Source organism: Salminus brasiliensis, chromosome 13 (genome assembly GCF_030463535.1).
Source record: "Salminus brasiliensis chromosome 13, fSalBra1.hap2, whole genome shotgun sequence".
Classification (NCBI taxonomy): domain Eukaryota; kingdom Metazoa; phylum Chordata; class Actinopteri; order Characiformes; family Bryconidae; genus Salminus; species Salminus brasiliensis.
This window is the reverse complement of record NC_132890.1, coordinates 31,356,621-31,500,799: the sequence shown is the minus strand read 5'-3', so window position 1 is coordinate 31,500,799 and position 144,179 is coordinate 31,356,621. Positions and strand designations below refer to the sequence as shown.

The following is a 144,179-nucleotide window of genomic DNA, read 5'->3' as shown; positions in this document are numbered from 1 at the left end:
ATATTTACTTATTGAAGTAAAACTATATAGCCTTGATATGTTCACTATTTTCACTCTAATATGAGAAGAAAAAAATGTTTTTAATGTGTCCAAACTTTTGACTCAACCTCTGTCTTGCTGTAGGAAGAGGCAGCTGCAGTTCCTGCTGGAGGGGAGGGGTCGCAGGGCTGGTTTGAGCCCAGAGGAGCTGAAGGAAAACGGGAAGCTGCTGGGAGAGAGCATGAGCCGGGCGCTCTTTAACTACCCCAGCAGAGACTGTAGCTCCGAAAGCCCTGAGGTTATACACTAACACACTTCGACTTACACTACCGGTCAGAAGTTTAGATACACCTGATTGCTTTTCCATCATCTTCAAGACATTTTCATTAAAAGGCTTCTTCTTCCTGGAAACAGCAAAACTTTTCTTTTTTTGTTTATAAACCATTGAAAACCTTGATCCTAAATTTCAATTATACTACATACTGTGCTTGTTTTACTTACACCTGATCCAGCTGATTGGCTAATTAACAAACAGTGTACAATGGTGTAAAATATGAGGGTGCTCCAGAACCACGTTTGTAAAGTGCTGCACTAAATGTGACTCTCCCTGTTCTCCTTTGTTCTCTCTGCACTGGTGGACCATCAGGAAGGTGGAGTTGAGGTGCTGGAGCGTAGGCCGATGGTGGAGCAGTACCTAAAAGGGCTGGTGCACCGAGCATCCAGCACCAGCGTGAAGGGGGACGCCCTGCATAAGCTGTGGCCTGCCGTGTTTGTGGAGATGGTGAGGGACTCAGTGCTGGATATGAGGGACACGCCGACCTACAGACGGACCTGTCTAAACACGCTCACCCACGGCAAATGAGAGAGAGAGAGAAAAAGAGAGAGAGCCAGAGTGGAGAAGGAGGTGGCACCGAGAGAGCTAGAAAGAGAGAGAACGACTGAACCAAAAGTGAGCGGAGGGAAATGAAAGGACGACTCTGCACTTACCCCACCCGGGAAAAACAACAACAGCATTCCCATGTTTTTTTTCTGTTCTGCCTTTTCTCCCTTTCTCCGTTTCTCTTCCTCTCTCTCGTTCTCAAACTCAGAGTCTCCTATGGAGACTTTAGTTTGCAGTCGGTCAAACATGCAGATTTGAATGCCACCGTTACATGGCCTGGATTTGGATTCATCCTGGAGGTGTTCTACCTGGCTAATGGCTGAGAGATGGACGGAGAAGAGAGGACTGAGAGATACCTGAGAGAAAATATCTTATACAGAACTCCTCTCTGCCTGAGAAAAGGATAGATGCACCTGGCTGAATGTGAATGTGAAATGATGCCTGTGATGTTTTTAAGTTTGTTCACCCATTCACTTCAACTGTACCGGAACAGTACTCTTAGTAGTAAATCAGGCTGTTGTGTGTTGTTCTGGTCTTCCTAATGGTGCTCCGAACATAGGTCATAGGTCAGTTCTTGGACAATCTTTCTAGCATAGGTCAGTCTCTGAACAAAACATCCTACCATAGGTTAGTTCCTGGACAAAAGTACTTACATAGGTCAGTCCCTGGACAAAACGTCAGTCCACTTCTCATTCTGTCCGCCCATAAGACTGGAGCAGCTTTAATTTTTATCTGTTTGAGCATCTTCCCTTCTTCTCTCTAAGCCTTACGCCGCTGAATGAGATCCAAATGACGTTTACTGTTCTTGCACATTTTTCTGTTGTGTATTTTATGGAATATTAAAAAAAATTATGATGAACTTTCTGAAGATTTACCATTAGTGTATTTCCAAAATCGCCACCAGCAGCTGATGGGAGTCTGTCAAAGTGGTGGAACAGCTCTTAAGGGGGTTTCTCCCTATTTTCAGAAATCAGAGTCAGATTTGTTCACAGTGGTTGTGAATCTAACCAGATATCTGAAGCATTTAAAGTATTTTTAAAGCTGCTTTTCAGAAAGTGGTTATTAAAGTGCTGCCTGATGCCTGAGACATTTAGACCTGGCATTAACATGGGATTTTTATCTGGATAGTATTTGGTTCCACTTTGACCGGATTCTGTTTACACTTTGATCACAATGCATCTTGGGAGTGTTTACACCCAGTGACTTTTCATACAGACATGTGATTTCAGAACATATGTGATACATTATGTTTTGAAAGCCCGTTCGTGGTGGAGGGGTACATTCAGAGTATTCAACAACAAGTGAACAAAAGTGAACAAAATCACTATTTTTGCATTGTAGACTTCACAACTCCTGGTTCCTATCACTATTACTGTAAAGAAGTTGGAGTTATGGTAATTTCTGTAGAATATACCCCAGCAAGCACCAGGCATCAGAAAGATGTTTGTTGAAAATGAAAATCGGGTTGATGTCAAAAGCCAGTCCTGACATCAACCTCCAGCGTTGGACAGACATTGATTTTGATCTCCATAACGCATTTTAAGCTATTGTAAGCCTTCAGCTTATTATGATTTGGGAGAAGACTGTAAGAGAGGGGGAAGAACTCTTGGACTGGAGTTTCGGTGGCTTCTGCGTTGTGGTAGGAGCCAGTCCCCCTTCTAATAAGTGGAGCCTGGAATGATAGATGATAGGGTTAAAAGGGAGGAGATGAAAAGACATGAGACTTTGGTTACTTTGATTAACAGCATTATGTGAAAATTGGTTTTTCTTGCTCTCCATATAGTCAGGGAGTGGAATACGCACTTTGATCCACGCCTAAAGAACATGCTATACACATGCATTTTACAAGCTGAGAGATACAGAACCATGTGGACTGATGCTGTGCACTAATATTACAGGATTTGACACCGTTCTCCTGAGTGTTATCCTGCCCACATCTCCAAAGTTACATAGTGCAGTTTCTGGCATGAGTCCAGTGGAGCTTCAGTGTGAGTTTGATGCCGTTACTTAAGATGCTAACTAATGCTGCTTCAAGTTCATGACCTAAAATCAACAAACTATCAGCGTTTACGATGTTGGAATGTAATGGCGGGTGGACGTTAAGATTATGACGTTGCCCAGGCATTGGGTTTTGGTCACCATAGCTCACGACTAGATGTCGATATACAACATAGTAATCATGTGATGTTTTGAAGACGTTTTTTGTTACTTATCATCTCATCTTAATACCCGCAGAATATCAATGTCAACTTAATAACATCAAGTTAACGTTGCTGTTAGATGTTGTCATGAATTGAATTTTGGTCACCTGACGTCAGACATCCAACTGGATTTCAATGTCTGTTGGCGTTGATGGCCAGCTAGGACCATTTCATGTCAATGCCCTCTGACTTTGTTTGTTGTTTGTTGTCTCAGATCAAAGTGTTTAAGTTTCCTGGTTGAGCATGAAGGATGCTTTTCTTTATGTGCACAGTTTTATGAGAAAGCTTTAGATTCTTAATTATTGGGTGGAAAATGCTGTAGTTATCCAGTAGTGTGATCACTTAAGAGACATGGATTTATCTAAAAACAGGCTTCCTACATATCCTTTAATCACAGACACACACACTAAAGATGTTTCGTTGATGCTGGTGAGGCCGTTTGAGGCACTGTCCCATGAAAAGATTCAGAGCTTTCATCTTTGCAGGCAAAATTACAGGATAAATTGGAAATCTACAGAAAAAAAGAAAGGAAAGTAAAGGTATACGCCACTTTTTGACTACCAAACCCCTCAGCTACCTGACTGTACCAGGTGCACATCAGTCCTTGGTACGGGAGTTAACAACAGGTCCTTCTTTGCTCCAGACACTTCTCCAGACCACGGTGGACAGTTTTCTTTGCTAACAGCAACAGGTGAGCACCAACACTTAGGCTTATTCTTACTACAGAATTATACTAGCATTATGCTGTACTGTGCTGTGATGTGTATGTTTGAGGGAGTGGGTTGAGGAATGAGGATGTTCAGGTGGTGTCAAGAACAACACAGCCACTAAATTAAAATGTCTTGCGTTGGAAAATGTGTGAAGAGCTAAAACACTCAACTATATTTGGTTTAGCACATCTAGTGGAGTCCCACATGGTTCTATTTTAGGGCCTATGAAACTGATGATACTTATGATAGTAATTATGACAGAGTAAAGAACTCAAGTATGTGCCTACATATAATGGCTAAGGAGTTAAAATAAGGTGTTCTTTGGTTTATTAATAAATTGTATTTTTATGTGTTTTGAAGCAGTTCAGGTTAAAAATATAGTAGCAGAAAATCAAATGAACTGACCCCGGTGCCGTTGATCAGTTGGCAGTACTTGTGTCAGCAACGAGTGTAACTTAAAGTAGCCGAATACATTCATTAGAAGGGCTGTGGACATACAGTGTATGTCTATTAACTCTAACAATTCAGATGCTTTTTAAACCTTTCTAAATGTACGATGATAATTGGGCGTAATCTCTTTCTAAAGTTGGTAATACCTACCTTAGAGTGTTTTACTGGGATGAGACTATGCTACATCATGGCGGTCAGCCGAAACAAAGCCAGCGTGTGTGTGTGTGTATGTGTCTGTGTGCGAAACTCCAGCCCTGTCTTGTGTCTGTCATCAGTACAGTTTAATTAATATCACTTGGCCATGAAACTGTCACGCGAATTTAAAGCGCTGCTGTCAAAGCCCCATAGCGCTAATCCAGCAAATCCCTTGATAGCAGTGCAGAAAAAGCCCTGGGGCTCATTCTGAATCCTGGTAAAGGATGAAAACACATATGTGGACTAAAGACAAGATCTTCTCTACTTTAGCAGTGAGATCCCAGTATCATGTTACAGTTCTGTACAGTAGAGCCCAAAAATGTGTATAGTTAGCTACTAGGCCAATGTACTCAGATACATGTGCTGGATGGACCAAGAGTTGCTTAGTATCAGTAGTTTTCTAAACTGCTACTTTTGTGCTTGTATTCAAGTTGTTTTTTTTGGGTCAATTTTAATAGACTTTTACTTAATTAGTGGGAAAAAATCAAGTAAAAATAGAGTGAATTAATGAATCAAGTAGATGTATAACTTCAGAAAAACTGAATGGAAATTAAGAAGTCCAATCATCCCTTATCAATTTTCTATTATCTATTACCCATCCATTCCACCCATCCAGTTGTTCAGTATACATTACTCATTCATCCATTCATCTCTAATGAATTTTCCATGAGCAAGGATCCATTATCCAATTTGATGAAGGAACATTGATAAAGGATGGAAGGATGGAGATGCATCCATTCATCCATCTATTTGTCCATTCATTCATCCATTATCAGTTTTCCATTATCAATTATTCAATTTACATTACCTATTCGTTCATCAATCACTTATGGTTTTTTCATTATCAGTGGTCTATTATACATCACCCCTTCATGCTTCCTATCATCCATCTTTTAGGATTTTTCCATTATAGGTGACCCATTATGCATTACACCTCCATGAAAACCCCCATCCATCTCTTATGAATTTTTCATCATAATTGACCCAATATTCATTACACCTCCATCCATCCATCCATCCATGATCAAGTTTCCATTATTAATCATTCAATATACATTACCCATCCATCCATCTCTTAGGAAATTTCCATTATCAATAATCAAATTATCCATTACCCCCTTCATGCATCCCTCCATCCATCTATCCATCCATACTTTAAATAATTTTCCATTATTTATTAGCCATTTATTCACCCCAAAGTTATCAGTTTTCAATTACAGATCCATCATTCCACCCATCCATCTTTTCCCTTATCAATTTGTAATGTCCATCACATATCCATTTTCCATGATCAGTTATAGATTATTCATTGTCCGTTACCCATCCATCCATCCATCCATCCATCCATCCACTGTATATGTAGGGGTAGGTATGAAGGATAAGCTTCCTTTCAGGAGAAGACTGAACCATTCAGTTCAGCAGATGTTAGCAGATGAAGTTTCATGATGACGTTGTATTTTATGGAAGGAGCTTCAGTGCTTCTCTTCAGTCATGGTCTTGGATCTCTACACATTTTGGAACATAAAGGATCCTGGCAGGGCTCCATCTTTCATTTCTCCCCTGTTGCCTTGTTTACTCGCTTGCTGACACCAGAAACAATGCAGCTGTTTTAGCCTTGCATTGTGTAACGGGGGTAATCCGCTCAATCAGCCTTTCTGTAAATGTTTACATTAATTACAGACTCCAGTTTCTGTTGCGTGAGATGGAAACATATGGAAATGAAAATGGAGAGCGTTACAGATTCTGTAGCCAGCCAGTCCGTTCTCTCTCTCTCTCTCACACACACACCTCTGACAGGGGTGGGTGAGCCTATGTCAGGTATGGGAGTTTTAGTATCTTGGGGTCCTGTTCACAAGTGATGGGAAGAGGGGTTGTGCTGTCCCTGCACCGGACTGCAGTGGTTAGCAACCCAGCTAACATGTCCACGTGGAACCTGTATGGGTAGCCCAACTGGAAACCAGAAAGTTCTCTAGATGCTCACCATGTTCAGTAATGAAACCAGGAGGGGTTGAACATGGGCCCCATCTGGGTTGTACACTGGAACATGGGGCCTAGATGGTACCCCTGGTAGATTAGGGTGGGCTGCAGCCACGGGCTGTTTATACCTGCCCGTCTCTACAGCCAGGCTGTGGTCACTGAGCCGGTGCTTGGTCAGGTCATGTCTCTGCTGGAGGTCTCTGATGGTTTGGGGATGCTCTGCTACTTCACACTGACTGCATGTGAAGTAGCCCGATGGCATTCTGGTTTAGACTGGGTTCTGGTGTGGTTGTCCCAGTGTCCCAGTTCAGTCTGGATGGACTTTGGTCAGCAGTGCTGGACTGAGGCTGTGGTGTGTTAGGGGTCACTGGGTTAGTTAGTTAGTCTCAGAGCCAGCTGGCAGAGGGCTGAGCTCGTGGGTTTACAGTGCTGTTCATTGCAGTGTGTTTTCATCACTGGATTTTAGATGAAATCAAAAGTTTGATCACTGGAAATCGGACTGATTCTGCCCTGCATGTCTTTTTAACTCTGTGGGAGGCCTTTCCCGTCTAGTGTAGTCGAGTGTACTGAGTGGACCCCATACCTCCTCACATACAGCTCAACAAGTGCAATAACATCATCAAAAAGGTTACACCAGATTTTATAGAGGATTTTATTGGACCCCCCTCCCCCAACACTTTCTCTCTCTCCCACCAGGTGGCGCGCTTTCCACTTCAGCCACATTTCACTCTCTAACTGAAAAGGGCAGTAAGTAAGGGAACCCAACCACACACGCACACACACACACTCACACACCCCTCAGCTCTCCTGGAGCTGTAACTCGTTTCATGGCCAGGCGACTCCACGGCTGATACATGCACTTAGTAAATCATGGAGGAGGTGAGGAGCTGCAGGTGCTCTCTTTGGCTTTTACTCGCTTTTAACCAGCTGGGACTGAATGAACATCCTCTCCATTAGCACCAGAGGAGCGCGCGCACTGGAGGGACCAAAGGCACGGTAAGTTGGGGGGCAGAAAGTTTAGCAGAAAGTGTACCCCCCTCTTCTGTCCAGCCTGCTCGCTGCTGTGCTGCCTCGTGCTGCTGCTGAGTGCTTACAGTACAGCAGGAGCATGAGTTGCATGGACTGTGCTGCACTACAGGTTCCTGTATTCTCCCCTGCAGTTATCTTGCACTGGTTCTGAAACGCTCGTGCATGGCAGGCGTAGTTGGGTCTTTGCAGAGCTGCTTGGATTTTGCTTAATTGCTGCACTTGTGAGTGAGAGTTTTCATATATAGAGGTATAGATATTTATTCACACCCTCAAAAATACAGATTCCCCACTGTTTCTTGGCTTGGGTGTATGGTTCTAGATAGTTATAGATCATTAGAGATTAATGGCTACATAATTAAGAATTAAATATAGAAAAGAATAAATATAATAACTATGCCATTATCTGGGTAGTAAGTGTTTATTTTCTTGTATTCTAGTAAAATACTAATATTAAAATAAATGTATATATATATGTATATATATATATATATATATATATATATATGTATGTGTATAGACAAAAGTATTGGGACACTTGCTTTATTGTTTTTTTCTGAAATCAGGGGGTTTAAAAATAGATTATCCTTCTTTTGTTGGAGTAACTGTCTCTACTTTCCAGGGAAGAAGGCTTTCCATTAGATTGTAAAGCATTGCTGTGCGGATTTCATTGCATTCAGCAAATGTCAGTGAGGTCAGGATGTTGGATGATCACCACCCCACCTCATCCCCAACTTCCCAACTCATCCCAAAAGTATTGTATGGAGGTCCATCACAGTTCCACTTCTCCACAGCTCATAGCTGGGGGTCTTTATTCTCCTCCAGCCCACACCTGCTGTTAGGCTTTGCTTATAGGTTCATGTTTATCTGCTCCAGAGAATCCTATTGGCAGTATTTCTCTACAGGAACCAAAAAAGCTGTGTGTGTGTGTGCACTTGCACATGTGTGTCAGCAAGGGGTTCAGCTTAAAGTAGCTGAATACAGCCATTAGAAGTGGTGTCCACAAACCTTTGGACATTTAGTCTGTGTACTGACTCACAGTTAAAGGGGATATTTCTGCACAGTCCAGGGTTTGAGATGTGAACAGAGTCATCCTGTGTGGGTTTGGTGTGAAGTAGTTCATTGTATAGAAACTTCACACAAATGCACCCATTTTATTCACCGTCCAAAACCACCAGCGAAGCTTCAGGGGTCTGCTGGGCTTCGTAGGTGATGTTGATGATGGTGAAATATTGGCAAATCTGAAAAAATCAAGTTTTCATTGAGAACTACTTTTCCTTGTAAGACCCTGCATACAGCTCTCAGCTGAAATGGGGTTTAAAACATATGTTTAATGCAGGAAGCTTCTTGAAACTCTGGTAAAACTGTGTCTCAGGCATCAAGCAGTGTATTCATGGCCATTTGGTGGAATAACTTCCTGGGTTGTAGCTTTGAGAGGCATGAAAGTCTTCATTCAGATGTCTGATTCCATTCACCTCCACTGTGAACAATTCTGACTCAGTTTCTCTAGAACAGAGCGTTTCACAGCAGCCACGCTGAATGACTTTTTAAAATCTTAACCATATAATTATGCAAAATTCCGCTTCAAGACACCATTATTCGCAAAAAAATGGTGGCTATAGATGCTCAGTGCACTAAATCTGCATGGAAACGTTCCCCTGTTGTTTCCCCCTTTCCAGCCAGTTCCTCCACTGCCACGATGCACTGACACCTTCACAGCCTTAAATTTACGACTTCTCTCTTCATGCCCACTGTGTTGTAACAACTTTCCTGCAATAGTTGTTCCTGATCAGACTCATCCTGCAGAGTTCACTCAGAGGGAAAACTCTGCAGCAGTGTGATCTGCCTGCACTGCACTGTGGTGCCTTTCTGCTCGTACACGGGCCGTTAAACACTGGAGGGGAACTATAGGAGCAGGACTGCCTTACAATTAGGGATGGGCAAAATGGTAAATGTATAATAGCACAATATTTAAAGGCATTTATAGGCAGATCTAATCCAGTATGAATCTGCAGTGTGCATATTTTTACAGTCAGTAATAATTGTGGGGCAGTTCTAATCCAGTATGAATCTGCGTTGCCTATATTTTTACACTTTAACAATAATAATTGTGTGACGATTCCAATCCAGTATGAATCTGAAATGTATAGTTTTTACAGTCTGACAGTAATAGTTGTGAATCTAATCCAGTATGAATCTGCATTGTGTGTAGTTTTTACAGTTTGACATTAGTAGCATTGTGTGGTTCTAATCCAGTATGAATCTGCAATATGTATAGTTTTTACACTTATAATAATAATTGTGTGATGATTCCATTCCAGTATGAATCTGCATTGTACACATAGTCTGATAAATTATACAAGATTAATGAGTTGCAGTGAGTTTCATCCAGTATGAATTTGCAATGTGTATTTTGTGTGGAGTGATTACAATCCAGTATAAAGTTGTACATAGTTTGTAAAGTCTGATGCTAAGAATTGTAGAACAATTTTAATCAAACATGAATATACAGTGTGTGACAGTAGTATTCCAATCCAGTATGAATCTATGATGTGTTTTTGTAGTTAATTTTTTTTTGTAGTCTGATAATAGTAATTGTGAAGCGAGTGGCCTTTCGTAATTGGCTGAAACCAGATCTTATTGATGGTTCTGTTCCAGTGCACCTCTGATTACAAAAAACTGCTGTATGAAGTGTTGTTGTTATTGAGCGTATATTGGGGAAATGACACAGATACTTTATTCCAAACCAATTGCACAATAACATTCCAACATATGCGAGTCTTCGGATAACATCCTCTGATAAACCGAATCCAGCTCCAAAAGTGCTTAAGTGTAACCATGTGATCTGAAAACAAATTTTGAACAAAAGTATTTTAAACAATAGAACGTTTTGTGAAATTGAAGAAGAGACAAATGTGAGTGATCGGAATTGTCCCTGAGGAGCTATTAAGTGCACGGGCTGAACTGTTTGAACTCGGTGTTGTATTTCAGAGAAAGGGGCTTTAATACAGGCAAGCAGTCCTGGGTCAGTGACCAAGGTCAGCGCCGGTGGTCATTCTGTGCCACATTGAGAGAGGATAAACGTCAGTGTTTGAAGGTCTTAGCAGATGCTGATTCAGTCCTAAGCTAAATGCTAACCGAGGATCTGCAAACAAGAGCTTTGTCTCCTGGGTCTGTTGGCTGCTGCTGTTTGAACTTGATTGACGTCTCCAAACATGACACACCTGCTTTCCATTTCCCCAGGTACAGCTGCCCAGTTTCTCTCCAGCATGAGCAAAGTCTCCAGGGTGAGGTAAGGGGCCTCCTGTGTTGAGGTGATCAGAAGATAATGATTTATTAGAGCTGTCTTCAGACCCTGTGTGTGTTTTTTTTTTGTAAAGGTAAAATTTACTACTGTGACAACCAAGGGTGGACAGTATGGTAAGAATGGAACTTTGTGAAATCGGAAGGCCACAATATTTTATTTTTTTGAGACAACTGGTACTGTTGTATATGAAAGGAATTTATATAAAGATTTTCAAAATATGCCAGAAAGACGTGTTTTATGATGTCTTTGGAAGGCAATAAAATATTTCATAGAATGAGTTCAGTGATTTATCTTTATTTTACATGTGTTAAACTAAGAAGACACAAAATGACATTGACAGAACTGTTTAAATAAGTAAGCAGAGTATGATAAAAGGACTTGTTACTAAGCAGTTTATGCAGTTACAAAACACTGATTAAAGGAGCTGTATATGATTTCAATCTAACACACTTTTTGTAAAATTCAACAAATGTTTTTCATGTTTCGCTAGATCTCCGATCTGTTTACATACTGGAAAAAAGGCTGGTGTTTGTACTTAGCCCTGGCTCTGTAAATGGAAAACAGTGTTTTTGGATTCCAGCCAGTCAGCAACAGGGGAGGAGCATTGAAGGAAGGGGTGTGATTAGAATTGTATACAGCACCTTTAATTGTGATTCGAGGCTCTCTTGCTATAAAAAATAAAATGTACAGGATTTATCAGTGACCCCATGTGCATGGCAGTCAGCCTAGACATGTGTGATATCTGATGTGTACTTCTTTTGTTTAGGACTAGAAATGCTAGGCTAACATTGCTAACAACACTGGACTTAGACTGTCACTAATATTATCTTGGCAAATTCACATTCAAATCATTTATTTTCTTTAACAGAAAATCTGTAACTTTCTCCTCAGCTTTATTGCCTCTAATTAGCTGTAGCTAGTAGCAACAGTAACTTACCCAGCTATAAGTAGCCCAACTGGAAACCAGAATGTTTTGTTCTTGGGTTCCATGTTGGCCCCAAATATGCCCACCAGGGTCAGTGATGGGACCGGGAGGGATTAAGCATGGGCCCCATGTGAATTATACCCTGCACATGAAGCCTAGAAGGGACCTATGTAAGATTAAAGAGAGCTGTAACAATGGTGCCCATTTGGGAAATCTAACTGGGTCCCACTCAAAGCCCATGCCCACCTGGAACCCACCTAGCCCACGTTCCACCCATGTGAGAATGCATAAGCATGTTGGCTGGGCTGTTTCTGAGGTCACTGAATGAATTATCATTACTGCACATTTTGTGTGGGGTGATAATTAATAATTGATCATAATAAATAAATGATAATTAATGATTATAATAATCAAGTTAGGCTAATAACATACTATCACATTGTCCACCCCTAGTGATAACTGTACAGCACTTGTACTTGTTTCTCTTTGTATTGTACTTAGCTGCATATATGCACACAATGGTCGTTGTGTCATGCATAATTCAGTCAGACGTCTGGACTGTTTATAAACAGGATGAGATTAATAGAGTAACAGGACATGTAGAGAGAGTCTGAAGCATTCCCATAAATAAAGCATCCTGCTGTTGTACACAGAAGTGCTTCGTGTGTCAGGGTTTAGGGATCTGGGTAAAGTTCGCTCAGTAAGGGCTGCGCTCTTTTGTTTACAGTGTTGCCATGGTTATGGCCCTGCTTTGGTCTATCCATACTGACTGCCAGCTCCCACCGGACCACAAGAAGGTAACATTGGCACAAGTGGCAAGTTATTTTTTTGTTAGAATTTTTTTGTAAAAGTGCGTTAGATCAGGACATTTGATCTGTTCGGTAAGGGATCTTTTAGAGGCATTAAGCTCTTCAGATATTTGGCTCTATTCACCACCACTGTAAACAATTCTGACCTCAGCATTTCACTGGAATGCCACATGTCAGTCGCTCTCTCAGGGGTGGATTGATAGCACTTACTCCCCAAATCACCTAGTGTGATGTTGGGCAGCACAGGCGTCTGTTAGCTGTTGTATTGGAGCTGGGGAGCCATGCTTTCCTCTGTGTGCACTGGCTGCCTAGCAATGCTACATCAGCGGCAGTTCGAGAAGAGGAGGAAGAGACATGTACTAGTCTTCACCCTCGTAGTGTTGAGGCATTGCAAGTGATAGGGGGGAGTTCACATAATCAGGGTTTGGGTAACTGGCCTCCCAGCCAGTAGCTAGGATTTCCCCTTATCACACAATACCACCATGTTTTGACGCATTTGGACTGACTGCCAGGTCTTTTACATCAGCTAAAAGATGTCTGCACTGACTAGTATTGCGCTAAGCAATGGGGTCTCCTGACCACAGATGGCTGTGGCATCACCCTGCATTGAACCGCTGATATCCTGCTGACAGGGAGGACCACCAAACCACTCTGAATGATTTCTGTTTACATTGTAAATTGTTTTTACATTTTTGAAAGTCAAATCTCAAAAAAGATTGCACTGGTAATCTGAATGCCTCGAGATTTCCTTTCCCAAATGCTCACACAATAGCCGGTTTATCATCGGCTGATCCGCTCCGTTCATCTGTCAACTGTCCCAAGCCAGTGGCCCCTCACTGCCTGACCCACGGCTCACCAAGTGTGTTCAGTGCCACTCACATTCATGTCCAATAGCACTGTTCACACTCATTTCTCCCCTTTTAAATGAGTTCATTAATATTGTAGGCCTACAGAGCAGTGTCCGGCAGCGGCCCAGTGGAGAAGAAAGCTCGGACAGCAGGAATCGCTGGCATGACTTTTTCCTGGCTGTCCATTAACGCCAGATGGCTATTCACAGAGCCACCCTCCCACCGGCTGCTTCTGTAACTCAAGCTCACTGTCATCTTTAGGGTCAGTGAAGGGTCAAACAGCTGGACGCCCACAGAGAGTGCCGCTCTATGGGTGAAATGTAGGAAAGATGGTCAGTGATTGGCCAGTTCACCTTTCACTCACTGTATCCCTGGCTGGTTATGGCACACTCCTTTGGTCCCTGATCACCTTTTTGTATTGGAATGTCCAGGGCAGAATGCTTGGCCTGGCCAGTGCACCTAACCCTCATGGTCTCATGCACACCGCTGAGGCTTTCTCTGTCAATCAATGTGGCCTCCAGCGCTCTCCTCTTAACACCCAGCATGACTGCTCTCATCACTCTGCGGTTCAAGGAGCAGCTTCTTGACAGCCGACCTCACTTTCTCTGCGTTATTTCACACTGGGGGAGAAAGCTTCTCTAAAGCGTGGGGTGAGATGAGTGTTATCTCTGGGGCTAACTTGATGGGAATGAACTGATGAGAGGGAAATCTTACTGATTTAAGGTGTAAACATTGTCATTCAGAGCGATTTGATGTACAATGATGTGTTGTAAAAAAATATACCATGCAATAGTTTTTATTTTACAATGTCGGTAATTAAATATGTTATAACACAATATACTGCACATATATCACATTGCCCACCCCTAGTGACAACTGGACAGCACAAGCATAGTTGCTTTAAAAATGGACAAAATGTTTTCCTGGAACTATTTTGTCTCACTGCTACCTCTCTACCAAGAATGCATATAAACAAAATACACAGGTAGGCTAGAAAATGATATCTAAACTAATGTAGACAATGTCTAATGTCACATTAGACAGCATATTTCTGTGATGTAGCTTTAAGGGTGTGTTTATACTTGGCTTGATCAAAAGGAACCCTGCTGTGATTGCTCTGTTAATGTAATTCGTCCACATCTGCATCTTAGTAAAGTAAAGACGTATGTGAAGTAGGATGCAGCCACAGTAACACCAAATTTTACAGCTTTAACATATATATACAATATATTAACATGTGTCTGCTGTTTGTTAATCTACAGTCCTCCTTTGATGAATACTGCACAAGGTTCATTGGCTCTCTGATGTCCTGTGTATAATAGAGTAATGCATACTGCATGTGGCCTTAGGTTGCTCCTAGGTCAGAGTCCCAGCCAGGAGACAATGATGGCATCCCTCCAGGGTCATGGGGCTCCTGGGGCCCATGGGGTGAATGTTCCCGCTCCTGTGGTGTGGGGGTCCAGGGGCAAACAAGGCCATGCCTCCCAACCTTCACCCCTCCAGCTGCACCATATGCTCCCAGACAGGCTCCACACACTGGGCACCAGGAACAGGGACATGTGGTATCAGTCTTGAGGCCCTCTATGTCAGTGAATCATGGGAATACACACCACAGCAGCCGTGGGCAGCCTAGGAAGCAGCAGAATGAAGTACGACCTGGGCGACGGTACAGTCCTCTGTTGTTTTTATTATTTAGCATCCTTACTAGGTTTTCTGAAAATTGTGTGGAGTGAAATAAATGTGTACCACAGTACGCTGTAGTGCGATTCTAGTGGTTAGTTAGCACTAACCTATTAAAGCATGTGTATGTTTTGGTTTTGAAGGCGCAGCAGCAGCAGCAGCCGCAGCCGCATCACTCCCGGGATGTACGGCTATGGAAAGATGCCGTATGTGATATCCTCGCAGAGCGACCATCAAAATCAGCACAGCACCCACCAGCTTCACTCTCCATCTGACTACCGACATCATAGCTATAGGCAGCAGCAAAAGCAGAACTACAGAAACCCTCACCAAAGTGCCCATCCAAATGCTCATCATGGCACCAACCAGCAGGCAGCCTGGGTTCCTCTGCACCAGCCCAACACTGGCCTTCAGGCTCAGATGGAGCAGCAGTATAATTCTGGCACACAAGCTTCAGGGGTTGGCCAAACGTCAGCTCAGGCCAGACCCTACAACCCCCTACCAGCCTCCTCCTGCTCTGGAGAGCCCAACAAGTACAAGATATGCAACACAAACGTAAGAGTGTTTGCTTAATGTTGAAAGTGTCGATTCAGAAACACAAAAATAGCTAGAAACCAGGTACATGGATGTAAAGACACCTTGTAGTACAGCTTAGAATTGGTAAAATCATGAGCAGAAGAATCAGAGGTAGCAAGTACAACAAAAAAAACATTTTCCTTTCTGGAGCTGAGGTTGTCACCTAATAAAATTATATGATACTATACGTGGAGTACCACAGTACAGAGTAGTATGATACTATGTGTGGTGAACTGTGACTGTTGAACCTAGGCTTTCAGTTTGTGGCATAAATATTAAAACATGGTCAAAGAAAATGCTAAGAAAATGGAAATGATGAGAAGAAGATCCAGCGCTTGTTGTGGCAGAAGGGATTCTGCTATGTGTGTGTGGATGTGGTGGGTGGTGACGTCTCTTCATGGCAGTCATAAACACAGGAATTGTCCAGGGGGAGGAATGTTACAGAGTCAGGGGTTTACACACACACCTCTGCTTGACAGATTGAGGAGCAGAGGTCAGATGTTAAATCTTGTGCTGCTGAGGGCACAAAGAGCGTGACCTGGTCTCTTTACTTTTACTTCTGGTTGGAGAATTGAATTTACTTGAGTGGAAGGTAAACTTCATTTAAACTTGAATAAAATGTTATAAAATATTATATATAGAAATAATATATATCTATATATATATGCATAAATAGAAATATATTTTATATATGCACAAATACATGTATACATTAATATACAATTACGTTTATTACAGCACTCTTTTCAGTCTGAATGACTATATTACTTAGAAGTAATACTTGCTTATAGTGCTTGAACTTGTTTTTCAATCAATCAAGAATAAAAAAAATTTACTTGGAGACCTGGATTCACATTGAGTGTGACCATAAATTCCATTGTATCTGAGAATGTATAATTAAAAGGGACTAAAAAGATGAAATATATACATTTAATCAAATTATAAATCAAAGTAAATCTCATTTTATTAAGTAAAATTAATTATATTAAGTAAAAATCATGAACAAAAATCACAAAAATATCAATAGGAAATCAAGATAATATGAGATTACAAAAAAATACATTTAATAAGTAAACGAAATAAATAAAACAGAAAAAGAAATGATGAAAATGCTGAGTGTTCTTTAAAAAGTTGGTGGTGAAGGATCTGCGTTGACTTCTAGAAGCAATTCTTGCCTGGAAGCGTTTTTTATTAACAAGATGTGAAACACGCTGGTGGTCCCTTTCCATCAGGTTCGTGTTTCAGCCACATTTCTGACAAGAACTTTCTGCAGACTGGGATTTCTGCCACTGCTGGTAGACCCGTGTGAACGCACATTTTCATACATCTGCAGATGTATGAGTCCCGTTTCACACTCTGCAGGTATTAATAGCCTGATCATAAATGCAAGGTGACTTTTTTCTGGCGACCTTATGTATAATACAAAAATAAAATAAAATAAAATCTTTAAAATGACTAATTCAAAGTATGATTTTAACAACCAAACAAAATTGTGCATTTTAAAACAAGTTAAATAAAAACTAAACAAAAAACCTAACTAAAAGTACTGAGGTGTAATAATACAATTAAAAGTAACTGAAAATATTAGAATAAGAATATTATAAAAAGCAAATACATATGTTAATAAAATAAAAAATAACTAAAAAGTAATAATTCCAGACAGTGTGAAAATGGTTATAAATGAAAAGGTTAAAGTTCAGTAGAGATAATGACTCGAGATAAATCTGATACTGACAGGAAACTTAAATTCTCCTAGAAATGTAGCTGTGATATGCACATGATGGAAATATCATTGACCAGTGTTTGTATCCACCTATTTACAGCCTTGTCCTCCAGCCAGCAGGCATATCAGAGACATCCAGTGTTCCTCCTATAACAGCCACCCTTTTATGGGCCGCCTCTACGAATGGGAACCTTTCAACGAGGGTAAGCGTCTTGTGCTGGTCGAGATATGACATTTGTGTGACATTGAAAAAGCAGTGTGGTTTGAAACACCACTCCTAATGTTACTGTGGACAGGCGGGACTAAACGGCTGCAGGCTGAATGGTAGATGCATGTAAATACAGTGATTTTTTGTTATATCACAAAAACAATGAATTCAAAGCAGGCGCAGTTTAAATACATGAGCCGCACTAGTCTTCATACTATGGCTCTCTCTTTTATATAAAAAAAAAGAAAAGAAACTTATTTTGAATGATATGAGCCCTTTTGACAGGCAATGTATGGCTTGATGTATGAAGTAGTTCACAGGGCTTTGATAGATTTCGCACTACAGATTCTGTGCTGGGGTCGCCAAGCAACAGTAAGGCCACAATAATACAGAATGCCTATCTTTGGATGGTAATAAACAGAGCAGCCACCATCTGTCAAAACGTCATTTTGTTTTTAGAGTGATGAAGACGCGAATAATGCGACCCTAATTTAAGCATGTTGGGTTTGTCATGCTGAAGCGTTGGGCCGTAATCCCTCAGTCGTACTCTTGTCCAAATATAAATGTTACTTTTGGCAGCCCTAAATATGTTCTGTCATGTTGGTACATATTTCTATTTACGTGCACACAGCCCTGTTCTGGCAGGGATTTCTCCTTTACATAATCTGAGCAGAATTCTATCTAGCATTGTCAAATACTGAGTAAGGTTGCACAGGATCCAATATCGTGTGTGTGCACGTTTGTGTATGAGTGCTCTGGTTGATGATACTGATCTTTGAGGATCAGCGAGTCCTTCTTGAGCAGTCTTGGTGAACTTATATACAATACAGTTTATCCAGAAATCATCAGAACAGTAAACTGGAGATATACGTTTGGGTTTGTAAGGCCTCAACTGAATGTAACATGCATGTAGCAGCCTTTTCTTGTTTATTCAGGCCATTTGCAGTAATGTCAATCCTAAATAATCCTAAATAAATAAATAAATAATCCTAAATAAATCCTAAATAAAGTCCTCCATCAATTTATGCATTTTACATATCTAAGCTCCACCCACAGTGTTTCATAGCTCCTCTTAGAGACATTCCTGACCTGAATCTATAGTCATCCTTCTCAGATCTGCACTGAGGTGCTTGGACTTCCAATTGTACTGTATGTTGTTCAAGCGTGTGGGTGCTGTCAGACAAACCCTTTTTATGTAGGCACAAAGACACTGTACCAGCTGTAGCCAATCATGATCACTAACAGAAGTTAAGAGGCCTTGGCCTTGGAAAGGTAAAAAGAACTTTAAAGCACTGCTGAATTAATTATCTAAGTGGGTGTATGTCAGTTTTTGATCCTGGATTAATCATTTTGACCCTGTGTCGATTTCAGAAACCTGCCACAAAAAGTAAAAATTAAAACAAAAGATTGTGTCTATTAAAAATAAGCGTTTTAAGGACATTCTATTATAAGGCTACTAGCTAGCTAGGTTAACACTGTAGCGAACCCACTAGTACAACTGGAAAATGCCAGCTACTCATAGAGCAACATAAGCCATGCCTCTGTAACTAGAATGCTAACTTAGCTATGTAGCAGCATTAAAATATACTAAATGTCTAAAGTTTGTAGACACCTGCTACTCCGGAGTTGTCCCTTTTGCTGCAGAAACAACTGCTACGCAAAGGCCTTTTGGAACCCTGCTGTGAGGACCTGATGGTATTTTGCCACGAGAGCATTAATGAGGTCAGGTACTGATAATAAAGGATTAGTCATAGATAAAAAATGCCACTCAAACTTATTCCAGAGGTATTTGGCTGGAGCTCCAGCACTCTAGGGAAGGCAGTTCCACTGCTCCCCAGTCAAGTGCTGTGTTGGCTGATCCAGAGCGTCCTGTTATATTGCAAAAGCCTTTCTATAGGGATTAAAATCTGCACAACTAAATGCATGTGTCTAAAAAAAAAACCAAAAAAAAAAAACAGGATTTTTTTTAAATACCCTTGATTTTGGAAGAAAGCAAGCAAAGCAATGAATGAGCAGGTGTCACAATACTTTTGTCCATATATGTTTAGTAAAAAAAAAAAGATAAATGGCTGATCAACAGCAGTATTTATTTAAATGTTTAACTGACAAGATGTCCTTTTGTAATTCAGTAAATGAGACATGACTGTAGCTTGTAGTTTGACCTAAAATATGGTCCATAAATGACTTCAGCTCCTTACAATCAACCCCTTAATTGGTTTTAAATGGTTGGAATCATAATCATATGGTAATTTGCTTTAATCGGCACTAATGGAGCTCAGATCTGTTGTAACTGCTCTCTGGTTAGGGTGTGCTGTGAGCTAACTGTCTAAAATAGGTTTTATGAGAACATTGTTCAAGTGTTCAATATTTTGTGATTTTAGGTCACAGAAATCACCTTTTGTTTGATTCCTAGTGACCTAAAATTGTCCCTGTCGTTTGCTGCAGTAACATTACAGATTTAAAATACCAAATTCAATTCAGCTTTATTCAGTTCAACTTTATGCAAAATAGGTAGGACATACAATAGTGTAAGGACAATAGACAAAACATGAGACAGTGTGCATAGACAATAAGTACAAAGTACAAAAATATACAAATAGAAATATGTGCATGTGCAAATGTGGGCATGAGGCTGGCTGATTAAGGTCCAGACTAAGTGACTATACTAATAGTAAAATGGAATAAATATGTAGAGCAGCGATTTGCTGTGCATGTAAATGAAGAGTAAATATTGAAATATGATATTTAGTTTGCTAGACTGGGTCTCTTACACCTATCCAAGCAAAATGGCTTCAGCAAAAAATACATTTGTTTAGATTTGGAAAAACGTAATTTTAGTTCATTTGTTACATGGGATGGAAATATTAATGTGTCCAGCAGAGAAGGGTGGGATATCCTTTTGAGTCTTGGTTCCTCTCAAGGGCTCGTCCATTTGATCTGAGGGAGTTTTTCCCTTGTGACTGCTGTCAATGGCCTGCTCACTTGGGGCTCGGACACAGATTTCAAATAAACTTGATTGATTGACTGATATATTCCTGGATTAGACTATTTAAATTCATATTTTGAACTGGAAACCTTAACTTGTACTTTATAGCATTCTCAGCCTAATCATGGCAAAAGAATAGCGCTCATCATGCTGTAACTAGTCTCTTTGCTGCCCCCTTATGGTAGCCTGGAAGACACCAAGGCTTTGCTTGTCAAGTCATAGTACATCAAAACATAACACATTACATCATATTTACGTAATTTTCTCCATAATTTACTCCAAATACAGTCAGTCATCCGAAGCGTGTTTGCTCTAACAAGCAGTGGAATATGGCTCGCTCCCTGCACACCCAGATCATTACACACTTGCCTCAAACTGCTTGGACTTGTTCAGTAAGCTCAAATAGACACGCTTCTGTGATGCTTTTATCTATACACATGTACTGCATGGTGTAGGATCAGTGTGACTGGATGTCTGAATTTATATTAAGGTGTGTAATGTGTAAATGAACTTTTGGATAAACTGTAGTTATAGCCAGTTACCTCACAACAGATAGGGACGGGGAAAGCAGCAGGCTGATCCTGTATCAGTTGGATGATGTATAGCTACTTCTCTTCACAGTTCCTGGAGATCAGCTCTGTGAACTCAACTGCCGGGCAATTGGATACCGGTTCTACGTGCGCCAGTCAGCCCGGGTCATCGACGGGACTCCCTGTGGACAGAACGAGACGTCCATCTGTGTGGCTGGGAAATGTCAGGTAGGAGCTGCCTGCTGTTGACCGGTGATCTGTATGAAGACACTCATCAGCTAGTTGTTTCTGCGCCACTCATTGGATATTGGATTTATATTAGATTAAGGACTTTACAATGCTGTCAGTGGGGCAGTCTTCAGTATTCAGTATGCTTCAGTGTCATTAACTGTGAAAGGATAAAGTGCATGAATTCATGAAGACACATTTTTCCTTCGGCACAATTCAGTGGTTGCGATTTCTTCACAGGGATGCTGATAGAAACCATTTTATTTACTATCCAGAGCTGCCAGTGAACGTACATGTGCCGTCTGGGATTTATTTGTAATGCTGATGATGGTAAATTCTGGAAAAATAACTTTTCTTTGGGGATTGTTTTGCCTCACAACACCCTGGACGCACTTTCAGAGATTTCAGAAATATGTTCGGACCCAAAACCTTCTCAAAACCGTGGTAAAACAGCATATAAGGCATCAAGTGTCCATTCACTGCCATCGTGAATGATTCTGACCGGGTATGTTTCTCTAGAACGGAGTGTTTCACTGCAAACCACTCTGAATCGCGTTGAAAAATCTTGGAGGTTGAATTCTACCGACATTTCAAAATATGGTGGAATTCTCCTTTACATATGGAATGAACTGATTCTGTAGAGCAGACACTGTAGAAAAAAGGCTCAAACTTGAGATGAAAACAGCTGCTTTTTCTGGACATTAAAACAAATCGTGAGAGCTTATCTCTGAGACAGGCTGCTGTCAGTTGCTCTTATCTGAGACTAAGAGACCCAAGTATCAGCATAGTCTTATAGACCCATATTGAGTCTTAGTAAAGTACCATTGCCATTGCTATGTAGTCCACGCCCGAGCTGATCTATTGTGCTTAGTTTAATATACAGCCTCTGAGGATGAAGTGCAGTCATAGCTGGGGTCAGCAGAGGGCAGTAGAGTACACCAATGAATGGTAGGTGATTCTGAAGGCTGAAAAAATGGCCTGATTTGTGTCCTACAGAGGAGTGTCCCTGATTTATATTTCGTGATCTGTTTTTTTTATCCGTTACTGAGGTGTAGGTCAGGGTTGATGGGAATTTTCTCTTAAGGTTTGCGTGTAATAAGTGTGTCTCTGTTGAGTACTTCATTTCTCTGAATGTTTCTTTGAGTGAGTCGCTCTGGTCTTAGAGCACATTACCATTTCCAAGAAAACGTCAAACTGTTCCAGGCCCAAAACACACACCCACACACACACATACACAGGTGTGGTGTGTTAGTTTTGCCAGGCTTTCCTCTCATTTTGCTGCGCTGGCTTTTCTTCTGTTTTGTTTTGATTCCCTGCTCTCTATTTTCCTGTAGTTGAGATCCACCCTGAACCCTGAACTTTCAGTTATTAAGATTTCATTAAGATAAGCACTACTGGAACTCATGCAAAACCAACACGCTTTCCACTTTTAATACCACTGAACCGTGAAGAACACGGGTTCCCTTGTATTAAAGGCTGTAGCAGACTGAGGGAAGACCTGGTGCGTAGAAGAAGGAGAGCTCAGTGCCCTATACACCCTCAGGGCCGGCTATATGTATGCTAATATCTCTGGACTTCTCTCTGTAGCTCTGTTGGGATTGGATTCAGGGGGGCGTCTGTAATAACAGTTTTCCATATATCCTTAGTGATAAAACTGCTGCATCCGGGCAGCCATAAAGTGGCCGCAGGATGAGCGGCATGAGGTCCTAGTGGGTTGTATTTTCTTTGAAGCCAGGTTTTTACATCACAAGCAGTCACATGATCTTAGAAAAACTTAAAGTCGTAAAAAGTTATATTGTGAATATAAAATAATGTTTTGTCCCCGTGGATCAATGAGCATCATTTAGCTGCTTTAGTCAGCCTGCGGGATTTGGCTTTTTCACTTTTCATCGTTTCCTCATGCTAATGCTCCCACAGAGCATGGAGACCAAGTTATAGTAAATAGTTAGGAGGATCTTCCAAAGCATTCATTGCACCATGATTTGGGAAATGATGACGTTCGGAACTCCAGGCTCATGATTCGGGAAGTATTCAACTGAATATCATCGCTTTCAAGCAAAATCTTCGTTTCTCTGTTTTTGCCATTTTCACATTTTTGCATAATTTGAAACTGTTCGTTACATTGTGTCAAAATGTCATAACGAATGAACCAATAGAAATGCTTCATTTTTTTTTTTACATTGACTTCTAATAATTATAGCTTACGTTGCTGTTTTGGAGATACAAGGTCGTTGCTTGACTGCCACAATATATTGCATTTATTGTACTGTTTTTGTACTGGGCCTTTTTTTTTTAGCAATCTTTAGGCGAGCCAGGCTTTGTATGGATGTTTTTGCAACAGATGACACCACTACCTGCCACTGAGCTACTACACCATGTGGGAGACTGGGGTTCAGTTGTACTGTTTTGACTGTTTACAGTCACATTTGACATATTGTCACTGTCACACAAAAACTTATCTCTTTACCTTTCATGATGAATGAAGGTGTTTTTTCCTTTTCTGGAGATGCAAGGTTTCCATCCATAAAATGTGGCCTCAACTGTCTTACTGCTTTACAATTCCAGACTTGCAATCTCAGATTTGTTTGCCATAATAGACAGAGATTAGTCAGTATAAACACTCTGTCTGAGTATGAACACCTCAGAAACACCTCAGAAACCCCCCAGAATGCCCCACTTGTGCATGAGAAGACCGAGAACAGATGAGCAGTAACTGATGTCAGGCTAATCTTATTACTGGAATATTGATCAGTATTTCCACCTCCAGTACTACATTTCCGGGGTCTACCTGATCATACTAGGTCTTGCCCTGACATTTCCTGACTGTGTAAAGCTTCTTTCCTCAAGAATGTCATATGATGCATTTGTTTAGACTCTCCAACAGAATGTGTTTTCTGTGACTTGTGTGATACCAGGTCCCTAGGACCATTATGCTCTGTGGCTTTTATTACACCCTAAGGATTATTGATCGGTTAATACATGCAAAGCAGTGCAACCTGCTGAGTTGTTCCTAACTTAGAACAGCGTGAGAAAACCCACCGACCCACCAGCTGTTCCGAGGAGTTTAAGAGGTTAAAGGGACAGAGCGTCTGGTTTGATTGGATATTGTTTAGCAGGTTTAAACAGGCCTGTTAATAATGTGCTGTATGTCTTCTAGCCCCACCCCTTTTGCCAGTCACGAAACTACAGATATATGTCTGCCACGCCACTAGCAGCCAAAGTTTTGTGCTTGTGCTCAAAAGATCACAAAATGAATAGTCTTCACGTCCGTAAGACACGTCCGTAAATCTGACCCTCGATCCTCAGATTCAGCTCCTCATTTTTTCACTGCAGTGCTGGGTGGAGTGTTTTAGCTGTAGTTGCAGAACTGTGTGCAGAGGCCACTGGGTTTTGGCCGCTGCGGAATGCAATGCGTCGGAGCGTGCTGGTGGTCAGCATCATAAATTACACCACCGGACAAGCCGACGCATACAGCTGGCAGTGGTACCATGCTGAAAGGGAAAGGCGTGCTGGGAACCTTTGAGCTCCGCTGAATTGCTGTGTGTGCTTTCGTTTGGGGCACTTTCATGGGGGCTGACTTGGTGGGAGTGGACAGGTTGACCTTAAGACAATGAAAAGTGTTTAATTTTGGACTTTGGAAATACAAGTATTGTTGTTTATGAAGATATAAACATTGATTCTGTTTTTTACATTGGGCCCTATTTTAGCGATCTTTAGGCGAGTCGTGCTTGGTGTGGCGCTATAGCTGACACCGCTACCTGCCACTGAGCTACTACACCATGTGGGAGACTGGGGTTCAATTCCCGGTCTGGGTGACTATGCTGCGCTACACCAATAAGTCCTTGGTCCTTGGGAAAGACTTCTTACGCTACATTGGGCCAGCTCTTTAATACGAGTAGCTCTGTAACCTTGTAAATGTAACAACAGGAAAAGTACACCTTGCGTGGCTCGAATCCTTAGACATGTACTAAGTCTCTTAATGAATCGTGGGTGTGTTTTGGGCGTAACGTGCAATAAACCAATCGTGTCACTGTACGCACCCGTGTTGACAATTCACTGCCAAGATAGCAACAAATGTCTGACTAACTCTCTTTTAGATACAGATTCTGTTTCTCTCAGCTCTTCCAGAAAAACCTTTAGACCACATATAGTGTCGCCTTAAAGCGTGAATTACAATTCCAAACAACAGTTTGGGGGTGGGGGTGTTAGAAGTGGCCTGTTTTACAGATTACAGTTTTTCTTACGGTTGTTTTGCTTTTGAAAAAAGACAAAACAGTGTTTGAGGTACATGGCATGTCATTGCCATTTGCCAACCCTCATTATTCAGCTATGCCAAAGTAAATAAAGGTTTCCATTATATGACACATGTGAAGCACATTGCAAAAGCACAATAAGATCCAGTATAATCACAGTATAGTTCCTGACATTTCACCTAGAGGACCTACAGCAGCTCTCCAGCAACTTTCAGTCATTTGGTATTAAATTAACATGCGTTTTGCCCCACAGAGAATTCATACCCGGACCACAGCGGTTAATGGAACGGGGCCCAAACCCACAAAAGAATGTGTGTGTGTGTGCATGTGTGTTTGAAAGAGAGAGAGAGAGAGAGAGAGAGAGAGAGAGAGAGAGACGAAGGGCTGCAGAGACGTAAAACAAAAATCTAGAAGGATTCCTGTAAGAATGTTATGTAGGAAAAAACCTGAAAGCATACACATTTCTGCATCTTGAAGTTGCCCTGCTGAAGTGTGTGTATGTGCGTATGCGCCCACGTTGCATGTGTGTAGGACTGTGTCGTGGTTTCTCTGTGCTGTTTCTCTGGCCTGTATTTCTCTCTGACTCTAACAGCTTACCAACGTCTTGAGAGAAACCCACCACCACAGCTGGAAACAGTCACTAAAGCCATACATACATGTTCACATACATCATTAGAATACAGTGCGGAGTTTATTTATGGAGGTCACAGCACAGACAGGCATGAACACACCGAGCAGACACTTTTCCAAAAGGAATTTTTGGAAGATTGGTCCATTACCTTCTCATCTCCAATTGCCCTCAGGGCCGGAAATGGCTCTCGGACAGCAGAGCTGAGCTGGGGGTATTCCACAAAGTAGGATTCTTTAGTAAAGCTGGAGAACTTAAAGTGGAAATTCAGAGACAAATTCTTATTGACACAACCCCCCCCCCCCTGCCCCTTACCCCAAATGTAGTCGATCAGCCTGACATTCGCTCATTTAGTTTTCCGAATGGAGCTATGAGGCTAAAATTGGAGGTATTTTCCAAGTCCAAACTAAAACACTGAAAAGTATTTTGAAAAGCTTTGATTTCAGTGACCAGAAACGGCTTTTTCGTAAGGCTCTGTCACCATGACCAGAGGATCGCTGGTTTGAATCCCAGTCATGCTGCTAGCCATCGGCAGCCGAGGCCTAGAGAGTGCACAATTTGCCTTGCTTTCAAGCCTTGCAGTGCTGGCAGCCATTGGCATCTGCAGGCTGGTGCATTGGAGACGGGCATGCGGCGCATGCCACCAGAGTTCCTTGAGTTCGTAAAATGAGCGGCTTGACTGTCCTCACAAATGTGCTAGTCTGTCCTCACTGGTGTCGGGGGCATTGTGTGCAATGGGGGGACAGATTATGTACGGGTTGTGTAATTGGCAGTTCAAATTGGGGATAAAATGGATGAAATACCATTACAGAGCTAATACTTTTTATCTATAATCCACTGTGGAGTGGAGAACTACTTTGGGAGAATTTGGAAAGTTTTATGAGAACCAGTATTCGTTAGGTACAGCTAAATGATGGGTTAATGTACTAGAATGTCCATTACCTCCTTTAGTAGTTATTTGACTAACTGAGAGATCTGTTTGTAGTACCCTCTTTTGTGCAGATTTGTGAAGAAAGCAGCTCACTTTTATTGTACACTTTCCAGCAAGATCCAGCTGTTCATCTGTATTTTCCTGGAGCTTGTCCAGATTTAAAAAATGCTGTCTGGCATATAAAGCTAACCAGGACTGTAAATGGCTAGTCCCATGCTAAACCCTCTCAGCGCCAGCCATTCTGACTGGTGAAAATTTCACTTTATTCCGGATCACAGATGCAGCCTTCCAGCCTCTTCCCTCTCCACTAAGCCGTAAGTGCTTAAGTCCGAGACAGCCGGGCTGCAGGCTGCCTGTAGGAGAGCTTCCATAGGGAGAACAGTTGATCAGTGTTTTGGCAACTCAGACGTATGTTTGAAATAGCGAATTTGCCTCGCTTCTCTCAAAGCCTTGTTCTCCTTCAGCTGCGCCTCAAAGTGACAAGTCAATTTGAGTCCGGCTCTCGGGTCAGGAAAGGTTTCAGGCCTGAACACCGTGCTGAGCCGAAGGTGAAGAGAACTGCCGCCTAACAGTGTCTTCTGGGTTGGTCAGACAAGGGAGGCTGCTCCTGAGAGAGTCCACTTAGTCCATTTAGAATCCATTTAGCATTAGATACACTGTATGGACAAAAGTATTGGAACATCAAGGGTATTAGAAAATAGTTTGTCCTGCTTTTGTTGGAGTAACTGTTTCTACTGTCCAGGAAAGGCTTTCTACTAGATTTTGGTGCATTGTTGTGATGATTTGACTGCATTCAACGACAAGATGCCTTAGTAAGGTCAGGATGTTGGATGATCACCACCAACCTCATTCCTTACTCCCCAACTCATCCTATAAGTATTGAATGGAGCTCCATCATTGTATTTAGTGAGGGCCAGTGAGGGTGAACAGCTTTACTCAGCTAATAAATCGACATTCAGAGGCTGTAATTCTAGTGTTTGTAAAAAGATACACAGAAAGACACTGGTATGTTTTCCCTTGGGTTTTGTCATTATTTTTTAATTATTTTGTTAATAGAAAATAATAAATAAATAAAATAATAATAATAATAATAATAGTAATAATTCCTTCATTCCATAGCACTTTTCTTAAACCCAATGATGCTAAAACAATCAGGACAAAAAAAAAACATAACACACATGCACTTCCCCTGCAGGGAGAGGGAAAATGTCACCTAGCCGTGGCACAAAGTCCTTAGCTGGCCCAGATAGAATCCTCATGAGTAATGGACAATCATCATAGCAGGTCCGGAGTCACTCTGGCAGCAGTCCTCTAAGCTGCAACATTGACAAATTGGACTACCCTGCTGACTACCAAACTGGAGCTAAACACACATCAGAAGGGAAAGCACCAGTTTATTTTTTTTACCAGTAAAACTCAAAAAAGCCAAACCTGGGGAAACTGAGTGGAGGCAAGGCTAAAAGCTAACCCAGCTACATTCACCTTAGCTTGCTAACAGCCCATTGCGCTGAGAGGACACAACAAGAGGACGACAGCACTGTTTGGTAAGACGTTGCAGTGGCGTAAACCAGCCAACCAGGTACAAGCCCTCCGTAAAAGGAAAATCTTTTTCAAACTAAGTTTCATTCTGGGGCAAAATAACAGGGTGGTAAATAGGCATGGGTTATGGTCATATAAAAGTCAGTGAATTTCTTTATGATTTAATCTAAAATGTTGTTTTTTTTTTTTTACCTAATTGAACTTTCTTGAGCTGATTGTTGGTATGAATTTGTGGTCAGTAGGGCACTAGTGTGGGACTGTTTTCTTCACTCTCTTTTGCTGTCTGTGTTTTTCCTTCTTTTGGCCTGAATTCCTCATAGCTCTCTGAAAGATCAGTAGGACAAATCCTAGGGTTTTGGGGTGTCTTGCTCGGATTATGAGTGAGGTCTGGATGCTTGTATGTGGAGCAGTTGTTTTGAATCACTTTCAGAAACACACATGGTCTTTTTTACTTACTTTACTTGCCCATATTCATTTTCCTGACTGTTTCCCCCTGTACAACAGCAGTTAATTAATTTGGGAACTAGACTATGTGGTCTACTGGAGCTACACTGTATGTCCAAATGTTTGTGGACGCCCTTTTTAATGAATGCATTCAGCTACTTTAACTTTGACTCATTGCTGGCACAGATATGCAAATACACACACACACACACACACACACACACACAGAGCTTGTCTAGTCCCTGTAGAAGTACTGACTCTCTGGAGCAAATGCCAGGCGTGGCTGCAGAGGTATCAACCCCCCCCCCGGCATTGAGCTGTGGAGCAATGGAACTGTTCTTTCTGGAATGATGGTGCTCCATCCAGTACTTTTGGAGGTTGGGTGGTGATCATCTCAATGCTCTTGACACTGAATGCAATCAAATTCTGACAGCAGTTCTCCAAAATCTAGTAGGAAGTAGACAGTAGAGACAGATACTCCAACAAAAACCAGGATAAGCTGTCCAAATACTTTTGTCCATATAGTTTATAAATGCAAGTGTGCCAGCATTTGTGCCGTCTTATATGATTTCATCATAATCAAGGGCCCTAACATTCCTTAAAGACACTGTGTATATGCCAAATGTCCAGCTTTCCCTTTGTGTGGCTTCTGCGACCTACCCGGTGCGCTGGAATTACGGCCTTGTTTTTGGAACTGCTCTTTCACTCAGGTTTGTCTGGTTTTCAGTACAGGAACCAGTTTACAGCTCCTTCCCAGTGCGTTTCCTAGAAGAGTGTTGCCTAGCTCAGACAGCTCCTTTGAGGAAAAGTGGCAAAAAAGGATTAGACCTCTTCATTAAAACTCATCCCAGAAAAAGGACCAAGTAGCTGGGTGTTGTTTCAGTGGGTCATGTTTGACTGACGTCTCCGTCCCACTTGTGCAGTTGTCGATGGGTTCATGAGAAAGCCAGATCAGTTCAGCTACAATGAATGACAGACTGTGAAGTGAAAGCAGAGTTTAAGAGATGCCTGGAGACTCTGAAAAGTGACTTTAGAGCACCCACCTGCCTCGTAACTGCGGGAAGAACTTAATGTTACTCCCGGAATCAGATCTGTGCTGCATACTCCTGTGCTCCGAAGGAGAAAGCCACAGAAAGTCCTCCACAGTTTCATGTCCCATCATTACTTCTGTGAACGACAAATCTGTCGGGTGGAGTTTCAGTAACTGGCTATTCAACCATTACTCCTGGACTGTCTAGCGGATTTAGCTACTTTAAGTTGTGCAAATGCTATCACTGCTTGTCTAACCCCTGTAGAGACATATCACCAATATAATAGGACTCTCTGGAGCAGATAAACATGATGAACCTATTGGCACCATGCCTAATGCGTGGGCCAGAGGGGTATAAAGATTTGTATAAAGCTATAAAGCTACAGGAGTATAAAGAGGGGTATAAAGCAGTGTTCTCTTGAATGATGGTTGGTGCCCCATCCAGTACTTTTGAGATGAGTTGGGGATGAGGTGGCATGGTAATCATCCAACATCCTGACCTCACTACTGCTCTTGTCACTGAATGCAATTAAACCCTCACAGTAATGCTCCTCCAAAATCTAGTAGAAAGCCTTGCCTGGACAGTAGAGACAGTTACTCCAACAAAAGCAGGATAAACTCTGTTTTAATAACCTTGATTTTAAAGGAAGCAATGAATGAGCAAGTGTCCCAATACTTTTGTCTATAAAGTATAAAATGGTCAAAAACAAGATTAAAATAAAATACTTCAGAGTTTAAACATTATTGAATAAAAACTAGAATGTTCTATGCATCTGTTGATAAATTGGTTGATGAAGAGGGTAACCACTCTACCTGTCCCATGGAAGACTAGGGTTTGATTTCCCAGCAAAGGAAACACACCACACTACACCAAAAGGAGTTCTTGGGCAAAGGACGCGATTTGACTGATGTCCAAACAGCATGGTAATGGGGTACCAGCCAAAGGGTCGTAGCATCTTGAAAACCACTGACTTCTTGGGATGTTATAGAGCTGCCGTAGTGAAGCTGTACCGAGAATGGACTTCCCGCACATTGAGTGCCTCCCAATGGCATAACACTGGTGCCCCATGAGCCATTGATGCCAGAGGGGAACGCTAGATAGGTGTCTCCTCACCTCACAATGCGGCCAAGCTAGCCATAATTTCAAACTGCCACAAACGCAGCAGCACTGGACAGCTGAAAACACTTGAAGATGAACACCCTGCCCGTTTTGCCACACCAGCTAACAGACGGCTGTGTTGGGTAGCGTCACTCTGAGTGATGGGGGAGAGAGACTGAGGATTTTGGATTGTTTGGATTATGCAACATTTTGTTGAGTTTTAAATACTTGCTTTCAGCGTTTGTCTCGAAGCTGAGCTGTGTGGTTTAAGAATCACACTGCTGATCACCTTGACCTGCCATTAACACCCCCCCCCCCCCCCCCCCCCTCTGCTGGATTTCAGGGGAAAAGAGCGAGAGGCATTTCCCCCGAAGCCCCGGGAGGAGTGTGGCAATGGCTATGTGTTTCGTGGATGTTTCTGTGTGTGTGTGTGTGGGAGTGTGTTAGGCTCAGACTCAGACAGATGGTCACAGAAAGCTGTGCTGCTCTGGCACTCTGTTTGGAAGTGATGTGTGGAAGTGATTTGTTTGGTTGGCTCGTAGCTTCTTCACTCACTGCTTCTGCCGTTCCCACACGGTGTGATCTTGATAACATGTGCATGTCCCTGTCCCACTCTATCACCCCCCCCCCCCCTCGCTATCTCTATCTCTCTTTCTCTCTCTCTCCCTCTCTCTCTCTCTCTCTCTCTCCCTCTCTCTCTCCCTCCCTCCCTCTCTCTTTCTCTCTCTCTCTCTCTCTCTCTCTCTCTCTTTTTCTCCCACTTTATCTCCTGCTCTTTACCACTCTCTCTCTCCCATGCATACATTTCTTTTGGCACTCTCTTACTCTCCTGAATCTCTCACCTGATTTCTCTTCGCCGTCTTTCTCTCCCCTTCTCTCTCTACTTCTCTCTCTCTTTCTCTAAATCTCTCACGCTTTTTCTCTCACTCTTTCTCTCACTCTCCTGCTCAGACTCTTTTACTCAATCTCTCTCTGTCATTCTCTCCCTCTCTCCCTTTCTCTCTCTTTCTCTCTCCGTGTCTCTCTCTCTCTCTGTCATTCTCTCCCTCTCTCCCTCCCTCCCTTTCTCTCTCTTTCTCTCTCTCTCTCTCTCTGTCTCTCTCTCTCTCTCTCTTTCCCTCTCTCTCTCTCTCTCTCTCTCTCTCTCTCTCTCACTTTTCTCCATCTTTATCTGCTGCTCTTTGCCACTCTCTCTTTCTCTCCTACTCTACACTTTCTTTTTGCACTCTTACTCTCATCAATCTCTCACTCAATCTCTCTCTGTCATTCTCTCCCTCTCTCCCTTTCTCTCTCTTTCTCTCTCTCTGTCTCTCTCTCTCTCTCTCTCTGTCATTCTCTCCCTCTCTCCCTCCCTCCCTTTCTCTCTCTTTCTCTCTCTCTCTCTCTGTCTCTCTCTCTCTCTCTCTTTCCCTCTCTCTCTCTCTCTCTCTCTCTCTCTCTCTCTCACTTTTCTCCATCTTTATCTGCTGCTCTTTGCCACTCTCTCTTTCTCTCCTACTCTACACTTTCTTTTTGCACTCTTACTCTCATCAATCTCTCACTCAATCTCTCTTTCTCTCTCTTATTCTCCTTCTCCGTATCTCTCTCTCATTCTCTTTGTTTTTTCTCTTTCTAACTTTCCTTCTTTCTCTTTCATTATCTCTCCTTCTCTTTCTTTTCATTCTCTCTCTCCCTCTCTCTCTCTTATACATTCATTTTTCTTTCTCTCTTAATCTTTTTCCCTCTTTTGTACCACTCTCTTCTGCATTCTCTCTCTCTCTCTCTCTCTCTCTCTCTCTCTCTCTCTCTCTCTCTCTCTTTTCTCCATCTTTATCTGCTGCTCTTTACCACTGTATTCTGTGACACTCTCTGTCTCAAACTCAGTCTCTCCTACTCAGGCTCTCTCTCTCCTACATCTCTCTCCCTCTCCTTCCTTATCCATCTGGTTTAAACATTCTATCCGGTGTGTGTATGTGTGTGTGTGTGTTTGTGTGATGCTGTTGTTAAGCTGTGGGACTGGAGTTCTCTCGCCCCTCTGAGGGGTCCGCTGTGGGATGGGGGGGTGTGGTTATCTGTGATGGAGAGAGCATCGTGGGCATTATAAATAATCCCAGCAGAGGCTGGATCAGCCCGAAATCCAGTGAAATATGGCTGCTGCTGTGTTTCCCACTGAAAAATACTGTGGGTGTTTAGAGCAGGGTTTCTGCAGGCTGATTTTTGGGAGAGGAGAGATGGACAGCAGCACTCTGGCGGTATTCAGAGCCCCTTAATCCTTTAGCAATGCTGTTGTTGCTCTTATTTGATGTGTTAAAGGACATAATGCGTAGAGGAACTCTTAGTCGTGTTTTGTTGTTATTCTGATTCCACAAATGAATAATCAGCTCTTACCTATCTGAACTGCACTCAGAACTATACAGTGCAGCCAACAATAAAGACAGCCTTGTGCATCTTTTATACAGTGAATATCAGAATATTATGACCACCTACCTAATAGTGGGGACGAGCGAGACGTTGTGGCATGGCCTGTACTAGGTGACCAACAGAGTGATTAGGTGATTACAGAGGTTAACTGGTCCACAGAGGCGCACCGGTTACGCTGTACTACTTGCCGGAGTCGTTGTTCCACTCTGGCATCTATGGTCTGTAGGGCAACACTGTAATGCAGATGGAAGGCACTCAGTTTGCGATATTCTTTTCTCTATTCATCTTCACTGTGGCAGCTCCTTAACATCCCACGAAGTTAGTGGTTTCCAAAACGCTACCACCTTTCACCCACAGTCATATCAGAATATTATGACCACCCCTGGTTTGGAATGAACTCGGCCTGGGACATCACAGATGACACAGTTCAGGTTAAATAAGCGAGCACACCAGTCATTTGATTTGACTGATGTCCAAAAGGGAATGAAAATAGGGTACTGGGTGAAGGGTGGTAGCATCTCAGAAGACGCTTACTTTCTGAGATGTTCTAGAACCGCTGTGGTGAAGAGTGTGTCCCAGCGGCTCAAAAGTGGCCAATGAGTGGAAATAAAAATGAAATGTGTCTAATCAAATGGCCAATAAGAGGAAGCTCAGATAAGGTGTTTCTAATAATGTGGCCAGGGAGTGGACATACAAGATAGGTATTTCTGATTGAGGGACCAGTGAGAGGAAGTACAAGGTAAGCAGTTCTATTAAAGTGGCCAGTAATTGAAAGTACAGTGTGTCTAATAAAGTGGCCAATGAGTAAAAGTGGAAGACAGACTTTAGTTTCCCCTCAGGTCCCCCTTTAGCTCCTTTAGCTCCCCCTCAAAGACCACCTGTTCCTCACATTTAGATGTGCTGTAGATGTGGCGTTTGTACGTTTACACCATGGGCTGAACTTAATACTTGCAAATGAGAAAGAAGCTTTGGGAAATTCATCAAAGCATTGTAAAATCATTCAGCGAAATCCCACCTGAACAAGTGTTTGTTTTTGTGGTCTTGGTGCTACATTTCTTTATGCACATTTTAAATCAGCCTTCTGGTTTCAGAGGGGGTGAGGTGTGTTTTACACCTCTGTCAAGAAAGGAAAACGCTGTCAGTCAATCCTGTGCACACAGTGCTTCCCACAGCGCCAGAGCAGTCAGACAGAGCTGACCCTGGATTATCGCTGATTAAATAAAAGCATGGCAGACATACACTACAGACCCGAGGTTTATTACAGCAATAGTAAGTGATGGTTAATGAGCTTAGCTCCTGCCTTAGCTCCTAATGGTTCTCCTGCAGAGTCTTATTGCAGCCCTATTCAGATCCAAATGAACACTCATGAAGGCTGGATCAACTCAGTAAGATGTGTTACATTAGGAATACTTATGGGTAATATGATATTGTCACAGAAAACATTGTACTGAAAATATATTTAATATTGTTGTATCTCTGGTTGTATTGCTTTTTGTGCTGGTCCTGTGAAGAAAACCTCATAGGGCTGTGGCTAGGGCCTGTTTTAGAGGAACTTATGACTCCTGAATGTTATTTAGGTCTCTAATTCCGTGCAGTTAGTTTAAGATAAAATAAGATAATCCTTTATTGGTCCTACAGTGGGGAAATTCTCAGTGTCACAGCAGAAAAGGTATAGCAAAACACTCAGATGCAAAAACGTAGATAAATTACTACTATATACACAAAATAAATAATAGAAGTAAAAAGCAATAACAATATTATTTACAGATTATTTACAGGTAATTGCAAATGACTCTTAATTGCACGTGGGGAGGGGGGTGGGGTATTGCGCATTGTATTTTTACATTGAGGGATCTCTACTGAACATGTGTGTGTAGTTAAGTGTGTGTGTATGTGGTCCGCTGGGAGCAGTGCTGGTTGTGGAGCCTGACGGCAGCAGGAAGGAAGGACCTGCGATACCGCTCCTTCACACACTTGGGCTGAAGCAGCCTGTCACTAAAGGAGCTGCCCAGTGCTGCCAGAGTCTCATGCATGGGGTGGGAGCTGTTCTGCAGCATGGATGCCAGCTTGGGGCCGGCACACAGGCACTTCAAGTGACTTCAAGCTCATTTCTAGCTCCTTATGCAGCATTTTCACAGTGGTACATTAAATGAAAGCCATATTGAGACCACCGAAAGTCACAGTAGATCACACGTGAGAAAGACCCAAAGAGCCATTTGTTTTTGGTAAAAGGCCAGGTAACCTGAGCTAACGTTACAATCCTAGCCCTGTTCAGTTTGGATCTTTCAGCTTGAAAACAGCCAGTTCACAGTGGATCAAAGACGTATAAATGTAAATAATTCATCTCTTCTGACAACTATCGTACCTTCACATTGATCATCCTGGGGGTGCTGCTGCTGAATAAATCATAGAGGAAACACTAAGCAGCTGCCGTCTGAAAATTCAAATAATTAATGTGCATAAAGCTGGAGAAGACTATAAGAAGATAGCAAAGCCTTTTCAGGTAGCTGATTCCTTAAGAAATTACAGTTAACAGGAATGATGGAGGTCCTGTTGAGGTCTGGAAGACCCAAAAAACTTTCTAAAAGAACTGCTTGTAGAATTGCTATAAAGGCGTATCAGAACCCCCCCAGACCATCAGGAAGATTTAGCAGAGTCTGGAGTGGTGGTGCACTGTGCTACTGTGCAGCGACACGTACACAAAAAAACACCTTCCTGCAAGAGTCATCAGTGTAAAGCCTTTCCTGCAGGACAGTGATCCTTAACGCTCTTCAAAATCCACCACAATGGACTACCTTGAGAGGCACAAACTGAAGATTTGCAATGGCCTGTACAGTCCACTGACCCAAACATCACTGAAGAGCAGAGCATGCAAGAAAGCCCAACACGCATCACTCTTAGCTATATTCTGGGGGAAGGAACTGTGTGTAGAAGTTCTCAGCAAAGAGAACCCTTAACTCTGCTCTATGTCTCTTTCAGTAAGTTTCCCCCTCGGGGTCTGGACCTCCCTTCTTGTCTCCTGTAGCTGCTGACTTGTTGAAATATTACCTCATCCACATTGGGGCCGGGTAGTTCTAAAGCTCTTTAATAAACACTGTAGGTTTACACAGACTACTGCACCTACTGCAAGGGGAAGTCTGGTGTTGGACGTCATGCGAGATGACAGTTCACACTTTGCACACTTCACAGTGTTGTAATACTCAGGTTAGTGCTAATAATCACACAGTGAAAAACAGCGGTGAATTAGCTGACTGAAGCACAATTTACACCTTCTGTAAGAGAAAATGCATCACTGTGGCACTACTTACTATTTCACTGCCTTGGATCATTGCTTATTCGCATCTATTTTATATTAATATTATGTTAAAACAGACATGTTAATCCCTTAAACAGTCTGGGTCCCGTTGAGGGACTGAAAGTGTTATTACAAACATTTATTACCAAAGAATAGCACCACCAGTTTCCACAGAAGTCCCTGTAGTTAAATGGTAAACACCTCAAAAGAGTAAAAAGCCTTTCTACAGGGGCTAATGAGTTAACAGATGATATGACCAAAAAGTTTTTTTAAGATCTCGGCAGTTTTTCAGTAAATCACAGTATTTTAGGTTATTTATGTCACGCCTGCCCCTTTGTCTGGTCTCGCCATGCTCTCAAGCCCATGACTCTGTTTGTTTCTTGTCTGTCCTTGTCATGCCTGTCCCTTTGTTTCTTCCCTTGTCTGGTCTTGTGCATGTTAAAACGTATGTTTTCATGTCAGTTCGGGGTGTGTTGGCTTGGCCTTCCAGTTCGGTTTCTGTCTGTCTGTCTGTCTGTTTGTTTGTTTGTTTGGTTGGTTTTAGTGCTTATGTTTGCTTAATCTGTTTGTTCTGTTTGTTTAGTTTGTTAGTTTCTGTATTTGGATGATTTTCCCCAGTCTGTCCTTTTGTAGTCTGTTTGCTTTGTTTTGTTTCCATTTTAATAAATACCTTCGTCTACGTCCGCCTCCAAGGTTCAACACACCATGACAATTAATGTATTTTTTTTTTGTTGACTTTGAAAATTGGCTGATAATTTGCCTTCCTTTTAAAATAGAATAAAAAACAGTAGGCCGGTTTTCATAGGTTATTAGAGGCTTATTGTACTTCTAATACACATATTCAACAACAGCAGTGTCAGATGTCAAATATTTTTTAAAACATATCTTTTGAAAGTTTATGAACTGAACTTTAGAAAGATTTACCTCAAAAAGTCTTTAGTTTCTCAGCATTGTTGTAGCATTTTTGGAAAGTGCTTGGCACCCCGCAAGTAAGGGTGTGTGTAGAGGGAGAGAGAGGAGAAACATAAAGCAGAGAGCGAGTTAAAGCTCAGTTTTTGTGTTTTACTGCGTGCCTGAGTAGGTGAAGTGTCTTGCAGACCCCGCTGGTTCACGACCTCTCCCAAAGATCTTATAGGCCTTCTAACTTCTGCCTCTTCTCCATAATCGCGAGTTCACCAGCAGTGTTTACCTTAAATCAGGCGTACATTAAAACAGCCAGAGGGTCCTCCAGGAGCTTTTATGTGCTAGCCTTCTGTCGCTAAATGCTAAAAGTTTGAGCTGTTTGTGGAGTGTCTAAATTATGCAGAGCTAAATTTCACCCTGCACCTTGTTGCATAATGGTATTACGGTGTGTAAGTAATGAGGGCCGTAGAATTGTTAAGCGGTATACTGAATGAACCGTCATACCAACCATCTCACAGTTAGAGGCACAAGTTAGAGGCCCGAGTTTTATTATAAGAGGCAAAAGCACTGTTAGGTAAAGCACAGCGATAAAGAAACCTGAAGTGGTTTTTGTGATCGGATTGTATGTATCTGGTTTAAATGTGTCTTGGGTGCGTTTACACTTGCATTTTAATGTGGCTCAGCCTTATTCAGATATAATCCAAGACGCCTGAAGTGACCAGGTGTAAACAGGGTCTTTAGTTCTTGTAAATCCTGACAGCAGCAGAATAGGTTTGGCAGACAAACGTTAAAAAAAGTGTCTCAAACCTAGCCAAGTTTTCATGTTCCCTGATAAAATGATTACACACTGCAGACTCTAAGCCATTGTGTTCCTTCTTAAGATGCTCTTTGCTGCTGCTGGCTGTGAATAATGTATGTTAAGGGTTCTCACTGGTAAAAATGGTAAAAACTAAGGATCAGAACTTCACCGGCCTAAAATAGCCAATACCACTATTGAACTACTTCCAGATCGAGCAGATCTTGATCCACTGGATCGAATCAAGACATCCCTGTTAGCTACATTAGCATTTTAGCCTCTCTGCAAAACTAGAGGAGCAAATGTCAGACACCAAACATGTCTGTATTTGGGTTAAGGGGGGGGGGGTAAACTGTAACTTGATTTTTGGACGATCTGTTCTTTTAATGCCACTGAGTAGCTTAGCACCACAGAAGCCAAGCTTCTACTGCTAGCCCTCAGTTGAGAAACGTGACAGCAGTGTAATTCCTGCTCAGTCTGGTTTCCTCGTTTCGACTGGCCACACATTTGGCCTTGCTGAGGCTGATATGTCTCCCAGATGCAAACGCAAGTATTTCTCTTCCTCTTACTGTATGACTGCATCTTCAAATCTTCAGTGTGTGTGTGTGTGTGTGTGCACTCATACGACAAACTTTTGGAGGGAGGCAGCCTGAAAACAGATTTCTCATCCAAACACCAGGATTGTAAAATTGCATTGCTGTATCGTCATACATCAGTCTGATCATGGTTATTCAACTGCACTCTTAAAAATAAAGGTGGCAGTAGCAGTTCTTGGGAGCTATGGCATGTTTGGTTCCCTGGAACCTTTTGAATACCTGTTTAATTAAACCCGGCCATTCATTTGTGTTATTATAGAGTTATTATAGAGTTATTATAGAGTTACTAACATGGGCATGACACTGACTACAGCATTTCGGGGGAGCATTTCGGAGTTCCTGACCTCAAGGGAGACAGGAAGCATGGCAGGATTGGAGGAACATCCTATTATTCACTCTGCTGTTGTATTTCAGCACATTTTGTAACATAAAACACACACACGTGTTACATTTTACAGGTGCAAAACACCAAATCATGCATTTGTGTTGACTTGCATCTATAGTGAATATGTTTGTATGACATTGCAACCATTACGAATAAAAACAGGCTGGTTTGCAGCTTAATTGCTGTATATGGTGTGAACAGAATCCTTCTCCACAACCAAAGGTGAGTTACTGGTGGAGATGCGTGTGTGTGTGTGTGTTTGTGTGAGAAAAAGAAAGAAAATGACTAGTCTAGTTCACAGTGACCAGCCTTGAATGGCTATTACAGTCCAGTTCTACAGTCTAGTTCCCTCTTTACCTCCATTCTGGACCCCAGCCTTCTTCATGCAGGATTTAAACACTGTTCTGGATACGGCTCTCCAGAGTAGAGATGTGGAAGAGGTGTAGAAACATTCTCCACACAGGCATTCACTGCTCTCAGGGCCTTGTCTGCTGCTGGAGAGTGTGTAAGTGTGTGTGTGTTGGCCGTATGGCTGTCAGTGCGGCGGTAATGGATCAGTAAGAGTGTGTTTTATGAGCTCAGAATGGCCGTTAAGGAGGAGGCTGGGGTTTTGATGGTGATGTGGCACCTGTTGCCTCAGGGTGAGAGGGGGCGTGCCAATTACTGCCTGCTGCTGAGAATAACACACACACACACACACACACACACACACATACATGAACATACTGAGGGCCAGCTGAGGATACTTCTCACAAATCGGATGGTTTTAGGTTGCAGTGTTGAGTAAAGATTCTGAATATTGCTTCACATTAATGTCTTGAACCATTGGAACAATGTGAGTGGATGCATGCCATGTTTATATTCATCCTGTATATTGATGTTACACATTAGGGGCACCAAATTCTAGTCCAGGAGATCTGCCTTCATGGAAAGTTCAGATGCAGCACACCTGGTTGTAATATTCAGAAATTTCCTGAACCAAGGATGTTCTGGTCAAGTTTTTTCCCACAATCTGAACCGAGTGCCCTAATGTCTGCCAATGTCAGCCAATACCGATCCGATTGTTTTGTGTTTGTAAAAATAATACAGCCTAACCTTAAGATATGCTCATAATTAACACTAGTCAACACCAGTAAAATCAAAATTTTTGTTAAAAAGTTTCTATAATCAGATTAAATTTGGTAACTTTTAATGGACTTTTAAACGTTATAGTGTTTAATATCTTACAATCCAGTCTGACTGACCTACCAGACCTAGCATGTGTGCATTAAACGGCAAAACGGCAGATAAAGGTTTTCATGGAGTACCCTCTGTTTTTTTCACATGACTGTAGTTTAGGTGTTAGATTAGGGCTGTAGCTGAAGATAATTTGCATATTTAAGTCTTAAGAGCATGTACTACAATGGTACTTTGAGTGATTCCACAGGGGACCTATTTCTGGTCTTTAAAGGAGATGTACAACGACGGTGAAGAACCTTGTGAACTTTTAAAGGAACATTTGTGGTTCTTCTAATGCACTGTTCAAAAATCGCTTTGCAGCACCTTTATTTTTAAGAGTGTAACATAAATAACCTGTTCAATTTAAATGAATAAAGAGAGGTTGGAAGATGGTCCAAGTCCAGGTATAGGCAAGGTCTTCTATCTTCATATGGAAATGAATGATGTTTTTGGAAGCTAGAACTGTAAAATATGAGCTAATAAATTCCAAGAACAGTGTCAGATACGGGCTCTTAAGATTGTAATGTTCTTGCCTATTAGACATGCTCTCTGTCCCTGAAGCTCAGCTGTAGGCCGTGATTAAACTCTCTCAGTGGTGGGTTCGATGAGTAAGCATTTCCACCTCTTTTTTCTAACTTGCTGTCATTTCACAGGCTGTCCTCTCCTCTTCCTCAGTGCTTCCATCCTTTTCCTGAAGGACACCCGGCTCAAACTTCCTCACCGTTTTGCTGATTTCCTCTAGAAAGCCGTTTTACCACCTGCTCCCCTCTCGCTCTCTTCCTTCCGGTCCCTTCATTCCATTTCCTCTCATCCTCTCACAAACACAAGCCTCCCCACTCTCCCTTTTGGCCTCTACTGTTCTGAGAAAGCTTTATATTAAATTTTAGAATATTGTTGTGAGGATTTGATTGCATTTAGCCACAGTGATGTTGAAGGATTAGTACTGCCACCATCACTGCAGAAAACACAGTTCCACTGCTCCTCAACCCAATACCCCTCCAGAGTGTCTCCTTCTATTGGCCAGTGTGTGTCTATGAGGTAAAACAGGCTGTGTACGTAACTGAATGTTTGTAAGGGGAAGGTGGGGGGTCTACAACTCCAACGCCAACTTGCTCATGTGGGGCTCACATAGGTGGAATGTGGGCTAGGTGGGTTCTAGGTGGGCATGGGCTCTGAATGGGTTTGTACATGTGTTGTTACTGGAGTAGAGTTGGGCTTCCCAAATCGGTCAGATCATTAAAACCTACCTTAATCTCACATGGCTCCCATCTAGGCACCATGTGCTGTATACAACCCAGATGGGACCCATGTTTAACCCCTCATTGTCCCATCATTGACTCTGGTGGGCATCCATATGTGGGGCCAACATGGAACCCATGGACAAAACTTTCTGGTTCCCAGTTGGGCTACCCATACAGGCCCATTCATGCACACGCACACACTCACAGCAACCCACATACACTCTTCCTCTCTCTCTCTGACTCTCATTGACTGTCTTTTTCTGTCTCTGTCTCATAGATGTTTCTTCATTTTTTCTCTCTAACACACACTCTCTCCCTCTCTCTCTTACTTCCCCCTCCCTTCCTTCCTCTCCCACTCTCTCTCTCTCTTACTCTCTCCCTTCTGTCCTCAGCTCTCTCTTTCTTTCTCTCTCTCTCCCTCTCTCTCCGTTCCCCCAATCTTGCTCCCTCAGTGTTTTTGGCAGTAGTAGAGACGCTGGCTGTGGGTCGGGCGGCTCCTGGACTTGTCTGAATGTGTGCTGCGCTGAATGAAGAAGGTAGTGAGTGAGTGAGTGAGTGAGTGAGTGAGTGAGTGAGTGAGTGAGTGAGTGGTCGACACTCAGAGAAAGCTGACTGAGCAGGACGCGGGAAGTGTGTGGATAGCTGGTTTTCTGCTGTCCCTTTGCTGCTTCTCTGCTGGTGTTCTGCAATGCTGTCGGTTCTGGCCCTTCTGCTGTTGCTCTGCCTCCACACACGGATATTGGTCAAACCTTGGCCACAGGTGAGCTCACAGATCTAGCTTAAGTCCAGCCTTGGACAAAAAGACGTGGTCAGTCAGGGGTATCCTTTTTGCACTTTTAGTAATATTACATCATTGTGGTCTGGGAAGATTGTGAGATGGTGCTGGTCTTGTGATATAGTCAGAATTTCATATTTTAATAGAGCTGCAGACCTGGATCTAGCCTAAGCCTAGCAATAAACTGTGTTATAAAGTCAGTGAGGGGTCTTGTTTGTAAATCCTGCCTGGAACTGGGTTTAAAATGTTTTGACAGCATAATTGTGGTGATCTGGGAAAGTTCTGGAAGGATGATGGTCTTTTGGTTGGTTCCCAGACCACAGATCAACTGCAGCTCAACAGTAAGATCTAGTCTAAGCCTAGCTTTGAGCTGAAATGCAGTGTCAGTGAAAAGTCTTGTTTGTATGATGAGATACTAGAACCTGGTTCCTGGTCCAAAGCATCTGGGAAACTTCTGGTGGTTTGGGATCCAGTTCCTGGAACAGTGCCGTTTGTTAAGGGGACCTGAGGAATGTCCACGTTTGGCTTTGGCCGTGGTGACCCTAGTCTCAAGGGTGTCCCTTTCTGCAGGCAGTGCTTTTCTATGACGATTGTACATGCTGTATGCTTGTATTATTGCACTTACATTTCCATTATGTATTTTTTTATATATATATTTTTTGAGCTGGGTGCACCCCTGAGATCCTCACCCAGTTCCACCTCCTTCCATGTGATGTCACTCAGCTTGCTGTTTCCTGTTAACAGATGGATCCTGAAATGGTTTGACCCCTTGGCGTCGTTAAGCTGTCACTGTTGGCCTTAGATGCCAACATGGAGCAGCCACCCATGAATGGCATCCCATGAATTTTTTTTAACTTTGCATCGTAAAAAAGAATAATGCTTTGACAGGAGCGCAGTCTATAAATAGATCAGACGTCTAAGAGAGTGAACAGGCTGATGTGGGATCAGATCCACCCCGTTTATTGAATCATCCTTGGGAATAAGTGGTGTTTCATAAAGCAGACTTTCTCAGGGAGCTGGAAAATGTAAGCCAAATGTGAGCCAAGAATTGCCCAATAGAAAAATTCCTTGCCTCTGGTCCTCTTGGGCAGGCCTTGCCTTTTGACTTTAATGGGCCAAGCTGTGTTTGCTGTCTTCAGCTTTTCACTGGAGTTACAAGGCTAAGGTAGCTAGCAAGTAGTTGGTGGCTTGTGGATAACCATTAGCATGGTGCAAACCACATGCCTAAATCATCACACACTTGCTAAATAAACCTCATAACTGCTTCTGTGTTTAGCCTTGTGCTATTCTGCTTGTATGCCATACAGAATCCATATCCAGGTCTATTGGTGCAAATGTACTTTATTTACCATTACTTTACGTTATCTGACAGGAATGCACCAATAGCTGTTCTTTCAAGTTTGATTTTTGTCTTAAATTGCCAATAATGCACAGTACTGAGTTCACTGTTAGCATATGAGCAACATTATGTAGCAATTTTACCTTAAAACAACAGCTTCAGGATCATTTTAATGGTACATTGACTTGTAATAGGGAGAATGCCATCTCTGTATTTGCCATTTGGGGCTGGAATGTGGCCACAAGGTCATATTTGTGTAAAATCCTGTTACTCTACCTTGTATTCTTCAGCTTGTCAGCAAATGCCTGTGTACAGCTGTCTATGAGGGGGAGCTCAAAGTGCAATTTGTATTTACACCAGTTAAAGTACATTGTACTCCACGGCTGCAGGGGGAGCCCAGTTGCAAATTCTTGCATAATTCTGATTAAAAAATCATATATGATATGTGTTTTATGCCTCCTTCAACAAACCATCCAGGCCGACACACTACGTATAGTCTGAAAGAGCAGGGTTAAATAGCTCATTAGGTAATAAGGGCTTTAGCAAAGGCTTTTGGAATGTACTGCTTAGTTTCTATATATGTACTACATATTTCATCCCAATTTTGCTGTTTTCAATTCCCACCCACTGGCTAGGGCACCACCTATCCCACAGTTCTCCCAGTGCTGTGTGGGTGAAGGCTAAAATGTGCTACCTTGGGTCACCTAAAGATTAACCACATCTTTTTGTACTGCTTCTACCACGTTGTCACTGGACAGCTCAACATGCATGGAGGAGAACACTTACATCAGAACTGATAACACATACTTGTGTAGTTTTGAGTGATGGGGAGAGTTTATGGGACTCCTGGCCACACTGGGGATTAGACTGGGGATTAAACCGCAATCAGTCAGAGTGCTAAGGGCTGAGAACCGTTCGTTCTAAAAACCTTTCTTTTTAAGTTTTCAGTGATATGGGCCCTTTAACTTATCTGGGTAAGTGAGAAATCCCCCCAGCTCCTTCATTCCAAGCAAGATGGTAACATTAGCAATGACCTTTGCGCTTAAACAAACTCACTGTGTGGTTTCTGTATGAGCTTTGGGCAACCCAACTCCAGTAATAGCCGTAGGATCAACAACACACTGGTTATTTTAGCTGGCTTTTACAGGCTGTGTATTTTTATGGTGTGATGGTAGCCTTGGCCTCACGCCTTAGAGTGTGCCCAGTGGAGCTTATGAGGTCTCGTTACTGTAGCCAAAATGCTCACTAGCGGGCTGGTTTTGCTGGAAATGCGAGGTTTTCTCGCTGCCGAAGTCAGGCGTCGGAAGCCCAATGAATCGCCATGGAAATGGAATCTGCTCCCAGGCCCTAAATCATCTCGCACCGCGGTGGACGGCCGCGTTACCTGGACCCAGAAACGCACGTCATGATCAGCTCTGTGGGAAATGTCATGTACGTGGAGGGAAGGGCAGATTTACCACTTTCCAGGAGTTCCTAACAGCTTATGTTTCTATTGGCGGCGATGTGCTCGGCCCACTGTTTTGGTTCTATTCCCAGTGTGTTCCATTTCTTAAGTTACAGAGGCAAAATGTGAGGGGAAAGTTTTCTCGCTGGCTAATGGTCAGAGACTGGACCCTGGGTGGAAGCAAATGAGCCCCTGCAGTCTTTTATGTCTTATAGTCAATATGGAGACACAGCAGTGGAAATAAGGGTGTCAAAAATGGTTATTTTGAAGCAGTGATTTGAAGAACCAGAGAACTTTTCAGTGGATAATGCTTTAAGGATCCAGTTTCTATAAAGGAGCAGTGTGAGCTTGAAGAACTTTTAGATTTCAGGTTCTTCGTAAAATTGTATGTCTATGCAAAGGGCCATTTAGGAACCTTTGGTTCAGTGTAGGAGTGCACTTTCTGGGCCTGATCTGTTCAAATTCTGATCCTCTGAATACAAAGATGCTGCACATATATTAGAATATATTGTAGAGTTTATTGTTATCATTATTATTAGGTGTAAGACTAAAGTGAGGTGTAGGTTGTGGATGTAGGTAAAGTTAGGTTGAGGTTTAAAGTTTAGGGAAAATTAAGGTAAATTTTATAGAGGCACTAAATGGACAAAGGTATTGGGACACCTGCTCATTCGTTGTGTCTTTTGTAATCAATGGTTTTATCCTGCTTTTGTTGAAGTAAATGTCTGTACTGTCCAGGTAGAGGACGGGTACTGTGAGGATTTGATTGCACAGTTCCACTGCTCCACAGCTCAATGCTGGGGGGATTTACACCCCTCTAGTTGACACCTGGCTTTAGGCATGGTGCCAATAGTTTCATGTTTATGTGCTCCAGAGAGTCCTTTTCTATTGGCAGTGCTTTTCTACAGGAATTAGACAAGTTGTCTGTGTCCACAAACATAGCTGAAATGTAAGATAAAAGTAAGTGAAGTACCTACAGAGCATCTGAAGCAAGCATGCTGTCCAAATACCAATATTGTTACCAATGGCTAGTTGAATTTCAAATCATCTGACCACAGATATCTGCAAGTCGATGTTCATTGGACGTCTAGATTTCAGACAGCATGAATGATTTTTAGTAGGGTGAATTGTCCTAATGTGGGACACTGCCTAATGCTGGAGACCTGAGCTTAATTTGGTGTAGCTCTTCTCAAACAGATAAAACTATGGGTTAACACAAGCTGTGATGGCTTGTTGTCCAATCACATGATGTCTCAAATGTCCAATCTGAGCTAAAAGGAGAGCAAAGAGCCTGACGCTCTGCTGAGCATCATTTCATGGGCTGGCCTGAAAGTGTATATACAGTGGGGAGAACAAGTATTTGATACACTGCTGATTTTTCAGGTTTTCCCACTTGCAAAGCATGTAGAAGACTGTAATTTTTATCATAGGTACTCTTCAACTGTGAGTGATGGAATCTAAAACAAAAATCCAGAAAAATACATTGTATGATTTTTAAATAATTAATTTCCATTTTATTGGGGGAAATAAGTATTTGATACACCAGAAAAAGAAACTTCATATTTGGTACAGAAACCTTTGTTTGCAATTACAGAGATGAGACGTTTCCTGTAGTTCTTGACAAGGTTTGCACACACTGCAGCAGGGATTTTGGCCCACTCCTCCATACAGATCTCCTCCAGAGCCTTCAGGTTTCGTGGCTGTCGCTGGGCCACACAGACTTTAAGCTCCCTCCAAAGATTTTCTATTGGATTCAGGTCTGGAGACTGGCTAGGCCACTCCAGGACCTTAAGGTGTTTCCTACGGAGCCACTCTTTAGTTGCCCTGGCTGTGTGTTTTGGGTCGTTATCATGCTGGAAGACCCAGCCACGACCCATCTTCAGTGCTCTTACTGAGGGAAGGAGGTTGTTGGCCAAAATCTCACGATACATGGCCCCATCCATCCTTCCCACAATACGGTGCAGTCGTCCTGTCCCCTTTGCAGAAAAGCATCCCCAAAGAATGATGTTTCCACCGACATGCTTCACGGTTGGGATGGTGTTCTTGGGGTTGTACTCATCATTCTTCTTCCTCCAAACATGACGAGTGGAGTTTAAACCAAAAAGTTCTATTTTTGTCTCATCAGACCACATGACCTTCTCCCATTCCTCCTCTGGATCATTCAGATGGTCATTTGCAAACTTCAGACGGGCTTTGACATGCGTTGGCTTGAGGGAGGGCACCTTGCGTGCACTGCAGGATTTTAATCCTTGACGGCGTAGAGTGTTACTGATTGTTTTCTTTGAGACTGTGGTCCCAGCTCTATTCAGGTCATTGACCAGGTCCTGCCGTGTAATTCTGGGCTCATTCCTCACCTTCCTCAAGATCATTGATGCTCCACGAGGTGAGATCTTGCATGGCGCCCCAGACCGAGGGAGATTATCCGTTATTTTGCATTTCTTCCATTTTCTAATAATTGCACCAACAGTTGTTGCCTTCTCACCAAGCTGCTTGCCTATTGTCCTGTAGCCCATCCCAGCCTTGTGCAGGTCTACAATTTTATCCCTGATGTCCTTACAAAGCTCTCTGGTCTTGGGCATTGTGGAGATGCTGGAGTCTGACTGATTGAGTGTGTGGACAGGTGTCTTTTATACAGGTAACGAGTTCATACAGGTGCAGTTAATACAGGTAATGAGTGGAGAACAGGAGGGCTTCTTAAAGAAGAAGTAACATGTCTGTGAGAGCCAAAATTCTTACTGGTTGATAGATGATCAAATACTTATTTCCCCCAATAAAATGGAAATTAATTATTTAAAAATCATACAATGTATTTTTCTGGATTTTTGTTTTAGATTCCATCACTCACAGTTGAAGAGTACCTATGATAAAAATTACAGTCTTCTACATGCTTTGCAAGTGGGAAAACCTGAAAAATCAGCAGTGTATCAAATACTTGTTCTCCCCACTGTATATGTATATATATATATGCTGGCCTGAAACTGGACATCTTTAGAAGTCTCTTGTTAGCCGTTGCTCAACTGCTAACACTGGTCCTTGACAGACTAAAGCAAGTTAGAGCAGGCCTGGTTCTGCGGTTAACATGAAATGAAACATAAACCTGCTGTATTCACGATGTTTCAGTCACAATACATAGCATTTAAAGTTAAATATGAGTCTGGAACTGGAAAGAGATCAGACGGTGAAGAATTAGCCATATTGTTCACTTAGCTGCTGTTTGCTAACTTTGCTAACTTTAAGGAAAAATGAGTAAACCAATCTCTCAAGCTCTTCAGAAGTATTTTGGCTCTCATAGCTCTTATCGTAATGAATACGAGTAGGCCCATACACTGCAAAGCTGCGGTAAACAAACTTTGAAAGGGAAATTAGCGGCATTGTAGTTCTAGCAGCAGATGTTGCTAAGTGCTAACCGTAGCAGAAACAGTGGCTATTCTCTTTCTCATTAAAAAAGCTGTGGTTGACTCCTAAAGGGAATACAGTATACCTCCCCATGTGGAGGCCACATGCCTGTGGCCTTTGCCTGCCACATGCTCTACACATGGATCAGTTTTGGTGTGTTGGGTGGGTGGGGGGGTGTCATGATGGGACTCTTTTAAGTATATAGGATATAAGAGCATGCAAAGTATGCAGCAACATACAGCTTTTATTTATCTTTTTTATTATTATTTTAGCAAGACTGGTATGCTTAACCTTTGCAACGTTGAAAGCTAATATTGTTTTTAAATGGACTGACTTTATTTTTGAAGTTTGCAACAAAAAAAAAAACAATACAAACTACTGAGACTTTTGGTTAATGTTGCATGCAGTGTTTATTCTGGTCCGTCTTAAGCTAAGAACTCAGGAAGCATTCCCTTTCTCACTTGCCAAGCATATTCCACAACCCTGCAAAAACAGGCTCAGTTTTCTTGAGCTTCCATCCTGGTGTTATGTTGGCCCTTATTCACCATTATGCTGGTTGTGGACAAGGTCAGTAGAATTGGAAACAGATCAGATGGAGTGGAGTGGAGGGACAGCCGTGCAAGAGCATGACTGAGGTTTCATGCTCCATTGTTGGCCAAACCGCACTGCCTTCATACCTCCGGATGGAGCTTCCGCTAGAGGCTGGAGGCTTGAGCTATGACTGCGGTGGTAAGGGATGCCCAACGGACCTAAAATGTAGTCTAAGTGCCAAGCCAAGAGTTGTAAAATAATGGGAAAATCCATGAGCCTTGTGTTTATGGTAGTGCTGGCTGTATAAAACCCATGTCATTTTAAAAGTACATACCCTCCGACAGGCCAAATAATAAGTTGTCAAGGGCCACGTTTAGTGCTCATTGCCATTCAGACCCAGTGCTGGGATCCCTCACGGCAAATCCACCACATATTTCTTTGTTTTTACTTCTTTGACACACCTGCCTTGACTCACGGAAAGAACTGAGGATTTACAGATGTTGAGTCAGGTGTGTGAGAGCAGGAGAAACACTGGATGTTGCTTCATAGTGGAAAAAAGCAGACCACCGCCCTAGTGGAAGCAAGGCATATTTCAGCTAAGACCAGCCTAAGCTCCATTCTACAAGAGTTGCTGAATCTGATTTAGGCTCTGACCAAGAGTAATCCCTACTCCCATTGGGCTACACAATTAATTTTTGGTCCATGTGGTAGTTGGCAGTGAATACATCAGGACAAGTGTACCCAGTGTTCCAGCATCAGGATATTGTGTACTTGAGGATACACTGGAAATCTACCACCCTGTAGAGTTCAGTGCCAACACACCTGCCTTTAATATTCAGCTTTCATTACCTGGATCAGGTGTTTGATTAGGATTGGAGGTGTACTCTGCAGGGTCGTAGATCCTGTTCTGCCCTGTATTGCAGTTATTAACTATATGGGGCTTGTCATTTTTTTCAGTGGCTTAGCAGCCTCTGTTCATGGAATCAACGTTCCTGACATCCAATTCAAATAATTAATTAATTTGTTATATTTTTTCTGGAAATAAAACTTGCCAATCCCATCGACATTACAACCAGTTGCCTCTAGGATAGAATGCACACTATATGAACAAACGTATTGGGACACACCTCTTAATCATTAAATTTGGTTTCATTCAGTCCCATTGCCACAGTTCTAAACTTCCTCTGACATTAACCCCAGCACACTATGTGCCACAAAATTTTAGACGAAAGTGCTTCATCATCAATAATAACATTGAGGAAAAAATATCCACCAACTGACAAAATTGGTGAATAAAAAAAGATTAATTAAAAAATAAATTCTAAACAAAAATTGATTTTTAAATCTGGTTATATATATATATATATATATATATATATATATATATATATATATGTAATATGTATAACCCAATCACAGTAGTAGTGACATGGGTTTTCAGACTTTTTAAAGTAGCATTATGCGAGAATTGGCATTTCTTGCTCCTGGGCTCCCCCTGCAGTTGGGAAGTGAATTACTGCTTTGAGACGCCGCTGCAGGACAATCACACACATATGCATTTTACAAGCTGAGAGATACAGAACCGTCACTGAAGTGAAAGAAGCATTATTGGATTTTACACAAATATGACTCAGGTTGCGCAGCATCACACAGTTCTCGCAAGTGCTGCCCAGTCTGCTTCACCAAGGTTACGTAGTGCAGTTACCAGCGTACCGAGCCCAGATCAGCTACAATGCTATTCTCCCAATGACAGGTCAATGGGCCATTAATATGATGAAGCTGTTATTTAAAGGTTAAAATGCTACATACTGCTGCTTTAACTGCCTATTACTTTTTTGTATAGACTGTTTATAAAAGACTTCAACTATGGCTAAATGAAGAACACATATTTAAGAAGCCTCAAAGATTTTGGGTGATGACTAATGAAGTAAGCAGAAGTTATGGTTTAGTTTATTAGTCCTGAGGCTAGGTTTCAGCCCATGAGGTATCAATATATCTTCTGGTGTGTTCTTATGGTTAACACTTGGTTAACTAATTTCCGTCTGAACTCTCAGACACCACCGTCTATATGTTTAAAGTTTTGTTGACATGCAGATGTAAGATCTCAGCTAATGTATGGTAAGCTGGAACCCCAGTTTCTCCTATTAGATGTGGGTGGTCCCCAGTTTCTATTAGAGATGAAACCAAAAAGCTGGCTGTTCTTTCATCATGGAAATCATTCTAATGAAACAAATCTGGCTTTGTGTTGGATCTCTATTACGCCATCTCCAGTTCGGGGAATATCATACGGTTATACCATTACCCTCTGTAAGCTATCGTGGTTTAAGGTCACCTCCATAATAAATTATTGGCTGGTCCTGCTTTTGCATTTTTTAGCTCGAGTCCAGGTAATGTAAATATTGCATTTCCAGATGAGCAAATGCTCCCGACACACTGATAGGGTTCTGGATGTCTCCAGTTTCACAGGAAACTGAGGAAATCATATAGCCTAAAGCTCACCAAGTACTTCTTACACTCACTGACTTTAGTATAATGACATCAGTTGATCAATTTTGGGGAACAGCGTTTTATTATTTCTCATTTATGCCATTTCTGTGATTAGATTAGTCACTGAATGATCTGGTCTGAAAGATTCATGAAGCACAATATGGGCTGGGTGTTTTGTGTATGTTCAATATGCTTATTTCATGATTTGAGAGATTTAGACCAATCGTAGAAAGCCTGTAAACAGCCAGTGGTTTAAAAATGTCTAATTAAATCTGCACATTAATTTAGACTTTGGAAGGCATTATCAGGAAGAAAACCTACAAAGTGGAGCACCCCAACTTTCAATAGAGTGGGAGCAAGCATAATCTGTTGCTGCCCCACCTTTTTTCAAATGAAAGATCAAGATCCAGAGTAAAACACCTTGGATTTTTCAGATCTTTTTTCTGTATCCATAAAACAAATGTCTGCCAGCAAAACGTCTCTGTTCTAAAAGTTCTAATTTTGGCTTATGTCATAAAAAGTACTGCTGTAAATGTTAACATATTTTATCAAAAAATTTTTGAATATTTTGATTTTTTTATTTTAATATATAATATTTTTTATTATAATCATATAATATTTTTAAAAACTTACTTTGTAAAATGGTGGCTTTTCTCCACACTGTAGTACTATGTCCTCAATATTATTACTTGTGTTCTAAATGTAAAGACTTATGTTAAAAGTATTACTTATTCTTTGTATATTTGAAAAACCTTTGTTAAAGTAATGATTTGGTTTCTGGATATGTTTTACTTATTTTGTGAACAAAAGTAAACTAAAGACAAAATAGAAATATTTATAAAATAAATCATTATATTTTGAACAGTAATTTCTTATTTCGTCTATACTTTGTCAAAGTATTGATGACTGGTTTTCTGGGTATTCTTACTTATTTTTTGTTCAATTAATGTTATGTTAATGTTAAAAATGTTGTGTCAAGAGCTTTCTATTGCTACTTTAACATTTTAATAATGTAATGGCATTGTAAAATTACTTATATTTGATATGCTTTTAACTTCTTTTGTTAAAATAATTACAAATTTTTTCAATATATTGACTTAGTCAAACTAATGACTGTGCTTATTTTTATATTCATAATATTAGAGTATTTTGGCTAATTTTATTTAAATAGTTGGAAAAAATGCTTCCCTATTAATATTTACACCAAAACAATGTATTGGACTCTCTGAAGGCTACAAACTACTGCACACAAGACACTGCCAGAGACAGCAACACCACTTACTCTCTTACTGTTACTGTTTTACATCATTCTCAGACCCCAAAATCCATAGTAAATGACATGATACACATGACACCATATGACAAACTCACCAAAAGATACTGAAATTTGTACACATTGTTCTCTGTACCAATACAGTGCCGCCAATTGACACTTTTCTGTGATGCTTCGTATGTACTATAGCTGTGCTCTGTACCTTTCTATCTGCTGCTATGGTGCGGTTCTGTGGGATATTAAAGACACAAGAACCTTCAGTCTTACCTTGGATTCACCCTTGGATTTCCTGCCAGTGAGCAGTGGATGAGCTTTAGCATTAGCCTCTGGCATTTTCCCCTGTGATTTTTCATGTTTTAAACCGTCGAGGGTTTTACTGGAACCTTTGTGCTGTAGGTTCATACACTCCTTTGATTTAGATTAAGGATAATGGTGCTGTCATTAATGGAGTGTAAACAGTGTATGCTGATTCAGCAGAGAGGCCATGCTAGAGATCCACATGATGATTTACGAGATTCATATACTGCACGGCGAGAAGCGTATGGACACATCTGGACTGCCTTTCTGACTTCTGCATATTATGGCCATGGCTGTATGTAATCAGCCTCAGTACTCTGAGTTTAATGCTCTCTGCGGAAAGTATTGGTGTGAAGTCTGGACAGTCTAGTGCTGTTTCACCCTCATCTGCCACCAAATAGCAGAACCTTGTGTCCAGCGAGGCTAGAGTGCTGTGGTGACCTCTAATCAGATGTGGATTATTTTGAAATGGGTAGAAATATGTTTAAATGTGTCAGCCTGTCAGCCTCATTTCCAAACAACACCTTTATATGACACCGCTAATTACAGTGAGCAGTAATTCTGATGGGATTCCCTGTGTTTAGAAAAGATAAGACAACCTGTTGACTTAGTGCTCACTTGTAATAGAAGTCAATGGGCAGTTGTGACATGGGAGAATACCTGAACATCTGAAAGATGTTCTTTTAAAAGCTGGAGCAACACAGTAAAAAGTAGTTCCGGTTACTTCTGCTTTATTTATGATCGGATTAAGCCTTTGAAAACCACATCATGACACTGATAAGGAATTACCACACATTCTCAACAGAATTCGTGAAATTGTGTTATAAAAATGCATATTTTGCATAGATGTGGGGGAGTTGGGGAGTCTGGTATAAGATAGGGTGGATATCATCCAACATCCTGACCTCACTAACGTTCTTGTCGATGAATGCCATCAGATCTTCACGTCAATGCTTCACAATCTAGTAGGTCTCCGCTAGACAGTCGAGACAGTTACTCCAACAAAAGCAGGATAAGCTGTTTTACAATACCCTTGATTTTGGAGGAAACAAAGATTGACCAGGTGTCCCAATACTTTTGTTCAGGTACTCATTTGAAAACAGCAACAAGAATTCAAGACCTGTAAAGTGCTGTTTGGGCCAACCCATCTCCCAGAATCATACAACAGAATTCGGTTCTTTTCCACCCAACTTCTCAATTTACAGGACTTAAATAATCTGCTGCTAACATCTTCAGGGGTCTTGTGGAGTCCATGCCTCGATTGGTCAGATATATTGTGGCAGGCCTACTTAATATTAGGCACGTGGTGCTAATGTTATGGCTGTTTTTGTACGTATGTTTGTTGAATTTCTGCCTGTAGTATTTGACTGCAGATAGAGATTAGGTTAACAAGTGCTGTAGCATCCCTTTAAGAAAGCCTATTCCACTGCTGGACAAGACCATGTAACATTACCGGTGACCCTGACCAGTCAGTGGAGCACTACTTTTGAGATGCCTTGACTAGCCGACACAAATGTCCCTTGTGTGACTTTGTAAGTAGAACCCTGTAAAAGCAAACATCCTGCGTTGGATGGTCAGCAGGTTGGCCAGCTGTGTACGATCCTTGGCCACCACTCTTGGCACAAACGAGGCTGCTGTTTCTGTGACTCTAATCAGGAAGTATCTCTGATCATTGACCTTTCCTTGCTCACACAACTGAATCCCTCCTGAAGAACCACAAAGTTTACCCCCTAGTCAGAACAAAGAGCTGCTATATTCAGAGGAAACAAACCCGGAGGCCTGCAGCAATCTAATTCAACCTAGCAGTAAAAGTTTGCACGGATTTGCTCTGCAACACATGTTAATGTGAAAAAAACTTGCCACATCTGACAGTCTCATTTTAATCTCGCAATTTGGCAGCTAATGAAAGTTTGAGGATGTGGTATTGAGAAGGGAGTCTATTACATGGCTCTGCTGAGAAGCAGTGGGCTTAATTACATCACTGCCAAAAAAATTTAATAATGTATTTTCAGGCACTAGTTAGATTTGGGTGTGATTGGGCCTGTACTTAGATTTACTGACACCCTGCAATGATTCAGAAGCTGCTCTGAACAATAATCTTTAGCCAGGTTTCTGTCCAGCTGCATTATATTCAAGTGAATAACTGAGTTGTTGAATAAAGATTCATCATCCATCTGCAAACAAATGAGCCTTTCAGTAAGGAAAAACCTTTAAAGCCAAAGATTTATTTATAATTAAGTTAATCTGGCCCCCAAATCTGGCCCCCAATATAAATAATGTTATAAAGTATGTTTTATCAGCCTCTTCCCAAAGTCTAGTGAATGTCTGCTGTATTTCACCAGTACTGCTCTCCTCTCAATGTGGAATGGGCGGTCCTAAAAGTGGATCAGGTTTACGTCAGCATACCCCTGACCAATCACCAGGCTAACATAGTTCCACCTTCACTTCAAGTCTGAGCAACCTTGAGAGCTAAAGCTAAACCTGGCCTCAGGGACGCAGTTGTCCCTCACATCCGGCGGCCATCACCTGTCTCCTCTCCATTTCAAGGTGGGATTTAGTGGCTGGGTGCCAGGATGAATGGTAGGTCCTGATGCAGCACCGTAGCCATAGTGATCCACTCCACCAGCACAACGCGTAGCCGGCTGCCGAAGCAGGGGAGCGGAGAGGTGAGGGGCGCCGAGCAGGAGGAATGACGGGGTACATTGGGCATCTCTTCCCCTAGTATTAGTATTTTACAAGAAAAATAGTAATAATATATCAAATGGTTTAATATGGAGAACAGAACTGAAGCTGTGGTTTGTGTGTTACATATGCCAGCTAGCATACTTGACATTCAAACTACATGCAAGCCAGATCACAATACCAATAAAGTACCAATACACAGCCATACTGGTTTCATACCTTTATATAATTTAGCTGGTAAATAGCAACAAATGTAATGAGCTGGCTTGAAAGAAGCAAACCAATCAAGGCAGAAGTTTTCCGTCTGAGTTTGGTCAGATTTTACAGTGCATCGTGAGACACTTTTAACACTAACGGTGAGGAATTCCTCAGTCTAACTGTTTCCAGTATAACCAGTCTAACCCTTTCCAGCTGAACATGGATTTCAGTGCTGTTTAGCTCCTCTTTTTGGTTAATCAGGGGATCCTCTGGTGCCAAATAGTGGAAGCCACTCACAGAGAGCAGGTTAGTGTGAGAAATGGAGTGCTGGAAGGTCAGAACTGGGGTAGATGTGGTGAAAGGAAAAACTATTAGATCCTTTTTGAAGGCTTTGTGCCGTGGGGGCTTGTTGTCACAGCGAGACTCATCGGTTTAGTTGTATTTATTAAGGAAGTAGAGAGTCTCCTGGTTCACATTCGTCCTCTCTCATGATAGGATAATTAGTTAAAGTGACTTTTTGTCATCTGTGGAATAAAAAAATCACTGCTTCCTTCTAACCAGGTGTCAGAATTACTGATGAACATCTCCAGGAACCGGATTTGGGCAGGCCACATCCAGCAGTGCTTTTTGTGTGTGTGTGTGTGTGTTTCTGGTGTGTTTTTGTTGGCCTCAGTGTGTTGTGCTGTTATGCCTGTGCTGAATGAGTTTCTTTCATTCCATAAGTAAACACTGTAAAACCTGACAGCTCTGGTTCTGCTGGGCTTCTCTGATTGCCATTCCAGCACTCCTCATGCACTCTCATTTCCTACAAGATGAAATTGTGTGTGTCTGTCTGCACGCTTGTCAACATGCACAGCGGTGTGTGAAGTAGCCTAAACCCATACTGGAATATGAATATTCTGTGAAATCTAAAACATTGTCTTAGAAAACATCTCACGGTGTAAATTCTTAGAATACAGTGGCATGCAAAAGTTTGGGCAACCCTGGTCAAAAACTTAAAAAAAACTGTTACTTTGAATAGCTAAGTGAGTAGAAGATGAACTGATCACCAAAAGTCATAAAGTTCACATATGAAACATTCAACATTTATGGAAAGGTTTGAGCATCCCAAGAGACTTGAGCTTGTGGAGAATGTTTAGCAAGGTCTTAGCTCTCATAGCTAAGGTCTCATAGCTTGTTAAGGCTGTGTCCAGCTGTGTTCACTGTAGTCCAGGTTATGCAAATTTTAAAGCTCTATAGATACTCTTTCAAAGCTGTATCAAGCCCCCAAACCTTATCCCAACAATTTACAGCCATGTGTTTCTCTAAGCCGCTGCCTATCACTCAGTTAGTGTTCTTCTCCAAATGCATGGAAGAAAACTAATGGCACAGTCTAATGGTGCTCCCAGCGCTGAGAGGATGAACATCACTGTAGGTCAGCACACTTGGAAAAGAACACTGTCAGCTGACAGATGCCTGAGCTAGCCAGCATCATACTGAGTAAAGTGAGGGCAGGAGGCAGGGAATTGTAGGGACCAGTGTAATATCTTTTTTTAATGGAACCCAAAATTCCTGGCAGCACCCCTGAGTGTGTATGTAGGGGGTCCTTCCTGGAATAATTTAATAAAAAGGAAATAACACATTGTAGGACTGTATTGCTTATCTGCTGATGAATGTTGTTTGAGATGTCAGGCAAAGCTATAAATCCAGCTTGCCCAGATGATTTAGGAGCTACCTAACCAATCCATAGAGATGCATTTATATGATCCTCATCTGTTAAACGTTGGGCCTGAGGTATGCTTTCCCTGAGGTGATGTGTGCTTTAAGACAGTGCTTGTAGAATGTAACCGCAGGGGTGTGATGAGTACGCAGTGAGTAAAGGCTGTGTTTATTCTAATACATTACAGCCACCAGGGAGACCATAGCTACGGAGCAGGGACTGCGGTGGTATGAGTGTTTTGTGAAGCGTTACAGTTTTGAGCCCTCGCTTGGGAATTGTATGGAAATGGTTTATGACAGGGAAATGTCTGGGAATGCCATGGATTCTCTGGAAAAGTAAATGTTACAGCAAGCTGAGGCAGTCTTACAGTACTCACTGAGATATGACTCCAAAAATGGCTCCAGGCCAGACGGTGGCGCTGTGTTCAGCAGCTTTGCTAAATTTAAGCTATATTTAATTTCCTTTTCTTTTCATCTTTAACTCACCTCTTTCATCTTTTCTTGTCTTCTTATCACTTCTGTAATCTTACCTACTCTCATCTTCCTTTCATCTCTTTTCATCTCTTCTTTTGTCTTCACTTCACTCAGAATTTCTCCTCTCATCTCATCTCATCTTCTCTCATCCTCCTGTTTCACATCTTTTTTGTCTTTTCTTTTTCATCTTCTCTCTTTTATCTTTCTTTTTCATCTTCACTTCTTTTCTTCTCCCTTTCTCTCACTTATCTTCACTTTTCTTCTCTTTAGTTCTCTCTTCTTCACTTCTCTCATCTTTCTCCACTTCTCTCTTTACTCCATCTCTGTCCTCCCCTGTCCTGTTCTCTCCCATATTCCTGCACCTGTTCACTTGCTTTTACTGCTGGAAGGATTGAATTTATGACCTGTTGATGTGAGAAGGCTATACTTACTGCAAGCCTGGGCCAATTTTTCACCCACTTTCCATTGACCAGTGTCCAACAGGAAGGATGAGCACCATAAAGAAGGGATGTGTAGATTCGAGTGGCCAGACTTCACAGTGGATGTGTGAATTAAAATATTTGAAGAACCGAAACTGAGAGCAGAATTTTGAATCAGTACCAACAGTAGTAACAACTAGATCTTGAGAACGTCAAGTAAAAGGGCAGGGTCAGATGTTTTATGAGTATCCCTCTTCCCTTGTGTGTGTCACAGAGTCCTGGCTGTGATGAGTTCCTGGGCTCTGGGAAGGTGATGGATAAGTGCGGTGTGTGCGGAGGGGATAACACCGCCTGCAAGCTGGTCTCCGGCATGTTCCAGCACAGCCTGTCCAAAGTGGGCTACCACAAGATCGTGGAGATTCCAGAGGGAGCCATCAAGATCAATGTCACTGAGATGATCAAGAGCCAAAACTACCTCGGTAAGTGGCAACAATATGAAGCGATATCTCCAGTAGCTTTCGTTAAACAGTGCTTTAATGACTGAAATGACTGACACTTTGACAAGGGGCAAATTATGATGGCTGGACGACTGAATCAAAACATGTGAACATCTGACCCCCCCCAATAACTTACAAAACATAAAGGATCTGCTGCTAACATATTGGTGCCAGATACCAGGTCTTCTGGATTGGTCTTGACTGGCCTTGATTGGTCAGGTCTGTTATGGCGACACAAGTAGGGCTACTCAGTATTAGACAGGTGGTATTAATGTTATGGCTGATCATTGTATATTTTCAGCGCCAGGGTACAGCTTTCCAGCGGCCTTTGTGGTTTTGTTGGTTACCTATGATGCATTTAAGACCAAGTGGGAACTGAGAAAATTTCCGAACTTGGTGGTCCATCTTTCCAACTCATAATTTTCTCCTGGAAAGTCTGAATTTCTTAAGAACGTTGCTATTCCATGACGATAAGTGATGATAGTACACTCAAAATAATACTGGGTTAAAAATAAAGCCTCTGTCTTGGTCATTTTCGAGCTCAAGCTCAGTCAAACTGTTTAAAATCAAAATTGATTGGTTTCACACACTTCCTGCAGTAAGTAGTAAATGGCTATAATGGCTCTGTTCTGCTGCCTAAAGAAATGCTCTTTAAGCAACTCTGTGCTCTTCAGCTTCCTTACTTGCTGTCAATAAATTGTTGAAAACTAACCCATTGGCTGGGTTGTTGCTGTGACACAGTCACTAACCCAGCAGCTGAGCTCCACAAAAGACACCCCAAAACCACTGAGCATTGTAAAAATAGTCCAGTAAAATGACCCAACAGGTTCTACCCTGCATTTGGGTAGTAAAAACAGCCTAACACTTTTAATAGTGTAAGTTTAAAGCTTTTTAAACAAATGCTTACGTTTTTATCCGTGTACCATTTGTGTCCGACATCTGTTTATCGCCTAAAAAGCTGTTGAAGCATTTTCTTTATTAAAGCTTCGTCGTGTTCGAGGTTAAAGTTCTCAAAACGACACTTTTACCATATTAGAAGAAAAACTGATGGATTCCTCAAGACAGTTTATTAGACATCCCACACATGTATTTGTTCTCCTGCCCAAACAGTCAAGGACATGCTAGCTAGCATTTTAGCTTATGATTATTTAGAATGAATATCAGAATTAAGCTTTTTAATGTTAAACTAACCACTAATTTCAGCATTAATGCTTTTTAAGAAACACACAGCAGCAAAATAAGCTCCTGCTCTGGCTTGCTGTGAGTGTCTTTCCTTTTCCAGCCTGAAACAGCTGAAATTACACGGATGCTTTTAGGTGGAGGTGGGAGATTCCGAGTTGGAAAATTCCAAGCTCTCAGTGTCATGAGCGCAGCACTAGCTGGTTAATTTATAATGTGCTATAATCTTGCTAAAAGGTGCATTTCTGTGCTTATTAGTTTTGTTTTTTTTCAGTGGCATTTAAGCGCAGATACTGACCAATACATAGAACCACAATCACAGCCTCTTTTAGAGCCCACATGGTGTGTCAGACAGGCCTTAACATAAACTCAGAGCTGACTTCTCAGAGCAGACTTCTCAGAGCAGACTTCTCAGAGCGTGGTTTACATTAAAATTATTTCAGACATAAAAGTCGAATTTCCACATTTGGATTAAGTAGCGACTTTTAAAATGTCACACAGCTATTTCAGGGCTCTAGATTTTTTTCTGTGCAATTAGCTCTTCCTGAACTTCTATAATTGGTCGGATTTGTAAAATGAAAATGATCCTTAAGCACATGAAAGAATTTCCTTCTATTCCTGGATAGCAATTCTCAAATGTACCAGTCATCAGAGACATTGTCTTCCTCCTGTCATCCTCATAAATCCCACCCATTAGAAATGATTCAGATGTCAGTGGGGGGAAAAATCTGGTTCTAGGATTAGGAGAGAGAGAGAGAGAGAGAGAGAGAGTCGAAAAGAAGGAGAAAAGGAGAGGGAAAGAGAGAGAGAGAAGGAGTTGCTGCTATTTCAGGAGTGACTGGAGGAATGTCAGTGTTTTATTGTTGGAGACATTGCTTTAATGAGAGCCATGCTAAAGCCCAGCATGGGTCCGGCTCCCTCTCTGGCCTCCGGGGGCCACGTACATAAACATGCTTTCATTAGCGTCCCCTTCCCCTCAGCTACATCGTTCGCTTTAACCCCTTAAAGAGAGAGTTCAGGCTATGAGGCGAATGTAGCTTACAAGTAAAGGAAGGTTATAGCCACTGGTTTAGCATCATGCAAACTGCATGGTAATGTTATCACACACAAAGTCTAGCTATGAAAGTAGACCATAAATCGACAAAAGTGGTCAAGTATTATGGAGAACAGTGTGTAATATGCCTTTATTTTCATATATATGCTTGTACGGTACCCTCTGAGCAGAGAGGGCTAAAGGCTAATACTGCATTTATATTGCATTTACGCAATATGTCCACTAGAGGGTAGTTCAGAGACAGCAACACATTTGGTGACGGTGAAGGAGGTTGTGATAATGTACTTACTGCACTGCACCAACAATTTCCAGTGGTACTGCTGCTTTCCGTCCCTATCCGTTTTCAAAGCATGCAGAACGTCGGTATCTGGTTTCACATTGCACGCTCAAATATGGACAAAAGGGCATTTTTCCACTCCGTCCGTATCCATAAGCTTTCCCAGAATGTGCGCAAATGCGGACAGAACGTTCTGTCCATATCTGCATATAACGTTGAGCATAAATTAACCTTGAGGGCCTTGTTGAAGGGCCCAACAGCTTAGTAAACCTGGGTATCGAACCAACAACCTTGTGATCAACAACCCAGCAACCCCCCAACCTATTAGCTGCCAAGTGAAAGAAGCAAATTTCAGACACCAAGCTTGACTTGGCAGTGGTGGCTCAGCGGTTAGAGCACCGGGCTATTGATAACAGGGTTGTGGGTTTGATTCCCGGGCCCGGCAAGCTGCCACTGTTGGGCCTCTGAGCAAGGCCCTGTACCCTCTCTGCTCCCTGGGCACTGGAGTTGGCTGCCCACCGCTGTGTGTGTGTGTGTGTGTGTGTGTGTGTGTGTGTGTGTGTGTGTGTACTCACTGCCCCTAGTTCACCAGTGTGTGTGTGTGTGTGTTCACTACCACAGATGGGTTAAATGCGAAGGACACATTTCGCTGTACAGTGACAAATACATGCACCTTTACCTTGGCTACATCTGGAGTAGGGGAACTTTGGGCAAGTTTGAATTTTAACTGAACTATTGCTTCATAGCGGAAAGTTGGGGTGGTGAAAACACAGATGTGGTTGTGGACATGTCTTGGTCTGGCGGGGTGGTTTTGCAGAGAGTGAGACGGCTGTGGGTGTACTGTGGACAAATGAATGAAGTGACAATAGGCCCATTCAGAGACTGTGGGGGCTGTGTTTGTCATTGTTATTTGATGTAATCAGATGTTTGTAATGGGAGAGAAGGGGTGGGAGTAGAAAGGCAACATTCACAGGATCATCAGTAGGGCTGTTCAGTGATGATGCATTTCAGTGGTTGGAAAGTCCTGGCAGAATTCCCCTGCACTACCGCTTTCACTGAAATACATGTCTTGCCCATCATTAGTGGTCAATCCTGACCACAGAGCCACTCTTGGCTGCATATTTGTGGATGGTGGACCCACTCTCGACCTGGCAGTGACATTGACTTATGTACAGTATAGGTCATAAAGCTCATAAGGTGGTCAGTGAAGCTCAGGGTTGGGGTGCATTTGTAATGTAAGCAAATCAGATACTGAAAGTTACACTGTGTCTGTGTCTTGCAGCTCTGCGGAGCCGTTCTGGGCGCTCCATCATAAATGGAAACTGGGCCATTGACAGGCCAGGAAAGTATGAGGGAGGCGGGACCATGTTCACGTACCGACGGCCCAATGAAATCAGCAGCACGGCTGGAGAGTCCTTTCTGGCAGAGGGGCCGACCAATGAAGTCCTGGACGTCTTTGTGAGTTACAGATGTTAGAGATGAGTTTCCTGGCAATCTTGTGATTCACCAATGGCTTTAGCTCCTGAACTTTTTTGCTCAGAATTGAACCACTATTGCAATGCTTTGCATGCAGTCACTGAATAAAAGGTATTACGCTACATACAGTAAGTCTGGGAATGTAAAGGATTGAAGAGCTTTATTTGTTATTGATAAATCTCTTTTCTGTTTCGATGCTTAGATGATCTACCAGCAGCCCAATCCCGGAGTGCATTATGAATACATCCTCCCATCAGACAACTCAGTCAGCACGGCTGGCAACACAGACGAGGGTGAGTCAGAGGAGTCTTTTTAACAATAAAAACTTGTAATAAGCACTTCATGTGGTAGGTCTAATAACCTAATCATCAAATAAATCGTAATAAATAAATATTACTATATTTAGTATTATATTAATATTCAAATCAAATTGATTTGTATAGCGCTTCTCTTCTTCTGCAACTGCAACTTATCCAGAATGCAGCGGCACGGGTCGCCTTCAGCGTTCCTAAATTCAGTCATGTCCCTCCACTGCTGCGTTCTCTCTTCACTGGCTTCCTGTAGCTGCTTCCTGCATCAGATTCAGAACCCTGACGCTGGCCTACAAAGCCAAGAACGGACCAGCCCCTCCGTACTTGATGGCAGTGGTCAAAAGCCGGTCCGCACCAAAATCCCTTCCAGCTTCAAGTACGGCTCGGCTCGACCCGCCATCCTTCAAAATCCACGGAAGACAAGCGCCCAGCCTTTTTTCTGTCCTGCACCAAAGTGGTGGAACGAGCTTCCCCTGGGTGTCCGAACGGCAGAGTCGCTCGCTGTCTTCAAACCTAGACTGAAGACCCTCCTCTTCAGAGAGTACAATAGAAACAAATAGAGGCAAATAGCAGAGTGGTCTCCTTACTGACTTGTGTTTAATAGTGTCTAAACTTAGAGGTATCTTTGAATTTTCAAACTAGAGGTTTTTATAAGAGGTTATTCTTGAGTAAACAGTGAAGCACTTTTGTAAGTCGCTCTGGATAAGAGCGTCTGCTAAATGTCTTAAATGTGAATGTAAATGTTTTGCAATTGTCATTGTCACAAAGCAGCTATACAGGAATCTAGTAATAGGACGCGATCAACAAAACTTAAAAGATAAAGACCCCCGGTCAGCAAGCCAAAGGCGTCAGTGTCAAATAAAAAATGACTGTAAATAGACAATTACAGTATATTATAATATAGTAAAGTCTTGTTGTTCCCATGAAACATAGGTAAATTCAGTACAGTAGTTTCACTGCTCTCGATACCCTCTTTTCTGTAGGTAACACAGTGACCAGCGGGCCAGGACATGACCAGAATGGTCGGCCGTCCCAGGAAGGATATGAACAAGGAGGTGGACATAGGTACCCTCCCCGTACACCTGACAACCAGGTACCCGCAGCCCAGCCGCCACGCCGACAGAGAGAATACAACTGGAAACTCACTGGCACAACCGACTGCAGTGCCTCCTGTGGCAAAGGTGACCTTGAATTGTTTAACCTGCCCATTACATCAGACTGCCAAAACACCCACATCTGAGAACGAAGCACAATACGTCTGACCAGTCAGAGCAGACGATAATTAACAAGACTATTGTAGAATATCCAGTGTAGTATATTGACCCTTAATGAACTGCTTCTTAATGAATGGTCTGATGATCTGCTCTGCAGGTAGCAGGTATACCGTGTTTGGCTGTGTCCACCGCATCACTCATGACCTCGTGTCGGACAGCCTGTGCGACAGTAGTACCAAACCCAGCCCTCAGGAGGAGCCCTGCAATGTCCAACCATGCCCTGCATTGTGAGAACTCTCTCTAAGAAACATTGTCAGTCAAACAGTACTTACAATAGAAAATGATACTACTAATAATAATAGTAGTATTAATAATAATATTATTTTAATATTAATACTAATCATTTTAATGTACTACTAATATTAATAATGTACATATACATATTTTTTTCATTATAATAGTATTTAATAAAGTAGATGTGGATCTCATACACAACAAAATAGTTAGAATACACATTGGTTTTATTGTGTAAAATACTCAAATCTAATTGACTTTTGCCCAAATATGAGATTTCATGATTAAATTAATTGTAAAATGATTGAAATTGAATCACTCTGAGGTCTGAGATTTACAGTGAATAGACCTGAGTACCTGTCTTGTGTTTCTCTTTGGCAGTTGGGATATTGGCGAGTGGTCAGAGTGCAGTAAGACGTGTGGCCTCGGCATGCAGCACCGGCAGATCCTCTGCCGCCAGGCGTATGCCAACCGCACCCTTAATGTCCACTCCAGTCGCTGCCGCCACCTCGATCGCCCTGAGAGCAGCGGCACCTGCCAAATGAAGATCTGCAGCGAGTGGCAGATCCGCTCCGACTGGAGTCCTGTGAGTGACCAGTCAATTCAGTCATCAGTTCAGTTCAGTATTCAGTATTTATCTAACCCTGTTAAAATAGGGTAAATACCCTGATTTTACAGACAAATTTACATGTTCATTAAAAGTATAGTACAGTTCTTTTTTTATCATGGTATTTTCATGTTTTTTACTGAAACAATAAAAAACGGAAATGAGAACATGGTGTAGCCACTGTCAAAAAATGGTGTACAATTGGAAACCCTGCAGCCCATATTTTACCTTAATTTTAATGGACAACTTTTTACACTGTATATTTCATTTGTAATCATTTTAAAATCATCTATTTGTAAATTGTTTACTCATTAGTTAAATGAGCTTTACTGTAAGGGTTTTGACAGCACTGTCATATGATGCATGTGTGGTTTTGTGTGTGTGTGTGTGGTCTTAGTGCTCGGTGCCCTGCGGGGTGGGTCAGAGGTCGCGAGAGGTGCGGTGCGTCAGTAATGTGGGTGATTTTGTGGAGGATGAGGAGTGTAACATGAAACTTCGTCCCAATGATGCGGAGAACTGTGACATGGGCCCATGTGCAAAGAGCTGGTTCCATACAGACTGGGGCAATAGAGTGAGTACAGCTCCAGCATCCACACATGCTCTACTGTACTTAAACTAACAGACTGGGGGCATTTCTGCTGACCAGAAAGGGGACAAATACTTTAGTACATAAATGAGGCAAATAGTTTATAATAATTATAATAATAATAATGATAATAAGCTGAACAATTACTACCAGAAATGTTATCATGCATTCTGAACCTAAGCATATGATAATAATAATAATGAACACTTTAGATATTGTTGTGTATTATTGATTAATTAATTATGAATTATTCAATAAAACACTGTAATTTGTACTTATGTAATTTATTAAATTAAATATGTAATATTGTTGTTTGAGATATTAAGGACAAAATAAATTGTAATCTTTCTTTCTCTCTCTTTCTCAGTGCTCTGCGGAGTGTGGGATGGGCGTGCGGAGCCGTAGTGTGGTCTGTCTCATCAACCACATCAGCAGTCTGCCTTTGGAGGGCTGTGGGCCAGATCGCCCCCAAGAGGCACAGGCCTGCAACAACGGGCCCTGTGAGAGCCGGATCGAATGGTTCACTGGACCGTGGGGTCAGGTGAGCACAGGACAACCTGTGTGTGTGTGTGTGTGTGTATATATATATATATATATATGGCTAGCATTAGTATATTGTAGCTCCTGAGGTTACATTGATGAGTACTGCATGACCTGCAGAAAGCAGCTTTTCTTTCCTTTAGTGATTAGTGACTGTTTGTATCGTCAGTGCTCAGCAGAGTGTGGCACAGGCAGCCAGCAGAGGGCAGTAGTGTGTCTGATGAAGTCGGATGAGGGCTACAGTGTGATGCCACCATATGAATGCTCTTCCTTGGACAAGCCCCTCGGTCAGCAGAGCTGCCATATGAAAGCCTGTGGAGCCAAGTGGTATTACACTGCCTGGAGCGCAGTGAGTAACCTGAAGTGCATCTTACACAACACACACATATGAGAGCAGTACACAGTTTTGAAACAGAAGAGACATAGTAATACTACATTGAATTAATTAAATTAATTTATGAAATTCATGAAAACAGACACTTCTTAGATGTTCAAAGGTAAAAGTTGTTGATTTCTCCATGTATATAGTGCTCGAAGACATGTGAGGGGGGATTCCGTGTACGAGAGGTGCGCTGTCTCTCTGATGAAATGACACCAAGTGAGGAGTGTGAAGAAGGACTGAAACCAGAGGAGAAAGAAGAGTGCAACCCTCAACCCTGTGTTCCACACATAGGTTAGCTTGTACTCACAGCTGTACTCACAGCCATATACTTCACCATATTTACTGACATACGCTCAGCTCTACTCTCCATCATGCTTGCGACTATACTGTCAGCCATATGAACTGCTATAATCTAAGATATGCTTACAATCATGCTTAGATCTATACTCTCAGCTATACTCACAATCATGCTTAGATCTATACTCTCAGCTATATTCACAATCATGCTTAGATCTATACTCTCAGCTATACTCACAATCATGCTTAGATCTATACTCTCAGCTATACTCACAATCATGCTTAGATCTATACTCTCAGCTATACTCACAATCATGCTTAGATCTATACTCTCAGCTATACAAAATCCGCGGAAGACAAGCGTCCAGGCTTTTTTCTGTCCTGGCACCAAAGTGGTGGAACGAGCTGCCCCTGGGTGTCCGAACGGCCGAGTCGCTCGCTGTCTTCAAACGCAGACTGAAGACCCACCTCTTCAGAGAGTACTTGGACAAATAGTTCTATGGTCGCCTTATTGTATTGTGTTTAGGAATGTCTAAGCTTAGAGGTATCTTTTGAATTATTAGCCTATTCTAACTAGCTAAGGCTTTTCTTGGGTAAATAGCAAAGCACTTTTTAAGTCGCTCTGGATAAGAGCGTCTGCTAAATGCCGTAAATGTAAATGTAAATGTATTATCTTTTTAGTCTTTGAAAACTGCATTGCATAGTTTAGCCATTTTCATTCTTCAGCCAACAAATAGAATCTGATGAAATGCTTTGGACTTGACAGAAACACAAAAATCAGGGAGTATTCTGGCTGTCCAGTCATCTCTAATATAACTGGTTAACCTCTACGGACTGGCATTGCAGTGATCTAATCGTCCCACTGAGGATATTCATCTCACCTTCACTTTTTATTTTCTATCTCTAGACGAAAACTGTCGAGACAAGTACTTCAACTGCAACGTGGTGGTCCAGGCCCGACTGTGCGTGTATAACTACTACAAGATGGCATGCTGTGCTTCCTGTACTCGCGTGGCACAACGACAGTTGGCATCCAAAAGCTACAGATAGGACTGAGCCCCTGGGAACCTCACCCACCTCGAGCCTGCCACTAGAGGGTGCCATAACCAGACACAGCACCACTCCAAGAGAAACTGCTGTGGGGGCTGTCAAACAAACAAATGGGGCCATGTGGAGAAAAAAACAACAGCTCAGCATTATGGGAACTGAAAAGTCAGATGATGCTGTGAAGAAATTTCCCAGAGAACTTATTTGTGGACGTCAGCTCTGACCTGGGGCCTCAGAAGCAGGGCGTCTTGGATTCTCCTGGATTCCGCTAACTGTATTTGGTCATAAGACACTTGTGCAAGAGCGATGACCACAGTCACTCAGTGGCCCAAACATGGTCATTTCACGGTGCTTTGTTATTGACTCAAGGTGAAGAATCTGAGAGATTCTTATGGGATTTCACAAAACGTATGTGTATAGTGAAGCAAAATCATTCATACCTGATAATATAATTCAGTGACTGTGCAAATGAAAAAAACTATAAAGGCTGCCAAGCCTGTATAATCCGAACTGGTTCTAGGCTACCACTGTAGGCATTTTGCAGTACGCTTCAGCTGAAATAAAGGAAACGTTAGCTAGGTTAATTCTACACCAGCCCAAACATAGATTATAAAACTTTTAACCCATCCTTGCATTTATTAGTAACAGCTTCTTCATGGCCGTGGTCACAGTGGGTCTGGAAAACAGATCACATGTCCGACAGTTTCTAAATGGTCTTGCTAGCGTTTTAAAATGGCAACAAAACTACAGTTACCACAATGCTATGCAAATCTAATGGCTTAAGGGCTTGGTTTCTGGGTGGCACGCTAGCTTGTGAAATTACTGCATTTACCCTAATAGTGCATACTGTGTAATTGCGTTCACTGAACCGTGACATCCGTACCATGGTGGTTGCCAAAAGCTTCGTAGAACATCATTAATTAAACATAGCAGTTTAAGCAAAGTTTTACTCATCATACTAATGATACTGGTTAGAATTCATCCTAAAACAAGTCTTATCAAGAAAAAAACTAGGGATGTCCCGATCTGGCAGTGGATCGGTATTGGGGGCCAATCCAAGAACATTTTAATGGATCGGGTATTGGCTATTTTAATCTCAATCCAGTTTGATTCTTTGTTTTAACCACATTGTTCAGAGCGCCATCTAGTGCCATTAAGGCGCTGTTAACTGATTAATTAATTAACTGACATTGTAGCCCAGTCGGCTGAAGCTGTGCGGTCGTTCTCAGAAGGTAAAGTTGAGAGAGCTATTTTACAGTGGAACATGAAAACAGACCATAATATCTGAACCTTTATAAAATTCTCACTGAAACGCTCTGTTTTACCAGCGGGAGAACTGGAGAACCGCTCGCTCGCCTTTCTCTGTTTATAAACCAGCACTGAAGAGCCTATTCAGAACCTAGTGGAGGCTAACGCTAGTGCTAATACACACACACACACGCTAAAGAAACAAATCACACACAGCACATTCACCAACTATAAACCAGCTATTACACATCAAAAGACCAACAACAACAGATATCAGTCCAGAGTGTGTACCGTTACCGCCACACACACACAGGAAGTGACCTGACTGCAGTGTTGTAAAGGAGCTGGGAGCTGATTGGTCAGGGAGGAGAGTCAGACTGAATTATTAGATATTAAACACTATAAAACTTATAATATATAAGTAATTAAAAAAAAAGTTTCGACTAAACTAAATCAGTCAGTCCAGAATGTCTGATTATAGAAACTGATACTGAAAATAAAATGATTTACTGAACGGATTAATCAGCAGCTCATCTGATCTAAACTGTGTGGCTGGATTATTTCGGATCGGATCGATATCAAGTGATTGGGACATCCCTAATTTTAGGCAATATGCTCACTGCAGTGTTCATGCTGAAGTATGCCGGAAGGGCTGAAAAACTCCCATATGGAAAACATATCACAGTAGATTATGCAAATCTTTTTTTTTTGTAATATTGTCTTTTTTTAAATTGTGTTTTTATTTATAGATCCTCTCAGCAGCTTGTTTGCCTTCAGAAAGCTTCTAAAAGATCTTCTCAGACCCTCACAGTGTCAAAGGAGTGCTTGAAAGGGAGAAAACGAAGCATGTATAACTGAATTAACAGCTTGGAAGCAGATTTTGCTGCAGTAAGCTGAACTGTGTCTCAGGAACAGAGTCTGACTTCCAGTGTCATACATGTGTTTCATTTTTAGATACAGAGCTGATTTACATTTGTCTTAGAGAAGCTATTATTCAAATCTGTACCAGCTTTATAGCAACCATAAAAAAGGGGGTTGATAGACACTTCAGTCTCTTCATTGGAAGGATAGTTGGGATGTCGACCAGATATTAACAGCTGACATACTGCAACATACTGTATAGACATAGTGTTTATTAGGAGAAAGTCAAACATAGGAAATGGAGGTTTTGTAGGGACTTTTTCATTTCCAGTAACTGCAGGTGGTTAAACCTCAGAGAGACTGTATCGTAGGCACCTAGACTGACAGCTATGCAGTGTATAAACGTAACCACTAATTTATATTTCATTGTTTTTGTTTAATTCATTGATATTTATATGGGGAAGCTATTCTGACGTGTTTACAGTTGTAACAGTGTGTCTATCACAACACTCAGCCTCATCATAATCCATTCAGAGAATGTGTTACTTTTTTATAGAACTGATTAAAGCCTCATGTTTCAAAAGTCAAACTGCTTGTTTTCTTTGTTTTCCATAAGGAACAAACACTGATCACCATAACATTAAAACTACTGACAGATGATTCTCATCGTCTACAGGTGCCTCTGTCAAGGGGTGGGACCTACATATTAGGCATCAAGTATAGAGTCAGTTCTTGAAGGTGATGTATTGGCAGCAGGACTGAGAATCTGAGCCGCTTTGACAAGGGCCAAACCTTGATGGTTAGACGACTTAGTCAGAGCAACTAAAACATCAGGCACTTCTTGTGGGGTGTTCCCAATATGCAGTGATTAGTACCTGCCAAAAGTGCTCCAAGGAAGGACAACTGGTGAACCAGTGCTCACTGATGCACATAGTAAGTGAAGGCTAGCCAGTCTGGCTTATGGAGCCCAAGCCTTTATGGATTAAAGCTGTTTTCATCCTGTATCCCATATTCTCAGCCTCAGGTCTCATTGGGGATGGATCAACTCAAACTATAAATGTCTACTTTAATCCTTAATTTAATGAGTTTATTCAATGTAATGTGCCGATTTCTGTTGGCCCCCTCATTACGCAATGTGAAGGCGCATAAACGATGCGCCGATGTTGGTGATGTTAAATTTTTCAAATTATGTTGATTCAGCCATCACATCACCCATTTCCACTGCTGTGTAATCGCCTGTGGTTGGCAGTAAAATTTGTGCCAGTTAAAGCAAATGTGCGAAGGAAACAGAACTGAGGAATCACTAGTATTTAACAAAAGTCTTTTTGAGCCAGGACTTCGGTTCAGACCATGAATTTTGCAAAGTACGGACCACTCTCCCTGTAAGCTGAGGCAAGGGAGGGGAACTCGAAGAACTTGGGCGGAGTTCTAGGCGCCTTCAACTGATGAAACTTGAACCCCTTGCTGAGTAAAGGCCAAGCATCATTTGGAAGAGAAGGAGGATCTGGGGTGGTGGTGGGGTGTGAATATTCACCAGGTGAGGGAAGAGGAGTGTTTTATAGGGTGAGTATTAATAGTGAGAAGTTTGGGCGTGGTCCTTCTCCCAAACGTTAGTAATTTCATAACTGTTTAAAAAATAAAACAACCTCAACTCAATTATAATGCTAATTTATGCTAAAACTCCTATTGAAGTCATAATAGTGTGTTAGCACTAAGCTAACTGTAGTATATGTTTGAGATTAAACAAATACAGCTGTATCTCACGCTTGTAAAACACTTATTATAATAATAATATAGGGTACCCATATTGTATGTGGCTGTTTAATAATGCCTTCTTTACAGTGGTTGTGTCCAGCACTTCACTGCTTCAGGTCTGAAAATCTAGCCAGAAACAAAACCACCAGAAACAATGGTGCACAAAGTTCATTACAAAAGATTTGACCTTTTTCGAGGGAAGCTTGGTGCTTGAAAACCAGAAACACTGTCTCTCATACTGAATACTAGCACTCCCTGTCTGATTTGGTTTTCTGTGCACAATGCTAATCACCCCTTTAGTTTTCATTTATGATTAGCCATGTTGGTGTTTTTAGCTGATGTCTTCCTTTATCAGTTAATATGTACTTTGTACGAAGGCCCTGATGAAATCTATAAGCCCATTACCAACACTAAAGCTAGAAGTGCTGCACCCGCAGTGATCAAATCATATAAAACAAAGCGATGAACAACAGATTGTCTTCTGAAACAGTCTGTGTCGCCTTGAAGCCAGCTCTTAATTTCCTCTCAGGAAGAGAAAAAGAGTGTGCCTAAGGACTTGGAGGGGGAAACTTATATTTACATTAAAGGCATTTAGCAGACGCTCTTCTCCAGATCGACTTACAAGTGCTTCACCCTTAGCTAGTTTGTATCGGCTAGAATCCAAAAGATCCCTCTAAGCTCTAAGACTCTACTAAACACAGCAGTAAGTATGGAGACAACATGCTCTACATACTCTACACTCTGCCTACGTACTTTTGGAAAGAGGTGGGTCTTGAAGATAGCGAGCGACTCTGCGGTTCGGACACCCAAGGGAAGCTCGTTCCACCATTTCGGTGCCAGGCCAGAAAAAAGCCTGGACGCTTGTCTTCCGTGGATAAGATGGATATAACCAAGGCTCGATTTGAGGGTGGTACAAGCGGATGTCACCCCTCTCCTACCCCTGGGTCCCTATGGTTCTTACCGGCACTCTTAAAAAAGTGGGTTCTTTAAGGGTTCTTTAGTAAATTTTACTCAGAACCCTTACAACGTAAGGGCAGTGGTGGCTCAGCGGTTAGAGTGCCGGGCTATCAATAACAAGGTTGTGGATTATCTTTTATGAGATTATCTTTTTTGTTTATAATTAAATAATGAAAAAAAAATTGTTGTGGGTTGTGGGTTCGATTCCCGGGCTTGGAAAGCTGCTACTGTTGGGCCCTTAAGCAAGGCCCTTTACCCTCTCTGCTCCCCGGGTGCTGGAGTTGGCTGCCCACCTCTCTGGGTGTGTGTGTACTCACTGCCCCTAGTTCACTAGTGTGTGTGTGTGTGTTCACTACCACAGATGGGTTAAATGCAGAGGACACATTTCGCTGTACAGTGCACACTGTACAGTGACAAATACAAGCACCTTTACCTTTACCTTTACCTTTTTAAAGAACCATTTGGATGCTCCGTCTTTAAAGAGGCAGTGGTGGCTCAGCGGTTAGAGCTCCGGGCTATTGATGACAGGGTCGTGAGTTTGATACCTGGGTTCGGCAAGCTGCCACTGTTGGGCCTTGGCAAAGGCCCTTCATTCTCTCTCACCAATGGCTGCCCACCGCTCTGGGCACTTGTGCTCACTGTCCACTGTGTGTGTTTCACTGGTGTATATGTGTGTGTTCACTGCACGGATGGGATAAAAGGCAGAAGCCAAATCCCATCTGTATCCAATGCAAAGGGTGAATATGGTTGTCTTGTCTTGTCTTCTTTTAGAAAATGGCTCTGTATAGCACCGAAAAGGCCCCCTTTTCCAGTTCTACTTAGAACCCTTTTGATTAGGGTGAATAAGCTGATCTTCTCTATGATGGAAAATATCTTGCACATTTTTCTTTAAACATTTTCATTATTGCATATCACATCAGAATGGGTTCCCTTTGCAGTACTGTATGAAATCCTACCCTTAGCTAAACGTGTAAAGGTCATAACTGACTCCCAATCCCCTTCTCTGTCATCTGAACCCCCCATACCCCCTGACATTTTACACTCTCTGAGCACTGAATAGAAGACACTGAAAACCTTCTGAACTAAGGAAACAGTCAAATAGACATCAGACACCTTGGATTCTCTGTCTCTTTACTTTTCCTCCTGACTCCAGGACCTTGATTTGAAATATGTCACTTTGTGTGTAATCGATAAAATGTTCGTTTATTTTTTTCATTATTTAATCATAAACAAAAAAGATAATCTGATTTGTTGGGATGCGCTAATAATGTTTCTGTCATAATTTCATATCTTGGAAATTGTATTTTAAAGTATTTTAGAAATGAACTGCAACACCAAAAGGCTTAATTCTTTGAATTGAATACTGAAGCTGAATCGCTGGCAACCAAAGAACAGTAAAAGAAGGGGCAGAGGTGTGACAGAGGCGTGTAAGGCCATGTACTGGCCTCTCCACATAATGTGTATCATAAATAATTATGGAAACTAATCTGCATGATGCATGATGGCACTGGGCTCGAGACAAAAGCTCTGTTGTGTTTTTTAGAAAGCGATTAAAGAAAGTTTGATAAAAGCACAACAATCTATACTTCTGAAAGAGAAACGGGGTGAAAGAGGAACCGTCTACGTGATTAGAACTTACTCTGGAGAAAACAAAGAGGAAGAAAAGGAGAATTTATACTTTAGAAAAACACATTTAACTTGTTTTTAATAACATTTTATACACTGGAAAGTGAAAAACAAGGAACTCTGTTTTAAAACAGAGGAACAAAAAGGAACAGCAATGTTTTTTTTGCAGCAACAGATGTTTGCTGTTTCTTTGGTTCCAGCAATTCCAGCAATTCTGCCAAAAATCCTCAATAATACATTTTTTAGGGCTCATCAGTCACAGGCCCTAAGAATCACCCTAGAATTCCACTCACCCCCAGTATAGTGACCTGTTCTTATAGATTTTAAATGGAAACATTATATTCAAACTTGGGTGTGTGTGTTGCAGGAAATCTGTGTACTGGATGGGTAAAGACACCCTGCAGGTGTCTGCTGCTCTGTTTGCGGAGAATCGGCGGCGGCTGTGTGAGGGTCTACGGGCTAAGCAGGGGCTTCAGCCCGAGTCTCTGGTGTTGCTGCAGGGAGGAGAGCAGAAGCAGAGATACTGTACAGACACAGACATCCTCTTCAGACAGGTATAGTAACGCACAGTGCTGTGGGTATCAAGATTCATTGATCAGATGGATTGATTTGATATTTTATATTGAATATAATAAATATCATATAGTATGCGCTCTATTTCTAAACATGAAAGCTTGAATATATTGCCCATGTATGTCTACTGTGTAAATGGTGATCAGTCCCACTCCTACATTCAGTGTGTCTTTTAAAATTAAAGGAAGTTTGATAAAAGCACAACAATCTTTACTTTTGAAAGAGGAACGGGGTGAAAGAGGAACCGTCTACGTGATTAGAACCTACTTTGGAGAAAGTAAAGAATTTATGCTTTAGAAAAACACATTTAACTGGTTTTTAATAACATTTTATACAAGGGAAAGGGAAAAATTAGGAAATCTATTTTTAAAACTTTTTTTTTTTTTGCTTTGTTGTTTCTTTGAACACTATCAAAAATGTAAATATTGAACAACCTACGAAAATGAAAAAATATATGTTAATATATACCTTTCATGAGAACAGGATTCGCTGAATTCACCCTAAACGCTCTGACTTAGTTGGACTACATTTCCCACAATGCCGCGGTGAGGTCGCGTCAGCGTGGCTGGCTCAGCTGATAAAAGCACGTGATTTTGAGGCTCAGCTGAGAGACAGAGCCATGGCTGCTGCAGCGGGGTGAGTAGCTGCGCTTTCTCCTGTTAGAGCGCAACCCAGCTTTACTATCATATATTCGGGGATTTGGGAAATAATTCGAGTGGGGTTTTCCTCCCGTAGCTGCTTTATTTCATCGTGTAGATGCAGATGTTTGTGTAAATGGCCTTAAGCAGTAAAAGTTTTTGCTCTGCAGTGTTCGCTAGTTGCTGGCTGACTGATGGTGAAAGCAAAAGTATGGAGCAACATGAAGTTAAGAGGTCGAAAAATAATATTTAGGGAATTAAAACGTGCCCACGAGTTAATAAATCGTTCCCCCAAGTTAGCGAACAAATCGTTCCATTGGGTTAATAAGCTGTCCTCTCACTTTAACTAATGCATTTTCATCTGAGGGAGAGGTTGATTAAACAGAGAGGGCAGATTGTTCAATTGAGGGAAAAATTATTGATGTATTAAATATTAAATATGGTCCCCTTGCCCTCATATTTGGAGGCTCTGTAAGAATTACAGTAAAGTAAATGGGTTTTTAATAGCACACTATTGTATTTCGAGGTCTGTATCAAGTGACTGTCCTCAGATTTGAGTTAAAGTGGCGAAGCGTGTGAGCTACAGATGTTTGTCAGTCTTCGCTCACCTGTTTTCTGCGACCCGTGCTTGAGTTGTGAGCAACATCTGTGAGAAAAGGACTGGAAGGTTTCTGTGACATTCCCTTCCCCTGCCTGTGCTGACACTGCACATAAACTGTGCACCGGTCATTACTGCCCTTCTCACTCTTTGACCGATGAAAGGTCATCTCCAGAGGACTCTCATGTTGCTTCTGTAAGGATTTTGACTTTGCTCGGTTCAGTCATGTAACACAGCTTTATGGTCTGTACGCTGGACCATGGTCAGGGCTGTAAAATGAGCTCTTATCATACTCTATCATTGCTGAGCTTCTTTCTGGTTAAGCGCATGCAATAGTCTGTCTGTGATCATATGATATGATCATAAAGCAATAAAGCTGCATCTTATTTAGTTTTCTGGATGTCCAATGCCTTTTCAGAGGGCAAGTGAGGTGACTTGTACAAGATCAGCATCAGAATAATCAGTTCCACTAATTCTGACCTACTGACCACCTAAAAGAAAGTTCAGAAGTTGGGGAGGAGAAACTTTACTTTACTTTACTTTATTTCATAAACACTTACGTGAGTGTTTGGCTGACCCGAACAAGTGTGTCCTCTTCAATATGGTCGGCTTATTGCATCATCTTGTAGGGTTTTGTTTCAAATGCATGAAAAAAAAATCTCCAAAATGTCAATTGTATATAATATAATATAATATAATATAATATAATATATATATTTATTTATTTATATATATATATATATATATATATATATATATATATATATATATATATATATATATTTCTTTTTAGTGGACATCATTAATCATTTTACGCTCCAAACAGTTGAGCAATTCTATTGGTCTGTTCATCTTGAAATTTTGACATTAATGTAAAAAATCAAATAAAAAAACATTAAAACATTTTAAATATGGATAACTAATCCAGTATTAAAATATTTGTTGGAAAATGTATAGGAACCTCTAAGAGAAAGAGTATGAGACTCAAGTATGAGTATTTTCTTTTTTTTTGGTGCTGCCAATTAACTGACTCCCTAGCACTATCAATGCTGAAATTTTGGGCCCAATGAAAAGAGACTGGGTCCCACCTTTCCAGCAATTCTGCCAAAAATCCTCAATAAAACATTTTTCTTGGGGCTCATCAGTCACAGGCCCCAAGAATCACCCTAGAATTCCACTCACCCCCAGTATAGTGACCCGTTCTTATAGATTTTAAATGGAAACATTATATTCAAACTTGGGTGTGTGTGTTGCAGGAAATCTGTGTACTGGATGGGTAAAGACACCCTGCAGGTGTCTGCTGCTCTGTTTGCGGAGAATCGGCGGCGGCTGTGTGAGGGTCTACGGGCTAAGCAGGGGCTTCAGCCCAAGTCTCTGGTGTTGCTGCAGGGAGGAGAGCAGAAGCAGAGATACTGTACAGACACAGACATCCTCTTCAGACAGGTATGGTAACGCACAGTGCTGTGGTAGCTGGGTAGCTAGTAAGATTCATTGATCAGATGGATTGATTTTATATTGAATGTAATAAATAACAGTGATATTCTATTAAGTATGTACTCTATTTCTAAACATGAAAAGCTTGAATATATTGCTTATGTATGTCTATTGTGTAAATGGCTACATTCCTACATTTCCACTCCTACATTCAGTGCATCATGTTTATTCATTCATTCAGTCATACCAATAAAATTTAGCTGAATTAACTAAACCAGGCACCTGCAGTCAAGGAGAAGCTGTACAGACTCTTGATGATGAAAGTGTTCATATTTTATGGATGCGTTTTAATATTGAATTCAGAGCGGCACACTTTCAAAACTAATTTACTCATAAATAAATTAACACCCGTAATTTCTTTCTCTCTGATACATTTGTTGTTTGTTTTTTTAATGTGTTGATTTCCTCGTCTGAATAAAGCAGCTTTCACCCGGTTTAATTACAAACTCGTCCGTGATCATTAAGAAGAGAGAGGAATAATAGAAAACTGAAGCAAGGGCAGCGGCCCAGTTCGGGAACGGCCTCTGCTTGCTTTGTTAAAATGGCTTATGAAACATTAACAGGTTGAGGGAAATCTGGGACGACGGGCGGTGCTGGTCTGAGATTGCGAGTCCTGATCGAGGTTCATTTCTGTGATAAAGATCATCATAAGCAGGACAGATATCTGATCCTAGGCTTTGGCAGTCAGGACACTGAACACCAAATCTTTCTGTATTTGGCGTCTCATAGTTTGTCACTGACGCTTGAACAACAATGGAAGTAGTGTACATTTTTTATTCCAGTTAATTTTGGAGCATTTCTATTGGTCCATTCCTAGAGATACTTTGACCCTTTTAAAGTAGCACTGCATTTCATTAGTTAATTCATTTATTTAATTTGTTTAAGTTGTTTTCTTTGTCCTTGGCTCCTCCTACAGCTGTGGAGTGTAATTTACTTTTACCCCACTGCCGTCAATACAAATTGTGTTCCTCCTCACGGACAGCTGTGAGGTCTGGACACCATGGCAGGTTTTGTGGTTTGTGTTTGACTCTTATGCCTCTTGTGCCATGCAGGAGTCCTTCTTCCACTGGACCTTTGGAGTGACCGAGGCTGACTGCTATGGAGCTGTTGACGTGGACACCTGCAAGAGCCTTCTCTTCGTACCCAAACTGCCCGAGAGCTACGCTACCTGGATGGGAGAGTGAGTACTCCCTACACTCATGCTGCAAAAGGCCTTTCATTATAGTAGTAAGGCAGCTTTTGCCTGTCTTTGTCTGCAGGATCTACCCAAAGGAGCACTTCAAGGAGAAGTATGCTGTGGATGAAGTGCACTACACCTGCAATGTGAGTCGAGTTGACCTGTTATATTTTGTAATAAACCCTAGTCCTAACATGTAAATGCATGTTTTTAAGCATCTAAACATTTTCATTTTGTGTACATACCCTAATGGGCAGACTGAGGTATAGAAGACCTGTAAGGTAGCTAAAAAGAAATGGAGGCCTATAACCCAACGATTAGCTTAATGCACACTGCAAATAATTACACAACTGCACTGAGATGGCAAGATAATAGACTTGCTTAGGTGGTGTGAAGATTTTTTTTTTTTCAACATTTTTTTCTGCATAAAGGGGACAATTTTAACATCATAGACTGACTATATTTGGGAGAATTTTGTCCTTATTTTTCTACTTCTTTTTTTTTTTTAACAGCAGTACCATATTGAGTCTGAAAATGAATGCAAGTGGACAAGGCAGCCGATCTCTTATTTATAAACATGCAATAGACTGTTCTCACAGTCACTGCATCGTGAGAACACTGGGCATCAGGAGGGCAGATAAAATGTCTGGAAGTCCCTCCAACTAGGGCTAGTTTTTCTTGGCCGAGCAGAGCGTCGTCTTATGCTAACACCACTTAACACGTTTTCGACTGGACAGACTAAAGACCAGCACTTGCTGCGCTTCATTCTGGAGGAGAAAAATCCAGCAGGTTTAACTCCTTCCATGTAAACATTAGCAAGCGTCCTGAACACTACAGCTAACAAAGAGTTAACTTTTGTTTTATTGGTTGCCTCCTTAATAAAGACACATGATGGGTGAAGATGTTCTTGTGAGTGTGGATGTGAGTGTGTTTGGCTGAATTATGGGTGTATTTAGAAAAGGCAGTAGCCTTGGCCATTGATTACAACGCAACTGAAGCCATTTTGAGGTACTATTTACACTTGTAATGATTGAATACAACAAGAATTTTCAGTTTCCCATAGATTCTGAAATCTGTTAACGAGAGAAAAGTAACGAGGGGTCGTCTGTGCGAGACGTGATTCAATGACGGGAAGTTGTGGCCAGGAAGAGGTTTCCTTTTCTGCAGTGGTCAGGGTCAGAATCGCAGATTAGTGCTGATGTTGTGAGAAGCTGTGCAGGTCACACTGATCCCATGACAGTCAGTCAGCTGACGGGCCACAAAGAGGTCTGCAGGTTTCTCCCGTTTGAGTGTGATTATTTAAAGAGCACATGTTTTGTTTGGTTTTTTGGCCTTTTGTGGTAAGTGTGGTGTATGAACCTGTCATGGTTGTGATTATATAACCATGAGCACATTTACAGTCAGATATACACAAACGAGTTGGTCCATAAAGAATTTGGACTCATCAGTTGCAGGTTTTATAGATTGTGGTGAATTACTTGCTCTGTGATGCTTGCTAACTTGGCCTGGGGCTCGAAGGTCAGCAGCTTCATCCCTTTGGGCCTGTTTGCACCTGGAATTAACATGCGCTGGCTGGTGAATGCGTATGCTAGGTCGGATCGTCAGTGGGGGGGAAAGTGTGTTGAAAGGAGGTGTGGGTGTGTGGGTGTGTGTTTAAGGCTATGTGCCTAGTTTCTCAAAACTATCTTAATGTAAGATCATGTTAACAAGTAGAGAGAGTGTTCAGTGTGATGCTCACTTGATCAAATTTGCTTTCAGGAAGCTCAGCTCAGGACAGTTGACTATTGTTTTTACTGGCTTATGTATCTTGCAATGTAGGAGACGTGGAATATTACACACTGATTTGTGTTATTTCAAACCTGGAGGGGGGGCGCTTCTCAGACCGCTCAGACTTTCACTCTAATTGACTGATATTTAAACTTTTGTGTCCTTATGGCTGCAGTGGCGAAGCTAGTCGTTTCACTGACCTTTTCAAGTTCATCTCTCTAAGTTTCACTGCAGTCTGAGGGCACGGTCTGTGACATTACAATGCTAATGAGCAGAACTTGTGTTTTGCTTACAGATAGCTGATGTCCTGACCAAGATGAAGCCATCTGTCCTCCTCACACTGGTGAGTCCCTTTTTATTATTTATTTTTATTCACTTTCGCCCTCGTAAAGCAAGCCTGTAACATGATGTCAGAGTGACTAGACTTTTAGCTAATATTTCTGCAGGATGGTTTCAATTGCCAAACATGAGCTTTATCTATTATCAGACAGATTATCTCCAGAGCATCTTCATCTGAATCAAACAGGCCTCTATTATGGAAAACATAAATCTTCACTTAAAAAAACAAAACAAATATAAACAACAACAAAAACTGTAAAAACCTTAAACACAACTAAGCTACAAAAACAGCCGGTGGTGGGAGATCTAACTAGTGGGTGGATGATGTAGCTACTAGGGGCATCGTTGTGTAATAGGAGATCTAACTTCTATTTTCTCTCACTCTTACTCTCACAGAGAGGTTTGAATACAGACAGTGGCAGCACGACTCGTGAAGCATCCTTTGAAGGAATCAGCAGGTAATTGTTATTGTGTGTGTTTGAGAGAGGTGTGGGTTTTTTAGTTTTAGCCAGTGTTTCTGTGCTATTGCATGATGTACAATAACAATACTATATAACTCTGTTTTAGCTTCCAAGTGAACAACTCCATCCTGCACCCTGCTATTGTGGAATGGTAAGGCCCCTTCATTATGCCCTACCAACACCCATATAGAGTGAGCCTACAGTGAAAGGGTTCTAGTTGTCTGCTTATCAGCCCCTTTTTATCAGAACCCTGAATCCTACAGAATACTGCACAGTATCTCTAAATCAGTTTATCAGAATTCATGGTTGTATTTATTTTTGTGTGTTTGTCTATCAGTTTTCTCTGACTATGATATCCAGCATGAATCAGAAAAAAATACAATAACAAGTCTCAGTTCATTCCAAACCAGGGGTGGTCATAATATTCTGATATGTCTGTGTATATGTCTACCTTGTATAGTTCAGTTTATTCATGCAGTCTCTCTCTGTCTCTCTAGTCGTTTAATTAAGACTGATATGGAGTTGGAGGTTCTCCGCTACACTAACCGCATTTCCAGTGACGCTCACAAAGAGGTAAAGCGTGGGTGTGTGTGGGTTATTTGTGCAATAGGGGAGAATCTACTCCATAAGGTCTCACATCTTAACCAGATCTGTTAATAATTACCATAGCAATAACCTTAAACCACCACAGGTCTCACAATACCATGCGAATCCAGTGGTTTACAGCTTAAGGTTACTAAGCTGCACACAGAGTACATTTAGTAATTCCACACGCCTGATAGCATGTACCTTGTATTCTCCATCTTTAGTGAGAAGGGAGTCTAAGTAAACTGTGTGAAAATGTTTGGATATTAATAAATTAAATAAACACTCATCCTACTTGTTGTTTTTGGGTAAAAAGAGTGATTTGTCCAGCAAAGCCCATTTTATGTGACCCGTTCCGAATGTCAATGCTTCCACTGGTCTCCATGACGACATCTGATGCAGAAAAGCCTCTGATTGGCTGCTTTCAATCCTCCTCGCTCCACGTCAAGCCTAGTCTCTGCATGCTTTCTCCAATAAAAGCTCACCTTGTATTAAGGGTCGTAGGTCTTCATAACTGCCACTTCACTCCGTGGCTGATCAAGACACACTCCGGCTTCTCGGGCATCCTCCTCCACGGTCATTGGATATTAGTTTCAGAGAAGCACAGGGGCTTCGGACATCACACCCAGCTCCAACTAATGCACTGGAGTGAGCACAAAAAAGGGTCAGATGGTGTGGGACGATCGCAAGTGTGAAACTGAGTGATCCATCGCACAGTAATTCTGTCTTGAGCAAAAGCTGCTGTTCAGTCACTGTAGCTGATTGCTGAACGTAACCACACTCCATGTAACCACCATAATCATACACTTCTCTTCCTCTCTCTCGTCGTTCAATCAGTCTGCTCTCGTCAGACGCTCTCCTCTCTGTAACACCGAGCACCTCCTGGCTCATCAGACGGGTAAAGCAGTGGGCAATTCTGAGGCAATTGTTTGTCATTTCTAGAAGCAGTCATTGCCACTCGCCCACCCACGCCTGTTCGGTGGAGCACCTTCTGGCTGACTGCGGTCATAAATCGAGATTGCGCTTATTAGCCTTTGGCCAGGTGCCAAAGTGTGGTGGTTTTGGAGGGGCTGAGTGGGATCCGCTGGAGATCCTCATTCACCTTAATCATCTGATGCTCTTTTTGATGATTTTTATTTATTTGTTTGTTTTTCTGATTTATTTCCCGCAGGTAATGAAGAACGTGAAGCCTGGCCACAAAGAATATGAAATGGAAAGGTAAGCGGGCGTCAGTAGTGGTTGCTCTGTTGCATTTTAAGGTGCTGAAGAATGCATTTATTGAGTATTTAGTGGTGTATAAAGATAAAGTATGGGACTTTGGCTTGACCAAAATTGCTCAGATGCTGTTTTACAAGTTTATTTACCACCCTGTTATTTAAAACTTTGCTTTTAACATTTACCACATTTATCATTTTTATAATTTATTTAAATAAAAAAAACTGATAAAGGCTTGCAGAACGCACATCGTTTTAATGTTAACACACTTGTAACACTGTAATGGATAGTGTTGCTGCTGCTTCGGCACAATGTGCTGTTTGCGAGCTCAAGCGATTGGGTGCTAGGCCAAAAGATTAATGGCTACACTCATCTTGTGGACTGAAATGTTTAAAGATATCATGGTAATCCAATAAATGATCGATTGTTGAAGGCATCAGACATGTTGCTGGGTCTAACATGTGCTTTATCACTGTTTGTGAATGTGTATTTCAGCCTGTTCAGTCACTACTGCTACTCCCGTGGGGGAATGCGGCACACCTCCTACACCTGCATCTGTGGAAGGTAAAGGCTTGTCTACATATTAGCCTCATCGCATGCAAGGGAATCTTATACTAGCAGGCACGATTAATGGCAGTGTGCTATTCAGTGTGCTTGTTTTCGGTTTGGGACGCAGCTTTGTGTTTGCTGTAAGAACATGAATGGCTAGAAATGTGAGGGGAAACTGATCACTGTTACTATTAATTTCTGTTTCCATAGCCTACATCCACACATTTCCCAGTGTTTTTTAAACAAAAGTCCTGGTACCTATACTTGCGTGGTGCCTTACAATTGTGGTAATGTCACTGTGAGGCAGTTTCTTGTCTTACTGATGCACTGTATGTCCAAATGTTTGTGGACACACCTTCTAATCAATGCATTCAGCTACTAAGTTGCACCCATTGCTGACACAGATGTGCAAATGTACACACACCGCTTGTCTAGTCCCTGTAAAGAAGTCTTGCCAACAGAATGGGATTCTCTGGAGCAGAAAAAACATGAACCTGTTGGCACCATGCCACATGTCAGGTTGGTGGTTGGTGCTACACACACTATGTTTGGGATGAATTGGGGATGAGGTGGAGTGGATCATTCCTAACCCTGAACTCCATTGAAATTCTGCAAAATGTAGGCGAAAGCCTTCTGCCCTGGACGGTCGTTTTTTTTTTGTTTTTTTTAATTTTATTTAATACAATTGATTTCAGAAGAAACCATGAATGAGCAGGTGTCCCAGTACTCTTGTCCATGTAGTGTATTTTCATGTTGAAATATGCAGATCATGATTGTTCATATTGGTCTGATAGTTGCTATGTTTTCTTTCAGTGGGAACAACTCCTCTATTCTGCATTATGGACATGCGGGGGCTCCCAATGACAAGACCATTCAGGATGGAGATATGTGGTGAGCGTGAAGGGGTCCTTTGACTCGTTTTGACCCTTTGAGGCCTGTTTACAGTGAATAGCATTTTGGAAGACTGAAACTGATGTGCACGTAGCGTTCCTTCTGTGGAGTCTGGATTTCCAGACGAATAAGTTGTACTATTTGGAGAAGGAAGTGTTTATCAAATACAAGCCAGTCATTTTCATCTAGCAAATCAAACATGCACAATCCATGCAGTCCAAACATCCCATCATTTATGCATAGAAATATATTCCAGCCCAAGTTCACTGTGGAATCAAGCAGTTTTTTTTTTTTTGTAGAAGCTTGTTTACACCTCCTGAAATATCGCTTCTGGACATACTTTGGCCTAATTCTGTTTACCTTTTTCACAAAGTGTGACCAAATGAACTCTGATTTTACTTTCCTGTCAAAACACCAACCTATTCAAATAGACTTTCAACACTCAAGTTAAGGCATTTACCAAAATGAGCTTAGCATCTTGCCGTTACTTTAAAATGGGAGAAAATTTCAGATTTCAAACATGTCTGGGCCGTTAGACTGAATATGTGGTCCCTGATAAAGGAATGGTTTGGTGAAATATCAAACCAAAAGGATTTAAGTGTCCCATCTAAAGGCTTGCTTGACACCCAGGACACTAAAGAGCCTGACTCGTAACTCTGCAGAAAGGCAGAAAGTTGCACATTGCGCTAACTCTGAGCACAACAGCTGTGATTGGTCCACTCTGTAGCCTTGTATGCCCTCAGTCACTGCCACTTTTAAATTCGGTTGGATGAACATCATGCGTACACTGATGTGAGAGAAATGAATGCAGATGATGAACCAAATCAACAAATCTGTCTGAATTCCCTTGTCTGTCTCTCTGTGGCCGGACAAGCACAGTGTAAATGCAAAGTGACGCAGACCACCAACACTCGTATAAACATTCACAACTGCATAGGGCTACATTCTGCATTGATTGATTGATGAAATGCTTTAAATGGTTGAGATATGTCTTCAGTACTTCAGTTGTATTTTTAGATGTGAAACACCCTCATGGACCTCACTTAACTAACTCTCTCACTGGCTCGCTCTTGTTCAGCAGGCAAAAAAAAATCTTCTTGGTGGGGTGCTGTTAGTACTCTAATAGATTCTACTGTTTTGCATCACTGACACTCGTGTCCTCATTCCCCCAGTTTGTTTGACATGGGTGGAGAATATTACTGCTACACCTCCGACATCACCTGCTCCTTCCCAGCAAACGGCAAGTTCACCCCTGACCAGAAGGCCGTTTATGAGGCTGTGCTCAAATCCTCCCGTGCCGTCATGGCTGCCATGAAACCAGGTACATTTCCAGTTGCAAAATTTGTCTGAAAAAAGGAGGGAAACGTAAAGCGTATCACACATTTCTGAAACAATCTCACTGTCCACTTTATTAGAAACTCTTACATTGTGCTTTCAGTCACTGCTATTGCTGAGCTCCACCTACCTTTTACCTATAGGTAAAATAGGTGTAGAGTTGCAGACTGTTGCACAAGTCTCCATTCATCAGTGGTCAGTTTCACTGCATGGCTTTTGAGATGCTAGGTTGCGAGTGGGTCCACCACCCAAAAATATCCAGCCAAAAAGCAGGGCTTGATTAGCGTCTATAACCCAAGGCTTATTTTAAGTTTTCATAAGACTTATTATTCATTGATTGCTATAAATGATTCAACATCTGTTTTAGCTCATTCAGTATGTACAATAAATAGTTCAGAAATGGCCAAACATTTTTTAGTAACTGCTATAAATAATTTAGTATCTATTTTCAATTTTTCTGTATCCACTACAAATAAGTCTCTGCTGTAAATGATTCTGCCTCTATTTTAAAAGACTTAAACTACTAGAAATGATTCAGTATCTGCTATTGAACTAGGATGTAACTTCTGTTTGAGGGGAAGGAATTTAAGTATGGGCCTACATACAGGCCTTTAGTGTTTAAAGGGTTAACTGTTGCCTCTCTTTAAACACTTGCATGCAGTCACAGTTCGGCTAAAACTATGACCGATTATTTATCGAGTTGTATGTATGCTTGGTAAGAAGTTGATCGTACCACAGTACAGAGAGTTGGGTCTTGGCACCCATACCACGCTGCCTGGTGGAAAAGGTTCCATTTGTTATGGAATAACCTAATGAATGTATTCCACTTTTAATGATTTGACATATAGAGTTAATTAGTTCTGCTCTGCAGGCGTTAAATGGACTGATATGCACCGTCTGGCTGATCGGGTCCACCTGGAGGAGCTGGTTAAGATTGGCATTGTGCGTGGGAATGTGGAGGACATGCTGAAAGTTCACCTGGGGTCTGTTTTCATGCCCCATGGACTGGGACACCTGCTAGGCATCGACACCCACGACGTGGGGGGGTATCCAGAGGTCTGTTGCACCTAGAAAAACAGGTGGTGTTCTCCCCAGAACACTCAGAACAGTGAAAGCTGTGAATAGAAAGTCTGTTTATTGAATAGTAAATTTTATACTAACTCTCTTTACCTTCATCTACATCAGTTATGCTTTCTGATGGAAGGCTAAATATCTTAGCCATAAGGGTATAACTTGCTTGCTCTGAGTTTGTCTGATTCTCTGATCAGTCAGTAGCATCTTGGTCATCCTCTTCCTCTTCTTTCTCAGGGTACTGAGCGTGTTGATGAGCCGGGGTTGAAGAGCCTGCGCATGGGCCGCGTGGTGGAGAAGGGCATGGTTCTGACGGTGGAGCCGGGAATCTACTTCATCAACCACTTGCTGGACAAGGCCCTGGCCTCCCAAGAACAGTGTGGCTTCATCAACAATGATGTGCTGGCTCGCTTCCGTGGATTTGGAGGGGTAAGACCACCATTATGATTCTACATGCTGTTATATTAAACTCCTCTTGTGGTGTTAAAAAACAAGCTAATGCATTTTACTTCTACTGGTTATGATTTATAATAATAATAATTAATAATAATATTATCACTATTTTTTTTTTTTTTACTTATGTAAAACTGTGTATAGTAGCTACTTGCATGGGAATGTGAATTGGCTGCCAAACACTGTGCCATGTGTCCTCCTGCTTGAGTAGCATGTAGGAATGATACTGCTAAACCAGTTTAAGGCTGTATGGAGTGATTCGCACAATTCTTTTAATTAAAAAAAATAATAATTTTGGCCCCTAATAAAAAATAAGGGGGGGGGGGTGTGTTACAAATGGTACATCAGCTGAACAAAGTTGTATTTTGACTGAACTGTCCCACATGTGTAAGAGGCTTATCTCTTTCCCAACAGGTGCGCATTGAGGATGACATTGCGGTGACTGCGGATGGTGTGGAGCTTCTTACCTGCGTCCCTCGCACAGTGGAGGAGATCGAGGCCTTCATGGCGGACAGAAGTCCTGAGAAATCCTTCAGTCCCACTGTTAGCAGCGAGAAATTCTGACAACACAGAGAATAAAAGCACTGCATTTTATGTCGCCTTCTGCAGAATTATTTGGTTGTTTCTTGCTTCTACCTTTTTTTTTTTTTTTTTTAACCTGCATTGAACAGTATGCATTTTTTTAAAGGAAGCTTCAGGCAAGGGTCTTTTCAATGAAACTTAGGACCTGGAGACACATTATGTATAATCAAATGTTTAGATCAGTGACCATACTGATGCCAGAGAACTGAATTGTAAACATATGGCACAAAGTTAGCACCTCTGAAGGAACCGAAAAGTATTAACATGGCTGTGTCGGAGGAGTCAGAGCAGAATGGAATTGTCTAGCTAAAATTATATGAACAGCTTTAGGTGCAGACTCAGTGAAGTTGTGCATACTATGCATGTTATTTTCCCCAATTATTTTGAGCAATATATACATAAAGTAATATCTAATTTGTGCTTCATTTTAAAATATCAAGCCCATTTTTAATCTTCTATGTAACAGTTTAATATTCAGTGCCTTTGACACAATGTGGTTTGTGTAGGTAATGGTTATAAAGAATGAATTACTTTGTTCCACCTTAAATGCCTGAAACATTACATCCCTCAAAATATTCAAACAAGAACAGAACCGAAGGGACTTGGCACTTCAGAATATCACCAGTGTATCGAAATCAAAGAATCAGCAAAGTGATGTAGCTCTAGTCTGTGGTTGTTTTTTCCCTTATTTTGGATTTATGTGCTTTTGAGTTATTTGCAGTTTCTGTCCTGTAACTAAACCTTGTTTTTGAATAAATTTATTTCCAGCATTTAATATTTTTTGTCCCTCTCTTTTTATTTATTTATTTATTTATTTATTTATTTTTTGTATGAGAATTAAGGCAAATCATATAATATTCCCCTAGGTGGTATATATATATATTTATATTTCTTAGTTAATATAGCATTCAATTCATTAATTAAAAGCTCTGTGACTTGTGAAGGTTCCACATCACCGTACATATTTTTTAAAGGAATCCTTGGTGTGAACAGGCCCTTCCTCTGTAGTTTGTAGTCAATGTGCTATAATGTAACGTTAGAAATCCAACTGCAGAATGGTCCCATCACCCCAGTCATTTCTGGACAACAGATGCTTGACCCTGTGGTAACTGTGACATACCAGAATTAAAGTCATATAGAGACCAAAGAAAGCCAAAGTAGATGACGTGACGTGACACTGAGGTTTAAACAGGCAGCTTCTTAAGTCACCAACTTTAGTAGCCTGGTCTTTTATCACCTCGAACACTGTGAGCTTCAGAAAGGCTCATATCAAACATGGACTGAGAATGCATTGCATTTGACATTTTTAAACCCACTAAAATATTAATGATTACAAAATATTTTGGTCTCAGCACATAGACAGTGTTTTCCACCCAAAATATCATGCTATTTTTCCTCACCTCTAGAGGCTGCCATTTATTTATGCTTCTAAGGACCACATTTACCTGCTGTCAGTTTCCACAATGACATCTGACATCATGATTTCACAGTGAAGCTGTGGTGGAGCCAATCTGATTGGTGGTGTACACAAACCCTGTTCACAAAGAACGACTGCAAATTAATAAAACTCTATATTAGAACTACTGGAAGAAAATGACACTCTCTGCTTCTCCACATGGATCTGCTTGTCGAGGGGATACGCTCCCTCCCCCCCCTCCCCGGCCTGTCCTTACCAGCCCCCTCAGATAAACAGTGTTGCTTGCAGATCAGTATCATTCGTTTTATATCAAAATGAGTTATGACCTGAATATGAGTTGGAATAGGCAGACTGAATTATAGCACTGCTTCTTGAAAGGCCCGTAAACATGAGCTCTTTATTACCCTTGATGATCTCTCTCTCTTTTAAATAAGAGTTACAGGTACAAAAGGCAGCTGGTCAGTTCCAGGTGAATGTAAACATGTATAAAAGTGGCTTCCTGAATCCACATAACAGGAATGTAACCTTGGAGGATTTTTTTTTTTTTTTTTGTAAATAGGATGTGTGTGTGTGAAGAACACACACACACACACACAGCTGCTCCTTTCTTAGCTCATAGTTTAATCCAACCCGATAACTGATCGTCTATTTTTCTCTTAAAATGTTGAAGCATTTTCTCTATCAAAGCTTCTCTGTCTGAGCTTTGTCGTGTTTGAGGCTAAAATTCTCAAAACTACACTGAGATATTAGTAGAAAAGACGGATTCCTCAAGCCAGTTAATTCAGCATCCCACACATTTATTTGTCCTCCCACCCAAAAATCCAAGGACGTGCAAGCTAACATTGTTGTGATTATCATGCTTAATTTTTTTAAAGGATTCACACCACTAATATATTACTATTATCATAGGTATATTATATTACATGATAATATAATATATTATCATGGGTCTTCTCCAATACGATGCATCAGTGCAGCAGCAAAACTAAGTGGAGTTATAATGTAGCTTAATAAATAATAAGCTATATAATAATAAATATCCTTCCTCCACCTCCTTCTCTCCTCCCTTCTTCACCTTTTTTCTCACCTCTCCAGGAGGTTCCAAACTCCAGTCCAAAAGGTCCTCTGTGTTCACAATCTCCATCAAGTCAAGTCAAGTGGGTTTTATTGTCATTTCAACTATATACAGAGTACACAGTGAAACGAAACAACGTTCCTCCAGGACCATGGTGCAACATAGACACAGTGCATACAGACACAGGTGCAACACAACACAAGTGCAGACAGAGGATAATAAATAATTGGGGGTAGTGTGCAAATGATGCAGTGTGTAATAAATATTGAGTCCAGTGAGGTAGTAAAGTTATTAGTGCAAATGCTTGTGCAAAAAATGCTTCCCATTTTATCTGGGGTAAATGGTTGGAGAGAGAGAGAGAGAGAGAGAGAGAGTGTGCATGTAACAGAAAAGACATCAGTTCAGAAGTTGAGTTGTGTTGAGGAGTCTGATGGCTTGGGGGAAGAAGCTATTGCAGAGTCTGGTTGCGTTGGACCTGATGCTGCGGTACCTTCTTCCTGATGGCAGGTCTTTGTGAAGGGTGGGTGGAGTCATCCACAATGCTGGTTGCTTTGCGGATGCAGCGGGCAGTGTAAATGTCCATAACGGAGGGGAGAGAGACTCCGATGATCGTCTCAGCTGTCCTCACAATGCGTTGGAGGGTCTTGCGGTCAGAGGCTGTGCAGGTCCCAAACCAGGCAATGATGCAGCTGCTTAGGATGCTCTCTATGGTCCCTCTATAGAAGAGGGTGAGGATGGGTGGAGGGAGACGGGCCTTTCTCAGCTTCCGGAGGAAGTAGAGACGCTGCTGGGCTTTCTTGGCTGTAGAGCTGGTGTTCAGGGACCAGGTGAGGTTCTCCGCTAGGTGGACACCAAGGAACTTGGTGCTTTTAACGATCTCCACAGAGGAGCCGTTGATGTTGAGCGGAGAGTGGTCCGGTCTTGTTTTCCTGAAGTCAACAACCATTTCCTTGGTCTTCTCTACATTCCAGTGAAGGTTGTTGACTGTACACCAGTCGGTCAGCTGCTGCACCTCCTCTCTGTATGCTGACTCGTCGCCTTTGCTGATGAGACTCCATTCCAGTCTTCAAGGGTGTGGGACATGCCAGCAACTACACTGAAAAAGACAGTAGCATACTTACTTGAGCTGCAAAGCTTTGAGCTACATTATTAAAGACACAGAGCTGAACTGAGGACTGCCACTGCTCTGTTTAACTGTTTATTAACACAGACAGGAAATGTGCATTTGCGTTCTTTGACCACGAGGGGGCACCAGGAGAGCAGGAATGGCTCATGTGTGGTCTTGTGTGTGTGTGTGTGTGTGTGTGTGTGTGTGTGTGTGTGTGTGTGTGTGTTCTATATATAGTACATTTTGTATACAAACAGATACAGATGATATATTTATGATCACGGCAGGAACTAAACCCTACATGTCCAAAATACTCACTTTCCAGATGACTTAACTACTTAACCTTCAATAGAAGTCAATGTAAAAAGATTTTAGTTTCTTATATTAAATCATTCTGGAGCTTTTCTATTAGTCCATTCATCACGAAATGATCATTCAATGTGAAAAGGACCACACATTTTTTAAATTATGTGAAAAAAAATAATAAAAAAGATTTTATATATATATATATATATATATATATATATATATATATATATATATATATATATATATATATAATTATTTAAATTATATAATTCTTTAAATAACTATTTTTGGATGATAAAAAACTGTCCAGAAATAATTTCAATAAATAATAAAAATATAATTTTAAGACCATTTAATTACACTTATCTAGCGCTAATGATAATCTAACAGCATAATATTGTAATTGCACCCTTTTAAAGGACAATTAATTTGTATACAAACCTATAATATATTATATAATCATTTTTTTCAATATCTTACAGAAGTAATCTTACATAAATAAAACAAAACTACTGTTTTTTTTTTTTTTTATCAAAGTCGGTATACCGGCTCATTCACGTTAATGGGGTCTCCTCGCCCATCCGGCTTAAAGCCCACCGGAGCTGCGGAGCTCAGGGATGCGGCTTAGAAACCCAGTCCGTTCAGTCAGGTGTTACGCCGAATTCTGACCCCGTACAGAGAGCCGTTCCGCGATACTCGTTCACATGCTAGAGCGCTTTACGCAGAGCACGTAAACTCCCACACGGACTTTTTCCTCTTTTCGTTGTGCTTTTCGCAGTTTTCCTCGTATGAAAACTTTAGAAATATCAGAGATTGTCCACACCACAAAAACTAACACAGAGACATAATACAAAAAAAAGTCCGGAGTGCTTCGTTGAAAGGAGCACGTTCAACTAACAACCGATGAATGAAAAGCATGTGAGCAGATATCGCGGGACCGCGCGCTCTAGAATCACACGATTCGGCGGTGACAATTTTCGGTGTAACACCTGTTCCGTCCGAGGCGCTTGTTGTTTACAACGGACGGAGCACACGTGGGTCGCGTGGGTTTGCGTTGCTAAGCTAAGCTAAGCTACAAATGTCCGAGTATCGATCGAGTAAGCGTGTAAAAGACCACAGCAGCATCAAGGCTGTACTGCACACTGTCATTGTTAAACTTTGCCGGTAAACCCTCGCTTACACCACCGGCGCCATGACTGATGTGTTGGTCATTGCACGCACTGCACTGATTTGCTACACGATAGAGGTCGCTGTCTGCTCACAGACTCCTCCTCGCAGAGCAGCCGAAAGAACAGGATAGGTCACCGGGGTCACCTAAAATGATTGAGGTCATGTCCATGTTTTGTACAGTGGTCAATCCTCAGGCCCGAGAATTCTCGTCTGTTCTTGTGTTCCTGGTTCTTGTGAAACATCATCAGTTGCAGTCCGAGTACCGATCCACTCAAAAGTTCACATCAGGGGCAGTGGTGGCTCAGCGGTTAGAGCGCCGGGATATCGATAACAGGGTTGTGGGTTCGATTCCCGGGCTCGGCAAGCTGCCACTGTTGGGCCCTTGAGCAAGGCCCTTTACCCTCTCTGCTCCCCGGGCGCTGGAGTTGGCTGCCCACCGCTCTGGGTGTGTGTGTGTACTCACTGCCCCTAACACATGTGTGTGTGTGTGTGTGTGTGTGTGTGTGTGTGTGTGTGAGTGTGTGTTCACTACCAGATGGGTTAAATGCGGAGGACACATTTCGCTGTACAGTCCACACTGTACAGTGACAAATACGTGCACCTTTATCCTTTAATAGAGTCCGAATGCCCGGGTGTGTCCTTGTTCCGCCGTGTTATCGAGGACTCGCCAGGACGTGACTTGTGTGGACTTCCACAGCCAAATATCCCATTGCCCACCATGCTGCTGTTCCAACTGCTGAATTACCGTACAGCGTCCTTCTGTCTTCGCGAGTCGAACATGCCAAGTCAGAACTCTCAAGTACAACAGTCCAAACTTGGCGTACTTTGTATTAAGCATCCCTGAATAAATCGGTAACGTACCTCTCGGGACAGGCCTACCAATAACATGCTGTTTTTAGCATAAAAGACTAATAGTAATAAAAAAAAAAACCATCACATTATTAATAATAGTAAAAAAACAGGGCTATGACCATGTAAAAAAATATTAGAAGATAATACTGAAGTCTAAAAGCACGATGTACACACTCTGGCATAGCTTAATAGAATGGGCGTTGCCTAATTAAATGGAGAGGGGGCGCCTTAGTTTGCTGTAAGTGACTAAATCCTAGAGAACTCTCCTCACAATCGTGTCCATTAGTGTTAGGACAGTGACACAATCACATGGGAAGAGTATGGAGAACGTCAGGCTCATGATTCGAAGCATTTCACATCATCTGTCAAACATGGTGGAGGCACTGTTAGGAGGCATGGAGGCACTGTATGGCTCACTCCATCTGGATTGTATCCTGATAGGATTTAAGCCACATGCGTTTACACTGGATAGCCAGTCTCCGATTGGTCAGACTGAAATCTGATTGCTGTGTGGGACGAAATATGCAAATTCGCTCGTTGCACAGCAATTATTACTGGTGTTGTGGTTGTACTAGGAAAGGTTTGGTTGTTGAATGAGTCTTGAAGAGACAGGTGTGTTTACACCGCTATAACATGAGACTCAAATGCGTCTCAGACCTCCTCACTTGCGTTTTCATGTGGCTCAGCCTTATCCAGATATAATCCTAATACTTAAGTCATGTGTCAACGGGGTCATTTAGGATGGATAACGACTCAAAACAGGCCCTAAAGCGTCCCAAAGACTAAACTGAATGCTCTTAAATGCGAGTCAGTCACCTGCCCTTAACTCAACTGAGCTGCTTTTCTCTTACTTAAGACCAAATTGAAGCAGAAAGACCCCAAACAAGAAGCAACTGAAGGTAAGTAAAAGCCTTTACAGACTTCAGTACTACATAAAAAACATATACTTTGATTATTTTTGAGCCTGTGAAAGAGGGGCTACTTTAAAAGGGCTGTAATTCATAATTAACAATAATACCATTGATATGTACACGTTGTACACACACATACACGACACAGAAAATCAATAATACGTGTAATTTGACCAGAAGTCCCTAAAGTTTTGCCTTTAATGGTATGTGTTTTATACCAGATTCCTATAAACCTTGATATGGCAGAAAGCTATTCACCGTAAACAGGTGCACTGCATAAAGCTGCTGTTTTATTGTACCATTATGTTCAGGTAATAAGAAGATACATCACATCATAGATGAACCATTAGGGCAGGAAAAAGCATTATGTAAATAAATAAATGCATACATAATGCAAAAGAGGAAACTGTGTGAGTGATACTTAATGAGTAAACCAGTGAAGAAGAACTGAATAGTGCTCTTTATAAGAAAATCATTTGCAGAGAAAACAAATCATGGGTTGCTTTGTAATTTGCCCTCACCACACGTCTCCATCCTGGATGGTACAGTGATTGGGAGCCCTGCGTGGCTGTAGAATGTAATAGGCGAGTTACTCCCACTGTGGAAATTTAATCAATAAAATATAACTATTATCAGACAAACGCAAAGCTTCCTCAGCAAATATGACCTGAATTAGCAAGGCCTAAACATAAGCTACATGCCGTGCACTACAACGAGAATATTATAGACTTCAGAGTTCATTCAAGGACTCCAGTAACAGGTTATGGGCAGCCTGGCTACTTGCTACTCCCACCATTATACCAAAACCATGACTGCAGAAGACTGCAGATCACTACAGGGACTTTACTACTGTAGAAGGTTAAGTGTCATGACGTGAAGTTAACAAAGAAGAAACGTTTGGGGTGTTTTTTTTTAGATGGGATTAAGGCTAATCCTGGACTACAGAATTCTTAATAGAGGTTCTTTACTGAAAGGAACATATAGTCCTGGACTAGGCTTAATCCCTGTCCAGGAAACTGGCCCATTTGGTTTACCACTTTAAACAAGATACGTTTTTTTTTTTTGAAAATCAAAGGTGCACTTTGGGCACCCCAAAAGATGTGAGCTCTCGGATAACCTCTACCATGGTCTCAGACCTTAATTAGCTTGGTAGAACTATGACTTGTTCACAATCATCATTAGGAAAGAACAGGTGAAGCTTCAAAGCTTTTATAAATACTCCTCAAATCTTGTCCCAGCAATCAGCAGCTCTTTACAACACCACTACCACAAGCTAAAAGTTTTATATATATTCATAAGAAGATAACACATCTAACTTAGCTAAGCTTTATCAAATTAATTTGACAGTTAAAGCTAAAAGTACATATGTAAACCACTATTGCACTGCACACTTAAATTGTAAGAGTAACCATTACATACCTGCTTCATAATACATAAAACAGGAACTTACCTCTAAAGCCCTCAACACTGAGATTATGCCATTTTATCACTCATGAAACCCAACTGCACACACTGGGCAAGGTAGTCTGGGTACAGTATCTTCACAATGATGGTGAGTGAAGGGGGGAAAGACATACCCAGTATGCAAGTTAGGTGGTGCCAGGGACCAATGGAAACGTTGCGAGTTTTTTGGGAACATGTGAAAATTCTATTTGGAAACAAGTAAGTTTAAGTATTTAGATATAACAAATGAAAATGAACTAAAGTTTAACTAATACTTTACTTAATATTAATATATTTACAAAACTATATTTACAAAGTTTACTTGCAAGTATTAAAAAGATAAAATGATTTTTTAAAATAGTTTTAAAACATATATTTGCTAGTATATTCACAACATACTTAACATCTTAATAAGATTCATAAACACATCTTTGCATCTTTAAATACAGTTAAGTAAACCTGTTTGCAAATGTTTGAACTGCATTTCTGTGCTACATTCTTGCATAAATATTAAAAGAAACATCAATCAACAGCAAAATGAATGTACCTGCAAGAAGAACAAACATCTCTCATTCCATTTCCAGCTGCACACACTGGGCAAGGTAGTCTGGGTAGAATGCCCAAGGTGATCTAGGTAGAGTGTCTTCACACTGATGGTGAGTGAAGGGGGAAAGCCACACCCAGTATGCAAATAGGTGTACCAGGAACCAATGGAAAAGTTGTGTATTTTTTGAGGAATGAGTAAACTCTATTTTAAAACAAGTATTTAAGAAGTATAATACATTCAAATGAACTAAAGTTTAACTTATGTTTTACTTAATATTAACATATTTATAAAACTATACTATAATATGTGTAATTCAAGTTCACTACGTAAGTATTAGACAAAATGTTTTTTATTATTATTTTTAGTTATATATACATATATTAGCTAGTATATACACAACATACTTAAACGTACGTAAAATTCATAGATACACAGCTACAAGGCCACAGACAGCAAAAAAAAAACAAAAAACAAAAAAAAACCACTTCTCAAATCATTTTCAACTTCACACATTGGGCAAGGTAGTCTGGGGAGAGTGACTTCACACTGATGGTGAGTGAAGGGGGAAAGACACACCCAGTATGCAAATAGGTGGTGCCAGGAACCAATAGGAAAGTTGTGAGTTTTGTTGGGAACATGTAAAAATTCTATTAGAAAACAAGTATTTAAGAAGTATATAAAAGTTTAACTAACAATTTACTCAATATGAACATTTTTATAAAACTACACTATATTATATGTGATCAAAGTGTGCTTGTAAGTATTTGATAAAATGTTTTTTTTATATTTTAGTACGTATATTTGCTGGTATATTTACAACATACTAAGATTTATAGATACATCTTTGTATCTCATTTGTATTAATACTTTGTATTAAAATAGGTGGTGCCAGGAACCAATGGGAAAGTTTTTTTGGGAATGTGTAAAGTCTATTTTAAAACAAGTATATATGGAAGTATAATAGATTAAAATGAACTAAAGTTTTACTAATATTTTACTTAATATTAATATATTTATAAAACTATACTATATTATGTGTAATCCAAGTTTACTTGCAAGTATTAGATAAACTGTTTTCTATTATTATTTTTAGTACATATATTTGCTGGTATATTCACAACATACTTAAACAAATCTTAGTAAGATTTATAGATAAATCTGTGTATTTAATTTGTATTAATACTATTATATTATTAATAATCAAATACAGTTACATGAACTGCATTTCTGTGCTGCATTACCACAAAAATATTAAAAGAAACATCAATAAACATTAAATTTGATACATCTGCAAGATCACAGACTCTAGAGAATGAACATCTCTAATTCTATTTTCAAACTGCCAAAACACTGAGAGTATAACATCAAGGTACCGCAGGAGTGAACACTGCAATACTCAGACACCAACAGCTTGCACTTACAGCTTTCAACATTGAAAGCCAGACAACCAACCATCACTTAAAATCCAACTGTACACACATTGATGGTGCACGACGGGAACAAGACACACCCAATATGCAAATAGTGGTGCTAGGAGCCAATGGGAAAGGAGTTAGTTTTACTCGAATATTTAACGTTGTGCATAAATGAGCCTTTACTTAGCAATTGAGCCGATCAGTTTACCAACCAATCAGCACTCGGTACAGTTATGCTACCATTGTAGCGTTTTCTGTAGAAAAATAAAACTATACCGGTACATGTCATTATTTATTATTATAAAGTCTTTTTTTCCAGCCATTCAGCTCATTTCACCACCATACATTCATTCCTTGTGGACTTAACTGTTCACAAATTGGGATTTTGCACAAACCCCAAGGGGGGGAGGGGGGGGCTAAGTTATCCTAACAAGTTCTCTGCTACTACTCTGTGGCTTCATTGTAAATGGAAGCAGACACTTAGCAAGCTTTGATCACCTTTCCAGGCCTTCCTTTCAGCCCCAGGAACAAGAGTATACTATAAATATCCAATGCTACACTTTATAGTGTGTGTTTATAGATAACAGTGAGTCACACAAAAACCACATAAACTAAGGCGGGTGTATGATGATGCTAATTGGTCAAGTCTTAGCTTCCATTACTTGTTAGCTACATTAGGCTCGTAGCTCCAGTGCAGAACTTAAGAAGCTTCCGAAGAAACTTTACATGCAGAACACACCGTGGCTCATCTAGATATTGGGGGAAGGGAGAGAACTGTGTATATCTGATGTTTCACTGAACTTTTTATTTGAGAAAAAAGAAAAACACGACATCACCAAAGTAGGCCACGGATCCTGAACTGACACAGGCTGGTAACGCGCCCGTCCCAGACATGAGGCGGCCAGGTGCTTCTAAAAATAGGCCGCGTGCTTCCTGCTGCGCGTTTGGACTTTATCTGGCAGGCCAGCTGCGTGTTCAGATGATACAGTCGGACAACAGCGCTTTGAACTGCAAAACTCCCAGCTCCCCCACAGGCACTGAGAGCGAACAGAGAGGCTCAGAGGAAGTCCCAAAAGAGAGCCTCTCTCTTTCTCGGAAACGCAATAACGATTTCACTTTTTCTCTGGAGCAAAGTTATTGCAGTGTAAGGACTCGTAGCATTTATTGCAGGGAGGCTGTCAACAATTGTAATTACTAGTACAAGTGCTGAGTGTGTGACTTTAGCCCTTTGTTGGATTTGTTAGAGCTGGCCCGTTTAGCGACACAGCCGTAGTGTTTTAAAGGCATCGTCCAGCATTTCCTGCATAGCCTCTGTCTGCTGCATCTGTAGCATACAGTCCATTACCACAATCACTGCGACACTTTGGCCTGGAGTAAAAGTCACTTAGAGGCTAAAATGTTTTGTATTGAATGGATGCAAAGATGAGGTTGTTAAGGAGGCCCCATCCCCCCAAATTTCAGGACTGTTTAACTGCATCTGCTAAAAATAATGAGAAATGTGAGCTTGTGTTTTTATGTTTTTTCATCTATACATCATGTGGACAAAAGTATTGGGACACTGACTCGTTCATTGTTTCTTCCGAAATCAAGGGTATTAAAAAAAAAGAGTTTATCTTGCTTTTGTTGGAGTAAGGAATGTAACTAACTGGACCCAGGGCAGGGAAAAATTTCTACTAGATTCAGGAGCATTGCTGTGAGGATTTGATTTATTTTATTTTTTCATATTTTAACCCACAATAACTATTTATTGCTCACTTTAATATATTGACAAAACTTTGTATCAAAATGTGGCATGTACAAGGCTTATGGCACATTTTATTTCAGTATGTCAAACTCAGCAAATGAACAGACTTTGTGTACTATAATGTGTCTCAGTAGTAAAGTTTGTGTCCTGTAACGGAACTGAATTCGTACTCTTATAAAACCAATCTAGTGACATGTGACAACCAACATTTGACCAGTGATGTTCAAACTTTTGCATATGACTGTATTTGATTGTAAACCTGTTCTGTGGATGATGGTCCTGGGGCTTGAACCAACAGCCTTCTGGTACCATGCCACTTCTTTGACCTTTAGGCCACATATGCCCGTTTCACACCTGGTGATAGCCAAAATGCACAGCTGTTCACACCTGGCATTTTGAATGTGGCTCCTGTGATCTGTATATGTATAAGAGAGGCTGCAACACACTACAATATTTACAGCATTTTCAGTTGTTCAAAATTCCCAAAATAGCTCAAACTGAGTTGTTTTTAACCCAGCTTCTTTCTAGCGCAGCCTCCACAATCTCCACAATCTCTTAGGTATAGCTACTCTCTGCTCTACTCTACTATTAGTTTTAACTAGGAGAAATCACATATTAAAAGTTCTAAAATTAAGCATTTGGAGTGAAAGAGTCTCCTACACAAACCAAAGAGGACGCACACTATCAGTGAGATGCAGAAATAACGACAACCCGGGCGGAAATCGGCGAAATCTTCAAACGCAGGTGGTGATACAGAGTCGTGGATGATAACTTTCCCGACTCCACGGCTGAATATAAATATCTACAAAAGCCAGATACACTCCCTTGTCAGGCACAAGAAAGAATAATGTGAATAACAGAGAGCTGCAGAGATACGCAGCCCCCAGCTACAAGCTGTGTTTGTTACCGTGGGGATGGAGGGAGGGGGTGAGTTAAAGAGACAAATAGAAAGAGTTGGAGACAGAAAGGGAAAGCGAGGAGGAGGAGGAGGGGCTGAAGATAACAGGAACAAACACAGCCTGGCTCCTCCCTAAGCGGAGAGAAGCAAAGTGACTTTCTCTGAAAAAGTTGTGCAGCCAATTAGGCTTATAGCAAAACCAGCAAATGTGGATCTAGAAATGTGTGTCAGTGTGTGTGTGTGTGTGTGTGAGAAGGTGTATCAGCTCCAAGACTACGTCCAGTCCAGTCCAGTCCAGTGAGATGAAGCTTTAATTAAAAGACAAGCTGCCAGGCATGAATAAGCAGAAGGACGTCTCTACATCAGGGACTGGTTTCCTTCGGCGATCACACAGTACGAACACAGCAGCTCCCTCACAGGGCCATTTAGACAGAGGAACAACCCATATCCTACATTTTGTCATATTCATATTCTCTCCTGAGCTTCAGGTACTGTTTAGTCCTGGTTTATGTACCAAAACCAGTTATAATGCACTCTTACACGACCGTTTTCCAGCCTTTCTTTATTCATTACAGTTAAACAGGCTGTATTTGCTGCTGTGCCTAAATGACTGATAAATGACATACGTTTCTGAGAAGTTACCCTTTATAACTCCATGCTCAGCTTTTACCAGCACTAACATTCAGCAGCATAAAAGCTCAGAAATTTATACATGGAATCCCAAAATGCTTCTGTACCCATCTTGTACCCATTTGCTTCCGATCCACAGCTGGGTTGTTTCTCGTTGCTTTATAAAGCCTGAGCCCGTAATTTCACTGATGCAGCCTCTGTTCATTACCATTAGCAGTAATTGTAGCTGGAATGTTGAAATTATGAGCGACAGCGGAGGAATCTGCCATCAGAAGCTTGGTTTCACTGTAAATCACTGTAACTATGAGGTCGCAGAAAAACTAAGCAACATTAGGAGGAATGGGAAGAGGGAGTGGGAAAGTATTCTGCCTGAGCCAGAAGACAGACAGGCTACAGATACATATGTAGCGGCTCCTCCACACATATCTTTAGCTTTATTCACCGTCATGGATGGGGGGGTTTCAAGTAGGCCCAAGTTGTAGGGCCGTAGGACAGTAGCTACATTTGCGGGCAGAGCACTTATAGGTCAATTACTCCCCCTTTCTTACATTGTGATGGGAGCTGCTTATTCTATACAGCAAATTAGCCGTGATGTCGGGGCTGGGAAAAGCCTGATGCTGTCAGCGGGTGAAACTTATTCAAATGTACTTTTTCTTGGCAGATCATTTTGAGACGGATTACGTGAAAGAAATGCACACTGTGGCACATCATCATCATAGGATCAAAAGGAAACTGGTCAGCTCTGAAAATAGTTCAAAGATTTCCGGCCCTGTCTGACTAGAAGTCGTCTTTCCTTTCCTTTAATCAGGAGAAGGGCGAGGCTGATCAAATGTTTGTGCGTTTCTGAGAGCTAAGGGAACATCAGACAGGATCATTTACAGGGCAAATAAGTGCATGAGAATCACATGTTTCACCTTGCTATCAAAGCACACACTGCTAACTAGTGTTTCATATATACAAAAGCCAGGTGCAGAACATGGCTTGAATCGAAGGGGGATGAAAGAGGATACCTTTAACTCCACCCCCCAAAAAAGAGAGACTAATCGCCTCCCTTGCAAGACTGTCATTGATTATTTGTTTCCATTGATGTTTGAGATGTACATGCTGAGTTGCTGTAGATCATTAGAATAGTGGTGTGTATATAGTCAAGCTGTTAAGTCTGCACACTGGCAGCTTTACAGTGAAGCATGGCCGTGGCAGCATCATGATGTGGGGAGGTTTTTCAGCAGCAGGTCCCGGGTAAGATGAATGCAGCCAAGTACACCCAAGAAAACCTGCTCCAAAGCGCTCTGGACCTCAGACTGGGAAGAAGGTTGACCTTCCAACATGACAGTGACCCGAAGCACACAGCCAAGAGAACAAAGGAGTGGCTTCAGAGAAAGTCTGTGTACCAACGCTCCCCATCCACCCTTGAGGAACATGCAAGGATATGGGCAAAAATCTCCAGAAACAAGTGTGCTCAAGCTTGCAGCTTCTTACCCAAGACGCCTTAAAGCTGTAATTGCTGCCAAAAGTGTATCAACTAAGTATTAGGCTAAGGGTTTCTACAGATATGTTGCCCATAAATAACCTGTTTTTGTCAGGTTTTTATTGACAAAATGTGATATTGTGGCCGAGCGCTATGGCGACCCCTTCTTTGGAGGGTGGAGATGAATGCACAGGTAGGTATTGCCTGAAAATTGACTTAAAGATTTTTGGGTGAAAGGGTAAAAAGAGTTTTCCAAGTGGCCACGCATGCATAAAGAGTTAAACGTAGTTAAGTGTGAGTTACAGCAGGCACAGTCTTTTACTAGCAAGGTTATGCTTAGGTGTGATACCAGGTAGTTTCTCTCGGATAGGTTATTTAGCTTTACAGAGAAAGGGAAAAGGCTCTAAGCAAACACTAAGGCCAGTCCTGAACAATAAAGGGACCCTAAGTTTCACGGGTGGCCAGTAGCCTAGTGGTAAAAGAGATGACCAGAAGACTGTAAGTTCAAATCCCAAAATTGACTGGTCATTCCTGATTGTGCCCTGTGGTAAGGGACCTTAACCCCATCACCCCACACACACTGCCGAATTAGAATATTGTAGGCTCAAAAACAACTGGATATTCCTTGTTGTGCCCTTTCGGACAGGGTACCTAACACCCCTCCACCAGAAGGTTGTTAGATCAAATCCCAAAACTGACTGGATATTCCTGGTTGATCCAGGGCAAGGCTAAGCCAACACCCCTACCCCCACTGCTCCGGGGGTACTATATTTGCTGGCTGTGCTGCTCCCAGACCGTGCATTGTTAGGCAGCAAAATGACTGATTTCCCCTCTAAGCCGATTAATAATGTATAGCTTAATAATGTCATTTTCCAAGCTTAACCTAAACCGCGTCTGTAAAACCAGATCCAACGCTTTTGTTTGCTGCCAAAGCAGCATTCTTGTGTTATTTTCGAGCAAATTTAAGGGGAGAACAGGAAAGCAATAATTGATTTTGTTGTAATTAATTTTCAGAAGCCTTTAGCCTGTCCCGAAGAGAAATCACTCAAACCCAGATTGAAAAGTTCACAGCACGAGGCAGTAGCCCTGAAAAGGTCAGGCGCGTCCTGACTGGCAGACTTTCACATTGTGATTTCCACATTTTCTGATGGCTATTAAAACGCTGATTGGATTTGCCCTCATTATACGGCCAGGCATTGTGAAAGGAAGACTCAGCTGGTGATCACGGTGACTGGCCTTTAAAAGTTTTTTTTGGCTTCAAGGACATTTTGTACTGACAGACACATAGGGATTAAAAAAAAATAATCTAGAAAACAGAGGGATATTCCAACATAGAACACTGTAGCTGTACAGTGTGTGTGTGTGTGTGTGTCAGGTGGACCTCTGAGGAACTTGAGTTTAACTAGCTTTAGCAGTGTGGCACAAATTAGAACTTACATTTCAGCAATATTTGGGATGTGTTCTTCATAAACTGTTTAGATAATGAATAATTCAGGAAACTGTGACTCCTTACAACCGTGCAAGTCATAGTAGACCACCCAAACTGTTTGCATCAGATAAACAGCACTTAAAGCTTTCGTCTTCAGACGGAGACAGGAGAAAAAAAAAAAAAAAAAAGCAAAAAAGCTATATTACCATTTCAGGTCTGAAAACATCCATAGGTATATCTGTCCGTCCTCTCGCTGTGAAAAGGCAGCTTAGTACTGCGGGTCTAAAAGGATGTGAAGCTGATCTAGAAGCCCTTCATTGGTTTTTGTACCAGAAGCAATGCAAGCCTGTGCTGCCCTGCAAAACAATGCTATTTCACACTGGATATGTCTGACACACTAAAGTATGATCAAATCTCAGCACATCAAAGTTTAATCACATACATAGTCATACACGGTACAACTGCTAGCTCTGTTCATAGGAAACAATAAAATTTCGTAAAAACAGTTTATTAAATATCTATATAAAATATTAAATAGGAATAACATGTACAGGGATGATAAAAAATAAAAATTAAATGAAAGGCAGCAAAAACAGACTTTATAAAATGTACAGTCAAAAGCAAAAACAGATTAATTAATAATAATTAAATTAAATGCACAGAGATAATAAGATAAAACAAAGTATAACAAACTAAAGCAAAATGAAACCAATAAATATTTTCTCATTAACACATAAGTTAATATATTGTACAAAGTATTTATTCCAAACTATGAACTGTTTAATAGAGATCTACTGTCTGCACCACCATCATTCCAGAGAACACAGTTTCAATGCTCCTCAGCTCAATGCTGGGGGGCTTTATACCCCTCTAACCCACACCTGGCATTAGGCAGCATGGCGCCAATAGGTTCATGTTTATCAGCTCCAGAGAGTCCTATTCCACTGACCGTACTTCTCTGCAGGGACTAGACAAGCTGTGTGTGCACTGACACATCTGTCAGCAATGCGTGCAACTTAACCCCTTAAACCGGCTATGGCGCATCCGGCGACCTGTCTGCAGGATGAAGGTGCCATTACAAATTTCTATTACCGGAGGATAGGCCCACAAGTACACCTTAGTGTGTAATAAGCCTTGTTGCGTTAAGGGGATAAAGTATCTGAATGCATTTTTTTAGAAGGGGTGTCCACAAATATTTAAACAGATAGTATAAAACATTAAATGGTTCTTGGCTTGGATGTATGGTTCTACTTCACTTGGCATAGAGCTTTTACATTATGTAGAGAGTATTTTAAACTTTAAAACTCCAGGGAAATGTTCTTTAGGGTACCAAAAGTGCTTCCTTTATGACGTTCCTCTAACATTGCGGTTTCCAACCCTGGTCCTTAAAGGCCCACGACCCCTGCACATTTTTGTAATCCTTCTGATTTGACACACCCACTTTAACTCAGTAAGCTCTTGGTAATGAGTTGGTTCAGGAGTGCAGGGAGCTGATAAAGCACTAAATTGTGTAGGGCCAGGGGCCTCCAGGCGCAGGGTTAAGGACCACTAAGGTTCTAAAGAAGTCTCGGGTCTGGGAGGCCCTCTGCCTCCTGTACATTTTTGCAATCCCTGTGGTTTAACTCAGTAAGCTCTTGTTAAAGAGCTGTTTAGTTGGGTCAGGAGTGCTGGGAGCAAGTCAAGCACTATGTGTATGGACATGAGCCTCCAGGGTCAGGGTTGAGGACCATTAAGGTTCTGAAGAACCCTTTTGGGCCTCTATTTTTTAAAACTGTAGCTTTGATTTTACATTAAATGTGTTTTACTGTCTTTATTCTCTTAGGGAATACACACTGGCTTATACACACTTCCTTTTTATGCTGCTTTGTTAGCCTGTTACATTTCTTATCCTTATAGCAGCTGATAGTTTGTCCTTGCAAGCAGAAAATCCTTGAAAAATAAGTAAATATGTATTAAAAAAAGAACTGGGATGTCCACAACATAATCATCCTGTAGAATGAGTATATTGCTGTATAAGCGTTTAGCATGCCAACACATTTATTTGTGCAATAGTGTTATCACGTAACAATGTGGCACGTAATCAGTTCCTTCATTCAAGAGGTGAAGAAAAAAAGAAAGCCACACTAAAGCAGCATCTCTCTCTGAAAACACTCTCCTGTCAGCAGAAACTCTGCAGTTCTGTTAGCTAAGCCTTCACAAAGGAGAATCACAGTAGGAGGCCTAAACGCTCGCAAAAGCGAACAAGGAATAATTATAACATCAAACCGCTGGCTTGTCGGCGGTAATGAATGATAGCGATTGTGTTCTGACAGGGAGACGGCGATTAACTCCAACAAAGAGCACGGATGCCTCCACTCCACGCAATGTGTGCAAATTAACACAGTTACGATGTGTAATCATAGAGACTCTAAACACAGTTAACTAATTCCAGTTCAGACTTCACACATGGTAAAAGGAGCCGTCCAACCATTTAGTTAATCTAGCCGTAGACTCCTGAAAGAATGTCCTATTGGACAACGCTGTCGGACAGTAGCTGCGCTCCAAAGCCTAGGCTATATCCGAGGTAGGTTGCATTCCTCCGCCGCTACACCATTAGCGATTTGGAGGATGCAACTAATGTATCCTTCCTTGGCTCTTGGTTTCCCACAGTTCTCTGCACACATACAATGCAGCGGGGAAAAAACAGTGCAACAAAAATGGTGGGAAATAAAGCCCCCAGAGCGTAGTTCGTCTAAAAATTTTAGTTTTTATAATTCATTGCTGTTAAGTTTTTGATTGCATTCCACGACAAGAGCATTAATGAGGTCAGGATGTTGGATGATTACAACCCTACCTCATCTCCATCTCGCCAACTGCACTGAGTACCAGAGAACAGAGTTGCTGGGGGGGGGGGGCTTTATACACCTCTAGCCCATGCCTGCTATTTGCTCCAGAGTGTCCTATTTTATTGGCAACATCTCTCTTCAGGGCTAGACAAGCTGTGTGGGAGTGTCCACAAACATTTGGACACATAGTTTAGCATCATGGAAACCAAGTCTTTTAATCATCACACATTTGCCTCAAACTAAACTTAATGTCCAAATGTTTGTGGACACCACTTATAGGCTTATGGGCTTCCGTCATATGTCTGCTACATTAGCAGAAAGCTTCAGACATCACACATGGCAGGGCTAAAGGGAGGAGAAAATTGTGTAAATTAGATTTTTGGCTTAAGCATCATTTTAAAACAAATAATAAAAAAAGGAAACCCAACGTTGAACTCCCAGAAGATAGGGCCCAGTTAGTTTGTGTGGGTTGGCACTAACCACATGCCAGTGGAGCTTCTCCTTGAAAAGACTTTCATCCTCCTACTCCCGAGCCCTCAGATCTCCCTTGGCATTGGAATTACTGGTGGTATCAGTGTTACACGCCAATCTGCTGCCAATACTGATCCCAAGGCCAGTGGGCTGATTAGCCACAGAGGGTTTGAAGAGCTTTGTTTCACTCTCTTTATTAACATCCTTGTGAAAGCTGCTGCAAGAAACAGGAGCACAGGGAGCAGAACTGGGGAAGAGGACAACAAGCACGTCCACAAGAGGAATGAGAATGCACAGTGGTGCAAATAACTGGACACATACACACACATAGATCCATACATGCACACAGGCAAACACTTGCTACCATGGTCATCCTTGCTGATTAATGTCCCATCATGCTCCATAGCGGCGGCACACCGTGCAGAATACCGACAAAATGCAGCAATCCTTGCTGTCACAGCATAGGTGAAGACTTGCAGACACTCCAGAGGTGACCCAGGACGGCTGATTTAGCATCGGCCAATTCCCAAAGCAGCAGAGCAGAGGCCCAGGTAGAAGTGTTCTGATGGCCGGGAAGATTACAACAGCCCCTTTTTTCCCCCCACCCTCTACACTCCCACATGCACCATCACTCAGCAGCCACTGTAATGAAGTGCATGAGCAGCTAACAGCTTCGTGATTTACAACTGACCAAAAACTTACAGCATCTGTCGGATTATCCTACATGGCCCGATTCTTCATTAAACCGTGTATCATTTTAGCCACTCCATTCATCCTACCGGTCCTAAGTATAAACTGCTCCCAGCCCACTGGCCTAGGAATACACAGCCTGAGGCATTTACACAATAAGAAGGCTTTTAACAGCAAGGGAATATTAATTCTTACCAAAACTGCAAGCAACATTGCTAAAAATGATTGAAATGTCCACACTGCAAGGCTCTAGACTGCAGAATAGACTGCTCTAAACTTAGAATAAACCCAAATCCTAATAAACGTAAAGTCAGCGGTCAGCATTCAGTTCGGTCATTAAAGTTGTTGATATGTCAGTTGGAAGAGCACAGTTAAAAGCCCACAGTTCCACCAGCAGCTTAATGGATTTAATTGATAAACTAGGTGTTGGATGGGAACTGGAAGTACTGGTCATTCCTTCAGGAAACAGGACATAGAAATGCAGATCAAACTCTTACTGCTCAATACATTTTCCCAGATGCCTTTAAAACACTGCTTCACATTTTCCTGAACCATAGCAGTTCGTTATGAAGGCTTTTTATTGCCATCAAAATGTCATCAAATGCCATTATGGGAAAAAAAATCATGTTTCCATAGATAAAGAAACACAGTGGGAGCTATCCACGCTAAAAGACAGCCTCCGCACGACTGGTTCAGTTTAACACAGTGTTTTACAACTAAAACCCTGAATGTAAAACTCATTCAGTGTTTTTTTTTGTGCAGAGATTGTTGCACTATAGCTGATAAATGTAGCGAAAAAATGAGAAAGAGGACACTGAGGATGCATGGGTGGCATTCATAGTAAAGATGTTGTGGTGGGAGGTTTGGGGGGGGGGTTTTGGGTTAAGTATGCCTGAGTTGTAGGATTGTGGCGTTGGGTATGTGTGAGGGTAGGAGGAAGTTAAATATCTATAAACTCATGTTAATAAACTGTTCGTTAACCTGCAAATGTAATGAGGGGGGCTCAGACACAGGAACAGGATCTATTAGGTGTCATGGCATGTACAGCCAGACCAAGAGGGATGAACATTCAGAGATGGAGATCAAAGCAAGAGGGTTTATTAACCAAAATGAGCATAAACACAAGGGGTGTGAAAAATGTGAGCAGAAACAAGGGGTTAAACAATAAACAGAACCAGAACGTGACTAACAAAATGGCAAACACAACAAACCTAGGACTGGGAGGAGTCGGGAGCTGAGCAGGCGTTGAGGGAATACTAAAGCGGAAACCATAAGGAAACCTGAACTTAAACTTACAGGCAGAGCCTGGGCTACAGGGGCGTTAAAGTAAAAAGGCTAGAGCTGCGCTCTATAAACAAAAGAGGGGTAGCTGGTGAACCAGCCGCTAGACTAAAACGGCAAGGCCGACCTATCCTGAATATGCAGCGTGCTGCAGTGAACGTTGGTTGCCTTGCTTGAACGTGGATCGCATGGAAACCTGGAGAGGAAGCGAACGTGCCTCGCTTGCCACAACAGTTGACGGGAGACCTACTCCTGAACGTGAGTCTAGAACTAGAGCTGATCTGAACACAACGGTAACACATAAGGAACCTCAGGGCATCCTAGAGATTTCAGGAGGCAATTCTCAGCAGAGAATCAAGGGGTTGAAGCTCCTTAAGTACCCCCAGTCCCAGGTGAAACACATGAACCAACACAAATGAACGTGAACCAAACACACAGGAACATGAATCAACTCAAACAAACAGGAAGTCCTTATTTGGGCAGCGGCTCGGGATCGCCCTGGGGAAGTCCACATAAGTCAAAAGGAGTCAAAAAACACAAAGCACAAAAGTCAACAAGATTCAACAAGCAGGAGATACGTGCCATAATAACCTACATTCCAAATCCTCTTTTTTCATTACAATTTGTCCAAACATAATAAAAAAGGCAGTGAAAAATTTTAGTTTTACAGAACATGTTTTTTTTTTCATTCAAATGTAAAAATAAATAAATAATTCAGTCAATACAATTCAAAAAGTCAGGGAAAGTTAAACTGAACTGTGTTTATTTACATTTGCGTTTTGACATTTTTGGCTGTGGTCAGTCAGCTGTGGGGCTTAAACAGACGTGTTTAAATCTGTAAAAATCCGCACATAGAATTTGTGGACAGTTTTACACAATTTAGAAATCCCAGCCAGACCCATTTTTCACATAAAGTGATAACTCCCTGTAATCAGGGCTTCGTTTTCTGAGTTTTTGAGTCAGAATCAGTTGCTGAAATTGGCCATGCTGTCTGATAGCTCTGGTTAAACTGATCACATTGGTTGATCAGTTTGGTTCAGTGTGTTCAACTGGTGGACGGGTTAAATTGGTCAGGGATGTTTTTGTTCTATAGTGTCTATAGAATTCCTGCCTGGACGATCCTAAAAAGAAGACATGGAAAAAGAGGACAAATGGTCACCCTGAATAAATTCATTTTGGTATTATTTCATTGCTGTTCAACTCTGTAGTCAGAAACCTTTGCCATGTTTAAGCCTCTGTTCACTATTCACATTTATTTGGACGCAGATATTTGACTGTATTCATGTTGGAACTCTCTTCTGGTTTAAACAGCACTGAGCTGAATTAATAGTGCTTAAGTAGAAATGTCTATTGGGGCATTTGTAAGGTTTGCACTCACATCGTTTTCATCCAAATTAGTTGTAAATTGCAGGATCTGGCAACACAGTTTACATTTTAATTTGTAGCACAGAGTTTCAAATAGCTTCTATAAAATATTACTAATTTTGTTCAAATGATTTTTTTTAGCAAAAAACAAAGGTGGCACCCTTCTCTGCCCTACTATATATAACGATTGCAGGGTGATTAGTCTCTATGATTTGAAAATATCTAGTATTATTATTAGTAGTAGGATAATCATTATTAACATCTGTAGCACACATGCTAAGAGCTTCTGCCCATCAGTTTTGTGGGACTCTCAACCTTTCACAGACACTGACCTTTAACGAAAGAGCATCTGACTCATCGGTATCTGTCAAGAAACAAAGCTCCTCAGTCTGTATTAGGTAGGTCAGTAGCCACTGTTGACCAGCATGCAAGAGCATGCAATAGCGTCCACGTCTTCTTTGACTAGCTGTCTCCCACCAAGGCCGAACGTTTGTCTTCTTAGCCCTAACGCTCTTCTATGACTGACGGGCTTAATAACAGATAGAAAATGAGGTAAGTCTGGCAGATGGTGCGGAGGGAGAGCTGGACAGGACGTCTAATCTGGGGCAGTCAAAACCCAATCAAAATTCATCTTTTCAGTGGGTCAAAACCACATTTCCTCCCGGTAACATGGGACAGCTGTTCGTTATCACTGGGATTCTCCTTTATAGGCCAAACAGCAACGTCTGTCATTCATATTGCATCTGGATTTATCCCCTGCATCAGCCTTGTTTTATTCAAAATGGATGTAACGCTAAATCCCCAGGCCTTTGCCACATAAATCATCTCACTATTATGCAACACAATCTTGACAGAGGGCAGTTTATAATTTCGGTAAGCCATTTCTGAGTAAAACACACATCAGTCGATCAAATCCACTCAGTCATTTGAGCTTGAGGACCTGGTAAATAAATGAGACGTCAGACGGCTTAAGACTTTGCTTGCAGATTAGCGAAAAGAATCAAAAAGGCCTTTAAGGCCTTTTCCGAACCACAGGAGAATTTATCTGTTGCAACTTGGTCTGGTCTGAAAGCAGACACTCCTCTCCACTCCCATCCTCCATCTTACTGGGTCTCAGTCGGCCTGTGTCGGCTGCCAGCAGAGGGTTCTAATCTCCTTAGCGCTTGGCAGTGAGGGGACCTCATCTTCACGTGTGAGAGAGCTGGATCTGAGGCCTTTGAGCTGGGACGCTGTGCAAAGGATCCAAGAGGCTCCAGCAGGCTCCAGAAGCCACAGAGGCCCAGAGCCACAAGCTGCAGGATGTGGCAGGGCAGACCAGGCCACGGTTGCTCCAAGCTCGCTGGCCTACTGTCAAAACAGCCTCCCTCTGGAGCTTCTCATGCATCTTTCCTACTCTCTGCATGCTCTTCTTCTTTCCATCTCTCTCTCTCTCTTTCTCTTCCATCAATTAGCTAAACCTCCTCTGTCCAAACTCAACTTTCTTGTTTCTCCTGCCAAACAGTTCTCTCTCTTCCCCTTCCTCCACCTAGAGCAGTCTTTCGCAAACTATGGGTCTCAACCCAGTGATGTGAAATGTGTGTCAGAAAGCTTAGAAAACAAACGTATTAATATTAATGGCTTCCGCCACACTGCGTGGAACTTTAAACGGCCCCTGCTGGATTTCCGGTGTTGAGGATGTGTAACTCAGCAGACTATGTTAAGCTACGTAGGCATGGTTACCCCTGCAGTTTATTCACATGTTTTAATGCCGGATGCTCCAGGATGACACAACACTTTTTTCCCGTCTTTGCGGCTGGATTTTATCCACATGCTTTTCTTAAAGATGTCAGACAGAATAAGCAAGCCACTGCTGGTTCTAGAAATACACCATTAGACCAGCCAATAGTAGGTTTTGTTGTACATTCATATTTATACACTATATGTTTAAATGTTTGTGGACACCCCTTCACTCCTTCTTTAAGGTGCACCCATTGCTTGTATAGGCCCTGAGGAGAAGTACTGACAAAGACACATAATAGATCCACCTTCATGCTTCACAGTTGGCAAAGTGTTCTCTTAATGAAATGTACCTTTGCTGATTGTGGATTAAGAGGCATGTCAATTAACATGCAAGACAGACTGAACCTGAACTGACTGTGTGAAACTCACGATAGCACATTTAATATGGCAGAACATTCCTTGCTAAACGTCAGTTGAGGTGACTTGAGACCTCAGAGATTTTACTTAAACTTTTGCCGGCCTTAATCTAAATGACATTTCAAGCGATTTCACTGTTCCCAACTAATTTCCAATGTTGTTCCAATGTCAAGAAAAAGAGTTAAAACAGCTATCCTGGCCACCTTACAGCAAACGATCAAGATGACGGAAGCAAATTTTCAACATTTCCAGTGTTCGTTTGTTATAAGTCTTAACTCTTAAGTGTTTTTCTCGCCTTGATATTCCAATAGAAATCAACAGTGTTTATTATTGTCAGTACTATTTAATATTATTCCGTTTTTTGTCTTGGCTCAAACTAATCGTAATGTGGACGCTGTGAATAACCAATAGGTGAGCTCCCTCTAGCACCAAACAGGAATCATGTTTATATATATATATTTTTTTTTTATATTATTTTTTTCCCAGCTGTGGTCAAAAGCTGCTTATGTTTCTGCTCCACTGTTTCTCTTCTTGTGAAGTTCTACCAGGAGCATGATGGGAAATGATTTCAAAAGGAATCTAGTTGCAGTCTTGCAAACAGTGACCCTGCAAGATTTTCAGTCTTTTCAAGTCTTTTTAATTTGTCATTACTTTGTACAAATGACAAATAGTCTTTAGATGTGAAAGAGTGTCAGACTTTTCAAACTATTTTCAGTCTTTTCAAAGTCTTCTACTAAGACTTGACTCAGACTCACACCCCAAACACCAAAGACTCAACTCAGACTCTTGGCCAGACGTTGGAGACTTGAGTTGGACTCAAACTCACGCCCCAGAGACTTGACTCAGACTGGCATGAGGCGCCTTGTGGCTTCACAAGGCTTCCTACACATATTTCCCATATTTTCATACAACTAAGTTCTACTTAACTGTCCTGTCTGCCTTCTTTCTTTCTCATTTTCTCACTCTCTTTCTTATCCCTGCCCCATCTCATGTCCTCAGAGAATGACTAAAGTAAACAGACTGAAAGAGAGCACTCTAATGAATGACTCTGAGGAAACCTTCATCACCATTTCACGGAACCTGGCCCCTCATTTTATTCGCCTGCAAATATGTACATTCAAGGGCTCATTTTTCCAGGATAATGTTCAGGCAAACTGCAATTAAACCAAATGAGGGACAGCGCTTTACTGAACAGAGCAGGTTACCGGGAGCACGGAGCCTGATGTCTGAGAAAGAGAAAGAGGAGACGGTACGAGAGTCGGGAATGAAACACAGTTGGGGGGAATGTTTAAAGGCTGACAAATTAGACGACACCTGAAATCGGAGCCCAGCTTCCAGAATAGCCTGAAGACGCACAGAACAGCCTATTTACGGGATTGGGAGCTATATCTGGAGGCTCGGGTATCTGACGTCAAAACAACCTTTTAAAGAGAGAGTGGAGGGGGGTGGGGGGTGGTGAGAGGTGCTTGGTGCATCGAGCCAACTTCATCTCCTCAAATTCTCGCTTTCATCTTTTCAGTCTAACACTTTTCAGAGTGAGAGAAAGACAGAGCAGGGAGCTGCTTTGTGATTCATCGGCATGCTTCTTCATGTCGTCACCTGCATGCTGCACGCCTCTTGTTTTCTACTTCCCCAAGCTTAACCGTCACAGTACACATTCAAACGCAAGTTATACTACAGGCATACAGGCACCAGGTCTGTCAGGTGTGAATTATAGAACGATGCCATTTGTAGAACTAAAGAGAGTATATGTTAGCATGTAGACGTGTTCCCAATGCAGGACAAAATACAAGTATAGCTGAAAGATCAAACATGACAGTTCAACAAGACTGTCAGCAAAGCAATGGCAGTGGTTGACTCTGTGAAACTAGCATCTAATCTACAGGACCAGGGTCATCAGGAAGGCCCACAGCATTATCAGGGACAGTACACATCCTCAACACAGCCTCTTCATGCTCCTACCATGGGGCCGACGCTACAGGAGTGTGAAGTCCAGGACAGCCAGACTGACAAACAGTTTCTATCCACAAGCCATCAGGCTTCTGAACACCTCCTCCCCCCTTCCACTCTAAACTGGCTGAACTCTGACATGCACCTATTAATATAAGCCCACTACATATATCTCTGCCACTGTCGTAGTAAATACTGTTTACTTTTGTACATGCACAATGCACCTGCAAATTTTTTTTACTTAGCTTTACTTTAGTGTCCTTTACTATAAATATATATATATATCTTTTTATATTAATATTTAGAAGATTGTGTCGGTAAATAGAGAAACTGCAAAGAAAGAATTTTATTGTATAGTATAGCCGCTTGTTTCTACTGTGCATTTGGGGAATTTAGCTTTAGTCCTATTATTAGCTGCAGGCTTTACATTATACAAGAATAAATTCTACTGAAAACCTGTCATGATTAGCACGGCTTCAAATAACAAGCCTTTTAGTTTAGAAAACCTTCAGCCAAAAGGACAGGCCCGAAATGCCATGTGTAGTAAATGCAGTAACAAAGGGGCAAAACAAGCTTGCAAATGCAAGTATGCTAGCTAGCAAGCTAACTTCATAGCTACTTCATGTGAAATTTAAGATTTAATTTAAGAATTTTATCTGTATATTTAGTTCAATTACTGTTTAGATAAATAAGCGAGGTTTATTCAATTCACACTAGATGAGAACGATGATGAGCTGCAGTCTGTTTTAGCACAGTAGGCTAAAGTTAAAGGGAACTACAACCTTCCACAAGTCATGAAGATCAGCGGTGTATTTTCTCTATATCTATATCTGCTCAAGACGAGACAACCATAGTCACCATTTGTGTTGGACACAGATGGAATCTGGCCTCAACCTTTAACCCATCTGTGCAGTGAACACACACATACACACTAGTGATCAAACACACACAGTGACAGTGAGCACACCGGCTTGGAGCGGTGGGCACCCAGCGGGCACCCAGTGGGCACCCAGCGGGCACCCAGTGGGCACCCAGGGAGCAATGTTGCTCCAGGGCAACTTGCAGAGCCAAGATATCAAACCCACATCCCTGTCATCCATAGCCCAGTGCTCTCACAACTGAGCTACCACCACTCTTTAATATGTAGATATACTTCAGTGTTAGGACACAGTATTAGCAGAGAGGAGAACTACCCCTTGAGAATGTATTCTAGGTTTGTCAGACAGTAGAGAGCGCTCTCGAGAATGGGTTAATATGGAGCATCTGTCCAAAAGCATCATTTATAAATGTTCGAAATGTCTGCTAAAAGCTCTTCTTTCCACACACAGTACAACATGAAATATTTTTTAAAGCTTTACAACTTCAGCTATAAGACTTTGTAAAGGGCCTCATTTGAGATGATGAATCAGTAAGTGTGAATCGCTTTATGGCAGCCGCCATGAGCAGACAGGGGAATCTACTCTGGTTCAGTAAGTCTATTTTTCTTTATTGCAAAAGGTAGCATTAGCCGGCCAGGACGTTAACTGCCGGCCATAGTTACCACCAAACTGCTGTTGTGTTCTAACTGGACTTAACTCCAGCGTCAGCTCGCAAACCAATCAGCACTGGGTAGCAGTGATGCTAGTGTCTCTAATGCCCAAAACACATTTGCTGTAGATAACTGGAAATATGCACATCATTTAACAGTTTTTTTTTTTTTTTTTGCTGTTAAGCTCCATTCACCCCTCACACTCACAGGCTGCCTCTGGCATTTCACAGTCATTTTTGATACAACGTGGGCCAAGATCTCCATAAATCGGCTCTGGTGTTAGTTCATTAAGTTATCGAAAGACTTATTACCCACGGCTATTACATTTTAAATGGACATTTCCAGCCACAACAAGAAATGTAAACATAGCTAAAAATGTCATAAACATGCCCTCTCACCTCCTATGGTGGTGCTACAGTCATTTGTAGAACTAAAGTCTCTGGTTTAAAGACTAAGAAGCACCTTTCTGATGATGCTTCTTAAAGGTGGGAGGATCTTATATATATTCAGTGCTTTAGAAATGCATTAATAAAAAGTGTCATTTGATATTTATTATAACTTAGATAAGCTATGCCTATAAATAGTTATAATTATTTTCATAACACCTTACAACAAAAGTTGCCTATATGACCTTGTTATGTCAGATTTCATGATGCATTATAATAAACACAGACCAGCCTCCTTGTTTCTACACTCACTGTCCATTATATCAGCTCCATTTACCATACAGCAGCACTTCTATATGTAGTTCTATAATTCTAGACTGTAGTCCATCTGTTTATCTGCATACTTCATTAGCCTCCTTTCACCCTGTTCTTCAATGGTCAGGACCCAACAGAGCAGGACCACCACATAGCAGGTAGTATTTGGGTGGTGGGTCATACTCAGCACTGCAGTGACACTGAAGCACATGGTGGTGGCGAGTGTATTAGTAGTGTGTGTTGTGCTGGTATGAGTGGATCAGACACAGCAGTGCTGCTGGAGTGTTTAAACATCTCAGCATCACTGCTGCACTGGGAATAGTCCACCAATCAGAACTATCCAGCCATCAGCATCCTGTGGGCATTGTCCTGTGACCTCTGATGAAGAACTAGAGGATGACCAACACAAACTGTGCAGCAACAGATGAGCTTCTGTCTCTGACTTTACATCTCCAAAGTGGACCAACTAGGTAGGACTGTCTAATAGAGTGGACAGCAAGTGGACACAGTGTTTAAAAACACTAACACACCTCCACCATGTCAGTGTCACTGCAGTGCTCAGAACGACCAACCACCCAAATAATACCTCCTTTGTGGTGGTCTTGTGGGGCACTAATCATTAAAGAACGGTGTAAAGGGAGGTTAGCAAAGCATGCAGAGAAACAGATGGACTACAGTCTGAAATTATAGAACTACGGTTCTGCTATGTGGTAAGTAACTGTCAGTCAGTGACCCTTGTGCCACAGCCTCAATCTTTACCCTCCGGTCATTAGTGCTTTTTTGCCTGAACGAGTGAATGGCTTCCAGGTCACATGACAAGGGTTGCTTAGTGTTTCACTATTTGTTTGTGGAGATGCTGTGAGGTCACATATGTAATGACCGCAGCTGTCAGAATCAGGGACCCCTGTGCCACAGCCTCTCTTTTCACTTCAGCCATTAGTACTTTTTTTGGCTGAAGATGTGAAAGGATGGCATGACAAGGTTTGCTTAGTGTTTCACTGTTCGTTTGTTGAGATGGGTCACAGCACAGGCACAAGATGTTCTCGCCCCAGCTTTGCAGCACCTCTAAATATCACATATCATGTTCCATCATATACAGTCATGAATTTGATGGAAAATCTTATAATAAACCACATGGACATTTCAGGACCATCAGTTCCTGAAATATCAATATTGAGAGACGGAGGTAATATAACTAAACACATACAACTGTCTCAACACTCAAGGGTCTTCTGATTCAAGGGTCTTCTGTCCAGAGCACAGTGTTCCACAAGCCCTGGTCTTTGTCTAGGTGTTTTCTGACCAACATTAGTCTTGTCCACATGATTTGAAAGCAAGGGTGTCTTCTTTGCACACCTCCTCATGGATATCAAATGTGTGCTTTGTGTCCCTTTCTGATGGTAGATGCTGTACTTTGACATCAGTTGCGGCAAGAGGTACCTGTAGGTCCCTTGACTTGCTAGGATGGCCTGACCTGAACTTTTGAAATCCCTTCCCAGGCTCACATGCATCTATAACCTTCTTTGTGAAGGCTTCAGAGAGCTCTTTGGCCATGGAGATACCACCCACTTACACAATCAAGAGCAAACCAAGGTCCAAACCAAAAGGTCTGAAGTTTAAATAAGACAGGCTCCTCCAAAAATCCACTTTTGCTAGTTTGGACCATGCCATTAGCATATGGTGATTTGGAAGAAGCCTGTAAGAGAGGGGAGGGAACTCAACTAGATAACATGCCCAAGTGGCGCCTGTATGGTTAGCCCAACCATGTTGACCCCCACATATGGATGCTCAGCAGGGTCCCAACAGGATCAGTAATTGGGCCGGGAGGCGTTAAATCTGGGTTGTACACTGCGAATGGGACCTAGACAGGACTCATGTGAGATTAAGGTCAGATGTAACGATTGGGCCCATTTGGAAAGCCTGACTGGGTCCACCCATATTCCACCCATGTGGGCAACACATGAGCATGTTGGCTGGGCAGATAACCTGAGGCTGGTGAGTTGAGGTGGCTTCTGCTTGTGGTAGGAAGCCAGTTCCACCTCTCTGATGAGTGGAGCTAGGAGAGAAAGAGTTAAAGGGGGTGACAGGGTGGTGAAAGCTTGCGAAGACTTTTTTTAATGGACATATGAACAAGAGATGGTATTAAAAGGATGTTAGATTGAGAGACAGGGCTTTAGGCATGTTCCTCCTTTCAAAATGTTGGTGTTATTTCATAACAGCACCTAATGATGTTCTGTGGCTGTATATTATTCCACAGTCATCGTGATTGGCTGAGAGGCATTCTATGAGTGCTAACATCTTCAATATCTGCATTTCTGTTATCATCAGTCTGCCTTACTCGCCTGTAGCCTAGGAAGGGCCAGGAAGCCATTAAAGCTGATTGCTGAACAGACCTCTGTAGCTCTATCTTGTACACTGTTCAAGTCATTGGTGAACCTAGTATTGGGCTTAACCCAAGGATACCTGATTAGACTCTCTGATCAATAATCTGATCTAGACACAAGTATGACATGGCAGATCCAACAGGGACTGGAAGGACTGGTGCTATGGTGGTGCACCAAGAGCTGCAATAACTGTCAGATCTGCCGTGGCTCAAAACTACTGTGTAATTTGCCTAATGTACACCGTAGGTGCTCTTTTCAGTGAAGTATCACACCACGGTAAATTAATTGTAGGGTCATGAAGAAATAAAGGGGAGCTGAGGGAGGAAGCTGCCAATGCTGTGTTTTCATTTCAAAGGTGCGTGTGGTTCAAAGGCTCCAAAGCAGATAATGGCCACCTTGGCTTTCAGTGATTAAAGCTTCGTGAAAGAAGTCTTCCTCTTTCCTTGAGAGCTTCTGCTGGGCTTTGTGGAGAATGAGCATACTGTCATTCAATTCTCTTTCCAGTTCTGACGGAGCTGTGAGACTTCTATGCTTTGTAATCAGTGGCACAGATCAACACATTTTCCAGTTAGCACTTATCAGGAGCGGGCCGGCCTTCTCAGATCTTGTTCCACGCGCCATTTTTTTTTTCAGGCAGTCTTTATTTCTGGACTACTTTTTCCCCCCTCTTTTTTTTCTGCATTACATAAAAGTAAAGCTCATGCATGGGCAATCTTATTACGAACCTTATATAATAAAACTAATTATAAAGCTGCTAAATACAATTCGAGGGCATCTCAAAGTGAAGCAAAAGGGAAGAGTTCTATCTCGAGGGAAATGCAAGTGGAATATAGATGCGGTTCATGCAAAATGCTTATGGGGGTGGAAAGCCTTCACTTTACGCCACATACTGACTAGACGCTAAGGACGTGATGTATAGAAGGTAAGCTCTTCCAGAGGACTTGGGTTGCAAAGTTTTGGCAGAAAATTCCTGAGCCATAATTCAAAAGACGCAATGGCCCTCAATGGCCCTTAGGAAAAAGTTCCAGAAAAATAAAATAAAAAAAAGAATATATATATATATATATATATATATATATATATATATATATATATATATATACAGTATATACATATATATATATATATATATATATATATATATATATATATATTTTTATATATTTATATATATATATATAATATTGAACTTCAGGGATAGACAAAAATAAATATTAACACTGGTCACTTGGACCAGAATCATTAATCTTGTGTCCAAATTTACTAACTTGCAGCAAGAATTATAAAAACATACATGCACTAAAAACAAATTGGAATTTTACAGAAAATATCTCTATTTGATTTGTAATTTTTAAAGTAATTATTTTTAGTTTGTATACAAAACTCTGTAAAATTACAGACTATAATTGTTTTATTATATTTTATTGTGAGATATTTTATCAATTTTCTGAAGTTATGTTTCTTTTTCTTTTTTTCTTTTCAGAATTTCAGTTGAATCCATATAAAATACAATATTTAAATAATTTTTTTTATTTTTTATTTGTAATTTTAAGGTACATTTTATTAGTTTAATATTTGTGTGTACAATGTAAAGAAAAAAAAAGTCAAATCACTTGCAGCAATGACTGCCAAATAAAAAACACAAAATTAAAGTCAAGTATCATAAATCAAATTCAGTGGAAAAAAACAATAAATAATGCAAGCATGAGCACAGTGGTACTCATCCAGCATACAGTCACAGTCAGAAACACAGAAAACAATAACTTACTCTTACAGCCAGGCAGGCAACCATTACAAAACTTTAAAGGTACACCCCAGAGAGCGTAGCCTGGAGGAGCAACCACACACACTGACAGTGAGTGAAGGGGGGGCATTTCCATAATACAAATGGTAGGTGCCTGGAGCCATTAAGAATAAGACTCTCTGGAGCCAATAAACCTTTTTGCCAGGCGTGGGCTAGAGGGGTATAAAGCCCCCCAGCAGTGAGCTGTGGAGCAGTGGAAGAACTGTGATCTGGAGCTCCATCCAATGCTTTTGGGATACGCTGAGGAGTTGGCCATGAGGTGGGGTGGTAATCATCCATGATCTTCTTGTCACTGAATGCAACCAAGTCCTCACAGCAATGCTCCTCCAACATCTAGTAGAATTCCCTGGACAGTAAAAACAGTTACTCCAGTAAAAGCAGGACAAACTATTTTAATACCCTTGATTTCAGATAAAACAATGAATGAGCAGGTGTCCCAATACTTTTGTCCATACAGTGTAGATAGCATTAATCCAAAAGACTAAGCTATAAGACGTCTTTCTAAAAGGTTTGAGTTCCGAAGAGCGGAACAGTCTGTAGCAAACTGCCTTCCTGCTCATCTCGCTGTACAGCTGTACAGTGATCCACTATGCGGAACGCACCACAGCCTTCAAACTGACATTGCCCATCTCCATACCTTAGCTACAGCGTGTGCAGACTCATAGCTCGAAAGAAACCTTGTGCTGTATTTATATATCGCAGAGTTCCGCTCAGCCAAATCCTTCAGAGGAGAAGGCAGGCGCTTCAAACTCAGCTCATTACGTAAGCTGTCTCAGCAGGGCCATTCGATGTAACAAATACTGGAATATTGGAGCTGGAGAGGAAAGTGCTTTTGCAAATTACAAGCCTTTTTTTTCTTGCAGGTCAAAGCTTTGCGGAGGCTGATTAAATAATCGAAACACGAATCCGTCCCAAGAGCTCGTGGTGGGATGCCAGGCGTGTTCTCTTCTGGAAAGCGCTCTCCTCTGCACGGCCATGCACTCAGAAATGCACGGGGGAGTTTAGGGGAATTTTGACTGTGTGTCCACCGGGAGGGGGGCTAAAAATAATAATCAGAATGCAATTCTCACATGGACTCATTTCTTTCACCTCACTGCCCTCACAATGCTACATCGATTGACACCCGCTCTAGTGTCACTTTAGAGGGTTGTGAGTTCCAGGGGAGCTAAGGTTAGGTGTGACTTATTCAATACTTCTTGATACGTTTTCAGGTCCTACACCCTTCATCTTTCTGTATTTATGTATTTGCTCCAGTGCTTTTTACATTAGGGTTATATTTGAATTAGTGCTGTCAACATTAATCCTGTCCTGGCAACAAAGTGGTGGAACAACCTTCTTCTGGGTGTCCGATCGGCAGAGTCGCTCGCTGTCTTCCGAGGCAGACTGAATACCCTTCTCTTCCTAAAGTACTTGGTGAAGTGTAACGTTGAGTATTGTGTCTCTATATTGACTATTGTGTTTAGTAGCATCTAAGCTTAGAGGGATCTACTGGATCCTAGTCTATACAAACTAGATAAGGGTATTTTTTAGATAAGAGCATCTGCTAAATGGTGTTAATGTAAATGTAAATGTTTTACAAGTCTCTCCCACATGGTGAGGTATATGGTTTATTAATTCAACAATGGTATTGAACCGGTATCGGGTATAGGCCGATACTCAAAGTAATTGTATTGGTATCAGACCAGAAAAAGTCAGATCGGTGCATCCCCAGTTCATTCCTCTCGATCTGAGGGAGTTTTTTCTTGCCACTGTTGCCCTTGGCTTGCTCAAAAGAGGCTCGGACCCAGATCCCCGCGAAGCTGCTTTGTGACAACATTCGTTGTGAAAAGCGCCATAGAAGTACATTTAAATTGAATTGAATTGAATATTAAAATGGGTCCTGCAGGGGTGATGGCAGCCTCTTACACTGCATTCCCCATTGACCACCATATACACCACAGCCGCAGCCGGAGTGTCTCGAATCAAAAGGCCCAAAGAGAGTCGGGCTGTTATCTGCTCTCAGCCTTTCCCCCGTCTCTGCTGCACCCCGTATCAGCAGCTTTGAAGTCGCAGCCACTGGCGACGTCTCAAGCGCCGCAGTGTCGACTGCCGTCAAGCCGGCACCTCTTCATTAAAACCTCCATGCTGCCTCTAATTGCGGCTGCGTGCACAGCCCCTGCGAGAAAGGCGTGCCGAGCTACAGAACAATGTGCTTGACACAAATGCCAGGCTCCAGACAGGAGCCATGAGAGGGGGGGTGGCGCAGAGTGCAAATTACACCAAACTTCATCACGCTGTGTACGTCCGCTAAATAACACGTACATCTTCCTTTGAAGACTTCATTCTCACGAAGCGATTTGGCACAGAGGGGCATGCTGCGACCAGAACATTAGGAATGATTAATAAGTCTAATTAGCTGCGACAATAAGGTCATGCTAATACACATTAATAAACAGATCCGGGAGAGCTCATCTGGGCCAGGCTGTGTGCCGAGCGTTTGCTCCGAATTGCGGGATACATGTCAGCTTTGTGCTTCGTCCTTTATTGCCGGCTCCCCTGTCACCTGTGCGCTCTATTTATAACTTGTAACCATAACAACTGCTGTATTTTTTTTTTTACTAATCTAAGAGAATCCCTGTCAGTGCAGGCTTTTTTGTTCCTCGCATGAGGAAGCTGTGCTTTGGAATATGTTTGCCAAGACCTCGCTAGGGGCCCTGGTGCAAAACAAACATCTCAAGCACACCACCGACGACAGGAAGCAGATTCTAATGTGATGTGAGAATTTGATATGAAATATATAGACTGGCAACTGAGGCGAGAACAAAAGAGAGGGTCGAATCTTGCATCAGGAAGTTTAGAAGAAGGAGTCTACACTTTAGTTCATCACATTAGCAACAGCTTTATAGACCCTTAAATAGAACCCTGTGGGATCCCACAAAATGCTAAACTGTTACCAAGTAACTGATAGTAGTTTTTGCATTAATAACATGATTAAAATGGAATAATAAAGCTAGGGTTCCAATGGTGAAGGGCATCATCTCTATTTCACTTCTGTTAAGAAAGGAATGAGCAAATGACAAAGCAGCCATGGTAACTGAACAAATACCCATGTGTATGAGCACAAGCTATCAACATATTTATAACATGAAATAATGCATTTTTAAGGGATAACATGTTACCATTTGTTATAATGCCTCACAAATGAGTTGAAACACATCATGAATATGTCATAATGGCTTATAATGCATTTATAATGCTCAGGAGAGGGCTTTTACCCAAATAACACTAGTGTACTAATGCTAATTTCCATGAGTGCCGTAAAGAAACTCAGTAACCCGACTTGAATAGTGCATTACAACTAAGAAACTGCCCACATACAAACACCTTGCAAGCCTAGTTTTGCCAGACTGTCATAGAATCATCAATAGCACTGCAACAATGGGGAGTTTGGGACCAAAAATATATGCCCTGTATTCTGAAAAAGGAGCTGTGGCATAAAAGGACACCATCATGCCTGGGAAAGGACTCAAGTCTTACCCTCAGAGCCTTAAGATGTAGACCACATATTTACTAGTGTTTAGATATGAAGGACCCGGGACCTCATAAACATGGCTAATGCATTAGCGATGCCGGTGAAGGCCGGTGGTTGGTACAGTAGTTGGTACAATACTTTGAACAGTGCCACAGTATGTCTTTGCACAACTTGGCAATGCAGGGACTAGACAAGCTGTGTGTGTGTGTGTGTGTGTGTGTGTGTGTTTGCAATTGCACAAGTATGTCAGCAATAGGCTAAACTTAAAGAAGCTGAATGCAGTCTTTAGAAGGGGTGTCCACAAACTACAGTTGCCTACTACCACCAGCTAACTTTGTTTAAGATCAGGTCGGACTTTGCCAGGTGAATAGGTGCTGCAGAGATATGGCACTTACGCTGTCACAAAACAGGCAGCCCAGACCTGGGATGGGTGAAATTAAGGCTAAGTGAAAGAAATGGACTGAGGAAAATCTGCTTCTCCTGAGCAGTGGCAGGTAATGGAAAGAGAGGGAGAGAACGAGAGAGAGACAGTCCGAGATAGCCTGCACTAAGAGTCGACTAACTGGCACGCAGTGACACGGAACACTGGCCATACCGGCTACGTCTGCCAGGGCTAACAAGCATTTAGCTGACGACCGTTTAAAGCGAAGGCCCGACATCTCCTAACCTCTTTCATACAGATCTACTTTAGCTGGTTCAAATTGCTCCCTTAGGGACCAATCCTCTAGTCGTACTCTCCTGAATGTGGACCTTGAGCACACTGGGTGCCTTTCACCTTTCCAAACTAATGCAAGTTGACAACACACAAGGCAGATGGTGCCTTCTACGGTTTCTGGTTGTTTGGCTAATCCAGCTATGATCTCCAGTGGGGAAAACAAACAAATATGTTTGGCCCGTCAATCCGCTGTTCCGAAACAGATTTATAATCTGAATCCTTCGGCTTATGAAAAGTTCAGCTTTTTACCATAAAATAAATCATTCAAGTGCAGCCCATGGGATTATAAAGAAGAACAAACTGTAAATGTTTGTGGGTGCCTGAGCAATAACCCGTCTGAAAGAGACTAAAGAGGATTGAGATCTAATTTGCCATGCGGACACTTCCATCATATCTGCTGTGACTTACTTAGAACTTTTCTGCTGTGATAAAGAGGGTGTTTGCTTTTTTATTTGGAAGACCAGACTGCCTGCCAGTGCAGGCTTTGGGATAAGTAAATCATATGCAAGATAAAGACGAGTAACCAACACTGGGCCACCCTTCCTGGCACTATATTACAAAAATTTGATTACTCGCAAGATTGGTATTGCACAGACTTGCATCTTTTTATCTTTCTCTTCTCTATGTTATAGAGTTGTATAATTAATTCTTGGAAAGTTCAGATACAGCAGGTATTTAAAAGATTGATGTGGACAAGGCTTTACACAATTAACCCCTCAAACAGTCTAAAGTGTTATTACAAACTTTGGATGGATGATACCATACCATGCTACCAACAATGCTAGCGGACGTCCCATGTAAAGTGTGTAGCTAACAGAAAAGGATATGATAGCATTGTGTTCAGATCAGGAAAGAGGATCTAAATCTTCCTATGCAATGAGAACCCTCTTGTAGATACCTGGATGACGGTGGTGTTGAACCTATGACAATGCAGGAGAAATGTCTTGGCTTGTTGACCTACTCAAGATTTGCAAAAGTTCTATCAGGAGACTCTAATGCAGTGCCACCTGTGTTAGACCTCTAATTACACACTTTTTTGCTTCAGATGTCTCCCTCCTTCCACCCCACCACCACCAGTTTGGTCCCGACGGCTGCGCCCCCTTCCTCTTAGTTTATCAAGATCTGTGAGAGTCCCGATGTTGCAAGACCTGGGCTGATGATGGGGCCTGTGCCATAGACAATCAACATAACATAGTTCCCATCCCATTATTGTCAAACTTAAATTTAAGATTTACTGACCTCATGTCTCCAAAGTCTTCAGGTAGAACTAGCAGGAAACCCAATAGCTCAATGGCATGTTAAAACAGTACAATTAGAAAAAGACTGAACTCAGTATGGCTGTTTTGGAAGAGTTGCCAGGAGAAAGCCTCTTCTTTTTTAAAAGAGTATGGCTGCACGGCTGAACAAACCACAAAACATCTGGAACAATGTCATTTGGACAGATAAGACCAACGTGAAGATGTCCACATTTGGCAAAGACCGAAGCACAGTGGTGGAGGGGTGGTGATATGGGATTGTTTTGCTGCCGCAGGACTTGGGCACCTTGCAGTCAATAAGTTGACCATGAACTCCTCTGTATACCAAAGCATTCTAAAAAAGTCAAATATGAGGCCACCTATCCAGAAGCTAAACATTGGGCCATGCAACAGGACAATGATCCCAAGACCACCAGTAAATTTACAACAGAATGGCAGAAAAAGAAAATGTTGCAATGGTCCAGTCAAAATCCAGACCTCAACCCAACTAAAATGCTGTGGCGGGACCTTTCATGAATGAAGGCCCACAAAGCTCAATGAACAGAAGCAACATTGTGAGCCAAAATTCATGTCATGCAGTAAATGAAGCAATCTCCAAAAGCCAATTTCGCTCCTTTATGTTAGAGATGAAGTTCTTTAGAGTGTCAGGTTCAGGGCAGAGTGCTGAATTGAGGGCACATCTGCAGTCATCTGAGTAGAGCTCTGAGTAGAAGAATCAATGGCAGCAAGATAACTTTAAGGCTGTAAGTAGTTTGTTGTCTAAAAACTGCTCTTGACAGGTGTTCTTCAAGAATCAACAGGACTTTTTGATGAGGTATTCCATAAACAATAATCATGCTGTGTTATTCCCTGGAGGGATCTGGTAGTCTCGGTTCCAGTCTTCACAAGCTGTGCAATATGATACAAGAACAATACAATCTCATTATTGAACCAAATGCGGTGGAACCCTTTCCCTAGTAAAAAACAAATCTAAGAGTGACAGACAGCGCTCTGGAAGTTCTCTGACGCTTCGGCACAGCCTCACCAGCTTCTTTGAGGCTGTGTGCCGCAGGGACAGACCAGACGAGAGACCCCCCCACCTCCCAAAAAAAAATTCTTTTAGACATTACAACGCATTACTCAGAAGTTACAGCACACGTTGGAAGCCAATGCAATCCACCCCCAAAAGAGCTATTTTTCTGCAGTGGAGAAAATGTTATACTTGGCATCATTGTCTCGCTGTCAAGGCTATCTGGAGTAACGCAGACAGGTTACTACCCTTATATGACTCAACTGCAAACACACCACAGTGAAGTCACATTCTTGGCGCTGCAGTGAAGAATCCCACAAGAGATAAGGCAGACTCAGATCTGGGGTGACTCAGACAAAGTGACAAGCTACAAAGTTTTTCCAGCCGGAACAGAAAAAAAAACTCCTTCAGAATCTCTAAAGCAAGTTGCAGTGTGATGACTTCAGCCCTGTAGTCTAAACTAGGAATGTTCCGATCGGCTTAGTTCGCATTAGCATTAGCCTCCACTCGGTTCTGAATACGCTCTTCAGTGCTGGTTGTAAAACAGAGAAAGTATTCGGACAGGACTATGCTACATATGAGCTTTTGAGTGGAACAGTACTTGGGCTGCAACTGATGACGTTTCACAAGAACACTGGAACACAAGTACAGACAAGAATGCAGACAGAGGATCGGCTTTGGTCTCAGTGTCCTATTGCAAAGACAACTGCCTTCTTTAATCTTTAAAGCAGCAATATGTAGCATTTTACCTTCAAAATCATGCTGACCTGTAAAAGGGAGAGTAGTGCTGCTAATATTGCTATTCGGGGCTCAGCAGGTGTCCTACTGCACTATGTAACACTGGAGAAATAGACAGGATAGTGCTCACGAGGACTGCGTACCCTTGCGTAATGTCGTACTCATGTAAAATTCTGTATCTCTCAGTTTGTAAAATGCATGTGAAAAGCGTCATATGTTAAAGGCAACTTATAAAGAAAACAGCTGTGAGCAATACCCTCCTGATGTATAAAGAATGATTCAAAATAAAAATAAAAAAATCATAATTGGTCATTATAAAAACATGAATTTTCTAGCAATCATTTGATTGTTCAGGCTTAAAGGCTCAATTCAAGATTTGATGACCACCATGTTCACTTGACAGTGATGTATCAGCTACACCAAAGGCCCTTTTCTAACACTGGGCCTGCATACATTATCCTTCACACGGCAACATGCCTCAATACCTCTTCCTTTCTCTCTCTCTTTCTCTCTCTCACTCTCTATCTCTCTCTTTCTCCCTCACCCCCAGGCCTCTTTTAATAGCCAATCACTTGTTCTCTGAGCCTTCTAACTACATGCACCGCTGAATGCCACTGCCTTTATTCAGCAAACTGACTCCATGCCCTTAAACCTGACATTAGAATCCACTTCTGCCCATACCTGCATGGCATGACTGCCAGTACACACACTTAAATGCAAAAAAAGGAGCTCAGCACACACACACTCACAGGCAAGGACAGGGATAAGAGGAGACAGGGAGCCAGGGGTGGGCTCGCTCTCTGCCATGTATCACATTACAATAAAATAATTACATTTGCAGAGATGTTGACTGCCCAGAGTCTCTTCCTTCTCCCTTTACTCACTGCAACAAAACCCAATTAATAGCCAGCCAAAGTGCTTTCCAGTGAGGCAAGATAACTCCCAGATGACAATGCGTTCTATGGACAGCCATTAATGCTTAATCAATGGCAACATCTGCAATCAGTCTATGGACTCACTGTAATCAATTCCACATTAGCATGCTCAATTGAACCATCCTCTTTGTTTAACATATGAGACCTCATTCAATTCAACTGCAAGAACATCCACCTGTGCTCTTAAACCTGACCCTGATGACTATCACTGCTCATCATTTAATGTTGATAATTATTCAAAATTCTGTTGCAATTCTACCTTAAAACAACAGCTTCTAAATCATTTGATGTTCCACTGACTGTCCAGAACGCTGCTATGGTATGGCTCTTGCGAGAACTGCGTAGCGTTGTGTAAACCTAGTCATATTTGTGTTTTGGGTATTTGGTTTGGTATCTCTCAGCTTGTCAACAAATGCATGTGTGCAGCTGTCCCTGAGAGGGAGCTCAAAGTGCAATTTGAGTATTTAGCAGTGACGTAAAGTGAATTATGCTCCACAACTGTAGGGGGAGCCCAAGAGAGCCACAAAATAGCAATTCTCACATAATGCTGGGTTAAATGCATTTCTCTTGCCGATGGCAAGCAGCATTCGAACCAGCGATCCTTTTTCAAGGAGGAGACAACAGTTTTTAAGGTTCACAGTACATGTGCTGAACTCTTATTATTCCCCTATCATATAATGCTGTATTAAATGCATTTCTCTTGCTAATTTTTAAATGTATATTTTTGAGTAATTATGGCATTCAGAAATTAAATTTATGACATAATTTGAGAATTTCCCCACTGTGGGACTAATAAAGGACTATCTTATCTTATAATTTATGACAAAAAAATTTAAAACACTAATAAAAAACTATTTTCTACAAATGTGAAGCCAGTTCCAGAGTATCAGAGATGATCCACACTGCAGAAAATGTCATTTTGTAAGCGCGGAAAATCTTATTAAAACTATAGTCAATATAACTAATACTCACTATGAATTATTAATCTTAAGACTGTAAGAATATTCTAATATTACTATATATATAACCATTTTATTTGTTTTATGTACTTTCTACTGAAAGTAGAGAGATCATTTTGCTTGTCTTTTAGAGTCAGGGCTTTGTTTCAAGTTCTATTTTGTGGTCATTGGGGCTCCATAAACCAGCATTATGCTCCATTTTCAGCCATTAACAAAACAGGTAAACAGGCTGTGACATCCTCAGCGTGAACAGCCAACAGCTCCTTCAGCTCTGAATCATGCTACACTCCTGAAAACGCAACCATAATTAAAGAAAAACCTCACCGAATCGATGCTGTGTTGCTTTTGTGCAGAAGCCACACCCTGAAACAGGGCAGATTTCACTGTTTCTCTCTAGAATGATGTACTAAAAATACTCACGTGACGCTTTCAGACACAAAAAACATTGTTAATAAGGTGTTTGAAGGTGACATTGAATGTATCTGTTCAATATTCAAGTTGATATTCGTTGATGTATATTAGCATGTGACTTTGGTTGGGGCTTTAAAATCTTCAGGTATGGTTTTAAAAGCTTATGTACAACCCTGTTATTTTGCCTTTGAAATTTGAGATAGCTGAAGAGATTGAAGCTGGTCGGTTAGCCTAGCACCTGCTCATCTTCACTGTGGTGACTGTTGCAATGTTCCCCAGCTTCTCTGCATGGATATCCACAGCTGACCTTATCCGTTTAGGCTAGCGTTAGCTTTCAGCCTTTTTAAGCCTTGCTTCGTAACAGTTTTGGGGCTTCAAAATTGGGATTTCTTTTTTTTTTCACTCATTTTCTTCCCAATTTCGACCGCCAATTACATGCCCTTCCCCTTTATCACATGCGATGCCCCAAATGAGACACTAATGAGAGCGGATCAACACATGCCTTCTCCGATGCATGCGCAGTCTATCCTCTAATTTCTCGGACTGCCGCCGAAGCAACATCACTGGGCAATCAACACACCTGGAGGGAAGCACCACAAGCGCCACACCTGGACGCACCAGTCCACAGACAGCAAAGCCATGTGAGGAGAGAGCAAGACCAATTGTGCTCTCTCCGGGCAGCATTCGAACCAGCGATCCTCTGATCATAGTGACCACGCCTTAGTCCACTGGACCACTTGTGGCCCCTGGGATTTTCATTTTTTTTAAGGTGGAGACAATGGATTTTGAGGTTCATGGTACGTCAGTACATGTACTGAACCCAAAAAATATAGTTTTTAATTCTAGGGGGCCTTCAAACCAAATCTAGACATCACTTTACGAACCTTTCTGGCAATTACCGAGGAATTGTGCCTGGTCTCGTGTAGGTAAACTGCCAGGGTTTTGTGTTTCCTGAGGTTTTGTCTCTGGCTTGTGTTTAATTACCAGTAAATTCCAGGGTAAAAGTACACTCCCATTTAAACTCTCATGTAAGGCAAAGCTTTGAATTCTAGACTTCCTACAAGCCTCAATCAGGAAACCCTAGACCACTAGCAGAAGGCATGATGGATGTACGTGTTTCTGGCTGTTGCAGAGCATGCCATGCACGAGTTGCAAATGCAATACGCAAACTGTCACATCAGTTGGCTCTTTAAACCGCTGGGATTTTGCAACTACTGCGTTACTGTTGCTAGACTCTATCATGGCATGTTGCTGCTGCTGTTGTTGTTGTCGTTATTATTGTATGCCCTGCCCTTTCAGCACCTAGCTGTCTGGGCACATTTATATTATTATTGATTGCGGTGCAGCTGCACAAAGCCCCTGAATGCACTCAAAGCCTCTGTGGGCTCTTGGAGAGCTCGTGTGCAAAATATGGGACAACCTTGTGGGTCAGAGGCAGAAGGCCGACGCGGGGACCTCGAGCTAACGCTTTGAGAAATGAGGAGTGAGAATGAGTTCAAGGCTGCATGTTCCAGCATCTGACCTACGCTCCTCAGAATTCTGAGAGCGATCTTTGCTGTGCAAGGGTAATATACAGAATGAGGCTTTTCAGTAAGAATCTTCTGCCATTTAGGAAAGAAATATTAGAAGAGCTTCATGATGTGGGCACAAACGCTTATGCACATAAGCATCACAGCTGAAGACTGGACAGAGTGATAGCAGAGCAGTCACAGAACACACATTAAGGAGGAGTGTGAGTGTGGCACATGACATGACCATGCTGGAGTGAGCTGCTGAAATCTGATTTGTTACAATATATATAGTATATATACATATACTGTCTTTGTCTGGTCATTGTCTAATATTCACCATATATTTGGTCATATATCATATATTGAAACATATCTGCCAACTTATTTGAATTTGGCCATTTTTAAATAAGGGACATATACAGTACTTCTGTCATATATTGACATACATTCAAACATATGTACTTAACAATATATAATTAACAATATATGACAAAAAATCCTCATTGTCACCTTGGGGTACATCACAAAACATAAAGACAGTGGAAAGAACACCCGCCATATTAGGCCTTTAAAGTGTGGTGGTCCCCAAGACATCCTCAGACAACAACAGGCTATTGATGACAGGGTTGTGGGTTCAATACCTGGGCTTGGCAAGCTGCCACTTCACCCATCACCCTCTCACCCTCTCTGCTCCCTGGGTGCCAGAACATCCCTTAGATGTGTCACTGCTCTGTCTGCACTGCACTGTCACTGCAGGTGCACGAATGGGTTAAAGGGGCAGAGGCCCAAAATCTGTCTGTCTCCAACACAAACAGTGAATATGATTGTCTTGTCTTAAAAAATGAAATGGGACTGTAAAAGGCACCCAAAGCATCATAATGTTTACTTATAATGTTGTAATATGTTTTATTATATGAATACAAATCAGACTGCATCCATATGTGTCCAATATATGATACATACTACATATACATGTACATATAATTTCAAGTATATGGCTGACTCTAGCACCACTGACAGATGAAGTAAGTAATATTGATTGCTTCATCTGTCTAGGGGTGGGAATATTAGGCAGCAAGTGAACAGTCAGCTCTTGAAGGTGATGTGTTGTTAAAAGCAGGAGAAATCAGCAAGCATAAGAATCTGAGCCACTTTGAAAAAAAACAAACTGGGTTTTTTTCTGGTATGCAGTGGTCTGTACCTACCAAAATGGTCCAAGAAAGGACAACCAGTGAATTCACAACAGGGTCATGGGCACCTAAGGCTCCATAGAGTGCCCACCTCAAAACTTACAGGACTTAAATGATCTACTGCTAATATCTAAGTGCCAGATTCAACAGGACACCTTCTAAGGTCATGTGGAGTCCATGCTGTGAGTGGTCGGATCTGTTGTGGTGGCAGGTGTTTGTGCCCCATATTAAACAATATGGTCTACTGTTACACCCCTGTTTATAATGGATGATGTGCTGACCGCAGTTTTAGGGGTGTGAAATACATGGAAGTACCGTGATTTTCAGGATATTGTGTTCTGCAGTACTGTAACGATTCTTATAAGCGCATTATTGATTTGAATTAATAGTAAATGTAAAGATTGGTGGCAGACAGTGGTTTATTCTGTGTTGTGCTTAAACACCGACCACTAGATAGCAGTGTTGTGCTCTGTCTTTAGATCCCACGGCTCTGATTGGATAAAAATTCAACTGGTTATGGTATGTTTTTATACTGTGAGATTTTTCTTAAATTTGGTTGCTCAAAATCTCAATAAATATATTATATATCAAGTGTATGAATAATTCTGGATGAACAGACCAATAGAAATGCTCCAAATGACTTAAAGAATAATAAACTATTTTTTTTCTTCCATTCAAAGTTAAGAACATTTTGCCCTCTCCTCTAAAGTCACCATTCTGGAGATAGATGTTTTTCATTGGAAACCCACAATATAGAATCGTAACTTCTGTATTGTGATACTTAGTATTGCCAGGTTCTTGCCAATACACAGCCTTACCTTACACAGTTTTATGCTGAAATGTGTGTTTTAGCATTCGCTAATGTTTGTAATGATGTATTTGTGTTAAACTTAGGTCTCAGACTGGCGTCCGTCTTCCATCATAACGTGAACATTGCGTTAAAAACAATATACCATTCAGCCCTCGCTCTGAAGAAGCAGCATCTTTCTTCGGTAGCATGTCCACACAGTGCTGTAACGTAAGAAGCATCAAATGCTACATCAGCACTTTGAATTTTAACAGGACCATCCACAAGCAGATACATCCAGTGCAGATTAACCACTGAGTGTGTGTGTGTGTGTGTGAGTGTGTGTGTTTGTCTGAGAGACTTCAGCACAGGAAGCCAACAGATGCCTAGAGTGACCTTGGCAACATCTCTATCCCCACACACACCAACCACAGGCCACAAGAAAGACGAAGATACATGGATGTGTGCACACACACTCTCTCATTACTGACTAGCCATTAGCAAACCACTAACCGCTTCCTCACACTGCCGCGGATCCAGGATGTATACGAGGAAGCTGAAAGCGCTCTCATATTAAAGTCCCTCAGTGACCTTTCAAAGACGGATCCCTCGGCTAAGGAAAGGAAAGGACGAACACAGACACAGAGAGAAGAACCAGGAGTGGAGAAGAGGAAACGGAGGGAGGATTAAAGCGAGCTGTGGAGAAGAGAAGCATGATGGAGTCGTTACAGAAAAAGACGTCACGCATCAAAGCCCTGGGGTCAGCCCCAGCAGTAAGCGGGTCAGCAATCCGTGGCTGTCTGAGCAGGACTTTGCTTTTAACTTCCTCCTTTGTGGCCCTGAGAAGGACACAACAAGTCCGGGGCAACTTTTATCTCCATCCTCCTGACAAGCAGCAACTGGGAGAAAAGGCCGAGCAGGCCGAAGCTTATCAGAGCTTTCACTCAGAGAGAACAGGAGGAGGCCCACGTGGGGGCTCTGGAAGAAGGATGGGGTTGGGGCGGGGGGTGCAGGGTGGGCTGGGGAGGAGAGATGCGGTGGAGACGACACACACTTTCTCTCTTATTGTCAGACATAGAGAATTTTCAATATACACTATTTGTCCAAATGTTTGTGGACACTCCTTCTAATGAATGCATGCAGTCTTTTTAAGTTGCTGACACAGAGGTGCGCACACACACACATGCACACACACACACAGCTTGTCTAGTCCTTGTAGTAATGCCAATGGAACAAGACTCTCTGGAGCACTTTAACCATGACTCTGTTGGCACAATGCCAAACACCAGGCATGGGCTATAGAGGGGTATAAACCCCCCCAGCATTGAGCTATGGAACAGTGGAAAGATGCTGCTCCATCTACTTCACTGGCCCATTTATTGGAAACCCCCAAACATAAGCCACCTGAATGGCCACTTTATTGGAAACTTTTATTTTTTTTAGTTTGTAATGTCTTAATACATTATTAATTGTACAGATTTAACATGTGTACATAGTAAAAAAAAAAAAAAATTAATGAATTAATAAAATGAAAATAATTTAATAACATCTTAATAACAACAACAACAACAACAACAACAATAATAATAATAATAATAATAATAATAAATAACAGTAGGAGATGTTAAAATGAATTTGAGGGAGTCTTGATATAGTAGTGCATTATGGGTAATACAGTCATCAGGAGGTCTGTCATTGTGATGTCAGAGCGATTGTTGATGGAATGTGTTTAGAATCGTCAGAGTCAGAGACCGTTCACCACCTTCAGCTCAGTGTTTAGAGATGTTTCAGCAAGTTGTGTTCAACTCTGTCCATCCGTGGACTTACTTTGCTTCTCAACAGGCTGCCAACCCACCTGGCCAGCCCCCCTTGGTCGTCTATGGACCCCCACCACAAATTAACTCTGCGCCGCAGTTCATACAGGTACAAACTCAGTTATTAAGATTCCAGAGCTTCTTTTAGCTAAGCTAAGTGTTTTAGCTAAGTGTCTGCTCTAACGTTTGCTTAGTGTTTGAAAGGTGTGTGTGTGTGTGTGTGTGTGTGTGTTTGGGTGGGCTTTCAGGCCTCTGCTATGTTGCCTCTGATTTTGATCCATACTCTTAGTCATACCATCACTATCTATACCCCTACCCATACATCACTATCTATACCCCTACCCACACATCACTATCTATACCCCTACCCATACATCACTATCTATACCCCTACCCACACATCACTATCTATACCCCTACCCATACATCACTATCTATACCCCTACCCATACATCACTATCTATACCCCTACCCATACAGAGATGCGGTGGAGATGACACACACTTTCTCTCTTATTGTCAGACATAGAGAATTTTCAATATACACTATTTGTCCAAATGTTTGTGGACACTCCTTCTAATGAATGCATACAGTCTTTTTAAGTTGCTGACACAGAGGTGCGCACACACACATGCACACACACACAGCTTGTCTAGTCCCTGTAGTAATGCCAATGGAACAAGACTCTCTGGAGCACTTTAACCATGACCCTATTGGCACAATGCCAAACACCAGGCATGGGCTATAGAGGGGTATAACCCCCCCAGCATTGAGCTATGGAACAGTGGAAAGATGCTGCTCCATCTGCTTCACTGGCCCATTTATTGGAAACCCCCAAACATAAGCCACCTGAATGGCCACTTTATTGGAAACTTTTATTTTTTTTAGTTTGTAATGTCTTAATACATTATTAATTGTGCTTTTAGGAAATTTTAGGAAATAAGTGGAAAAAAGATGAAAATGTCATCAGTAAAAGGATTCTCTACATATTACATAAAAAAATTAATTAATGAAATGAAAATTAATTAATAACATCTTAATAATAATAATAATAATAATAATAATAATAAATAACAGCAGGAGATGTTAAAATGAATTTGAGGGAGTCTTGATATAGTAGTGCATTATGGGTAATACAGTCATCAGGAGGTCTGTCATTGTGATGTCAGAGCGATTGTTGATGGAATGTGTTTAGAATCGTCAGAGTCAGAGACCGTTCACCACCTTAAGCTCAGTGTTTAGAGATGTTTCAGCAAGTTGTGTTCAACTCTGTCCATCCGTGGACTTACTTTGCTTCTCAACAGGCTGCCAACCCACCTGGCCAGCCCCCCTTGGTCGTCTATGGACCCCCACCACAAATGAACTCTGCGCCGCAGTTCATACAGGTACAAACTCAGTTATTAAGATACCAGAGCTTCTTTTAGCTAAGCTAAGTGTTTTAGCTAAGTGTCTGCTCTAACGTTTGCTTAGTGTTTGAAAGGTGTGTGTGTGTGTGTGTGTGTGTGTGTGTGTGTGTGTGTGTTTGGGTGGGCTTTCAGGCCTCTGCTATGTTGCCTCTGATTTTGATCCATACTCTTAGTCATACCATCACTATCTATACCCCTACCCATACATCACTATCTATACCCCTACCCATACATCACTATCTATACCTCTACCCATACATCACTATCTATACCCCTACCCATACATCACTATCTATACCTCTACCCATACATCACTATCTATACCTCTACCCATACATCACTATCTATACCCTTAGCCATATCCATCACTGTCAATAACCTTCCATATCTTCACTATTTATACCCTTATCCACACCTTACTATATATACCCTAACATCACTACCTATAAACTTAGCCATACCATCCCCATCAATACCCTTACCCATACCTCACTATCCATACCCTTAGCCATACTGTCACTGTCAATACCCTTACCATCACTATCCATCCCCTTACCCAAACATCACTATTCATACCCTTACTGATTCCCATCGCCATCCATACCCCAACACCCATACCGATACCCTCCGTATTCCTACCCACACCCATTAACATCCATATCCCTAATACTACCTGTCACAATCCATACCTTACCCACACCATCCTTTCTCTGTGTTGCAGTACGGCTCTCCGTACGTTTTCCAGGCCCAGGATTATTCCATGGCCAGTCCAGCTACCAGGTTCTACCCTGGAACAAACGCTGACTACAGTTCTGCATATGGTAAGAGTGTATATTAAGCAGTACACAGTCCTGGTTTAGTCCTGCTCTGCCTCATGCTTCTTTTTAAAAGCGGTTAATTTCACCTTTATTTGATCAATTAAGTCTCTAATAATCAGACCTTGCCACTTGCATGTGGATGAATCTGTGGTGCAGGTGGGAACAAACCAGTGTCTAAAGCTTCTGCCGTACTTCAGTGTTCAGTACTGTCTCTAAATTGTCAGACACACAGTTAGCAATGAGCAGCCCTGCATTGTGGACTTAGCTTAAACAGAGCTGTATGTATATATTCTTTAAACTGGGATTGCTCCTAAAGTGTTTATCTGATGGTGTTCTGTCCTCTAGCTGGAGCTTATTACCACCCCACTCAGCCACAGATCCAGAATCCAGTCACCCTGCCTTTTGGAATGAACCTTGTCCAGCAACAACAGGCCCCTCCTCCTCAGCAAGCCCCGCCACAGCTGTACAAAAGGGAGCGCAAGCTGGTAATGCAGCAGAGTAGTTTGATGTACCGTTACATTTATACAATTTTCATCTCATATAAAATGTGACCAAATCAGGCAAGCCTATGGACCTGAATTATTGACATATTTAATGTAATATTTATGTCCAAATAAAAAAGAGGAAAGTTGGACATTGAATTCTGAGCCGAGTGAACGGCCCTAACCCGTACTGAAAGCTTAAGTTCCACTAAACAGCACTGATTGATCCACCTAATGGGAACTCTCCTGTCTGTCTCCTACAGATCAGAATCCGAGATCCCACGCAGGGAGGCCGTGATATTACCGAGGAGATAATGTCCGGTGCAAAAGCCACATCTACTCCCATGCTGGTGGTAATGCTTGTTTATTTATGTCCAAATAAAAAAGAGGAATGTTGGACTTTTAATTCTGAGCCGAGTGAATGGCCCAAACTTGTACTGAAAGCTTAAGCTCCACTAAACAGCCCTGTTTGATCCACCAAGTAACCTCTAATAGACTTGCTGATGTGGGTTCTGACATTGTCTCACTCACTGTTATCTACACTCACCTAAAAATTCAGTTTTAGCCTAATGGGAACTCTCCTGTCTGTCCCCTACAGATCAGAATCCGAGATCCTACGCAGGGAGGCCGTGACATTACCGAGGAGATAATGTCCGGTGGAAAAGCCACATCAACTCCCATGCTACCTCAGGAGAGCTCGCTGCTGGTGGTATTGCTAATTTGCGTTACTCTGCAGTGTTTAACTGAACACACACTGTAGAAACAGTAAATGACGTGACTGAAGTGGACTGACCCCTCTTTTTCTGCAGCCTGCAGGCCCAGAGATGGGAGTTTCAGAGCAAGCTAATGATGAAACCGGACTGCCACCCGCTGCTGCCATGATCTTGCCTGGTAAGTTCTTCTGTTTAGGTTCTTTTCAGACTTGGCAAGTCTTGTTTGAGTAAAACCGACCGCTGCTTTGTGTGGTTTGGTTAAACAAGTGTGAAAGCTACCAGGTGAACCTGGTGCGAAAAATAAGTGCACTGAGACCTCCTGAGCCAGCTCGGCCCTCTTCTTCTTATTGCTAAAATGATTTAATTGTGTATTTCAGGTTCAAACTACTTACATTTAATTTTGTTTCAGATGATCGTGTAAAGCCAGTGGAGACCTCAGCAGCTGCCACGGCTACCCCACTTGTGTCTAAAACACCAGAGCAGGTGACTGCTCCTGCTCCTGCTCCTCTTGCTGAGGAGAGGACCGTGGAGGGTAAGGGTGCCTTCTTTTCTGCTCAATCCTCTTTGATAATGCAGTAATCCAGTGCTGGGTGGTATTGAGGATTTATTTAGTTTAGGTATATCAGCTCTATCAAGATGATCACACTCAGAACCTGTTTCAGCTCTGCATCAACCCTTTAATCAGTACATCACCCATTCCAGAGCCCTGCTTTCAGAGTAGGATAGAAACTTTACCTGTTCTCAGAACTGAGAGTTTGATCCTTGTCTTTCCCGACTGCAGAACGTTGGAAGCCTCTTCATACGGAGGAGAGGAGGCGCTACAACCGGGACGTTCTGCTGCACCTCCGGTTTAACACTGCTACCATGCAGAAACCAGAGGGACTTCCACAGATTCCTGGTGTTGTTTTGGACAAGGTCAGGATTGCACCTAACAATTGTACAGAGTAACAAGTATCATCACATCTCCTCCCAATACAAACACACTCTGCACCATCCACTTACGACTGGAAACCCTATGCACAGTCACACAGCACACCCACAAAGACTTTTCTCCACCCACACTACACCTGAATTCACCCCCATCCAGTGTCTTTTGTAAAGAATGTAAACATTTAGATTATATCAAACCTGTACAGCTGCTTTAATCCAGTGCAATAACACAGAATAAATAGAGAGTGTGTATATGCATAGTATAATGTGTGTACATGTATATTATAAAATGTGTATATGTATAGTGTAATGTACATGTATAGTATTATGTGTGTATATGTATAGTATAATGTGTGTATATGTATAGATATATAAATGTATATGTGTATATGTATAGATGTATAAATATGTGTTCTTTTTTGTACTACTGTGAGGGACGATGCACTCAAGTGTTTCACTCACCTTCAGAGCTGTGTAATGTGACGTGACAATAAAAGTGATTTGATGTGAAGTAGCTGATTAGATTACATTACGCCATTTATTACATTTTCTTGTCTTCACCTTCTGTTATTCTCTTTGTAGCGTAATTCTGTCAAAAAGTAGTTATTATATCTAATAGTTCTCCTATGCATCCATTTCCACTTGCTCACAAACATCAGAAAAGGCTGGTTCCACTCAGATCCTTTGTTTTTACCGCTGTGCCGTTGAGTTAGATCTCCATAAAGAGACTGTTTATTATCGCACTGCTGTTGTGGCTGTGTCGTCTGCCCTACACACTAGAATGTGTTGTCTTTCCTGTACAGCCAAATAACCCTCCCTTGCAGCCCTTGGACCCTGGTCGAGGAACTGTGAACTGTGGGCCCAACTTCACATCCTCTTTGGCTGACCAGGGCAGAAAGCCTCTCAGCGATGGTCGTACACCAGTAAGTTGTACTTCATGCTGAATCTGTATGAATCTGATTTGATGTTTTAATGGTAAATTTAAATCAGTTATTTGAACGGCTGGTGTTTGGTCCTCCTCCACAGCCTCCTGCCCCGTTCCGCTTTTCGTGTGGTCCGAACAATAAGCCACGCAGAATCGTCACCGGCTTGCCACAGAACAGCGACATTAAGCTGAACACTGTGGAGAACGCATGGAGGCCAAAACTGAAGAAGACCAGCGGACATGGTGACAGTGGAGGAAATAAGGACGACCTGGAGACGACTAAGACCCAGGAGCTGTTCCGCCAGGTCCGCAGCATCCTTAATAAACTGACGCCTCAGATGTTTGAGCCGCTGATGAATCAGCTGACCGAGCTGGTTATAGACACGGAGGAAAGGCTGAGTGGCGTCGCCAACTTGGTATTCGAAAAAGCCATCGCAGAACCCAACTTCTCAGAGATCTACGCCAAACTGTGCCACGGCCTTATGGGGGTGAGTGACTCTGTTGCTTGCTCTCTCTCTCTCTCTCTCCTTTCTTTTTTCTTTCCTCAGTTTTACATGAAAGACCCTTATTTTTCCTCCTGTCCAGTTGAAAGTCCCCACGCCAAATAATCCAGGAGTGTTTGTCAGTTTTCGCAAACTGCTGCTCAGCATCTGTCAGGACGAGTTCGAGAAGCAGACAGACCTGGGTGCAGCAGCAGAGGTACGATTCCCCATACATGTCCTACTGTAGATTACCCAGGTGGGAAGTAAAGTACACTGAATCTGAATCATGCCCATGTTTCTCCAGGACCAGGAACGAGGCCACCTGAAAGAGGAGCAGGAGGAGGCGAAGGACAGAGCCTGCCGTCGTTCTACTGGAAACATTAAGTTTACAGGAGAATTGTTCAAGTTGAAGGTCCTATCGGAGCTGATTGTGCACCAGTGCATCCTCAAGCTGCTGAGGACCAAAAATGAGGATAGCCTAGAGTGCCTATGCATGCTTCTGCTCACTGTCGGCAAAAACCTGGACGAGGAGGCCAAGGTAGAGTTCTCTTTTTCAAAATGAAAGTTTCTCAACTTCACAACCTGCTCTAAAAACCTAACTATACTGTAGCTGTTCCTGCCATGCCAGTAGCCTAAGTGGCTGATACGACACTGCTGGTGATTCCCTTCATTGTTGGCATGATTCTAGCTTGTGTGTATCTGTGTGTGTGTGTGTGTGCAGCCTCGTATGGATGAGTACTTTATTGAGATGAAGAAACTCATAAAGGGAAAGAAAACATCTTCTAGGATACGCTTCATACTACAGGATGTTTTGGACCTCAGACAGGTAAATACTTCCCCTTTCCCTGCAGCTGTGCTTAGAGTAGTAGTAGAGTAGCAGTCAGTGTAGATGTCTGACCACTCCTCCTTCTTTTTCTGTGCAACAGAATGTTTGGGTCCCCAGAAGGGGCGATGAGGGCCCAAAGAAAATAGACGAGGTCCACAAAGACATCAAGATGGAGGAGGACAGGGAGCAGACTAAGGTCCAGCAGCAGCTGCTGTCCAAGAGGGAGTGGACTGAGGGCTTTAGACAGCCTAAGGAAGAGGGCAGGAAC

The 144,179-nt window shown here is 41.7% G+C and overlaps 3 protein-coding genes across 3 annotated transcripts in view; all 3 read left to right on the top strand.

The window, feature by feature from the left end:
- The window catches only part of LOC140575498 (leucine-rich repeat-containing protein 49), a 51,996-nt gene extending 50,285 nt beyond the window's left edge, over positions 1 to 1,711 (top strand). The window contains exons 17-18 of the mRNA XM_072695847.1: positions 124 to 277; positions 626 to 1,711. Coding sequence (XP_072551948.1) covers positions 124 to 277; positions 626 to 841 — 370 coding nt within the window. The 3' untranslated portion in view covers positions 842 to 1,711. The remainder of the gene's footprint in view (positions 1 to 123; positions 278 to 625) is intronic.
- A 40,777-nt stretch (positions 1,712 to 42,488) lies between these two features.
- Positions 42,489 to 71,465, top strand: adamtsl7 (ADAMTS-like 7). The gene is made up of 12 exons (XM_072695362.1): positions 42,489 to 42,756; positions 59,281 to 59,485; positions 63,296 to 63,471; positions 63,692 to 63,782; positions 64,784 to 64,981; positions 65,172 to 65,301; positions 65,690 to 65,894; positions 66,313 to 66,486; positions 66,869 to 67,042; positions 67,211 to 67,390; positions 67,570 to 67,714; positions 68,628 to 71,465. The coding sequence occupies exons 1-12, from the start codon at positions 42,685 to 42,687 to the stop codon at positions 68,768 to 68,770; spliced, it is 1,893 nt and encodes a 630-aa protein (XP_072551463.1). The 5' UTR covers positions 42,489 to 42,684; the 3' UTR covers positions 68,771 to 71,465.
- A 4,927-nt stretch (positions 71,466 to 76,392) lies between these two features.
- On the top strand, positions 76,393 to 89,717 carry pepd (peptidase D). The gene is made up of 15 exons (XM_072695680.1): positions 76,393 to 76,423; positions 78,280 to 78,466; positions 79,570 to 79,697; positions 79,777 to 79,840; positions 81,757 to 81,804; positions 82,197 to 82,258; positions 82,368 to 82,412; positions 82,759 to 82,834; positions 84,018 to 84,064; positions 84,557 to 84,625; positions 85,424 to 85,501; positions 86,674 to 86,822; positions 87,708 to 87,892; positions 88,145 to 88,336; positions 88,775 to 89,717. The coding sequence occupies exons 1-15, from the start codon at positions 76,407 to 76,409 to the stop codon at positions 88,922 to 88,924; spliced, it is 1,497 nt and encodes a 498-aa protein (XP_072551781.1). The 5' UTR covers positions 76,393 to 76,406; the 3' UTR covers positions 88,925 to 89,717.
- Positions 89,718 to 144,179: the final 54,462 nt, after the last annotated feature.

What these genes read in the sequence shown, in the direction of transcription:
- adamtsl7 (XM_072695362.1), top strand. Translation starts at nt 42,685, where the DNA reads ATGCTGTCGGTTCTGGCCCTTCTGCTGTTGCTCTGCCTCCACACACGG. An exon ending in TGGTCAAACCTTGGCCACAG is followed by an intron (nt 42,757 to 59,280) that starts GTGAGCTCACAG and finishes TGTGTGTCACAG; the next exon opens with AGTCCTGGCTGTGATGAGTT. An exon ending in ATACAGACTGGGGCAATAGA is followed by an intron (nt 66,487 to 66,868) that starts GTGAGTACAGCT and finishes TCTCTTTCTCAG; the next exon opens with TGCTCTGCGGAGTGTGGGAT.
- pepd (XM_072695680.1), top strand. An exon ending in CACCCTGCTATTGTGGAATG is followed by an intron (nt 82,413 to 82,758) that starts GTAAGGCCCCTT and finishes CTGTCTCTCTAG; the next exon opens with TCGTTTAATTAAGACTGATA. An exon ending in ACGTGGGGGGGTATCCAGAG is followed by an intron (nt 87,893 to 88,144) that starts GTCTGTTGCACC and finishes CTTCTTTCTCAG; the next exon opens with GGTACTGAGCGTGTTGATGA.